At 41.8% G+C, this 139,231-nt stretch overlaps 3 protein-coding genes and 2 long non-coding RNA genes across 9 annotated transcripts; 4 read left to right on the top strand and 1 right to left on the bottom strand.

Moving 5' to 3' along the window:
* The first annotated feature begins 5,042 nt into the window (after positions 1 to 5,042).
* On the top strand, positions 5,043 to 8,548 carry LOC115207415 (adenosine receptor A3-like). Its single transcript, XM_029774483.1, has 2 exons — positions 5,043 to 5,659; positions 7,552 to 8,548. Exons 1-2 carry the CDS (start codon positions 5,103 to 5,105, stop codon positions 8,177 to 8,179), a joined length of 1,185 nt encoding a protein of 394 aa, XP_029630343.1. The 5' UTR covers positions 5,043 to 5,102; the 3' UTR covers positions 8,180 to 8,548.
* A 783-nt stretch (positions 8,549 to 9,331) lies between these two features.
* LOC115207416 (uncharacterized) lies at positions 9,332 to 19,153 on the bottom strand. Its single transcript, XR_003881010.1, has 2 exons — positions 18,930 to 19,153; positions 9,332 to 10,744 (listed from the first exon to the last, which is right to left on the bottom strand). It is a non-coding gene; the product is annotated as an uncharacterized LOC115207416 (long non-coding RNA).
* A 15,087-nt stretch (positions 19,154 to 34,240) lies between these two features.
* On the top strand, positions 34,241 to 45,662 carry LOC115207414 (uncharacterized). Its single transcript, XR_003881009.1, has 3 exons — positions 34,241 to 34,701; positions 45,212 to 45,349; positions 45,631 to 45,662. It is a non-coding gene; the product is annotated as an uncharacterized LOC115207414 (long non-coding RNA).
* A 47-nt stretch (positions 45,663 to 45,709) lies between these two features.
* LOC115207413 (tubby-related protein 1) lies at positions 45,710 to 53,315 on the top strand. The gene is made up of 11 exons (XM_029774482.1): positions 45,710 to 45,762; positions 45,870 to 45,989; positions 46,255 to 46,368; positions 47,007 to 47,168; positions 47,278 to 47,357; positions 48,114 to 48,281; positions 48,469 to 48,581; positions 48,707 to 48,815; positions 50,221 to 50,319; positions 51,581 to 51,752; positions 52,027 to 53,315. Exons 4-11 carry the CDS (start codon positions 47,093 to 47,095, stop codon positions 52,158 to 52,160), a joined length of 951 nt encoding a protein of 316 aa, XP_029630342.1. The 5' UTR covers positions 45,710 to 45,762; positions 45,870 to 45,989; positions 46,255 to 46,368; positions 47,007 to 47,092; the 3' UTR covers positions 52,161 to 53,315.
* Positions 53,316 to 54,676: 1,361 nt separating this feature from the next.
* LOC115207412 (transcriptional enhancer factor TEF-5) lies at positions 54,677 to 129,169 on the top strand. 5 transcript variants are annotated; one of them, XM_029774478.1, is made up of 15 exons: positions 54,677 to 54,871; positions 55,182 to 55,326; positions 97,509 to 97,758; positions 111,115 to 111,179; positions 115,025 to 115,087; positions 121,608 to 121,619; positions 123,613 to 123,741; positions 123,968 to 124,011; positions 124,164 to 124,220; positions 124,969 to 125,033; positions 125,598 to 125,734; positions 125,966 to 126,139; positions 127,914 to 128,057; positions 128,240 to 128,392; positions 128,628 to 129,169. In XM_029774478.1, exons 3-15 carry the CDS (start codon positions 97,635 to 97,637, stop codon positions 128,739 to 128,741), a joined length of 1,281 nt encoding a protein of 426 aa, XP_029630338.1. In that variant the 5' UTR covers positions 54,677 to 54,871; positions 55,182 to 55,326; positions 97,509 to 97,634; the 3' UTR covers positions 128,742 to 129,169. The 5 variants fall into 5 exon arrangements, with proteins under 5 accessions (XP_029630338.1, XP_029630337.1, XP_029630339.1 ...); XM_029774477.1 differs by lacking the exon at positions 115,025 to 115,087 and adding an exon at positions 114,818 to 114,880; XM_029774479.1 differs by lacking the exons at positions 115,025 to 115,087; positions 121,608 to 121,619 and adding an exon at positions 114,818 to 114,880.
* Positions 129,170 to 139,231: the final 10,062 nt, after the last annotated feature.

Genomic DNA, 139,231 nt, shown 5'->3' with positions numbered 1-139,231 from the left:
TTCAGTTCAAATGTTTCACTTCCATAATATTTTCTTTTTGCTTTTAACTTAGAAAACCATGCTACTTCAAAATCCAGCCTGGTCTCATAGACTAGACGTAACATAGTAAATGTAAATCCGGGACACTCAAATTACTATGATATATTATGTTTGGTATGGTTACATAAGACAGAGGGTTACTTAAGGCTAAAACTAAATGAGGGTGGTTGGGCGTATAACGCGAACGTCTAGCAAGCCAAAAGTTGCTTGTTTGAATCTCATCACAGACAACTTTAGCATTAACTAACTCTTCCCCTAACCCTAACCTTAACCTTTTAATCTAACTCCTAACCTTAACTAGTGGCGACCCGTCATTCAGGGCAGGTTTTGCCTGTATTTTATTCCCGTTTTGCATGATATTTTGGCATTAATATGTCACACATCCATTTGCAAACAATGTAAAAAAAAAAATGGACTTAATGAAGCTGCATACAAACATGGTCTCTTTTTTGCTTTCTTTTGTAAGGCAGCTCCAAAATGTAGGTGTTTCAGCCTAGCTGTGCTTTCTATGGTTGTGGAGCAGCCAGCGGAAAATACGGAGCTTAGGGGTTAGTAATGTTCTCTGGTTGTGCCGTGACTGGCTCAGTGTTCTGTCACTCATGGGGACACTACGTCATCACAAAAATGACAGGTAGAGCTCGAAAATTCAAGCCCCTTGGGTGCAGCCATAGATTTACATTAGAAGGGCCCATCCAAGAAGCCTCAAGGTTATTGGCCAAAGATAAAATCACATTATATCAACTGCAGCTTTGATTGGACAGATCATGTCAACATCATACTTTCAAAATCTTAGCTAGCAAGCAGTCATCATCATGAATCAAGTCGACAATCTACTGGCAAATCCTTTTCAATCCTTGTCATATGAAGAGAATTTATAGATAAAATGTATCTGTGCTCTTCGGCCATTGGACATAAACATTACACAACAAGTTGGATATCGCAAATTCAACAATGAGTGGTTTGGAAGGAATCAGTGGCTAACTGCAAGTTTTGCAAAGCAATCACTAGCCTGCTGGTCAGTGGAGTGGGTGTGTGGTCCAAGTCTGGGTTTAAGGGTCTCTTTTCCAAGCTTAAAAGGATAAACATTCACTCGCAACACACCATGGGCCAGAAAAGGTTGAATACATTGGCCATGATATCAATCCAGCATGACTTCTGGCGTGTTCAAAACGACTGGAAACTCGGGAATGGGAAATCTCTGACTTCAGTGAGTTCAAGACAACTGGTAACTCGGGATAAAACTAGCTCAGACTGGGAAACAAGTTTTGAACGATCGTTCAACTTGGAATTCCAATTCGGGAACTCTGGCCTCTTTCTAGACCTGAAGATCACTGACGTCATGAATCTACCTTGTTTTTTTCCTTGTTCCCAGTGGTCATGAAAGCACCATAAATCCAGAGAATGCCACTTTGATGACAAAGTTTGACATAATGTTCCCAGAAGAACCACTGTGCCACCTTATTGTTAAAGTGCGCACAGCACAACAAAGTGAGTCCAAAAATGTATTTTATGCTGCTGCATAAATTCTGTAATTTAACAGGGAGATAGTATTTCTTTCTTATCTACAGTATACCTAAGTGTATGTTGTGTAGTAAGCCGTTAGTAGCCCATGTGCCTTCATAACTTAGCCTATTGTTCTGACTTGGTGGTGCACATGTAGCCTATAGTTTTAAAGAAATGTAATTATCGAATATTGTAAGAGCTTTCATTGGCTGCTTACATGCCCCCTTTATTTATCCTACGGTTCTGACTTGGTGTACAGGGAGAATACTGTAAGAACGGCCCATGTTCTAAATTCTGTCGCTGTATATTTCAAAAGTGCTGAACAAATCGTTATATTGACTACGTCCGTCCTAGCTCGCTCATTAATGTCTTAAGCGAAATTAGTGATTGCCTCTCATGCGCTCGTCGTCCCCTTATGCCATTGTTTGTACATCTCAATTGTCAGTAGAAACCACATTTGTTTAAGAAAGTCAGCCACATCAGCTATATTTAAAAAAAGGCAGTATATGACGCTGAATGAACTGTTTCGCTGCCAGACTGCCAGACTGCTTCGCTGATAGCCAGGTGTAGAGGTGGAAAGGATTCACTCCATGGTGCTGAAAAGAAAGCTATTGGGACAGCTTTATGTAGACCCTAACAGTTGTGGGCACCATTTGTCACCGTTATAGTGCAATTAATGCATTGTTTAGTGTTGTGTTGTGTAGTGGTTTTGCTGGCATGCATTAAACTCAAAAAATGGGGAGTTTGCTCCACCTAGATTTATATGCTAAAATCGCCACTGACAACCCCTAAACCTAACCCCTAGCCAAACAAAACAGGGGGCATAGGAAGTCCATTTTCTCTAAATCTCCATTGTAACAGTTCTGTATATAATGACAAGGTGCTCATGTCTCAACCCTAACAATTGGAGTCTTTGTACAAAAGCCAGGAAGGCAGGCAACAATCTTAGGTCCAAAATAAGCTCATAGAAACGTATTGGGCTTATTTTGGACAGGTAAAAGCTCTCGCTTTACCTCTTCCTCTCTGATTGTAACTTAAACAAATCTCCATCAGCCATGTAGGCTCACCAAAGCCATCATATGCTAAGGGAAAACTTGGGCTACACCATACTTCCGGATTGCAATCGCTTCATGTGAGTGGCCAGCATAGCTGTGATAAGTAGGGGTGCTGAAGGTGCTGCAGCATCCCTGAAAAATCAGAATACATTTTTTTATAAAACAAATACACTGCTCAAAAAAATAAAGGGAACACTGAAACAACACATCCTAGATCTGAATGAAAGAAATAATCTTATTAAATACTTTCTTCTTTACATAGTTGAATGTGCTGACAACAAAATCACACAAAAATAATCAATGGAAATCCAATTTATCAACCCATGGAGGTCTGGATTTGGAGTCACACTCAAAATTAAAGTGGAAAACCACACTACAGGCTGATCCAACTTTGATGTAATGTCCTTAAAACAAGTCAAAATGAGGCTCAGTAGTGTGTGTGGCCTCCACGTGCCTGTATGACCTCCCTATAATGCCTGGGCATGCTCCTGATGAGGTGGCGGATGGTCTCCTGAGGGATCTCCTCCCAGACCTGGACTAAAGCATCCGCCAACTCCTGGACAGTCTGTGGTGCAACGTGGCGTTGGTGGATGGAGCGAGACATGATGTCCCAGATGTGCTCAATTGGATTCAGGTCTGGGGAACGGGCGGGCCAGTCCATAGCATTAATGCCTTCCTCTTGCAGGAACTGCTGACACACTCCAGCCACATGAGGTCTAGCATTGTCTTGCATTAGGAGGAACCCAGGGCCAACCGCACCATCATATGGTCTCGCAAGGGGTCTGAGGATCTCATCTCGGTACCTAATGGCAGTTAGGATCACCAATGATGTGAAATGTCAGAATAATAGTAGAGAATGATTTATTTCAGCTTTTATTTATTTCATCACATTCCCAGTGTATCAGAAGTTTACATACACCCAATTAGTATTTGGCAGCATTGCCTTTAAATTGTTTAACTTGGGTCAAACGCGATGGGTAGCCTTCCAGAAGCTTCCCACAACAAGTTGGGTGAATTTTGGCCCATTCCTCCTGACAAAGCTGGTGTAACTGAGTCAGGTTTGTAGGCCTCCTTGCTCGCACACGCTTTTTTAGTTCTGCCCACACATTTTCTATGGGATTGAGGTCAAGGCTTTGTGATGCCCACTCCAATACCTTTACTTTGTTGTCCTTAAGCCATTTTGCAACAACTTTGTAAGTATACTTGGGGTTATTGTCCATTTGGAAGACCCATTTGCAACCAAGCTTTAACTTCCTGACTGATGTCTTGAGATGTTGCTTCAATATATCCACGTAATTTTCCGATCCTCGTGATGCCATCTATTTTGTGAAGTGCACCAGTCCCTCCTGCAGCAAAGCACCCCACAACATGATGCTGCCACCCACGTGCTTCACGATTGGGATGGTGTTATTTTTCTTGCAAGCATCCCCCTTTTTTACATACCCAATTAGTGTATATAAAGTGTGTCTTTAAACAGTGGTCCTTATGGTCGAACAGTTCTATTTTTGTTTCATCAGACCAGAGGACATTTCTCCAAAAACTATCATATTTTTCCCCATGTTCAGTTGCAAACCATAGTCTGGCTTTTTTATGGCGGTTTTGGAGCAGTGGCTTCTTCCTTGCTGAGTGGCCTTTCAGGTTATGTTGATATAGGACTCGTTTTACTGTGGATATAGATACTTTTGTACCTGTTTCCTCCAGCATCTTCACAAGGTCCTTTGCTGTTGTTCTGGGATTGATTTGCACTTTTCGCACCAAAGTACGTTCATCTCTAGGAGACAGAACGCTTCTCCTTCCTGAGCAGTATGATGGCTGTGTGGTCCCATGGTGTTTATACTTGCATACTATTGTTTGTACAGATGAATGTGGTACCTTCAGGCGTTTGGAAATTGCTCCCAAGGATGAACCAGACTTGTGGAGGTCTACAATTGTTTTCCTGAGGTCTTGGCTCATTTCTTTTGATTTTCCCATGATGTCAAGCAAAGAGGCACTGAGTTTGAAGGTAGGCCTTGAAATACATCCACAGGTACACCTCCAATTGACTCAAATTATGTCAATCAGTCTATCAGAAGCTTCTAAAGCCATGACATCATTTTCTGGAACTTTCCAAGCTGTTTAAAGGCACAGTCAAGTTAGTGTATGTAAACTTCTGACCCACTGGAATTGTGAAACTGAATTGTAAGTGAAATAATCTGTCTGTAAACAATTGTTGGAAAAATTACTTGTGTCATGCACAAAGTAGATGTCCTAACTGACTTGCCAAAACTATAGTTTGTTAACAAGAAATTTGTGGAGTGGTTGAAAAACAACTTTTAATGACTCCAACCTAAGTGTATGTAAACTTCCGACTTCAACTGTATATGTATAGAAATAAAGGATACACAAAGATGACATTTGTTTTAATAAAAATTATAGAAAAGTATTACATTTTATATTTGTTTATACTTACATGATTTTATTAGAATATTTCAAAATAGATTATTTTAGGGTGCAGGACAATTTAAAATGTGGTTTATATTAAAGATGTGTCAATGTGCAGATCGTTTAAACCTTTTGCATTTGTTGAAAAGGAAACGGAAGATAAGCATGAAGTTGCAGGGGGTTGTAACTTTTTCAGTGAGCAAATGTACATACTCGACAGACTGGTCCAAGAAACATTGCTGTAAAATCCTCAGGATTATAGTTCAGTGGAATACAGTAGAATATTACACTTCCATTGGAATGGCTGACAGGATGTCTGGAGGAGAGGTGGCCTACACAGTGTTGGAGGTGCTGATCGCTGTTGCCTGCTGTCTGGGCAATGTGCTGGTGATCTCAGCAGTGTGGTTGAGCAGCTCTCTACGGCAGCCCACCTTCTGCTTTATGGTTTCTCTGGCTGTGGCAGACTTCCTTGTAGGTTCTGTGGCTGTGCCAGCGGCTATACTGGTAGATGGAAGAGTGAAGATCTCGTTCAATGTCTGTCTCTTCATAAGCTGTGTGGAAATTTTGTTGACATTGGCCTCTGTACTGTTTCTACTCGCCATCTCTGTGGACCGATATCTACGAGTCTTCATCCCTCTCAGGTGAGCTGTCTTCTGACCTAAATACTGTAAATAGTCTGTAATTATTGTTACAGTGAAGCATTTTTTCTTCTTTTGTTTGAAATCAAACATTGACTACGAGGTCAAAGTGCTGACGTCAGCATTCATTTGAGGGTATTTTCATGAACCGTTTAGAAATTACATCCCTTTTGTACATAGTCCACCATTTAAGGGAACCAAAAGTATTGGGACACATTCACTTATATGTGTAATAAAGTACTACACATTTGTTGGATGCATTTGCTGTTTGTTTTGGTTGTTTCTGATTATTTTGTGCCCAATAGAAATGAATGGTAGATAATGTATTGTGTCATTTTCGAGTTACTTTTATTGTAAATAAGAATAGAATATGTTTCTAAGTACTTCTACATTAATGTGGACACTACCATGATTACAATAATCCTGAATAAATTGTGAATAATGTTGAGTGAGAAAGTAATATCATATAAATATCATACACCCATGGTATTCTAACCTCTCACACAGTTGCAATTTTAGCATGTAAATCTTGGTGGGGGAAAAAATAAATAAAAGTTGAATGCATGCCAGCAAAGCCACTACACAACACAACACTAAACAACAAATGAATTGCACGTTAACAGTGACAAACTGTGCCCACAAACTGTTTGGGCCTACATAAAGCTGTCCCAACAGCAGTCCCATATCTTACCACTGCTTCACCTGGCTATCAGCAGAGCCTTGTCTGGCAGTGAAACAGTTCATTCAGCCTCATTTTATTGTCTTTTTAAAAAACATAGCTGATATGGCTGACAAATGTGGCTTCTAATGACTATTGAGATGTACAAACTATGGCATAAGGGGACAACAAGCGGATAAGCGGCAAACCATAATTTTGATTAATGCTCTGTAACTTTCTCGCTCATCATTATTCACAATTCATTCAGGATTATCTGTGATCATGGTTGCATTCACATTAACATAGAACTGTTTAGAAACATATTCTATTCTTAATTACAGTGAAAGTGACTCCAAAATGACACAATACAGTGTAAGGGAATTTTAATGTTTGTGCTTTTCTGATAACTAATTTCTGTGTTCTATTCATGTACTGTTCTGTGTTCATGCAAGTGACTGATTTCACGAATCCTTATCAGTATCTGCAATTTGGCAGTTCGCCCAGACCTTGTTTTGAGAACAAATGAAAGATATCTCAGTTTCAAGGTCTCAGCTTAGAGAGAAGAAGCCTCGGGAGGTATTGGTCTGTCACATGTTAGGAACCAGTATTGGTCGGTCATATGAATGAAACAAACCAGTAATGATTAATTAATTATGCTAAATCATGCAAATATAACTTGTCTGTGTATAGCTGTATATAAGACAACTGCTGGGACTGCCCAAGGAGAGCTATGGTGCATTGAGTTGGTTGGAACCTCTCCAGCGCGCTGACAAATAAAGGATGATTAATTAAAGATTGACTTCGAGTGTCCCTGTGTAAAAAAATCCACTACAACAGCATTTACCATAAATTTCTATTGGGCACAAAATAATCTGAAATACAACCACAGCAAATGCATCCAAAAAATGTGTAGAGTCACAAGCTTGATGCCGTCACTGCGTTCTATGAATATGGATGAAAATACTTTCAAATTAAAGCTGATAATCTGCACTTTAACCGCATAGTCATTGCTTGATTTTAAATCTGAACTTTTGAAGTTTAGAGCCGAAATAAGAAAATAATATTTACTGTTCCAATAATTACGGAGGGCACTACATTTATCACCTAGCACATTCTCTCAAAGCATTTCCCCTTTGTAATTATTATTATGAATGTATCACAAAATAGGTGGGTGCGTGCGTACAAAGGAAAGCATCAAGGTTGTCATGTCAGATGAACAGATTCTCTGCTTCAACAGGTACAAGAGGACAGTGACAGAGAGGAGATCTTGGGTGATGGTAGCAATATGTTGGTTTGTTGCCTTCATGTTGAGCTTCCCACCCATGTTTGGGTGGTACAACCGTGACACCTTGTCTCACTCAGGGAACTCAACCACCATCATCTGCCGTTTCCTGGCTGTGATTCCCATGTCATACATCGTATACTTCAATTTCTTCCTCTGCACCCTCACTCCGTTGCTTATCATGGCTGTCCTGTACTGCTACATCTTCTGTACGATCCGGAAGAACCTGAAGGGGAGGATGGGTAGCGGTGCCCAGTCCCACACCTACTTCAGGAAGGAGAGGAGCCTGGCCCGATCCCTGACTCTGGTCCTGGTGCTCTTCGCCTTTTGCTGGCTCCCTCTGCACTTCATGAACTGTGTTGCCTACTTTGGTAACCCATCAAACATAACCCAACAGGCCTTCTATGTGGGCATCCTCCTCTCCCATGGCAATTCAGCTGTCAACCCGATCGTTTATGCCTTTAAGATCCGCAAGATCCAGGAAGCGTACCTGAGGATATGGAGGACGTTTGTGTGCCGAGGTGACAACCAGACCACTGAGAAGAACACCAGCAGTAACCCTAGGGTAGCCAGAAATGACTGATGGAAAGGGTCATTATAGGGATGCAAAGCAATTTAGAATGTGGTCTATATCTCATATTTGTCTTTATGTATTGTATCATCAGTTTAATATAAGCATGTGTAGATCAGGTAGAGCTAATGTCAAAGTATTTTACTTTAGCATTGCTCAACGGCGTTGGCATATCACAGCAAATTCCATTTCTTGTGAATGAAACTGATGGTGAAAATAGAAAGAGTAGTGGGTGTTTAATTTCGTTGATGCATTTCCTTTGTCTAAATGCCACTTCCTCAATCCAAAAGTTATAATTGTTACCTTCTGTATGTATACAGTGCTTTCCCAGAATTGGAAATAAGATGTACTATCTCAATAAAGAAGTACTTCTCTAATGAACTTTTTTAGGATTATGGTTATTTTCAACACAACCATACACAACGTTCTAACACAACTTTCCCACAAGTTTATGTTTAATGTATTTTGTGGTGGTAATGTCTTTATACCATCAGGTGATACAGAAAGTATACAAATAGGTCTCCATCAAATTCTTTCTTCATCAAAATATACATTTTCTGAGATGAGGAAATCCTCTCTGAAGTTAAGTTTTTATTTCAGAATGATTTGTAAAATACATACTATTACATTTGTTATAATATACATATGTTGAAGCTCATGATTATATTGTGTCTATTGATTAATGTATATTAACTAGCAGTACATCTTTACAGTTCCCCTGGTCTTGTCTAAGTACACTAGATGGCAGTACGCAGTGGGATATGTATTACATTATTGCAATATGGCATATTGCAATAGATGAACGCATTGTGTTCCTACCAGAGTGATACAATGGCTGGATATACTCTGTCAGACCTCCACTGACCTTCGTAACCGTCGTGTATTTTTCCATTAGAGCTACATACTTTCGGTTTCATTCACATACTGCAAACTAGGTAATGCTTTAGTGTTCAAGTCATTGTGATACTTGTAGCATCGCTGCGGTAGATGTAGTTTCGTCCACGGTTGTGGTATGTCTATGCAAAACATTATAATCCACATGACATTATATACAAGAGAAAGATAATTTATGTACAAGCTAAAGAGTAGAAGCCCTAAAAATAGGAGCAATCTGAGGTCTTGAGTTCCTTCAAAATTCAGAGTAAAATATAGAGGCCAGTTTCATAGCTTTATTTAACCTTTATTCATTCATAGAACCTTGAATAATGTTGACTTGTAACAGTACTACAATACTGAAAAAACTTATTCAGGGCTTGATTTAGGTCTGGAGAACCAACCCTTATAGTTTAGATTATGTCAAACTCATGCATTCTCTATTAAGTTAATTTCATATTCTTTACTTCCTGCTCTGAGTCGTGAACCTATGAGCAGAGGTGTAAAGTAACTCATTACAACTACTCTCGTTACTGTAATTGAGTAGCTTTTCTGAGTACTCTTTGTTGTTGTTGTATTTTCATTAAAGTAACAGTACTTCTACTTGAGTAATATATTTCAGTACTCTTTCCACCTCTGAGTGAGGGAAAATATAGTTTGTGAGTGAGGGAGTGAGTGGGCGAGGGAAAGAGTGTGAATCGGTGAGTGAGTGAATGTCAGCCGGTCCCATGGATAAGTAAGATGTAACAGAGGAGTGAATGATGGATTGAAAGGGTGAAAGAATGAGACATGTTTTTTTCTGGAATATGAAGTATATTGAAGTCTGCCAACTTTATTCTTTATGCACTTTATTTTGCATTGCATAAAGTAACAGTACTCCTACTTGAGTAGGATATTTCAGTTCTCTTTCCACCCCTGCCTACGGGAACCTTCAGGTGGAATGTCTCTGGAGTCCTGCTGCTCCTTCGCCACTAGGTGACGCTAGCAAACTATAATAAATACACCAGTGCTCCCTCTGTTGCTTTACCACAGTAAGATTGCATCCAATGCACAGAGGAATTCAACAAGCAGCTTTCTGTGGAATTCCTCGTCGCTGCAGACGGTCATTGTTCCTCTCAAGGAAGGCAATAGACTGTATAGTTATCACCTGAATAGGATTCTATCCCTTCACAAACTATACAACCTACTACCTCACCTCGCCAGGACACACTCACCTAAAACACTGACGGATGAGGGGGGAATGTCATTCAAACACATACAGCGAGAGGCGACAACACAAACACACTCACCCTAAAGCACACTTTCACTCAAACACAATAGGGCCATATCACAATAGGCCCCAATCGCTGTAAACCAAATAAAGAATTGGGTGGTCTAACAGAGGAAATGTTGCACATCCTCATGTTGTCCTGGAACATTCAGTGAATGGATGTGATATGCTAATTTTTAACTTCCCCACAGAACACAGACAGGCTGCAGGCAGGTGTCCAGGCTGGGGAGATGGATGGGACAGCCAGGGGAAAATGGTCTGGCTTCAGGGGTATTGACGACTGGTCTGTCTCCTTAGGAAAGACAGTAGATTGTATAGTTATGTCAGAGGGAGGACATATACCCCACAACTATTCAATCTACTACCTCAGTCTCAAGGACAGGTGCTCTGTTTATCATCAACCCGGAGAGGAGGTCAGGACTTCTACTGGGAAACTGGGAGAGAACGAGAAATAGAAAGAGAAAGAGAGAGAGAGAGAGAGAGAGAGCATTTGTATGTTTAGTGGTTGATCATTACTGTACATAATAAACACATACACACATTGCACATTTGCATTCAAACAAATGGTCACACATAGACACACACACATTCAGACACACCACAGGACAGTAGATTTAACCAACTTGAATAATCAGGCATAAACAGAAACTCGGCACAGGTCCAGATTATTCAAATGACATCCCCCACTACGGACTGAAGAGTTAGTCTGGTAACAGTTTTATAGGGAATTACCTCCAAGGAGCAATTTCCTCTTTGGTTTTGGCTCTGATGTTTAAACCTGGGCCTGGTTCAACTGCTTTGCTTTGTGTGAGCTGTGGAGCTGAACCTGAAGATTCATCAGTTCGTATTAAGGCAACGACAGGTGTGTGTCTGTGTCACTGTGACAGTTATAGAGAAAAGCAGGCAAGTGATCTGATCGCTACGGAATCGCTAAAGGTAGCTTAGGTCAAAAGATGAACGAAATAATAACAAAAGAATGCAGTCGCTACGGAAAGTGTGTTAATTTGTGCGAGTCTAAAACGTAACTCACTGGCATTCAGAGAAGGTGGCATGTAATAAAGGAGAGCTGTGCCAGGAATTAGTGCCCATTTTCTTTAGAAACTTGGCTCTTTCCAGCCCTACAACCTTACGGTAGCTCGCTGTTTAACAGGCAGAAGTAAAAAGCTGAATTTTAACCCCCAGTTGCCTCCCCCTAGCGTGAATAGAGCTGTGTGGATAGCCTGAATAGAGCTGTGTGGATAGCCTGAACAGAGCTGTGTGGATAGCATGTACAGAGCTGTGTGGATAGCATGAACAGAGCTGTGTGGATAGCCTGAACAGAGCTGTGTGGATAGCCTGAACAGAGCTGTGTGGATAGCATGTACAGAGCTGTGTGGATAGCCTGAACAGAGCTGTGTGGATAGCATGAACAGAGCTGTGTGGATAGCCTGAACAGAGCTGTGTGGATAGCCTGAACAGAGCTGTGTGGATAGCATGAACAGAGCTGTGTGGATAGCCTGAACAGAGCTGTGTGGATAGCATGAACAGAGCTGTGTGGATAGCCTGAACAGAGCTGTGTGGATAGCATGTACAGAGCTGTGTGGATAGCATGAACAGAGCTGTGTGGATAGCATGAACAGAGCTGTGTGGATAGCATGAACAGAACTGTGTGGATATGGTGAACAGAGCTGTGTGGATAGCGTGAACAGAACTGTGTGGATATGGTAAACAGAACTGTGTGGATAGCCTGCAAGCAATGCAAAGGAGGGAAGGGAACCGGACGTAAACAAAATAGTAGTGCTTTGGCCATTTTAGGGAGTTGCTTGGCACTCTTAAGTGACAACATCTGTGGGGCAGAAACCTGTGAAACTCTCCCACTGCTTCTTTCAATTCATTGGATTGAATCTCAGCTGGGTCTGACTGTTTTACTTGTAAATGGTGACACTATTATGCCCATCTGAGTGGATAAGCTCAATTACATTTACCACTTTGCAGCGTCCATCATTTCGAAGAGATGAAGGTGAATGAAAACTGATAAAATTCCATTGTTTTTATGCTGACATGGTATTTGATAGTGAACTATAAAGATGTTTATATCATTTCTACCATAACAAGAGAGTCTCAAATGTCCCCAATAAAACTATGTGGTTGTTTTTCTCAGTGTGGAAGCCATTTCCAGCTCTTTGAAAAAGAGCTCAGTGTTAGCTGTGCCAACTAGAGTTTGAAGTACCAGCTGGGCAGTGCAGCCCGTGCCCCCCAGGGCCATGCTTCGGCTAGGTGGGTTGGGCCAGCTCAGGCAGTGTTACGGTAGATGATGGTCAAACCATGAAGAGGCCCCGCCGCTTTGCATAAATTAGCATGTGAACCATATCCTCTGAAAGGCACCAGGGCAGTTCATTAACATTCTGAATTCCTATTTGGCCTAATTAAGGCAGACAGTGATTGAAATGTTTTGGCAGGCTGCGAGGCAGTGTGTAGGAGTGCCAGGGACTGCTCTGTGGGGGAGAATGAGAAGGCAGTGGGGCAGGGATGGAGTGGAGGTCTTAATTGAGATGTTGAATTAATTAGACGCCAAATAAGAGCCTCTTCTGACTGGTCAGTGTACATAGACGAGACAGACTGAGGGGGACTGATATCTATTGACAAAAATACGTGATTAAAGGCTTAGGGCTGAATCCTAACTTGTGAATCCTAACTTGATACATGAATGTGTTATGAAGTTTACCTTAGTTTGAGGTATTTCGATCTTGAAGTTAGAGAAAAATAATTCAATTTCCAGGCTGTGAGTATACAATTATTTAGATGTCTTAATAAGGTCAAATAAGAAATGCATTTTGAAATGCATTTTCAGTTGGATTTTGTTGGAGTAACTCCACATTTCTTCATTGATGATTTTCTGGTTGTTTATGAATAATTAACAACGCAGACCGGAAGTTTAACAAAGGAAATAAGATAGTGGTCAATTTCAAAATGGTAAAATATCTTAAGAAAACAAGCATAGCACATTGGTAACACTTGATCAAAGATAAGGTTGCAGTAATCACTTGTATAGTTTTGGTAGCAAGGTTAGTACGAAGAAGCTACACAACCTTTTGCATACCATTTTTCTATATGAAACCCATCCTTCTGTTTGAAGTGCTGGTAGGCAGTAACTACCCACTGAACAGTGCTTCATGAGGATGATGGGCCTCATAGTTCTGGGAGAGGTTTTTGTCAAGCCTGAAGACTGGATACATGACAACAGGTGATGGGACTGACGGTGAGAATCCATAATATGATTGAGTATATTTGGATTTGGAGAAGTGTTTTACCTGTATGACCGTATGTCCTAATTATATAAATACAGATCTGCAGGCTTGGTAGATATCAATATCATACAAGACAGTGAGTCATATTTGTGCACATAATATATAACCTACACGAAAACAGACACATTTAAACTTGGAGAAGAGATAATACTTACAAACATTAAAAAGTTTAAGTCAACAAAAAGCTGGATCCTTATTATCAACTGTTCAAATCCCAGGCTTCTCACTCACTGACTTCATTGGACAAAAGAAAATGGCTGCCGTGGTAAGTAAGAGAGAGGAGCTGTCTTCCTGTCACCTCTCCTGTACATTTTTTCTGACAAAGACATCATCAGAAAATGCTGTTTCTGTGTTTCGCCTTATAGAAAGATGCCCGGACAGAGTAAAACAACCGTCGCAATAACAAACTTGGTTCTAATGTTCCATACTGTGGATTAGCTGGATTACGAATCACTCGCGATTAGTATTTTGCCACAAGCACAATACGAAAAATATCTAACATGAGTTGGCGATGGTCCACGGGGATCGGTAAAACACTGGGCACGACCGAGAGGGAAGAGACTGGGGTAGAATCTTGTACGCTTCTCCCTTCAATATCCTGTGCCAAGAAATGGGCATTGTCTGTGTGCCAGGCTGAATCTCAATGAACCAAAAAGCAGTTGATGTAGTGGAGGGAGCATGGCGATGCTCGCCACTGACAGGGGAGGGGGAGGGGAATATTGGCACCGAAGCAATGGGAGTCTGCCATGTAAAAAAACAAAGACGTGCATGTAACAATACCATAACTACTATGGCATCGAACTAGACTTACACCATCGCAACATCAGCTAGATCCTGTGCTCAAGTTTTCAATTCTGAGAAATGTCCAGAGAGAAGGGTAGAGCTAATGCAGTAAAGGACTGATCCTGTCTGTGTGCTCCATCCGTTGAGACTATCTGTAACACATCCTGTTTATTTTCCCTCTCTCTCTCTCCATTTGCCAGGAATTTACAATGATCTTCTGCCTAATTAATGTAAACAGTTTTTTCCGCTTTACAATTAGAAACACTTTGTTCGCCTGCCACTTCAGTATGGTAATGATTGAAAAGGAAGTGGCTATTATCACGTTGAGTTCGCCCATTTGCAAGCATCTGCCTCTGTTAATGTTTTGAGCCCATTTTGTTTAGAACAATACGTTATTTAGTGTCTGTTTCAATACATATCCAATCAATTATGAACAATGTTTTCAACCATGAAATCAATGGTGAAAAAAACGCACGTCACTCATTTAGTATTCACATATATTTAACATGGATTTAGAAGAGATCAGTTGATCAATTCACCAGTAGACAGTGTATGACAGAGTTGTTCTGACAATACTGCTTTCAAAAATGTTTTTGCTTTAAATCCGTCAGCATTATTAATCCAGTGTACTGTTTGAGTCAATCAGCATTTACTTCCAATCTTAAGTATGCATGTACATAACCAACCTCTGCAACAACAACAAAAATACCACCATATTGTTCTGTACAGTACTATGGACGTGGTGGTGTGCCTCTCCTTTCCCAGTCAACGTTCAGTGTCTTCCTCGTGTTCCAACTCTCCAGTCTACCCTTTCTGCTAATACCAGACTCAGGCTCCACATCTTTTCTTCTCAGTTCAATTTTCTATTGAGCCTAGTATAGGAGAGTTGTAAAATCCTCCAGCATAGATATACTATATATCCTATTGAGCCTGGTATAGGAGAGTTGTAAAATCCTCCAGCATAGATATACTATATATCCTATTGAGCCTGGTATAGGAGAGTTGTAAAATCCTCCAGCATAGATATACTATATATCCTATTGAGCCTAGTATAGGAGAGTTGTAAAATCCTCCAGCATAGATATACTATATATCATATTGAGCCTAGTATAGGAGAGTTGAAAAATCCTCCACCATAGATACACTATCTATCATATTGAGCCTAGTATGGTACCTAAACACTATATGTCTAGACTAAAGCAAGTACACTTTTGTATAGTACAGTAGCCTACTTCTGTTCCCTACATTAACAACGACAGAAATTATTCATCATGTAAATCGGCTCGATCCTAGGATAATGTCCTGGTTGCAAAAATAGCGGGCCCCAAACAGGAAGTATATCTGGCATTGACCTTGTTCGATTCCATCCTGTGGTCTCCGGAGGCCTCAGCGTAGGGTGGCATTTAAAAAAATATAATAATAATTTCACCTTTATTTAACCAGGTAGGCTCGTTGATAACAAGTTCTCATTTGCAACTGCGACCTGGCATAGCAACCCCTATTTGTTGTAACACTAATAACATGCAGCAACTAACTGCACTAAATCATGAACAGACCTAGATGATTAACATTTAATGCATACATCTTTCACTTTGTTCAATATTCATCCCCATAGATTTGTTTCAAAGAAAACAAAGAATTTCATTTCATACAGGCCTTATGAATATTGATACCAAATTTGACAATTACGGTCTTATACTGAATTCAAGTTTATAAGCTGTTAGGGCCAAAAGGCTCCATAACAGCTTCTACCCTAAGCTATAAGACTGCTGAACAATTAATCAACTGGCCACCGGACTATTTACATTGACCCCCCCCCCCCAATTTGTTTTGTACACTGCTGCTACTCGCTGTTTATTATCTATGCATAGTCACTTCACCCCTACCTACATGTACAAATTACCTCAACTAGCCTGTACCCCTGCACATTGACTTGGTACCGGTACCCCCTGTATATAGCCTCGTTATTGTTATGTTATTATGTTAGTTTTTATTCTTTTTTTCTTAACTCTTCTTGAACTGCACTGCTAGTAAGCATTTCACGGTAAGGTCTACACATTTTGTATTCGGCTCATATGACAAATAAAGTTTGATTTGATTTAATTTTGTTAGGATAACACCTATTGTTCTTTTTCAGAGCCATGTTATATGGTCTACTCCTATTTCCATCGAACATCAATATTGTTATTTTTTTTACTTCTCATTGGTCTTCAAGTATTGTCAAATCGGATTGTTTGAGTATGCTTATAGTTCCTGATGAAGTCAATGAGACTTTGTTCCTGGTAACCAGTGGGTCACTGTAACCGGGGGGAGGAGACACAAATAACAGGGGATATGAATTGCCTGGCTTCCAAAAGAACACATCATCAAGTAACATGACAAGTTCATCTGAGGAGAACACAACGAACAAGGGGAGGAGTCATCTGAGGAGAACACAACAAACAAGGGGAGGAGTCATCTGAGGAGAACACAACGAACAAGGGGAGGAGTCATCTGAGGAGAACACAACAAACAAGGGGAGGAGTCATCTGAGGAGAACACAACGAACAAGGGGAGGAGTCATCTGAGGAGAACACAACAAACAAGGGGAGGAGTCATCTGAGGAGAACACAACAAACAAGGGGAGGAGTCATCTGAGGAGAACACAACGAACAAGGGGAGGAGTCATCTGAGGAGAACGCAACAAACAAGGGGAGGAGTCATCTGAGGAGAACACAACGAACAAGGGGAGGAGGAGCTCATTTTCTGTCTCTTCCCCGCCTTCCCTGCCCCCACCCCTTTTTAATATTTCTCTCTTACTGTAGCTTTGGCTTTCTGTGTGACGTGCTCTCTATCTTTCTCACACACACACAAACATGCACATACACACCATCACACACAAACACACACATACACAAACACACTCGCACACTAAGCAAATAATAGACTGTAGGTAATATTCTAAAACTGGAGAAAAGAGTGTAGGCCTTGGCTACATGAGCAATTTATTAATGCTGTGCATTGTAGTAAGCGTACGTGTACTGACAAAATGTCGACTTTTGACGTCCCTTTGTTGAAAGTAGAGCTACTGTTAATAATCACGAGCCACTTCAACATCAATCCAGACCTTTTTTTCTTCTTCTATTAACGCGATCGTTTCTGCATGATCTTATTTGCGACATGCCAACAATAACAACTTAAAGCTACATTGTGAGCACAGAAATGCTGAAATTGAGACCCTAAAATCATACTATACTCTACGAACCCCTTCATGTATAGAACATTGCTTGCATCAGAATGATCTGGTTCATACTGGTTTCTGGACAGGTCTGTAGGTAACAGCAGTAACTAACAGACCGTTAGTTACCAAAGAAGTAGTCCCCCCATTCCTTATCAGCTCATTTAATGTTGTAATTTAGTTTGACATCTCTGTTTCACTTTTTAACACATTTGGTAGAGAGAGCTTTTGTGTTACACAGCCTCCAGGGCTTTCTAAATAGTTATATTTTTAGATGTGACTGTATTGTTGCTTGAACTATCATAATAGTTAATGCAAAATCCTTAAGATCAGGGTCAACATTTTTTTTTGATATCAAATCATCCAAAACATCAGAATATCATAACTGTTTGTGTGTGCAGACATACAGTAAATATGTTCCAGACACATTGTAAGTGACTTTGAATTTCTGAATATAATCAAAATAACAAAAGTGTCCATATTCACATTGTGGCCGATAATACTAGAGCCAACTTGTTGACTTTATTATGTTCACTATAGAGCTGCTCTATTTTTGTGAGAGTCATCTTCTTTTGATCATACCAATTGTATAGTGTTTGTATAGTGTTTCCTCCACAACAGACAATGCAGGAGACTGGTTGCTGATTTTTCACTATGTTTTAAACCTTATGGAATTGAATTCTGCGAGAAAGGTAAACCGCAGTGTAAATATGCAAAAGTCCTTTTATCTCAAAGTACTTCCCTTTTAAACCTTCGAGAGGCAGCGCTGGTGCAGTTTGTTTCTTTTTAGGGCTATGGGATTTATGGCAGAGTAGTGTGATTAGGCTTTCTTTGCCTCATAACGATACATTAAATGTTATTGTTGACTAAAAGCCTGAAAGGCCAGAGCCAGCCATGAGACCAGTAAGAGGCCTATGTCTTTATCCTCAGGTGACTGTTCTACCTAAAACGTCCTACACAAACAAAGCTGTCCATCACATTCAATATAAAAGAATGCATCTCGTCCTGAGCGGATGCCTCATGCGCTAAACGTTTGACCCTGAAGTGAATAGCTATCACTGTAGCAAGCTTCACTGTGTTAACAAAGTGCATAATATGCTCGTCGTCTAGCTAATTCTCTTCACCTCTTCATACAAAAATCTGCTTCATTTCTACCGTACAGTAATGGCAGAGATTAGGCGGCGGGGGCGAGGCAGACACGTGTACAGGAGGAAGATGATGGTGGAAAAGAGGAAAAGATAAAAGATTAAAGATAGGGAGTAAAGAAGAGATAAATGGAAAAAATAGAGTTGCAGGGCGCTGGCTAAGAAGCAGTATTAAACATGGAAATACCTGGAGGTAGATTTTGTAAAGGACAGAGCAGGGATCTCGGCAGACATAACCCGAGGGGAACAGGCCATGTTGGTGGAGAAAAAAGGGTGGGAAGAAAAGAGCGCGTTTCCACATCCCTCTCTTTCCCCTGCAGAATGAGGGAAAGGCTGAGCGGCGTGCTGGCGAGCAACCCCACTCGAACAGGGGTTGGGGCTTGAGAGCAGTCTCTGCCATGCCCTCCTCTCTCCCTGCCCTCCTCTCTCCCTGCCCTCCTCTCTCCCTGCCCTTCTCTCTCTCCGCCCTCTTCTCTCCCTGCCCTCCTCTCTCCCTGCCCTCCTCTCTCCCTGCCCTCCTCTCTCCCTGCCCTCCTCTCTCCCTGCCCTTCTCTCTCTCCGCCCTCTTCTCTCGCTGCCCTCCTCTCTCCCTGCCCTCCTATCTCCCTGTCCACTTTGGTCCAGCTGCAGAGAGAGAGAGAGAGAGATTCAGAGAGAGAGAGAGAGCATGAGGTCACAACAGCCTGCTCAAAATCATATTTTGTCTTAGAGCTGAAAGTGTTCGATAGCGTAAATTGAGCTCTTGAACTTTGAAATCCTCTCTAAAATAGTGTCTGTAAGGAACAATGAAACAAAGTCACCTCACAAGGCCCTTAAACCCAGAGACTGACAGTCTATCATCATCAACACACCTCACAGTAACACACTGAGGCAGAGGGAGCAGGAAAAAACACACGAAGGCGGAGATAGGTATCAGAATTAAATACTCACATCGGTTCTTGCACCCCAAAAAGCTTTGCCAGACTTATTATATCAAAACAAGTCAATGCTGGAGATCTCCGCTGCATTTGGGGAGAAGAAGAGGAGGAGTTAAAGACTGCAGAGCGTGCAGTGAAGCCTTTTGTCAGCAGTTGGCATCAGTCCCAGGTAGTACATGCCTCACGATTCCCATTTTCGGTAGTCATTACAGACGTCTGTAGCTGTTCTGCACCTGCCTGTGTCTTTGTTTTGAATTGAAGCAACACTGAGGGTGAGGAAAACTTCTGGGAACAGACGGCAGTAGTAAAATAAATACAATGACAGAGTTCCGTGGGACTTCATGCCAAGAAAAATTTAAGTCACCAAAATAATCCAGTGTCACTGTGCCAAAAAGTGTCTCCCCCCCTTCCTCCTCCGTATGTCCACCAGAGAGAGACATAGACACATACAGTATGTCAGATAAACAAGTGCTGCAGGCAAGAACTGTCATCATGCTCTTCTTTTCTCAGGCATTATCCCGGACAGCTCTCTCTGTGACGTCATCAAGCTCTTCTTTTCTCAGGCATTATCCTGGGCTGCTCTCTGTGATGTCATCATGCTCTTCTTTTCGCAGGCATTATCCCGGGCAGCTCTCTCTTTGACATCGTCTGCTCTTTTGTTATTTTCTCATTTATTTCTGTCCTTCAATGTATGTCAATCCTCATACACACTCCTCCCAATGTGTTTTATGTTTTCTTGTATAGATTGCCCTTTTAATAAACCCTAACAATTATCTAGAAAGATATACGGTTGCCAAAACTTCAGGAGCGAGCGCAGAGAGGAACTGGAGAATACTCCCTTTACAAATCTTTCTCTGTGTCCCTCTCTTCCTGCTCACCAGCAGTGAGCTTGTAAAAGTTTCAGCTGCAATGGCCTGGGCCAGCCTCCGTTGGCAGCGGTTCAAAAGAGTGCTGCCTGCTTCTAAGTCTCTGTTAGGCAGCTCGGGCTGGCTCCCTGCTCTCTCTCTCACTCCACCCTCAATTGGGAAAGCTTCAGGGGCAGTGGCCACACTCAGGCATCCCTCTTATGGCATTGCCAGTTCAGGCAGTGCACAGTAACCAGCCATCTTTTTCAGTTTTATTAACAGTAACAATAGGACGGTGTGCTCTGGTCTCTCATGTGTATGTATGCCCAGCAGAGAGTGTGAGAGAAAATGCAGGCTGTTCTCTAATGTAGCGCTACTTCCTGGATCCCTTGTCCTCCATTTCAGATGTGTGTCAGCCAAGACAGGAAGGCAAGTAGGAAGGCAAGGCAAGGCAAGGCAAGCAGGCAGACAAGATGACAAGCAGGCAATCAGACAAGCAGGCAATCAGACAAGCAGGCAGGCAAGATGACAAGCAGGCAATGTATTTAAGGCAGGCAGGGCAGAGCAGGCAGACAGGCAGGCAGGACAGGCTTTCGTGAGGTTCATGGCTGTTTGCTCTAGAGTTCACAGCAGGTTCTGAATGCCTCACCCGAATTACTGTGTACAACTCTAGACTTAGCTAGTCGTGGGAGCCTCTGTCAAATATGTTCTTTCCTTTCATGTGAACGATTTGAGTTTTGATACTTCTGTTGATTTTAATATAATTAATAGATTATATTTGTCAATACAATCTTTTTAGAAATGTGTACAGCAATTTAAATGTTATTTTCAAAGGTTGAATAAAAATACAATAAAAAAATCTCCACTTGATATAGAGAATCTTTCATTGGTATAAAATGGGTAGTATAACTTCATGGTTTATGATCAGAAAACAGTAACCCAACCACCCACCAACTACTGCACATAGCTCTCCTGTTCCACCGAGACACTCGGGTGCTTTAACGGCCCGATCATTACAGTCTGTTTGCACAACTGTGCCTCTCCCACAGCCAGAGTCAGAGCAGGACACTGTCCTCAAGGCAAGATGTCACCCCAGGGCAGGGAAAGGCTGTGTTGTATCATGGTTAAATTGAGAGTGACTGACTGATCTACAGATAATAATAAGTATTTATTTATGATGCAAGGTGATTTGTAGATCGGTCAGTCTCGACTCGCCTTTAAAGCCGGCTGCAATGTGGAACACGCCCAAAGTCTCTCTGTGCCTGGCCCAGTACGGCCTGCTCTTCATTTCAGGAAGGTGTTTCCTCCACTACCCTTAAAAGATCTGATCGGACTGGATTACTTAAAGCAACATGGCAGAAACTGGGTGGTTGAAGCTATTGCTTAAACCTACCAAGTTGTCTCAGATTCATGAAAGGGGAGTTAAAGAGGACATAGGAGAGGGAACTTCTTGGAACGAAATCCAGCCTGGTGGCGCTGCAAACAGCCTCAACCCTAGCCCAGTTATCAGGAAACACGTTCACCCTTAACACAGCTAGCTGTCTGGCAAATGGAAGGTCAGATGTGTTTCACATCTCTATGTAGGCAAGTGTTGTTGCAAGAGGAAGGGGCAGCAGTAACATACTGTACCCTGTTTGTGTACAGTTGAAGGAGTGTTCTGGGGAAGAGAGCGATATGAGTCAATCCAGGGATTAAAACAAATGTGTCTGGATAAGTAAAATCAGTCAAATCTAAAATGTAATCTATTCACCTACTGTCACTGAACAGAACTTTGTAAGTCTACAACAATTAATGGCAACTCTGAAAACTTCTTGTGATCCAATCAAAACCCATGTGTGCTGTGACTACTAAATGTATAGCTGTTAATAAAAAATGATTTTGCATAAAATGTACTTTGCAAATTGTTCCTAATCATTTGATAATCCCTTGCAAACCACACTGTTTTCTAATCATAGGTGGTCCATATGCCTTAATGATGCTTAACGACTGTACATGTGAATATACAGTACAGTGCTGTGTGTGTGTGTGTGTGTGTGTGTGTGTGTGTGTGTGTGTGTGTGTGTGTGTATGTGTGTGTAGAAGTTGATGTGGAATCTACGAACTTAATGGTCTCTGTAGCCCCAGAACACACATACTCTCCACTGGGACCCTCCATTAGCTGCAGGTTTACCCACGCACACACGCACGCACGCACACACGCACACACACAGACACACAAACCTTGCTGGTGGTGAAATCCTCCTCTGGCATGCGTTAGGGTTGCCCTCCCTCTTCGGGGAATCCTGGCTTTCCTCTCTCTTCTCCTTTTACTTTTACCAATTATTTTTCAGACAAGGGTTTAGCAGTTTAAGGCAAAAGCAAAGTGTAACATTATCCAGTTTTTCTTATTTGTATATTTTTTGTGTGTGGATTGGAAACACTTGAGAGGCTGATGAGAAATGTAAAAAGGCCCTTGATTTTTTTCTTTATTAGATTTCACACAACACTGGATCGGCATCGGCCTGCTCTAGTAACCTTTTCCTAATGTCACCATTTGACTGTTGTGTCTTGTCTTTTTGCTGTGTGGAGTTTCCATGGTAACACCTGAGGGAGAACACTGGGGTTCCAGCGAAGAGAGATGTGAGGCCGCTGTTACGGAGAACTATCGAAATGTGATTCTCAGGAAAATGTGACGTCCTGGAGTTAAGTCTAACTGTTTTGTATTGTATCTACAATTAGATGTCTCGACTGATAAACATGTGGTTGTTTATTTCAAACAAATAAAACAATTCTGAAAAAGGGGGGGGACCAAACCCACGCGACCGGATATTTCACTCAACAATCAAGAATACGGTTACTAGCAGTGGAGGCTGCTGATAATGGCTGGAAAGGAGCTAATGGAATGGCATCAAACACATGGACACCATGTATTTGATGTATTTGATACCATTCCACTAATTCTGCAAGGGCTTCCGAGTGACGCAGGGGTCTAAGGCACTGCATCTCAGTGCTAGAGGCTTCACTACAGACCCTGGTTTGATTCCAGGCTGTATCACAACTAGCTGTGATAGGACGGCCCACAATTGGCCCAGTGTCGTCTGGGTTAGGGTTTGGCCAGGGTAGGCAGTCATTGTAAATAAGAATTTGTTTTTAACTGACTTACGAAGTTAAATGAAAATAAAAGAAAATAATTTAAAAAATGAGCCTGTCCTCGCCAACTAAGGTGCCACCAACCTCCTGTAGTTTCTAAAGAACTATTGTAGCTGGAAACGGCTGTTTTTTTTTAATGGAATATCTACATATGCGTACAGAGGTCCATTATCAGCAACCCTCACTCCTGTGTTCCAATGGCACATTGTGTTAGCTAATCCAAGTTTATCATTTTAAAAGGCTAATTGATCATTAGAAAACCATTTTGCAATTATGTTTGCACAGCTGAAAACTGTTGTTCTGATTAAAGAAGCAATAAAACTGGCCTTTAGACTATTTGAGTATCTGGAGCATCAGCATTTGTGGGTTCGATTACAGGCTCAAAATGGCCAGAAACAAATAACTTTATTCTGAAAGTCGTCAGTCTATTCTTGTTCTGAGGGGTCTCATGGTTGATTTGGAATCCAGTGTACGAGAAACGCTCCATGCACAACGATCATAGATCAGAGATTCCTGTTGTGTATTATTATTCTATTATATTGCCCTGAGAGCCTGGTGCTGGTGGTTCTAGAACATGATGTTGTTTATAGTGAATAGTAAAGAGACCTCCTGCCATTGTCCCTGTCTTCAACTCTCCTCTGAACAGCAGTTTCTTCAGGCCCTGATTCATTTAGCTCACATCTTCCTGTTTTATCTTCATTGTTTGCCCTTCCTGAGATACAGCATCTCTCTCTTTCTTTCTCTTTCTCTCTCTTTCTCTCTAGCTCTCTCTAGTTCTCTCTCTCTCTCTCTCTCTCTCTCTCTCTCTTTGTGTGTGTATGATTCACCAGGCTTTACAGTGCACAGGGTTCATGTCCTCAACCCAAAGATTGTATATAAATGGACAAAGTCATCGATCACGTGACACCATTCAGACCAATGTGAAGACTCAATAGCACATTTGAACCCAAGGAAGTCAGTTAAGATGGCGTCTCATGGAGACATAAAATGCGCAGTTTGAGCTACTCCAGGAAGTGACGTTTCAGGCTAGCTCAGTGCTGCCCCCTCTCATTAAATAACTCAAGTTGAAGGCCGATCTGGGTACTGCAGGCTGCCATTAGCAACTAAATTATCGTTATAACGTCTTCTGTGTGTGATTTTTTTTTAAACGGTTCAAGGATATACATCTGGTCTATTAGAAGCAATTAGTGGTACCATGAATGTCTTGTAATTTGTATTTATTTACACAAAGATTTAGCACAAATATTGCCGTTTGCGTCCTGTTTCTTTAATAAAACAATGCCTGCAGTTCCGTGGTTGGCCTTGAACTCCATGGCTTCAATGAGAGGGGGCAGTCGTTCTCCCCTTCCTCAACCACACTGCCTGCTGGGCCGGCAATAACTGGCAAACTGAAATATCATCATTTCCCCTGGAGCAGTACCTGGCTTTGTATACTTAATAACATAGTTTCCTGTCAGGTCACTGTTTGCGCAACCTTAAGAATGAGTCTCCTGTCCTGCCCTTTTATTTTTGAGCAGTGTATTTTGTGTTTTGATTTTGTTCTGTTTTGTTGTTACAGTTGTTGATGTGTCAGAATGTTGCTTTAACTAGGTTTTCTTGGTATGTCTTGCCTACTTATCATTATGGATGCAATGTTAACCCCCATCCTGTCATGAGTAACACGTTCAGCACTAATAACAACAGTAGACCTACAATACATGTCAAATTGCTGTGAACACACACACTATCCCACCCATTCCCCCAGTTACAGTCAGCTAGGAGTACTGTCTCTTTAAGATCTTGACGCCTCTCCCCAACACCCCTGAGGTCATTGGCCTTCCTTAGGATGTCTGCCAAGTGCTGTGTTACTGTCAAGGGTTTACAGAAATGGCAGCAAAGCTATTAGTCTAGACTCCTTTCAACAGGCAACAGGCTGGCCAGTGTGAGGGGCCAAACAGAGAGGAGAGAGAAGGGGAAGGGAGGAGGGGGCTTTCATTGAATAGCCTGAATACTGATTTACTGTTGGAACACAGACAGGTGCAGTCTGCAGATGTACATGTGACCTACAGCCCTGTATACTGTAAGTGTATAGTGTAAAGGCTGTATACTGTAAATGCTGTATAGTGTAAAGGCTGTATATGGTACAAGTGATACTATCATTACTACAGTACGACTGATGTTACTGGTTATGCCTACTGATACAACAAACAATTAGATTACTACTACTACTACTACTACTACTACTAATTCTACTAATACAACTAATACTACTACAATACTATAATAATACTGCTACTACAAATACTACAACTACTACTACTACAACTAATACTAGTACTACTACTACTACTACTAATACTACTACGAATACTACTAATGCTGCTACTACTACTACTACTTCTACTACTACACCTACTACTATTAAAACTACTACTATTGCTACTAGCATATGACCTACTAATACAACTAATACTACTACCAATACTACTAACACTAGCTACTACTACTTCTACTACAACTACTACTACTACTACTACTACTACTACTACTATTAATACTAGCATATGACCTACTACTACTACTACTACTACTGCTACTACTACTACTAGCATATGTCCTACTTCTCCAACTAATACTACTACCAACACTACTAGTGCTACTGCTACTACTACTACTACTACTTCTACTACTAGCATATGACCTACTTATACTACTACTACTACTACTACTCCTACTAATATTACTACTACTATGTCTAATACTACTACTACTTCTACTACTACTCCTACTAATACTAATACTACTATGACTAATACTAATACTACTACTTACTAATACTAGCATATGACCTACTACTACTACTAGCATATGACCTACCTACTACCACCTGTTGATTTGACTAACAATACATTACTACCACACCTCTCTGATTCAGAGGGGTTGGGTTAAATGCGGAAGACACATTTCAGTTGTACAATTGACTAGGTATCCCCCTTTCCCTTTTTTACTACTTCACCACCAGTATTATATTGACTAATAATATAGTCCAATTAATGAAAATGGTATAAATGTATTTACATTTAGCAGTTAGAGTGAAGCCTAAATGCAATGTAAGTACATATTCATAATGAATAACACATGATCATCACACATTTTGCTTATAGAAACATATATCTGCAAAGTAAATATTGTAGGGGCCTGTGATTGACTGCCCCTTTGGTTAAATGATCTGTGCTGTCTAGGTTCCTTGGGACGTCCGTACCCCAATGAAGTTGACCTTTTAAATGGTTATGGTAAGGGTTAGGTCTGGGTTATGGTTTTTCTTTTTTACTATTATTTAACTAGGCAAGTCAGTTAAGAACAAATTCTTATTTTCAATGACGGCCTACCGGTGAACACTGAGTTAACTGCCTTGTTCAGGGGTAGAACGACAGACTTTTACCTTGTTAGTTCAGGGATTATGATCTTACAATCTTGCGGTTACTAGTCCGACGCTCTAACCACTAGGCTACCTGCCGCCCAGCATCTGGGTTAAGGTTAGGGTTTAGGGTACGGACGCCCCAAGGATCCCGTATAGAGGACACTCTTATTCAATTTGCCTCTAATTAAAATGGCTGTATACTGTGTAATGGCTGTATAGAATCTCTCAAATGTCTGATTTGCGCCCCCATGTGGTGGTGCTGGCTCCTGCAACGCATGTGGTATACTGACATTCAGCAGCATCTGGTGGTAGAAAGTGGAAACTACAACTATGCATCATATGACTAGCAATATGCTATAAAACCATTCTCCACCATTGGTAAACACACACAGGTTTACGTTCATATACTAGGATGAATGTTGAATTTTTTTCTTCTTATCGTGGCCAGGCCAGAGCACACTTCGGATAGAAGTTGACACTCCAAACCTATCAGAACTCACTATTTCTTTTAAAAAGGCTTGAAAAGTCCCCAGATGGTGCAGAGCTGATTAGTGTAAGCTGTAATGGGGGGAGAGGGTAGGGTGGCAGGTCAGGATGTCTTGTCCTGGTGGGGTGGGTGGTAGTGGGGGAGACCTGTAGCCCTGCTAGAAATCTGATTAACAGGTAGTAGCTCAGTTGAGAGAATCAGATCCTTTGTGGGAAATCCTCTTGGTGAAGGGGTCCTATGACCAGCCAACATGGCCAGGATCAGTATGGACTCCTGTGGGCAGTCATTGTGGAGGGCTGTGTGTGGGGAGACCACCTGACCACACACAGAGTACACCCACTACCCATCCAAGATGGCGTAGCAGTCAGGCGTCTTTGTCTTAATCTTGTCGTGTCCCGTGTATATATATTTTTCTTTGCATTTACTTCACATATATTTCGTATATATATATTTTAATATTTTTTAACCTCAACTCCAACATACTCTCCTGCAACCCACCTCACCCAATGTGGTATGGATCTGCTATTTTCTTTGCTTTAAAACCGGAATCCCCAACAGCAGCTAGCCAGCTAACTAGCTACTAGCTAGTAGTCAGCTAGCCACTGTTAGCGGTCATCAGCTAACCTTTAGCCCGGACAGCTCCTGCCAGTCTGCACAGTGCGATTCAACCCAGAGCATACCGGACTCTTTTTCCCCACATCTCCGGATTCCTACCACAAGCTCTGAACCTTTTCACCTGGATTATCGTAGCTAGCTAGGTGCTATCCGAGTGGCTACTCCTGGCTAACGTCTTTGTCCCGAAGCAAGCACCAATTAGCCTGGAGCTAGCCTATGCTAAGCCCAACTCCCAGCTAGCTGAAGAGGTCCATCAGCCACTTCCTTGGTCTACATGACCTATTTTGCCAATTGGCCTGGACCCCTTTTACTGCCTATACGGAGCCCCGCCGATCCATCACAACTGGTCTACCGACGTAATCTGCCCGAGGGGGTTTTCAACAGGCTCCTCCGTCGCGACGTCCCCTGAAGGCCCATTTGCTAGCCTGCTAGCCGTGGCCCGCTAGCTGTCTAGAGCATATCGGACTGTTGGCTGAAGAGGTCCATCAGCCTATTTTCTTGGGCTACAATACCTATTTTGCCAATTGGCCTGGACCCTTTTACTACACGGAGCCCTGCCGATCCACCACAACTAGTCTGTTGACGTAAACGCCCGAGGGGGCTACAACTGACTCTTCTGTCGCGATGTCCTCCTAAGGCCCTTCTGCTAGCCTGCTAGCCCCGGCCCGCTAGCTGTCTGAATCGCCGTGTCTCCAGCCCGCCTAGCTACTCACTAGACCCCATGATCACTCGGTTACGCATACCTCTCTCTAATGTCAAAATGCCTTGTCCATTGCTGTTTTGGTTAGTGATTATTGTCTTATTTCACTGTAGAGCCTCCAGCCCTGCTCAGTACACCTTAGCTAACCCTTTTGTTTCACCTCCCACACATGCGGTGACCTCACCTGGTTTAAATGGTGTCTCTAGAGACAATACCTCTCTCATCGTCACTCAATGCCTTGGTTTACCTCCACTGTACTCAAATCCTACCATACCCTTGTCTGTACATTATGCTTTGAATCTATTCTTCCATGCCCAGAAACCTGCTCCTTTTACTCTCTATTCTGAATGCACTAGACGACCAGTTCTTATAGCCTTTAGCCGTACCCTTATCCTACTCCTCCTCTGTTCCGCTGATGATGTACAGGTTAATCCAGGCCCTGCGGTACCTAGCTCCGCTCCCATTCCCTAGGTGCTCTCATTTGTTGACTTCTGTAACCGTAAAAGCCTTGGTTTCATGCATGTTAACATTAGAAGCCTCCTCCCTAAGTTTGCTTTAGTCACTGCTTTAGCACACTCTGCCAACCCGGATGTCCTAGCCGTGTCTGAATCCTGGCTTAGGAAGACCACCAAAAACCCTGAAATTTCCATCCCTAACTATAACATTTTCCGACAAGATAGAACTGCCAAAGGATGCGGAGTTGCAATCTATTGCAGAGATAGCCTGCAGAGTTCTGTCACACTATCCAGGTCTGTGCCAAAACATTTTGAGTGTCTACTTTTAAAAATACACCTTTCCAGAAACAAGTCTCCCACCGTTGCTGCTTGCTATAGGCCACCTTTTGCCCCCAGCTGTGCCCTGGACATCATATGTGAATTCATTGACTCCATCTATCGTCAGAGCTCGTACTGTTAGGTGACCTAAACTGGGACATGCTTAACACCCCGACCATCCTACAATCTAAGCTAGATGCCCTCAATCTCACACAAATTATCAATGAACCTACCAGGTACAACCCCAAATCCGTAAACACAGGCACCCTCATAGATGTCATCCTAACCAACCTGCCATACAAATACACCTCTGCTGTCTTCAACCAGGATCTCAGCGATCACTGCCTCATTGCTTGTGTCTGTAATGAGTCTGTGGTCAAATGACCACCCCTCATCACTGTCAAACGCTCCCTAAAACACTTCAGCGAGCAGGCCTTTCTAATCGACATGGCTCAGGTATCCTGGAAGGATATTGACCTCATTCCGTCAGTAGAAGATGCCTGGTTATTCTTTAAAAGTGCTTTCCTCACCATCTTAAATAAGCATGCCCCTTCCATTTTTTTTTAACCAGGAACAGATATAGCCCTTGGTTCAATCCAGACTTGACTGCCATTGACCAGCACAAAAACATCATGTGGCGTACTGCATTAGCATGGAACAGCCCCCGTGATATGCAACTTTTCAGGGAAGTTAGGAACCAATGTACACAGGAAAGCGAAGGCTAGCTTTTTCAAACAGAAATTTGCACCCTGTAGCATAAACTCCAAAAAGTTCTGGGACACTGTAAAGTCCATGGAGAATAAGAGCACCTACTCCCAGTTGCCCACTCCTTCCAGTTGCCAATAATTGAGAATTTCAATAAGGATTTTTCTACGGCTGGCTTTCCACATGGCTACTCCAACAGCCCTGCTCCCCCCACAGCAACTTGCCCAAGCCTCCCCCATTTGTCCTTCACCCAAATCCAGATAGCAAATGTTCTGAAAGAGCTGCAGAATCTGGACCCCTACAAATCAGCCGGGCTAGACAATCTGGACCCTCTCTTTCTAAAATTATTCGCTGCAATTGTTGCAACGCTTATTACTAGCCTGTTCAAACTCTCTTTCGTATCGTCTGAGATCCCCAAAGATTGGAAAGCAGCCCTCTTCAAAGGGGGAGACACTCTAGACCCAAGCTGTTAGAGACTTATATCTATCCTACCCTGCCTTTCTAAGGTCTTCGAAAGCCAAGTTAACAAACAGATCACCGACCATTTCAAATCCCACCGTACCTTCTCCGCTATGCAATCTGTTTTCAGAGCTGGTCATGGGTGCACCTCAGCCATGCTCAAGTTCCTAAACGATATCATAACTGCAATCGATAAGAGACAATACTGTGCAGCTGTATTCATCGGCCTGGCCAAGGCTTTCGACTGTCAATCAACACATTCTTATCAGCAGACTCAACAGCCTTGGCTTCTCAAATGACTGCCTCGCCTGGCTCACCAACTAATTCTCAGACAGAGTTCAGTGTGTCAAATCGGAGGGCCTGTTGTTCGGACCTCTGGCAGTCTCTATGGGGGTGCCACAGGGTTCGATATTCTCGGGCCAACTCTTTTCTCTGTACACATCAATGATGTTGCTCTTGCTGTTGGTGATTCTCTGATCCACCTCTACGCAGACGACACCATTCTGTATACTTCTGGCCCTTCTTTGGACACTGTGTTATCTAACCCCCAGACGAGCTTCAATGCCATACAACTCTCCTTCCGTGGCCTCCAACTGCTCTTAAATGCAAGTAAAACTAAATGCATGCTCTTCAACCGATCACTGCCCGCACCTGCCCGCCCGTCCAGCATCACTTCTCTGGACGGTTCTGACTTAGAATATGTGGACAACTAAAAATACCTAAGTGTCTGGTTATATTGTGAAGACTTTTTCCAGACTCACATTAAGCATCTCCAATCCAAAATTAAATCTAGAATCGTCTTCCTATTTCGCAACAAAGCATCCTTTACTCATGCTGCCAAATATACCCTCGTAAAACTGACCATCCTACCGATCCTTGACTTCGGCAATGTAATTTATAAAATAGCCTCCAACACTCCACTCAGCAAATTGGATGCAGACTATCACAGTGCCATCCGTTTTGTCACCAAAGCCACATTTACTACCCACCACTGCAACCTGTATGCTCTCGTTGGCTGGCCCTCGCTTCATATTCGTCGCCAAACCCACTGGCTCCAGGCCATCTATAAGTCTTTGCTAAGTAAAGCCCCGCCTTATCTCAGCTCACTGGTCACCATAGCAGCACCCACCCGTAGCACGTGCTCCAGCAGGTACATTTCACTGGTCACCCCCAAAACCAATTCCTCTTTTGGCCGCCTTTCCTTCCTGTTCTCTGCTACCAATGACTGGAATGAATTGCAAAAATCACTGCAACTGGAGACTCATATCTCCCTCTCTAAATTTAAGCACCAGCTGTCAGAGCAGATCACAGATCACTGCACCTGTACATAGCCCATCTGTAAATAGCCCATTCAACTACCTCATCCCCATACTGTTATTTATTTTTTTGCTCCTTTGCACCCCAGTATCTCTACTTGCACATTCATCTTCTGCACATCTATCACTCCAGTGTTTAATTGATAAATTGTAATTATTTCGCCACTATGGCCTATTTATTGCCTTACCTCCCTTATCTTACCTCATTTGCACACACATATAGTATTTTATATTGTGTTATTGACTGTATGTTTGTTTATTCCATTTGTAACTGTGTGTTTTTGTTTGTGTCGCACTGCTTTGCTTTATCTTGGCCAGGTCGCAGTTGTAAATAGAACTTGTTCTCAGCTAGCTATCCTGGTTAAATAAAAGTGAAGTATTTTTTTAAATTTAAATTACATTTTAAAAAAATTGTAAAGTTTACATCCACCTTAGCCAAATACATATAAACACAGTTTTTCACAATTCCTGACATTCCTAGTAAAACTTCCCTGTCTTAGGTCAGTTAGGATCACCACTTTATTTTAAGAATGTGAAATGTCAGAATAATAGTAGAGAGAATTATTTATTTCAGCTTTTATTTCTTTCATCACATTCCCAGTGGATCAGACGTTTACATACACCCAATTAGTATCTGGCAGCATTGCCTTTAAGTTGTTTAACTTGGGTCAAACGCGATAGGTAGCCTTCCACAAGCTTCCCACAACAAGTTGGGTGAATTTTGGCCCATTCCTCCTAATAGAGCTGGTGTAACTGAGTCAGGTTTGTAGGCCTCCTTGCTCGCACACGCTTTTTCAGTTCTGCCCACACATTTTCTATGGGATTGAGGTCAAGGCTTTGTGATGGCCACTCCAATAGCTTGACTTTGTTGTTCTTAAGCCATTTTGCCACAACTTTGGAAGTATACTTGGGGTCATTGTCCATTTTGAAGACCCATTTGCAACCAAGCTTTAACTTCCTGACTGATGTCTTGAGATGTTGCTTCAATATATCCACATACGTTTCCTCCCTCATGATGCCATCTATTTTGTGAAGTGCACCAGTCCCTCCTGCAGTAAAGCATCCCACAACATGATGCTGCCACCCCCGTGCTTCACGGTTGGGATGGTGTTCTTCAGCTTGCAAGCATCCCCCTTTTTCCTCCAAACATGGCGATGGTCATTATGGCCAAACTGTTCTATTTTTCTTTCATCAGACCAGAGAACATTTCTCCAAAAAGTACGATCTTTGTCCCCATGTGCAGTTGCAAACCGTAGTCTGGCTTTTTTATGGCGGTTTTGGAGCAGTGGCTTCTTCCTTGCTGAGCGGCCTTTCAGGTTATGTCGATATAAGACTTGTTTTACTGTGGATATAGATACTTTTGCACCTGTTTCCTCCAGCATCTTCACAAGGTCCTTTGCTGTTGTTCTGGGATTGATTTGCACTTTTCACACCATAGTACGTTCATCTCTAGGAGATAGAACGCGTCTCCTTCCTGAGCGGTATGACGGCTGCGTTGCACCATGGTGTTTATACTTGCGTACTATTGTTTGTACAGATGAACGTGGTACTTTCAGGCCTTTGGAAATTGCTCCCAGGGATGAACCAGACAAGCGGAGGTCTACAATTTGTTTTCTGAAGTCTTGGCTGATTTCTTTTGATTTTACAATGATTTCAAGCAAAGAGGCACTGAGTTTGAAGGTAGGCCTTGAAATACATCCACAGATACACCTCCAATTGAGTCAAATTTTGTCAATCAGCCTATCAGAAGCTTCTAAAGCCATGACATAATTTTCTGTAATTTTCCAAGCTGTTTAAAGGCACAGTAAACTTAGTGTATGTAGACTTCTGACCCATTGGAATTGTGGTACAGTGAATTATAAGTGAAATAATCAGTCTGTAAACAATTGATGGAAAAATGACTTGTGTCATGCACAAAGTTGATGTCCTAACCGACTTTCCAAAACTACAGTTTGTTAACAAGAAATTTGTGGAGTGTTTGAAAAACGAGTGTATGTAAACTTCTGACTTCACCTGTATTGATTTATATATATATATATTTATATTTATTTATACAGTACCAGTCAAAAATGTGGACACTGTCACACCCTGATCTGTTTCACCTGTCTTGTGCTTGTCTCCACCCCCCACCAGGTGTCTCTGATTTGTTTAGTTATTCCCTATGTATTTATACTTGTGGTTTCTGTTTGTCTGTGGCCAGTTCGTCTTGTCTTGTTAAGTCTGCCAACGTGTTTTTCCATCCTCCTGTTTTTCTAGTCCTTGTGTTCTAGTCCTCCTGGTTCCAACCTTTTCTGCCTGCCCTGACCCTGAGCCTGCCTGCCATACCATAATTCCTGCCCTGACCACGAGCCTGCACCCATCTGACTCTGACCTTATTTACAAACTTCTGCCTGTCCTCTACCTGCCTCTTGCCTGCCCCTTGTCTATTAATAAATATCAGATATTCTAACCATCTGCATTTGGGTCTCGTCCTGTGTCGTTATAGTACGAACTGGCCATGACTGACCCAGCAGACTCGGACCAGCTCCGCAACACTGTTTCCCTGCATGGAGCCACATTTGGAAGAAATGAGGAGCTACTCCAGAACATTTTGGACACACTTACTCATTCAAGGTTTTTTCTTTATTTTTACTATTTTTCGACATTGTAGAATAATAGTGAAGAGATCCAAACTATGAAATAACACATATGGAATTATGTAGTAACCAAAAAAGTGTTTGAGATTCTTCAAAGTAGCCACCCCTTGCCTTGATAACAGCTTTGCACACTCTTGACATTCTCTAAACCAGCTTCACCTGGAAAGATTTTCCAACAGTCTTAATGGAGTTCCCACATATGCTGAGCACTTGTTGGCTGATGAACTTCACAGGGTGGTGAAAGTCCACTTGTATTCTTGATGCTTCATTCCAATAAATATCGAGGGTCTTATTCTGGTGACATGATGCCAAGACTAGCCTAGCCGCACAGCCAACCTGCACTGTATCTGCAAGCTATGGCAAAACCAGAGTAGGCACATTTCCTATTTAACGCAACAGTTTTTGTGAGAAAACTATTGGTATAGTTGAAAACGTTATGGAAACACATTAAACTTGAGATTTTTACTGAAGCAAAAAAGTACATTTTGTGTGCACTAAATCATCACGCACTGAGTTTTATCTGCAACAAGTCAGTTTTGTGGAAACACACCACTGGTGGGAAAATGCTCATATTTATGCGGATTTTAGAATATTTGCATGAAAATCTGTCGCCATTTGTGTGGAAAACTATTTTAAGAGGTTGAAATAATACTGTGAAATCGTGAAAATTATGATAATGCCCTTTCAGTGTAAGAGGTGTTTGAAAATACATTTCAGCATGTTGTGGTGAGATGACATCATCAGGCAGTAAATTAGTTAATAGACCAATAAGAGAGTTCCAAATCTTTCTGCCATTAACAGCTAGTTTTCAGTTTTCCCTCCCCACTCAGATGACTCCCAGACCGTCCTGTCAAAATTCCTGCTTGAGAAATTGCTCTTTGCTAAGAAGCAATTTATGTTTCTGTTTGACCATTCTTTTTGACCACAGTAAGATACTTCATTGTCACCCAGAAATGATTTATATTGAGATAAAAAATGGCTGCTTAATTGGAACTTCAAGAAAAGTGCAAGGGTGCCAGTATATTTGGCCAACTGTAGATGTCCCCCCCTGGCCCAGCGCCTCTTTAATACCGCTGTAGTGGTCTTCATATGAGCTTGCCAGTGCTTGAGCATGGTAGAAATGGCTGCATGCCTCTCCTTCCAATACCTGAGAGCTCACACATTTATCCATGGCTACTAATACCCACACCTTGTTTCCATAGGTTCTGTCCAAGTAGGACCAATCAGGGTCTGTCAGGGGAAAGTTCTACTGTTAGCATGATGATAATTACAGAAGGCCCAGTTCCCACACAATGTGACCTAATAAATAAAATGAAATACAATTTTATTGGTCACATAAACATATTTAGCAGATGTTATTGTAGGTGTAGCGAAATGCTTGTGTTCTTAGCCCCAATAGTGCAGTAGTATCTAACAATTCACAACAATACACAAATCTAAAAGTAAAAGAATGGAATTAAGAAATATATACAGTGCATTTGGAAAGTATTCAGACCCCTGGATTTTTTCCACAATTTGTTATGTTGCAGCATTATTCTAAAATGGATTAAATTGGTTTTTTCCCTAATCAATTTACAAACAATACCCATACTGAAAAAGCTAAACATTTTTGCAAATGTATAAAAAATAAAAAACTGAAATATTACATTTACATAAGTATTCAGACCCTTCACTCAGTACTTTGTTGAAGCACCTTTGGCAGCGATTACAGCCTCGGCTCTTTTTGGGTATGACTCTACAAGCTTGGCACACCTGTATTTGGGGAGTTTCTCCCATTCTTCTCTGCAGATCCTCTCAAGCTCTGTCAGCTTGAATGGGAAGCATCGCTGCACAGATATTTTCAGGTCTATCCAGAGATGTTTGATCGGGTTTAAGTCCAGGCTCAGGCTGGGTCACTCAAGGACATTCAGAGACCCCTGCGTTGTCTTGGATATAGTAATCCTTCTACCCCCCCCCCTCCAAAAAGATATAGATGTACTATTGGAAAGTGGTTGTTCCACTGGATATCAGAAGGTGAATGCACCAATTTGTAAGTCGCTCTGCTAAATGACGCAAATGTAAATGTAAAAATGCTTAGAATCATTGTTCTGTTGGAAGGTGACTCTTCGCCCCAGTCTGTGGTCCTGAGCACTCTGGAGCAGGTTTTCATCAAGAATCTCTCTGTACTTTGCTCTGCTCATCTTTCCGTCAATTCTGACTAGTCCCCCAGACCCTGCCGCTGAAAAATATCCCCACAGCATGATGCTGCCACCACCATGCTTCACCGTAGGGATGGTGCCAGGTTTCTTCCAGACATGACGCTTGGCATTCAGGCCAAAGAGTTCGATCTTGGTTTCATCAGACCAGAGAATCTTGTTTCTCATGGTCTGAGAGTCTTTAGGTGCCTTTTGGCAAATTCCAAGTGGGCTGTAATGTGCATTTTGCTGAGGAATGGCTTCTGTCTGGCCACTCTACCACAAAGGCCTGATTGGTGGAGTGCTGCAGAGATGGTTGTCCTTCTGGAAGGTTCTCCCATCTCCACAGAGGAACTCTGGAGCTCCATCAGATTGACCACTGTGTTCTTGGTCACCTCCCTGACCAAGGCCCTTCTCCCCCTATTGCTCAGTTTGGCCAGGTGGCCAGCTCTAGGACAAGTCTTGGTGCTTCCAAACTTCTTCCATTTAAGAACGATGGAGGTCACTGTGTTCTTGGGGATCTTCAATGATGCAGAAAAGTTTTGCTACACTTTCCTAGATCTGTGCCTCGACACAATCCTGTCTTGGAGCTCTACGGACAATTCCTTTGACCTCATGGGACCTTATATAGACAGGTGTGTGCCTTCCCAAATCATGTCCAATCAATTGAATTTACCACAGGTGGACTCCAATCAAGTTGTAGAAACATCTCAATGATGATCAATGGAAACAGGATGCACCTGAGCTCAATTTTCGAGTCTCATAGCAAAGGGTCTGAATACTTATGTAAATAATGTGGCAGACCAGGGGGTTTGGTCAAAATGTTTACACAGATCAGACACGGACAGAGTAGGATTAGCTCGGTTTCAAGGGTGTTTATTTGAATAACAAACCAAAATAAAAGAATAGGTCTCCCCCATGAGACCCTCTCCGGGCTCTGGGCTCTGGGTCTTGCTGTATCCCGTGAGGAACAAAAACTGAACTCCCTCCTTTTACCTCTGGAACCGTCCCCAACTATACAGGAGTAACCTTTCTTCTCCCAGTCCCTTCTCCCGTGTGCTGCCCTTCTGGCAGCTTTATGGGACCCATCCAGCTGGTGAGCAATCAGCCCTTGATTACTCACGAACCATAATCAGCCCCAATTAGTCCTGGCCGGAGAGCCCATCGAGAGCTGGCACGTCTAGCAGAGGGAGCCATCGCCTCGTGATGTATACTCCATCTGTCACCAGACCTCAACGAGTCTCCCCCTGGTGGCTGATCTGCTGTAAGCCACCCCCCCCTCCCCCCCCATGGTTAGTGACCAGGGTGATACTTGGGAGTGTCTAGCGCCCACTTCACCGCTTGACACTCTTTCTCAACAATAGAGTACTTTTTCTCTCTGGGTATCAGCTTTTGGCTTATGTACATGATGGGGTGCTCCTCCCCATTGTGTATCTAGGACAGAATGGCCCCTAGTCCCGTATCACATGCATCCGCCTGTACCAACATCGGAACCTGGAAATCGGGCGTTACGAGAATCGGATGGGAGCACAGTGCTTCCTTCAGGCGCCTGAGCGCCGCTTCGGTCTCGTCTGTCCATTTCACTGTTTTCAGGAGGCGGGCCCTGGTTAGATCCGTGAGGGGGGGAAGCTATAGCCGCAAAGTTGGGGATAAACCGGATATAGTATCCTGCCAGTCCCAGGAATGACTTGACCTGTGTCTTGGTGCGTGGAACGGGCCAGTCACGTACCGCATGAACCTTCCTCTCCTGGGGCTTGACGTTCCCCCGCCGATCAAATACCCCAGGTACTCCACCTCCTCGAACACTAGTTTGCATTTCCTGGGGTTCGCTGTCAACCCTGGCTTGTCTGAGAGCGTCCAGCACTGCCTGGAGGTGCGTCAGGTGCTCTTCCCAACCTTGGCTGTGGATGATGATATCATCCAAATAGGCCACTGCGTACGGCTGGTGGGGTCAAAGTAGTTTGTCCATCAGGCGCTGGAATGTGGGCGGGGCTCTGTGGAGACCGAGCGGGAGCACCCGGTACTGATATAATCCATCTGGTGTCGAAAACGCCGTCTTCTCCCGGGAGGAGGCTGCCAACGGTACCTGCCAATATCCTTTGGTCAGGTCAAGGGTGCTGATGTACCGGGCCTTTCCCAATCGATCAATGAGCTCGTCCAACCTCGGCATGAGGTAGGCGTCGAACAAGCTGATGTCGTTCACACCCCGGAAATCATTACAGAAGCACAGGCTATCGTCCAATTTGGGCACCAACACGATGGGGCTGCACCATGCACTGTTGGACTCTTCAATGACTCTTCAATGACCCCCATCCTCAGCATAGCCTCCACTTCCTGCTTCACGGCCTTCCTTCGGGCCTCAGGAATCCGATATATGGCCTCTTTCGTACCGTTTCCCTGGGCCACCTGTAGTTCACTGCGTGACCCACCTCACCTCCGGGACTTGCTGATGGCATCGACTCCTCTCGAGCCGGGCAATTCCAGGCAATTTGCCACCGGGCGCAACACCCAAAACACCTCCTTTGGTCTCTATCTACCTGGGGTCGTCGGTGGCGGGTCGGCCCTACACCAGCCGTCTCTCCACGGGTTTGCAGTCCTTTGGCCCTGCTGACTGTTAGTTCAGGGTACACAGCAGTGGGGCTGTCCTTCCGTCCCCTCAAATGGGTCGCCGACTCGGCCCGGCTCCCACTCAGCAGGGCCTGAGTGTTCTGATGCATCTCCACTGCTTCCAGGAGGGCCTGCAAGGTCTGGGGCGCTCATAGACTCACTGCCCTCTTCATGTCGGTGGGGTAGTGCACGCAAGAAGCGATCCAGGACCACTTTGTCTAGGATTAGAGAGGGTGGATACATCGGTTAGGAGCCATGCCGTCATAGTTATCAGACCAGGGGGTTTGATCAAAACGTTTACACAGATCAGACACGGACAGAGTAGGATTAGCTCGGTTTCAAGGGTGTTTATTTGAATAACAAAACAAAATAAAAGAATAGGTCTCCCCCATGAGACCCTCTCCGGGCTCTGGGCTCTGGGTCTTGCTGTATCCCGTGAGGAACAAAAACTGAACTGCCTCCTTTTACCTCTGGAACCGTCCCCAACTATACAGGAGTAACCTTTCTTCTCCCAGTCCCTTCTCCCGTGTGCTGCCCTTCTGGCAGCTTTATGGGACCCATCCAGCTGGTGAGCAATCAGCCCTTGATTACTCACCAACCACAATCAGCCCCAATTAGTCCTGGCCGGAGAGCCCATCGAGACCTGGCACGTCCAGCAGAGGGAGTCATCACCTCGTGATGTATACTCCGTCTGTCACCAGGCCTTGATGAGTCTCCCCCTGGTGGCTGACCTGTTGTACGTTACAGTAAGGTATTTCAGTTTTTTATTTTTAATACTCAAAAAAAAAAAAAAACTGTTTTCGCTTTGTCATTATGGGATATTGTGTGTAGATTGATGAGGATTTTTAATATTTTATTTACTCCATTTTAGAACAAGGCTGTAACGTAACAAAATGTAGAAAAAGTAAAGGGATCTGAATACTTTCCGAATGCACTACATATATTAGGACGAGCAGTTGAAGTGACATTGACTAAAATAAAGTAGAAAAGAATACAGCATATACGTATGAAATGAGTAAAGCTAAATGTAAACATTATTAAAGTGACTAGTGTTCCATTATTAAAGTGGCCAGTGATTCCATGTCTATGTACATAGGGCAGCAGCCTCTAAGGTGTAGGGTTGAGTAACCGGGTGGTAGCGGCTAGTGATATCTATTTAACAGTCTGATGTCCTTGAGATAGAAACAGTTTTTCAGTCTCTTGGTTCCAGCTTTGATGCACCTGTACTGACCTCGCCTTCTGGATGATAGCGGTGTGAACAGGCAGTGGCTCGGGTGGTTGATGTCCTTGATGATCTTTTTGGCCTTCCTGTGACACCGGGTGCTGTAGGTGTCCTGGAGGGCAGGCAGTGTGCATTGGGCAGACCAATAATAATAATGGCACAAACCAACCTCTGCTGGGATGTGTTCTGGAGAGTGCAATTCTATAGATATACATTTTGTAGAACAGACATCACACTCTATCATGAAGAATAATGAATACTGTCAGCTCTATTCAACACAATGTCATTTCTGTCTTGCCAGAACGAGTGTCTGAGTAAAATAACTATTAAAAAGTGTCATGCTATTTCAAAATGTATTCCACAGGTCTCAAGAGTCCACTCCACAGAAGGTAAAAGTCCACCATAACAAAAACCACATCTAGGTAGCTGGGCGTGCCTTTTTTGTCCATTGTTAAGACACTAGCTGATCATCTACATGTCTATTTGTGCCACTTTTTTTGGTCATGTGAGCATAAATTGTTGTATCCAAGACAAAGTTGGTTGGTTATGAGTCACATCGACCATTACATCCAGGAGGGGGGTGTCAAGATGTATATAGTGGACCTGTGCTTGTCCTCTGTGTACTCGTAACACACTCCTCACCCCTAGTCCCACGCCATGTTGGTTCGTCCTGTTGACGTGTCTCTGAAGAACATATGGCTTTACACATAAATCCTATTAGCAACTTTCTGCTGATGGTGAATCATTCAGTTCAAGGCTCCTCACTCTCTTAATTAACCTCCATTGTGTTGAATTGCCTCCTTTTGTCTTTCTTTTTACTAATAACGTTTTCGGTAAAGAGGAGTTTGTAGTTTATTAGAGCCGAAGTCACTGGCCACACCATGTCTGCAGAGAAGGTAACGTTATAGAAACTGAGTTTTGAAGAGCTTTTGTTGTTGAAAGGATGTGAGAGAAGGAATAATGGTGATGAGCATTTCTTTATGTAGCATTTTGATTCAGATATACCGTCATGGTGTTTAGATCGTTAGACAATTCACTGGATATCAGACCAGTTGACCAGTAATCAGATTATTACAACAGAATGCTGCTGTGGTATTGTTACAGTTATTTCTTTATTTAAATGTTTTATTTAACCTTTATTTAACCAGGCAGGTTTATTTAACTAGGTATTGTTACAGTTGTACAGTTGTAGATGATTTCCCCCAGCCTGGCCTGTTGTGCATAGTAGTGCTGGTTATGTAGAATTAGCCACTGAGTTGTGTGGAGGTTCTGGGATAATTGTGCTGTAGTGTGGGAAAGACTTGGGAGGGGGTTCTATGTTGTCTGTCATTCACGAAACAACCAATCATGTCTCTCCTCCTATTTTATGGACATACTACCCAGATTTATTTCAGAAAAAGTGTTGTTAATGGACTGTGGTTGTCCTTGGCTATCACGTCATGGGGAAAAACCCACAGGTGGTAAGATGAGAGTGGATCATTTGCCTCTTCCTTCTCTGCCCCACTGTCAGAGGCCTCATGTCCATTAAAACTGAGGGGGAAGGATTTACCCATCTGAAGGATACAAAAATATGAAAAATATTGTTTCCTTAAACATTTTGATGCAGTTGATGCAATGATTTTGAATTCGGTCATCAGTTTCCCCCCTCATAATTGCCTGACGGCTTTGCCTGTAGGCTGCCATTATTCAAGTGACAGCTTGTCTAAGGTGAGGACAGAAATAGAGCCACATCTTAATCGGATTACCATGGACATCCATCGCTGCACCCTGTCAGTCAGTGTTCAAATGACCAGCAGGATCACAGTGGCTGACATCCTTCTTATTCTCGGTGTCTTGGGATGTTGGGTTGTGGTGTGTTGTTTTGTGGTGTGTTGTGTTGTGTTGAAAGGGATTTCTGGGAGGTTGGTTGACATAATACCAGATCAAGGCTCATATAGTGGGACAACTGTCAGGTTACTGTGGGACATGGGACTAATTGGGAGAGAAGCTGTATGTGCTTGTGTTTGAATAGAGTTGGGTTGTCCAGTGCACTTCCAACTGCACAAGAGTGATTTTAAGAATGCTAGTAAAACATCTGCCCAATTTCAATTACATTTGTATTGATTTAAAAGTCCAGAGCCATTACTTTCTATACAGCCTTGCGCAGTTGATATGTAAATCTCTAAAACACTATTACTACAACTAATATACAACTACATAACCTCTGTAACACTGGATGTGACGCAACATGTTCACGTGACTGAGGCAGCTGACTGTGATTTTCTCAGTCCTGACCAGTTTGTTAGGTCACTGTGTCATTAGGACAGGTTACATAACATAAATGAACTTTAATATTCTAATGATTATTATCTGTTCCAAATGAAGATATTAATGGATTGATTACTATTTCCTTTTTGAAAGCAAATCAGTTTTAAGAGAATGTCTTGAAACTCTGTACTAAGAAAATATGCATTTTTGGATAATCAAGTGTACTGTATTTATAGTAGTGTGATTTGAAATGTACAGTGCTTGACTTGTTTCTGTCTCCATACCTTTCTGCTTGCATATTCCACTGTCTTTTGAATGGTAAGTCACTAAAATCCTCATGCTCCTAAGCACACATTTCCAGTGGTGGGAAAAAGTACATGCATATGCAATAAGTGAAAACACATTATCTAACTGGGGACAGCTAGCTAACATAATGTCAGAAAGCATGATGCACTTGCCAGTTAACTTTCATCATATTTCTGAGTTAGTCACATATTAGTTTAGAAAGACTTGAAATTGGCATGGGAGCTAACTAGCTAGCAAGCCACCAGCTAGCTGCTTGTTGGTTAATTTTACAAAAGAAATCGACCAATATACAGTACCAGTCAAAAGTTTGGACACACCTACCCATTCCATTTTTTTATTTTTTTTACTATTTTCTACATTGTAGAATAATAGTGAAGACATCAAAATTATGAAATAACACATATGGAATCATGTAGTAACCAAAATAAAAATGTATATTTGAGTTTCTTCAAAGTAGCCACCCTTTGCCTTGATGACAACTTTGCACACTCTTGACATTCTCTCAACCAGCTTCACCTGGAATGCTTTTCCAACAGTCTTGAAGTAGTTCCCACACATGCTGAGCACTTGTTGACTGCTTTTCCTTCACTCTGCGGTCCAACTCATCCCAAACCATCTCAATTGGGTTGAGGTCAGGGGATTGTGGAGGCCAGGTCTTCTGATGCAGCACTACATCACTCTCCTTCTTGGTCAAATAGCCCCTACACAGCCTGAAGGTGTGTTGGGTCATTGTCCTGTTGAAAAACAAATAATAGTCCCACTAAGCGCAAACCAGATGGGATGGCGTATCGCTGCAGAATGCTGTGGTAGCCATGCTGGTTAAAGTATTTTATAAATAAATGCATGCTTCATGAATGCATGCTTTTGCATGAAGCATAAATGCATGCTTCATGCAAAAGGTAGAGCTACAGAGTTTAATGGTTGTGATAGGATGATTAAAAATATTGTAGTTATTCTACAATACTAACCTAATTGACAGAATGATAAGAAGGAAGTAGTATATTTGTACAGAATACAAATATTCCAAAACATGCATCCTGTTTGCAACAAGGCGCTAATGTAATACTGCAAAAAATGTGGCAAAGCAATTAACTTTTTGTCCTGAATACAACGCGTTATGTTGGGGGCAAATCCAATACAGCACATTACTGAGTACCACACTCTATATTTTCAAGCATAGTGGTGGCTGCATCATGTTATGGGTATGCTTGTAATCGTGAAGGACTGGGGAGTTTTTCAGGATAAAAAAGAACCCGGAATGGAGCTAAGCACAGGCAAAATCCTAGAGGAAAACCTGTTCAGTCTGCTTTCCACCAGACACTGGGAGATGAATTCACTGTTTAGTAGGACAATAACCTAAAACACAAGGCCAAATCTATACTTGAGTTGCTTACCAAGAAGGCGGGGAATGTTCCTGAGTGGCCGAGTTACAGTTTTGACTTAAATCAACTTGAAAATCTATGGCAAGACCTGAAAATGGTTGTTTAGCCATGATCAATAACCAATTTGACAGAGCTTGAATAACTTTGATAATTATAATGTGGGACTAACCCAGAAAGACTCACAGCTGTAATCACTGCCAAAGGTTCTTCTACAAAGTATTGACTCATGGGTGTGAATATTTATGTAAATTAGATATGACTGTTTTTCTTTTTCAATAAATGTGCTTCATTTTCTAAAAACATGTTTTCACTATTTCATTATGGGGTATTGTGTATAGATGGTTGTGAAAAAACATATATTTAATCAATTGTGAATTCAGTCTGTAACACAACAAAATGTGGAATAAGTCAAGGGGTAAATCAACACTTTCTGAAGGCAATGTAGATCTGAAATTAGGATTTTCTCCTTACTTCATATCTGTGTCATCTGTCTCTGGTGTCTGACCCTCTCTCCTCTCCTCATCTCATACCTGACTCGTCTTCCTATAGATAATGTTTTCTAGAAGCCAAAGAAGAAGAAGGCAGAGACAGCGAGCTCAGCCACCAATGGTGTCGACGCAAAGCCCAAAAAGACCAAGAGCAAGAAGAGCGATGACCTGTCTGAAGAGGAGAGTCCTGCAGTTCAAAGTACGGACAGTTCAGAGGAGATATCTTCCAAAGAGATATATGGAAATTATTGTCTAAAAGATCACCAATATTTTGGCAGCAAACAGACTGTCTGAGAACCCAGGCGAAGTCAACTTGCTGCCAAAATGTTGATTATTAAACAAATCATTTTTATCTGAGATAGAGTGAGCGGCTTAAAAATGTAAAGAATAAATATATCAAAACATGACATTTCTTTGGAGGTCATCCCTCTTTCAATCTTCTTAACGATGTTGTTGCTTTTCATTACGTTTGTCAAATAGATGGAAAAAAGGTAAAGAAAAAGAAAGCAGATGAAGAAAAAAATGAAAAAGAAAAAGACAAAGGGAAAGGGATAGAAAAAGAGAAAGACGAGCCAAAGAAGAAAACAAAAAGTGTGCCAAAGAAAAAGAAAGGTGAGCAGTCAGAAACATAACTGGTATTATGCTCAAGGTGAACTGCATGTTACAGCATCAAAACTTCTGCAAAACCCAATAAAATGTACTCTTCTTTTCTGCCCAAGGTTCAGATACAGAAGATGATGACGATGATGAGGAAGAGACTCCACAAAAGAAGACAAAGAAAAAGACCACAAAGGAAGGTTCTGACAAAGATGGCAAAGAGAAGAAATCCAAAGCTAAAGGTGGGCAGATGCATAGGAAAGCAATTTTCTTAAAGGAGTTAGTAGACAACAAGAATAAGACCTGTTTTAAGAGGATTAGGTAGGAGATTGAATTGTAATGTTGAGTGAAAGGAAACACTAGTCCTGCACACGAGGCGGAAGGCCACAGCCTTATGCTGTCATCACCTAACAAGCTGTTGCAGATTACACAACAAGACAGTGTGCAAAACATACAAACAAAATAGCATCACTAATTGAAGTATTTTCGTCTCACGTCTTTTTTCAGATGACAAAGAGTCTGACAAAAAATCAAAGAAAGACACCAAGAAAAAGGAACCAGCTTCTCTGTTCTCTGTAAATGGAGATAAGGATAAGTCAGACTCCAAGAGCAAGAAGAAAGGTACAGTAAGCCTTAACACTATAGCTTTAAGTACTCATATTAAACTGCTGCAACTTTAGGGATAATGATTGACTTTGTGGTTGAGAATCAATAACCCATCGTCATGTATGATTTGTGTCTAAACATCTCCAACATCGGAAGTCTCACACCCCTTGCGACGTTTGGCGTAAGGAGTAGACCAAGGTGCAGCGTGTTGAGTGCTCATGATAAATATTTATTATTATTATACTCAGAGCACTATACAAAAACAATAAACAAAGAAACACGAACATCACGTTCTGCAGGCTTCACTGAGCAATACAAAAACAAGATCCCACAACTGAAAGTGGAAAAAGGGCTGCCTAAGTATGATTCCTAATCAGAGACAACGATAAACAGCTGCCTCTGATTAGGAACCATACTCGGCTCAAAACAAAGAAATAGAAAACATAGAAATTGCCTTAGAAATACAAAATCTAGAATGCCCACCCAAATCACACCCTGACTTAACCAAAATAGAGAAAACAAACGGCAATCTAAGGTCAGGGCGTGACACCCCTTTTGCAAGAGCACATACTGCAGTGTCACAGTACCATTGGTAAAGCACTGAAGGTGCACTGTGATACGATCATAACCTGAAGTGTATTCTCTTAAACCAGCCAAATCAGATAGTGAAGACAGCGAACCAGAAACCAAGTCCAGCAAGTCAAAATCAAAGAAGAAGGAGAACGCCAACCCAGCATCCATGTTCTCAGCAGGGGGGGAAAAGGACAAGGACAAAGACAAGGACAAAGACAAGGACAAGAAGAAGAAGAAGAAAGGCAAGTGTTCTCTGTTATAATTAAATACAGCTCCGGTGTTTGACCGTATTCCTGCTGGTCAGTAAAATAAAGTTGTCTGATATTTCCCTAACATTCTATTTCCTACCAGCCAAAGCATCAGACAGTGATGATTCTGACTCCGAGGCAGAAAAAGGAAAAAAGAAAAAGGGAAAAGGGAAGAAGAAAAAGGTTTGTGTCGGTTTAGTCAGCTAGGTCATAGTCCGTTTAGTTAGCTAGGTCATAGTCTGTTTAGTTAGCTAGGTCATAGTCTGTTTAGTTAGCTAGGTCATAGTCTGTTTAGTTAGCTAGGTCATAGTCTGTTTAGTCAGCTAGGTCATAGTCTGTTTAGTCAGCTAGGTCATAGTCTGTTTAGTTAGCTAGGTCATAGTCTGTTTAGTTAGCTAGGTCATAGACTGTTTAGTTAGCTAGGTCATAGTCTGTTTAGTCAGCTAGGTCATAGTCTGTTTAGTTAGCTAGGTCATAGTCTGTTTAGTCAGCTAGGTCATAGTCTGTTTAGTTAGCTAGGTCATAGTCTGTTTAGTTAGCTAGGTCATAGTCTGTTTAGTTAGCTAGGTCATAGACTGTTTAGTTAGCTAGGTCATAGTCTGTTTAGTTAGCTAGGTCATAGTCTGTTTAGTCAGCTAGGTCATAGTCTGTTTAGTTAGCTAGGTCATAGTCTGTTTAGTTAGCTAGGTCATAGTCTGTTTAGTTAGCTAGGTCATAGTCTGTTTAGTTAGCTAGGTCATAGTCTGTTTAGTTAGCTAGGTCATAGTCTGTTTAGTTAGCTAGGTCACAGTCTTGCCACAGTGATGGAGGGAGGGGTATACAATTCTGCAATCCACTGATAAAGTATTACGTATAAATTAACCTAAAAGGTCCCCAAATGAACATTGTTTAAAGATGCTGATAAGCTTATAACCATATTCTTTCCTGTCCCACATCCAGGAGGAGAGGCCTCCGTCCCCGGACATTGAGTTTGACAGCCTGGAGGAGTTTGTTCTGCAGCCAGCCCAGCAGGGGGTGACTGTCAAATGCAAGGTGACCCGGGACCAGAGGGGATTGGACAAAGGCCTATACCCCACATACTATCTCCACCTGGACAATGAAAAGAAGGTGAGGCACTCTCAGAGGACAGGTTTAGGGGGTTTACTGTCACACACAGCTTTAGAGATTTGAGATTCATTTTGAAACCAATCCGAGATGGAGCCAACGAGCATAAAACCAAGTTGTGGACTTCTGATACAGCATGATATGCATTTGAGGAATCATTGTCCAAGGGATTAATTCTGTGTTTTTACAGGTCTTTCTACTGGCTGGGAGAAAACGAAAGAAAAGCACAACCTCCAATTACCTTATCTCCATAGACCCCACAGACTTGTCTCGGGGTGGAGAAAATTTCATTGGAAAGTTGAGGTATGTTGCAACCTACATTCATAGATCAAACTGTAACATTTCCATAAAACATGTTTTTATTGCAACTGTAATCAGGCATTTCATAAACTTGTGTAATTCATGGAGTGATTCTTTACACTCCATAGGTCCAACTACTTGGGCACGAAGTTCACAGTGTTTGATAATGCACTGCACCCAGACAGAGCTCTACCAGACATGTCCAACGCTCGCCAAGAATTAGCAGCCATTATTTACGTAAGGCTTTGAAATGTACATTAATGAACCATTTATAAAGGTTTTTCCAAAGGGTTAATAAGTATTTTTTAAACTGCTAATTATTATGGTATAGTAAAATGGGTTATAAAGGGTTTGTAAAGGGGCTATAAGTATACTGAACAAAAATATAAACGCAATATGCAACAATTTCAAAGATTTTACTCAGTTACAGTTCATATTAGGAAATCAGTCAATTGAAATAAATTCATTAGGCCTTAATCTATGGATTTAACATGACTGGGAATACAGATATGCATCTTTTGGTCACAGATACCTTAAAAAAAAGGTAGGGGCCTGGATCAGAAAACCAGTATGACCCCCATTTGCCTCATGCAGCGTGACACATGTCCTTCACATAGAGTTGATCAGGCTGTGGATTGTGGCCTGTGGAATGTTGTCTCACTCCTCTTCAATGGCTGTGTGAAGTTGCTGGATATTGGCGGGAACTGAAACACGCCGTTGTACACATTGATCCAGAGCATCCCAAACATGCTCAATTGGTGACATGTCTGGTAAGTATACAGGCCATGGAAGACATGGTACATTTTCAGCTTCCAGGAATTGTGTACAGATCCTTGCGAAGTGGACCGTCCCTTATCATGCTGAAACATGAGCTGATGGCGGCAGATGAATGGCACGACAATGGGCCTCAGGATTTCGTCACGATATCTCTGTGCAATCGATAAAATGCAATTGTGTTTGTTGTCTGTAGCTTATGCCTGCCCATACCAGAACCCCACAACCCACCATGGGGCACACTGTTCACAACGTTGATGTCAGCAAACCATTCGCCCACACAAAGCCATACACGTGGTCGACGGTTGGACATACTCCCAAATTCTCTAAAACGATGTTGGAGGCAGCTTATGGTACAGGAATGAACATTAAATTCTCTGGCAACACCTCTGGTGAATATTCCATGAGCCAGCATGCCAATTGCACGCTCCCTCAAAACTGTGTTGTGTGACAAAACTGCACATTTTAGAGTGACCATTTATTGTCCCCATCACAAGGTGCACCTGTGTAATGATCATGCTGTTTAATCAGCTTCTTGGAATGTCACACCTGTCAGGTGGATGGATTATCTTGGTAAATGAAAAATTCTCACTAACAGGGATGTAAACAAATTTGTTCACAAAATCTGAGAGAAATAAGCTTTTAGTGCGTATGGAACATTTCTGGGATCTTTTATTTCAGCTCATGAAACATGGGACCAACACTTTACATGTTGCATTTATATTTTTTGTTCAATGGAGTTCATAGACTGTTCATTATTAGATTGTTATTACAAAATCTTAGTTTAAATTGATCTATGATGGAATCCAACTTCCCTAAAAATGTCATTCCTAATTCCGCTTCTTATCTCTCTGACCTTTGGGTATAGGAAACAAATGTCTTGGGAATGAAGGGTCCCAGAAGGTTGACCGTTATCATCCCAGGGATGGGCAAGAACAGTGAACGAGTACCCATCCGACCTCGCAGTGTAAGCAAGCCGTTGTTATACAGATGTCATTCTGTCAGAGTTATGAATGAGGACGGAACAGCAGTGCTGTTCATCATGATTTCGTCTTTGTAGGACGTTACATGCTGTGTAAGCTACATACAGTATGGTACAGTATATCTGATGATTTTATCACATTATTCTTCATTATCCATATTGTTATTGTGACCAGCTGGGTCATTCTACCAATTTGGTGCCTTTTGAGATGTGTAACTTGGTAAAACAATTACTTGATGTCACCTAATTTTAACATTCTGTCATAAAGACCACATGTTCAACTTCATAAAATACATATTTTCCTATTTCAAGATGTTAAATAAAAATGTGACTATAGTAAGTGCTTAGTAATAAGTGCTAAATAAAGTAAAAGGGTTGACTGTAACAGGGTTGACTGTAACAGGGTTGACCGTAACAGGGTTGACCGTAACAGGGTTGACCGTAACAGGGTTGACCGTAAAAGGGTTGACCGTAACAGGGTTGACCGTAACAGGTTTGACCGTAACAGGTTTGACCGTAACCTGGTTGACTGTAACAGGGTTGACTGTAACAGGGTTGACCGTAACAGGGTTGACCGTAACAGGGTTGACTGTAACAGGGTTGACTGTAACAGGGTTGACCGTAACAGGGTTGACCGTAACAGGGTTGACCGTAACCTGGTTGACCGTAAAAGGGTTGACCGTAACAGGTTTGACCGTAACAGGGTTGACCGTAACAGGGTTGACCGTAACCTGGTTGACTGTAACAGGGTTGACCGTAACAGGGTTGACCGTAACAGGGTTGACCGTAACCTGGTTGACCGTAAAAGGGTTGACCGTAACAGGGTTGACCGTAACAGGTTTGACCGTAACAGGTTTGACCGTAACCTGGTTGACTGTAACAGGGTTGACTGTAACAGGGTTGACCGTAACAGGGTTGACCGTAACCTGGTTGACTGTAACAGGGTTGACCGTAACAGGGTTGACCGTAACCTGGTTGACTGTAACAGGGTTGACCGTAACAGTGTTGACCGTAACCTGGTTGACTGTAACAGGGTTGACCGTAACAGTGTTGACCGTAACCTGGTTGACTGTAACAGGGTTGACCGTAACAGGGTTGATTATATCATCTTAAATCATAACACGCTTTTAAAATTCTATATTTGTGCAAAATTTCTACTTAAAATATAAATGGGAGGCAAAAGGCACTAATTTCATGGAACGACCTAGCTAATGTTGCTGCGTTTCTTCCACCCCCATTTCTTCAGGACAACGATGGTTTACTGATGAAGTTCCAGAATAGAAAGTTGGACAATCTAATCGAACTCCACAACAAGACCCCCACGTGGAATGAGGAGACGGCGTCCCATGTGCTGAACTTCAACGGCAGGGTCACACAGGCCTCCATCAAGAACTTTCAGATCGTCCACAGCAAGGATTGTGAGAAGAGACTCAAACCAAAAATTCTCATCCGCAATCATTACATTATTTATATATTGTTTATTTCTAGTACATATCATAAATAATACAGGTGAAAAAAAGTCTAAGAATAAAACAAGTTGAATAAGGTTGAATAAAGTCACAAAACTCCCAAATACAGTATATTTTCTGGGAGTTTTTAGCTAAAATGTAATTTGCCATTTTCCTGTTAAAAATGTAAATGTTAAATGTTTTTTTGTGTGTTTAAAATATTTTCTTTATTTTCTTATTCTAGTGGACTATATTGTGATGCAGTTTGGACGAGTAGCAGACGATGCCTTCACTCTGGACTATAGCTACCCTATGTGTGCAGTGCAGGCCTTTGCCATCGCTCTATCAAGCTTCGATGGCAAAATTACCTGTGAATAAGAGGAAATCATTTAGGCTCTGGTGCCTCCTCAAGCTGCTGCAACTCGTTATTGGCATACAGATGCCAACTACCAGAAAGAAGAATTTCCTTCACCATTACTCAACATCAGTGCAAGGTACATAAAAGAACGGAAGTCCTAGATGAGATGGGGGTCCAAGTGTATTTCATATCACATGGACTGCCTCGGGATTGTTTTGTTTGTTTGTGTCTCATTGCAATGATAATCATGAGCTTTTCAGGGAACAAGATTCTTTTTTACCAATTGGAGATCCTTGAGTGCAGTGACGGACGTGAGGGGATGGTGATGCACCATGCAAGTCTGAGCACTGGAGCTTTGGTGCTTTGGCATTGGCATTACACCATTTCAGTGTAGGGGGATGTGGACCAATTGGGGGATGAAAGTGACATCTGAAGAGTGAAAGCCTATTTTCCACCTACATCAATGCTTTTATAGCATAGTACATGTCCAATATTCATTCATTCTCTTGCGTTTAATTTGGAATACAAATCCAGTAATGTGTCGGTAAAAAATGAATCTATTTGTAAAAAAAATTATATATTGGTAAAACAAAACTGTGTCTACGTGGACTTATAGAAAATTAATTTCAAAATATGTCAAAGTATATTTATTTAGGCCTATTTGTTCTTATTATTTTTAGGGTTATGTTTGTTTCCATGCATTATTTGTGGTATTTCCAGATTATGAAATTGACTTAATTTGGCAAATTAGAGGTTTCTTTGTGAACAGTTATGAGGCAGAGGTATAAAGGCAATATGCTTGTACCATGTGACTGTGGACAGTCACAAGTGTTTCTCTAATCATCTCATTTGCTGTTCACATTCCACTCAAGTGACAATTTTGTTGTTGTTCTGATACCTGCCTTTTTAAGTTATTTGTTCTCTCTTAGGCTAGATTCTGTCTTTGTAAGAATCATGTGGACAAGAGCCTTATATTGACAGATATTGACAAATATAAGGCACTGATGTGGACCATTGTTGTTTTGATAAGGATAGTTAATATATGTTCCAAAGGTAAACAATGCATTTCAGTCTCTTGTGAACTTCTCTTGAATGAAAGTCAAAGTGCAGAATTGAAGATAACATGCTCAATAATGAATTCATCTGCAAATAAAGTATGACATGTTTAAAATTAATTCTTACAGGATAAATGTATATTGCATACAGTAAACACCCAACATTATGCTGTATAGTTTACTGTGCATTTGACACAGTACTATATTAGTGTTAACTTGATAGATAATTGGCAACTCAATGCTCCCTGGGAACCTGCATTGATTCGACCTCTTGCTTTTGAATGACAATGCTTTATGACACAATGTCAGCAGTTATGATGAGAACATTGGTTTCAAATTAATCAGTTGTTCGTTTTCTAGTTTTCTGAGACAGTCGTACTGTTCTGCAGATGTTGTTGCCTTACAAAATGTGGAGTGAGAGAAGAAACTTCAATTTAGGATGAAAAACCTGTTTGGGCTGACAGCTGAGGATCCTGAGAGCAAGTGGAAGGTGTGTTCTCTGCCCGAACCTGCTCCGGCAGTTGTCCAAACTCGCAGAGGCAATGAAGCTAATCACAGACAAGGTTTTTGGACAGATGCAGTGCAATGATGTGCACACTTCCTCAGAGTTGACTTAACAGAAAGTTGTCTTCTTGAAGTGTCCATGTTTAGTTAACAGAGCGAGTTATAACTATTAAGCTGTTATTTTACCCACACGTTTTCTTTGTCGTCTACATTTCTCTAGAGGAATGCTACTTTTTTAAAACATATTTTCAGCAGCAACCAATTCTATTAGCCCCGTAGGCCTACTTACAATGCCAACAATCAAAATCATTATTTTTACCAACAGAGGGAGCTGTTCTATTGTCAGATGTGAATAGGCCTACATGTTCAAATGAAAGCTTCTAAAACATTTAATGAATTCGAACCTGAAAGGGTTACATCATGGAGTTTGACACTCTTGACATGCATAATGACATTTTCGACCTATATTCGACCTTACTTCAGTGGAATGTGTAAATTCTTCGGCAGGAAACATACAATAATATAATAATAATAAGGATACAGTTTAATGTTTGTGTAGACTAAATGTTAACAAGGATATTATTATTGTTGTTGTTGTTGTGTTATTATTAATATTGTTGTTGTAATTATTATTACTTTATTAATTGTAGCCTACAGGTCTCATATAACACACTTCATTTTGTATGCATTATCTATTCCTCCGGATTTGTAGCAAAGTAGTCTAATAATAGACATAGAAAGTTTCACACTGAGCAAAACAAGTCATGTGATATTTACTGATACTATAAACATGTTACTGCATAGCTCATGTTGTCATTTTATGTGGCACGGCCAGAGAACAAAAGGCAACTTCAAATAATAATTCTATATTGATAAAGACTTCTCTGGAATATCCTGCAGTAAAAGTCATGGGGGTGGAGATTTGAGTGGAGGCACTGCCCCCAAGTATTTTGATTGACGCTATCCAATGGCTCCTCCTTGAAAGTTTTTTTCTTCGTTTTCCAGTGTAGTGCGTTCATTGATTTCATACCAAAGTCATACTTAACATTCCACTTACACTGTCAAACCAGGAGAAATATTACTGAAAACTATAAGGCGCCAAAAAAATATATAGTAGAAAAATAAGTAAGTTATCTTCGCTTTTGTCAGGAGGGGTGACTTCCAAAAAAAAGGTGAGTAAGCATGAATTTGTTCCCTTTGTTTAAGAGCTTTCGGTGAAGTTTTCATGCTCTCATGGTGAAGTTTTTAGATCATTGTCATTTTTTGCATTTTTCCATGGAACTCCTTGCCTTTGGGAGGGAAGAAAATGACGGATTCATCGGCTATATAAATTGTGTGTGACTTTTTTTTTGTGCAGGACATCTTTGCTAAGATTTAACTTTATTGACTCTACTCAGTGACAATCATAAGACGTTAGTAGGCTATTGCTTTCTTTGTCATAACTATGGGACAACAAGCATGTTTCCTTTCTTTTTCATACAGCTGCTTGGATCCTGATCACTTTCCTCCTAACTTGTTCTCCAGAAGAATCAAGTATTTACATACCCGAGGATTGACAGACAGAAAAAGGCAAATTGGAGGAATACATAACTCGATATTTTACGCGCTGTTTTACTGCACCCCATAGGTAAGTGAATCACCCAATTTGGTAACATTGTGTCGAAGAGAAGAGGCCATATACGAGCCCCCCAACCAATTCATATTGCTAGCTGCTGTTGCATTTTTAGAAGTTGACATTTCAGTAACCAACAACATATTGTGTCAATTAACCAAAAACATATACGCGCTACAAGGCCTAGGTCAAAAATACACATTTATTTCGTCGTATTCTTCATCTTATTACAGTAATCTATTATGTTATGTTCAATACAGGTTTACAGTTTTTTTTTTCTTCAGAAAATGGAAACACTGACAAAACGAATCTCAGTTTCACGCAACACATATATACTGCTGATCTGGCTACATTTTGACATGGTTATTTATCCATGTTAATAATATATGTAAATATACAACAGAGACTAAATATAGCAATCATATCATAACGTATCATAACTTTAGGACACACACCAGAACACACTCTACACGCACTGTTGTCTACAAACTTTCAGATTTACTTAGGACACTTGGAAAGTATTTTCTGTTCTTCTCCAAAACACATGAAATGTCTGTTTTTATTTTTATTTAGTATTAATTTGTATTTGGATGTGCCTTAATGAATGATTTATTATTAATTTATGTGTATCCCTTACTGACTTTGATGAGAAGGATTCTAGTATGTTACATGTATTTTCAAGACACTACTCCACAGTCTAAACAGTCTGACAAATAGACAGTAGTATTTGTATTAATACTTGTGAAATTATATCATCCAATAGTTTAGAGTCTCAGGTAACAACCCTATTACAGCTGTGTCAATGCTCAATACATGTATGCTACATGACAATTAGATGCATCATCATCTCACTTGTAATAAGAGTTTGGACAGCCAAATTAGTGCAGATTTCTAATCAAAACATTTCGCGGTAGCCTACTGACGGTATTTGAAGAAAACCGGATTCTTTCCAACAGTTTCTTGCAACCATCCTTTCTGTTGTATGGGTAAATAGTGTTTAAGTAAGGGGTTTGTATTTTAGAGTTGTGGATCTTTCTTGATCTCTTCCACAGGGACCAGTGACGTTTCACTGGATATTTTTTTATTAGGATTTTCAATGCATGGAAATTGTTTATAATTATCATTGTATGACTGTATAAATACCTCTTCAAGCATCACACATTCATGGTGTACTATTGGTTAAGATTGGGTAAACAGACTTTTCCTGTTTGGCTTATTATAAATCCAAAAATCTGTGAGATCCTTTACTTAGGATTTATTATTGTTGTTCTTTCTTAACAATCGTGTAAACAGGTGTACACAACAATGCTACAGTACAATCAGTGTCATTCAACAGGTTTGGCCAAAAAATAGAATGTTGTCTTTCAGGTTTCTCGCTACGTCATTTTAATAGCCTGTTAACATTTACGGTTGACATTATAGGCACGTTCTGTGTCTTTGTAATATCTCAGACTGTCCTCTTTCCTCTGTTACATTCAAATGGTAAATAAGCCATTCACTCTGAAACGAGAACAGATTATTACAAAATATTTGACACGAAAGATGCAGCCAGTCAGTCACCATTTGGTGAAACGATACGAAGCAATCACACCAAATCACAATTTAGGGCTTATAACTGACATACGAACACAGTTGACATAATGGATCCATACAAAGTTACAAACACTAGTTCCAGGTCATCTGCATCCTGTATGCCCAATTGTAAATCTTTCAGATGGACTGAGTAGTCTAGCTAAGTTGTTGAAGCACTGCAGGCACTCCCAGTCACAGTTACACGTTCTCTGACTCTCGAGGAGATAGACCAGTGTTTGCCTATACAGTCTCCAGTACAGATTGAAGTTGACGTACAGTATTTGGTTGAGATTGTGATAAAAGTGTTGCCTAATAGAACTAGTACTCCAGCTACAATATAGTAAGTGTAGTGTGTGATGTCTGTTGGAGCATTGTGGCAATATGAGTTTCAGTATAGGGAAACAGTATTTATTCTGACAGAGGGTCATAGAGTCAACAGGTTGAAGGGACATTTTTGGAATTGTTTTTATAAAAAAATATATATATATTTAACTAGGCAAGTCAGTTAATGACAGTCTACACCGGCCAAACCCAGACGACGCTGTGCCAATTGTGCGCCGCCCTATGGGATTCTCAATCACAGCCGGTTGTGAAACAGCCTGGATTCGAACCAGGGTGTCTGTAGTGACACCTCTAGCACTGAGATGCAGTGCCTTAGACCGCTGTGCCACTCTGGAGTTTATACCCTAAAACAGGGGAGTATGTCTTCCTCTGGTGAATCACACTGAACAAAAATATAAATGCAACATGTAAAGTGTTGGTCTCATGTTTCATGAGCTAAAATAAAAGATACATTTTTTTGGCGTATGTAAAATTTCTGGTATTTCTCTCAAATTTTGTGCACAAATGTGTTTATGTCTCTGTTAGTCAAATAAAATAAAATCAAATGTGTTTACATTTACATTTAAGTCATTTAGCAGACGCTCTTATCCAGAGCGACTTACAAATTGGTACATTCACCTTATGATATCCAGTGGAACAACCACTTTACAATAGTGCATCTAAATCCTTTAAGGGGGGGGGGTTAGAAGGATTACTTTATGCTATCCTAGGTATTCCTTGAAGAGGTGGGGTTTCAGGTGTCTCCGGAAGGTCGTGATTGACGCCGCTGTCCTGGCGTCGTGAGGGAGCTTGTTCCACCATTGAGGTGCCAGAGCAGCGAACAGTTTTGACTGGGCTGAGCGGGAACTGTGCTTCCTCAGAGGTAGGGAGGCGAGCAGGCCAGAGGTGGATGAACGCAGTGCCCTTGTTTGGGTGTAGGGCCTGATCAGAGCCTGAAGGTACGGAGGTGCCGTTCCCCTCACAGCTCTGTAGGCAAGCACCATGGTCTCGTAGCGGATGCGAGCTTCAACTGGAAGCCAGTGGAGAGAGCGGAGGAGCGCGGTGACGTGAGAGAACTTGGGAAGGTTGAACACCAGACAGGCTGCGGCGTTCTGGATGAGTTGTAGGGGTTTAATGGCACAGGCAGGGAGCCCAGCCAACAGCGAGTTGCAGTAATCCAGACGGGAGATGACAAGTGCCTGGATTAGGACCTGCGCCGCTTCCTGTGTGAGGCAGGGTCGTACTCTGCGAATGTTGTAGAGCATGAACCTACAGGATCGGGTCACCGCCTTGATGTTAGTGGAGAACGACAGGGTGTTGTCCAGGGTCACGCCAAGGTTCATAGCACTCTGGGAGGAGGACACAATGGAGTTGTCAACCGTGATGGCGAGATCATGGAACGGGCAGTCCTTCCCCGGGAGGAAGAGCAGCTCCGTCTTGCTAAGGTTCAGTTTGAGGTGGTGATCCGTCATCCACACTGATATGTCTGCCAGACATGCAGAGATGCGATTCGCCACCTGGTTATCAGAAGGGGGAAAGGAGAAGATTAATTGTGTGTCGTCTGCATAGCAATGATAGGAGAGACCATGTGAGGATATGACAGAGCCAAGTGACTTGGTGTATAGCGAGAATAGGAGAGGGCCTAGAACAGAGCCCTGGGGGACACCAGTGGTGAGAGCACGTGGTGCGGAGACAGATTCTCGCCACGCCACCTGGTAGGAGCGACCTGTCAGGTAGGACGCAGTCCAAGCGTGGGCCGCGCCGGAGATGCCCAACTCGGAGAGGGTGGAGAGGAGGATCTGATGGTTCACAGTATCAAAGGCAGCAGATAGGTCTAGAAGGATGAGAGCAGAGGAGAGAGAGTTAGCTTTAGCAGTGCGGAGAGCCTCCGTGACACAGAGAAGAGCAGTCTCAGTTGAATGACCAGTCTTGAAGCCTGACTGATTTGGATCAAGAAGGTCATTCTGAGAGAGATAGGAGGAGAGCTGGCCAAGGACGGCACGTTCAAGAGTTTTGGAGAGAAAAGAAAGAAGGGATACTGGTCTGTAGTTGTTGACATCGGAGGGATCGAGTGTAGGTTTTTTCAGAAGGGGTGCAACTCTCGCTCTCTTGAAGACGGAAGGGACGTAGCCAGCGGTCAAGGATGAGTTGATGAGCGAGGTGAGGTAAGGGAGAAGGTCTCCGGAAATGGTCTGGAGAAGAGAGGAGGGGATAGGGTCAAGCGGGCAGGTTGTTGGGCGGCCGGCCGTCACAAGACGCGAGATTTCATCTGGAGAGAGAGGGGAGAAAGAGGTCAATGCACAGGGTCGGCAGTGTGAGTAGGACCAGCGGTGTCGTTTGACTTAGCAAACGAGGATCGGATGTCGTCGACCTTCTTTTCAAAATGGTTGACGAGGTCATCCGCAGAGAGGGAGGAGTGGGGGGGGAGGGGGAGGAGGATTCAGGAGGGAGGAGAAGGTGGCAAAGAGCTTCCTAGGGTTAGAGGCAGATGCTTGGAATTTAGAGTGGTAGAAAGTGGCTTTAGCAGCAGAGACAGAAGAGGAAAATGTAGAGAGGAGGGAGTGAAAGGATGCCAGGTCCGCAGGGAGGCGAGTTTTCCTCCATTTCCGCTCGGCTGCCCGGAGCCCTGTTCTGTGAGCTCGCAATGAGTCGTCGAGCCACGGAGCAGGAGGGGAGGACCGAGCCGGCCTGGAGGATAGGGGACATAGAGAGTCAAAGGATGCAGAAAGGGAGGAGAGGAGGGTTGAGGAGGCAGAATCAGGAGATAGGTTGGAGAAGGTTTGAGCAGAGGGAAGAGATGATAGGATGGAAGAGGAGAGAGTAGCGGGAGAGAGAGGGCGAAGGTTGGGACGGCGCAATACCATCTGAGTAGGGGCAGAGTGAGAAGTGTTGGATGAGAGCGAGAGGGAAAAGGATACAAGGTAGTGGTCGGAGACTTGGAGGGGAGTTGCAATGAGATTAGTGGAAGAACAGCATCTAGTAAAGATGAGGTCAAGCGTATTGCCTGCCTTGTGAGTAGGGGGGGAAGGTGAGAGGGTGAGGTCAAAAGAGGAGAGGAGTGGGAAGAAGGAGGCAGAGAGGAATGAGTCAAAGGTAGACATGGGGAGGTTAAAGTCACCCAGAACTGTGAGAGGTGAGCCATCCTCAGGAAAGGAACTTATCAAGGCGTCAAGCTCATTGATGAACTCTCCAAGGGAACTGGAGGGCGATAAATGATAAGGATGTTAAGCTTGAAAGGGCTGGTAAATGTGACAGCATGGAATTCAAAGGAGGCGATAGACAGATGGGTCAGGGGAGAAAGAGAGAATGTCCACTTGGGAGAGATGAGGATCCCAGTGCCACCACCCCGCTGACCAGAAGCTCTCGGGTGTGCGAGAACACGTGGGCAGACGAGGAGAGAGCAGTAGGAGTAGCAGTGTTATCTGTGGTAATCCATGTTTCCGTCAGCGCCAAGAAGTCGAGGGACTGGAGGGTAGCATAGGCTGAGATGAACTCTGCCTTGTTGGCCGCAGACCGGCAGTTCCAGAGGCTGCCGGAGACCTGGAACTCCACGTGGGTCGTGCGGGCTGGGACCACCAGGTTAGAGTGGCAGCGGCCACGCGGTGTGAAGCGTTTGTATGGCCTGTGCAGAGGGGAGAGAACAGGGATAGACAGACACATAGTTGACAGGCTACAGAAGAGGCTACGCTAATGCAAAGGAGATTGGAATGACAAGTGGACTACACGTCTCGAATGTTCAGAAAGTTAGCTTACGTTGCAAAAATCTTTTGACTAAAATGATTAAAATGATACAGTACTGCTGGCTGGTGAAGTAGGCTAGCTAGCAGTGGCTGCGTTGTTGACTTTGTTTGAAAGTGTAGCTGGCTAGGTAACCTCGATAGTTTCAGTGCTACACCTTATGATACAAAGGCAGCTATGTAGCTAGCTAACATAACACTAATCAAGACGTTCCTTTGTAATGTATTTAGTTTCTACAATGCTGCTCGTCGGTAATAGTTGGCTAGGTTTGGAAATGGCGTCGCGGGGGACGAAAATAGCTGGCCAGCTAACCTCGATAATTACTATAAACTACACAATTATCAAACTATGACAAAGACAACTTATTGACTAAAATGACTAAAGTGATACAGTACTGCTGGCTGGTAAAGTAGTCTAGCTAGCAGTGGCTGCGTTGTTGACTTTGTTTGAAAGTGTAGCTGGCCAGGTAACCTCGATGGCTTCAGTGCTACACCTTACAAGGCAACTATGTAGCTAGCTAACACAAGCTAACCTGGCTAGCTAACCTCGATAATTACTCTAAACTACACAATTATCTTAGATACAAAGACAACAAAGACAAATATGTAGCTAGCTAACACTACACTAATCAGATCGTTCCGTTGTAATGTATTAGTTTCTACAGTGCTGCTAGTCGGTAGAAGTTGGCTAGCTCGCTAGCAGTTGTTGACTAAGTAGGAGAACGGTGGCGCGGCGGACGAAGATAGCTGGCTAGCTAACCTCGATAATTACTCTAAACTACACAATTATCTTTGATACAAAGACCCATAAGTAGCTAGCTAAAAAAATTGCTCAGATCAAACAAATCAAACCGTTGTAATGTAATGAGATGTAATATTACCTGCGGAGCGGAATGCAGCACGACCACTCGCACCAAACCCGGAAGTTTTATACAGCCCTTCTCACTAGCCCTTCTTACATCAGCTGATATCTCAAAGTGCTGTACAGAAACCCAGCCTAAAACCCCAAACAGCAAGCAATGCAGGTGTAGTGAGCATTTCTCCTTTGCCAAGATAATCTATCCAACTGAGAGGTGTGGGATATCAAGAAGCTGATTAAACAGCATTATCATTACACAGGTGAACCTTGTGCTGGGGGACAATAAAAAGCCACACTAAAATGTGTAGTTTTGTCACATAACACAATGCCATAGATGTCTCATGTTTTGATGGAGCATGCAATTGGCATGCTGACTGCAGGAATGTCCACCAGAGCTGTTGCCAAATAATTAAATGTTAATTTCTCTACCATACACTGCCTCCCAACGTCGTTTTAGAGAATTTGGCAGTACGTCCAACCGGCCTCACAACAACAACAACACGTGAATGGCGTCGTGTGGATGAGTCGTTTGCTGATGTCAGTGTTGTGAACAGAGTGCCCCGTGGCAGTGGTGGGGTTATGGTATGGGCAGGTATAAGCTATGGACAAAGAACACAATCGATGACAATTTGAATGCACAGAAATACTGTGATGCAATCCTAAGGTCCATTGTCGTGCCATTTATCCACTGCCATCACCTCATGTTTCAGCATTATAATGCACGGCCCCATGTCGCAAGGATCTGTACACAATTCCTGGATGCTGAAAATGTCCCAGTTCTTCATGGCCTGCATTCTCACCAGACATGTCACCCATTGAGCATGGGGATTGGGATGCTCTGGATCGACGTGTACGACAGCGTGTTGCAGTTCTCGCCAATATCCAGTAACTTCTCACAGCCATTGAAGAGGAGTGGGACAACATTCCACAGGCCACAATAAACAGCCTGATCAACTCTATGCGAAGGAGATGTGTCGCTTTGCACGAGGCAAATGGTGGTCACACCAGATACTGACTATACTGACTGGTTTTCTGATCCACACCCTTACTTTTTTTTACGGTATCTGTGACTAACAGATGCATATCTGTATTTCCTTATATAAACTGTTGCATGTTGTGTTCGTACTTTTCTTCAGAATACTTCCATATATTAGAGGTGATGCCTTACATGCTGACTACACCGCTCGCGTCGCGTGTCTGAGCGATATATACATTTACACATACATGTTATTCAGTCATTGCACCCACACTGCTCGCGCGCGTCAACGAGCGTCTGCATAGCCAGTCACTAAAATAGAACTTGGTTTGATTTGTGAGGCTTGACACGCTGTGAATCACACCTCTGCCATCTCCTCATTGTTTTTTAGGAGCATATACCCATGTGCCATCTCCTCATTGGTTTTTAGGAGCATATACCCATGTGCCATCTCCTCATTGGTTTTTAGGAGCATATACCCATGTGCCATCTCCTCATTGGTTTTTAGGAGCATATACCCATGTGCCATCTCCTCATTGGTTTTTAGGAGCATATACCCATGTGCCATCTCCTCATTGGTTTTTAGGAGCATATACCCATGTGCCATCTCCTCATTGGTTTTTAGGAGCATATACCCATGTGCCATCTCCTCATTGTTTTTTAGGAGCATATACCCATGTGCCATCTCCTCATTGGTTTTTAGGAGCATATACCCACATGGGTGATTGAAAGATGAACTGAGGTCCACAGTCCAGTCCAGTTGGTTGTGGTAATGCACCTTAAAGTTGGTTGCCAACCGCCATATAAAGTCCAAAGAAGAAGAAGCCTGAAGGAGGAGAGGTGACTAGAAACTAACCCTTTTATCTGTGGATTAATTGTCGGAGTAGAGGACCTTGTGCATTTCAGGTAAAATAACAACCGAATGTTTATATCCCAGGACAAATTAGTGAGCAACAGCAAGCTAGCTAGCTAATATAGTTGGTATTCCAACCTGGTTGTCCTGATCGCGTCTGGTGTTCGTGGATAAAATCAACATGTGCTGGATGGTAGACACCAGGGCGCGAGCTGTCTGGCCCACAGGTTATAGTGCAGCCTGCTTTGTATCATAGTAGTGCAACCAAACAAAAAAACAATCAGGCATATTTTACCCTACACTCTTAGAAAAAAAGGTGCTATCTAGAACCTAAAAGGGTTATTCGGCAGTCCCCATAGGAGAACCCTTTGAAGAACAGTTTTGAGTTCTAGTAGAACCCTTTTGGTTCCTGGCAGAAACCCTTTTTGGTTCCATGTACAACCCTTTCAATATAGAGTTCTATATGGAACCCAAAAGGGTTCTACCTAGAACCATAAAGGGTTATACCTGCAACCAAAAAGGGTTCTCCTATGGGGACAGCCGAATAACCCTTTTGGAACCCTTTTTTTCTAAGAGGGTAGATAGTATTTGGGATTTTTTGAGGCTTGACAGTGAAGTAATTGGAGCTACATGCACAAACAAGTAAAATACAGTTTTGTGGCCGTTATTAATAATTTATACACTTTACTGGCAAAACATGGTGAAATGAAGCTAGGGGAATAAACTATTGTCTTAACCTATTTTGGGTGGTCCGTTATAAAACAGAACCCATCAGACCATAATTTGAAGTTATATATTGTTGATTTCAGTTTCCTGTGTTAGAATTGTTTACTGTACTGTTGGAACTAGGAACACAAGCACTTCGCTACACCCGCAATAACATCTACTAAATATGTGTATGTGACCAATAACATTTGATTTGAAGTGAAATCCAACGAAGTGAAATCCAACGAACACTTGGGTGAAAGTTGAGATTGAAGATTGATCACACTTAATACCCTTTAATATCTACAAAGCTGGACCAAAATACTTTCTCTCTGAACATGTGGAAATAGAAGAAAGCAATTGAAGCATCCTTGGTGAATGAAGGTGTGATATTTTAGATGGTGATGGAGGATGGACAAGAGGAGGGTAAATCTGCTGCTCTAACAGATCCCCTGTTCTCAGTGTGTTTATGCAACATGCATGTAGTGGGCTAGTGCTCTTGCTCTGCTCTCAGTCCCAACACAATCAGTTCTTCTCAAACAAACTGCAACACTGCAACTCACTCTGAATCTAGTCTTGCAGCTTTACTTTTAAGGCAAAAGGCCATAGCTGCCTGTCTGCTTTAAGGCTCCTGGTCAATTATTAGATTATTTGAACAATATCCTGTTAAAGTGTCTCGTTTCTTTGTTGGTCTTCCTTTCTGTAGTTCCTCAGGCCATCGGTTGAAGCAATAATTGAATTAACCTGTTCCATCCCAGGTTAGTGAACAAGCACTGAGCAGGGGCTTTTGTTTCAGGACAGAATGGTGGTAAGACTGTTAAGTGCAGATATTAAAAATACAGTTAGATCTCAAGATATTATTTTTGCAAAATACTGCAGTATTATTCCTTCATAGCTTGTTCTCCCATGTTATTTTTAAATTGGGAGCCAATTTGTCTTTAGCATTTTTATTTCCATGACTGTTCAAAACTTGTTTTCTCATGGCTCCCTCTTGGCCTTCTGCAGCAGACATACTTGGAACATCGAATCGCAATAAAACCACAGTATGGAATTGAAATTCATATAGAATTGTAAGAATTGTAAGAATCGTGAGAATCGCAATACATATCAAATTGGCACATAAGTATCGTTCTAAAATCGTATCGTGATGTCCCTGATAATTCCCAGCCCTAATTACAACATGTCCTTTTCCAATGCAAAAGCTGATAATATACAGTACCAGTCAAACGGTTGGACACACCTAATCATTTAAGGGTTTTTCTTTATTTGTACTATTTTCTACATTATAGAATAATAGTGAAGAGATCAAAACTATGAAATAACACATGGAATCATGTACTAACCAAAAAAGTGTTAATCAAATCAAAATATATTTTATATTTGAGATTCTTCAAAGTAGCCACCCTTTGCCTTGAAGAGAGCTTTGCACACTCTTGGCATTCTATAGCTTCACCTGGAATGCTTTTCCAACAATCTTGAAGGAGGTCCCACATATGCTGAGCACTTGTTGGCTGCTTTTCCTTCACTCTGCGGTCCAACTCATCTCATACCATCTCAATCGTGTTGAGGTTGGGTGATTGTGCAGGCCAGGTCATCTGATGCAGTACTCCATCACTCTCCTTCTTGGTCAAATAGCCCTTTGGGGGGTGATGATGTGGCTATTTCATATTAAATTATAACACAGCTACCGTAATTTCCGGACTATTGAGCGCACCTGAATATAAGCCGCACCCACTGAATTAAAAAATATATATATTATTTTGAACATAAATAAGCCGCACATGTCTATAAGCCGCAGGTGCCTACCGGTACATTGAAACAAATTAACTTTACACAGGCTTTAACAAAACACGGCATGTAACAAAAATAAATAGGCTTTAACGAAACACGGCTTGTAACAAAAATAAATAGGCTTTAGCGAAACACGGCTTGTAACAAAAATAAATAGACTTTAACGAAACACGGCTTGTAACAAAAATAAATAAGCTTTAACGAAACACGGCTTGTAACAAAACATTTAAAATTAGCAGTAAACAGTAGCCTACCAAGAAAGTCATTGGTCACTATCTTCCTCCTGCTGTGCACTGAAACCACTGAAGTCATCTCCTTCGGTGTCGGAGTTGAATAGCCTCAGAATTATTATTATCATTATCATCAACTCATTAAGACCAAGCTCCCGTGCAGCAGCTCTATTTCCTTTTCCAACAGCCAGATCAATCACCTTCAACTTGAAAGCTGCATCATATGCATTTCTCCGTGTCTTTGCCATGATGAGGGTGACAAAATGACTACCGTAATCAGAATGATGGGAAGTTTGAGAGCGCTCGATTTAATCTAAACAGTAAACAAAAAAGTTGTTTGACCTTAACCCGTTCGGCAATTTCATTGGTCTAATGAAAGCTTCATGCCGCCAAAAAACTGAGCACGTCACAGAATGTGTTTTTTTGAGAAAAAAAAATGGAAAGCGGGAAAAATCCAAATATTAGCTGCGTCATTGTTTAAGCCGCGAGCTTCAAAGCGTGGGAAAAAAGTTGCGGCTTATAGTCCGGAATTTACGGTACTGTCCAGGCATTCACTCAGATCTTCATGCATTTTGCATTGGCATGGGTATGCTGTGTCACTCTCTTGGGTAATTTAACAATGTAATCAGGGAAATCTTTTTTATGTTGCCACAACTGTGGTTTTAATGGTCATGAATAAAATGGGCTATTTTCTGTACTGCAATATAAACAGAGTCTATAATATTTGTGTTTTTTAAATCAACTTGCTCAGACAGCATATAATTTGAACATTTTATATTTTGTGTACTACTGTTCATCTCCTATATTCATGTACTTTTTTGAAATGTACCTTCCTTGAAAATACAGTAGGTAGTTGTTTCTTACAGAGATTCTGGGCTGTTTCTAGGTCTATCTTTGGTTATTTGAGAGCAACTTCACTGTAGGGCTGACCCCATTTAGTCGACTGGTCGATTGTTTGGTCGACCGAGATATTTTTAGTCGAGCAGTCACATATATATATATATATATATATATTATATATATATATTATATATATATATATATATATTATTTTTTATGGCAAACGAGACACCTGTCTGATTCATGCCTGTCTGAGTGGACTAATCCATTGAGGAGGCCACGGAGATGGCACACCAGTATCACCAGTAGTACATTTACCATTAATTACCACCATTTCTAATCTACAATGTTTGTTTGGTTAAGGTAATTTATGTTAATGCATTCAATATATTACTATTAAAGTCTTCTACCGTTCTCATTGTCGGAGTGGACACGTTATTTGCGGACTGCACAACCTAGGCTACACTTGTGAGGAACACGTTTTTGTGTTTATTTCATTCCATTTACGAGTTGTCAATTTATTCATTGTCTTTAGTTTGTAGTGCTCCTGTCAATGTTGAGTAAGGACGCGCACCTGAATTATACATAGAAGTAGGCCTAGGCTACCTGGCAAATGTAGGCCTATAAATGTGCCGGTTGGCAGTGGTGGAAATTGTACTGAATTGTCATTCTTGAGTAAAAGTAAAGATACCTTAATAGAAAATAAAAGTAAAAGTGAATGTCACCCTGTAAAATAGATACCCCAATAAGTACTTAAGTACTTTACACCACTGCCATTTGAGGTTCTGATAGTATTTCTGATTGTCTTAACTCACCACCACTGTGGAGCTTCTTTTCTTCACCTCAAACAGCAAGTAAACAAAGCCTGTTTTTACATATGTTGAGAATGACAATAGTTCCTCAAGTTCCTTGCAGACAGGCCATGCATAGCCAATGTGATTTATAGTCTATTTATTTTTATCAGGATATTTTCTACTTACAGGCAGCAATGCTTTTATTTGTTAGCTTTATGTAGGCTATTTTTACATAGTTGGTAATGGCAATATACGTTACTTTTAGAATTTTGATTAACCATATGATAAGGATTTTGAGATACAAAGATTTTATTGTAAATGAAATGAAACTGTTCCACGAAAGTGTGCATACTGTTACAAAATCATAACTGGCACGCAGATCGGTAGAAATGGCAAGGTAAAGTGGCCTATTATCTACCGGCAACTTCAGGAGTGTAACAGCAGAATCTGCGAAGGCCAGCAGCAGCGGGAGGAGGAGGGTCGGGAACTGTTTTTTTTTCTTCTGGTTAGGCTATCTTGATTTCTGGTTCCATCTTGAGTCATTTGTGTGTCTTAATTATTTAATAACTGTATGCTTAAAGCATCAGACAAGCTCAGTAGCATACATATAGTTGATTTTATTAAAACACATAGGGTGTGTCGAAGGAACACAGGTCAACCAAGTTTTTTTTTTCCGGGACAACCCTACTTCACTGGTTTGTGTTGAAGCCACAGAAGAATGACTAATGAGCTCTGCCCATTTGTGCAGATGTTGGTTGCCTTTTAGCACCATCCCCAGAAGTGGTCTTCCAAATGGTGGCACTTACCCTTCTGTCAACAGAGGTCTGAACAAATACCACTTGTGACTGTTGCAAACACACAGAGAGAGCCTCAGAGCAAACTGGCCTTTACGACATAGTATAACATCTAACTTAGGCCTCAAGAGTGCATATTAGTTGTATCATTAAGAATATTAATTTGGGAAACTTAATCTAACCTTTTACTGCAATGGGCTAAATCAGGATCACACAGTGTTTGTTTGTAGTCTTAAACAAATCTACTTTGAAACAAAAGTATACACCTCACACACATGGTTATGGGCTTAAAAAAGACACCTGTACCATGTCAGGTATAGAGTTTAAATGTATAACATTCTAAGTTTGCATCCCAATATTACAACGGAAGTTTACATACACTTAGGTTGGAGTCATTAAAAATTGTTTTTCAACCACTCCACAAATTTCTTGTTAAAAAACTATAGTTTTGGCAAGTCGGTTAGGACATCTACTTTGTGCATGACACAAGTAATTTTGCCAACAATTGTTTACAGACAGATTATTTCACTTATAATTCACTGTATCACAATTCCAGTGGGTCAGAAGTTTACATACACTAAGTTGACTGTGCCTTTAAACAGCTTGGACAATTCCAGAAAATGATGTCATGGCTTTAGAAGCTTCTGATGGGCTAATTGACATAATTTGAGTCAATTGGAGGTGTACCTGTGGATGTATTTCAAGGACTACCTTCAAACTCAGTGCCTCTTTGCTTGATATCATGCAAAAATCAAAAGAAATCAGCCAAGACCTCAGAAAAAAATTGTAGACCTCCACAAGTCTGGTTCATCCTTGGGAGCAATTTCCAAATGCCTGAAGGTACCATGTTCATCTGTACAAACAATAGTGTACAAGTATAAACACCATGGGACCACGCAGCCGTCATACCGCGCAGGAAGGAGACGTGTTCTGTCTCCTAGAGATGAACGTACTTTGGTGCGAAAACTGCAAATCAATCCCAGAACATAAGCAAAGACCTTGTGAAGATGCTGGAAAAAACAGGTACAAAAGTATCTATATCCACAGTAAAACGAGTCCTATATTGACAAATCCTGAAAGGCAGCTCAGCAAGGAAGAAGCCACTGCTCCAAAACCTCCATAATAATGCCAGACTAAAGTTTGCAACTGCACATGAGGACAAAGATCGTACTTTTTGGAGAAATGTCCTCTGGTCTGCTGAAACAAAAATAGAACTGTTTGGCCATAATGACCATTTTTATGTTTGGAGGAAAAAGGGGGAGGCTTGCAAGCCGAAGAACACCATCCCAACCGTGAATCACGTGGGTGGCAGCATCTAGTTGTGGGGTTGCTTTGCTGCAGGTGGGACTGGTGCACTTCACAAAACAGATTGCATCATGAGGCAGGAAAATTATGTGGATATATTGAAGCAACATCTCAAGACATCAGTCAGGAAGTTAAAGCTTGGACACAAATGGTTCTTCCAAATGGACATTGACCCCAAGCAAACTTTCAAAGTTGTGGCAAAATGGCTTAAGGACAACAAAGTCAAGGTATTGGAGTGGCCATCACAAAGCCCTGACCTCAATCCTATAGAAAAATGTGTCGGCAGAACTGAAAAAGCGTGTGCATGCAAGGAGGCCTACAAACCTGACTCAGTTACACCAGCTCTGTCAGGAGGAATGGGCCAAAATTCACCCAACTTATTGTGGGAAGCTTGTGGAAGGCTACCCGAAACATTTGACCCAAGTTAAACAATTTAAAGGCAATGCTACCAAATACTAATTGAGTGTATGTAAACTTTTGACCCACTGGGAATGTGATGAAAGAACTAAAAGCTGAAATAAATAATTCTCTATGCTATTATTCTGACATTTCACATTCTTAAAATAAAGTGGTGATCCTAACTGACCTAAAATAGGGATTTTTTACTAGGATTAAATGTCAGGAATTGTGAAAAACTGAGTTTAAATGTATTTGGCTAAGGTGTATGTAAACTTCTGACTTCAACTGTATACTTCAAATTAGTAGATTTAACGTCATTTTGTACACCTGTCAGCAACAGGTATGGCTAAAATAGATGAATCCATACATTTGAAGGGGTGTACACATACTTTTGTATAAATAGTGTATGACAAAACTGTTTGACATAGAAACACAGGATTTTCGTCGGGTTGAATTATTTTGTTTTATTCATTATGAAATTATGAAAAATATGAATAATATTCCACCCATGAGGCCACAAGGTCATTTGCCTGCAGGAACGGGCTACAGCCCAGTTCAATCCTCTATGATTCGGTTATAAACATACCGTATATGATGCTATCCTTTTTTCCATGGTCCAATAAATGTACCCCTCAGCAATTTCTGTGTCTTAGTAGCCTAATTAAAATACCATTAATCAACATTTGATTAAAGTTAATGCATTGAGTGCATGGGCTTGTTTACATATTCTCCAAATTCAGCCAAGGTCCTATCTAACAGATAAGACTTCTGGCCTCACCGACTACTCAATGGAGGCGCTTGGGAGTGACCTAGAACAGGAAAGTCTTTGTGTCCGTTTGTCCCAAATGGCTAAAAATGTCAGTTGCTCTTGTTGCGACCAGCTCCAACCCTCTAATGTACGTATCCAGAAAATGACAACAGAACTCTGTGGGCCCAGTGACCCATGCTTCATACAGCAGTAAACAGGAGAGTATGCATCTGTTTGTTAGTTTGGGTTTCTAGCTGGTGTCCATTATAAATGACGGGGGCAACAAACTGGTCCTGGCTATCTGGGATCTAGTCCTATGCCTGATGTGTGTGGTCATTGTGTTGGAGTGGTTCTCCATTGACTTTAAGGGGCACTCACTCATACAAAGCCTTGCTCTTAATCCCTACCTCCAGAGTGTGGATTTGGAGGACGACCCCTTTAAAACCAAACCACACACTTACTGAACAATTTAGACTATACTAACCATACTTGTCCAGAAGTGTTGTTTAAAGGATCAACATGATTTGTCTGTTAAAAGAGTTCTAGGCTACACAAAGGCTGTGAAGTCATTTTAAAATGATGATCACCTCTGGGTTTGGGTTTGAAAGTTTATTTATTAAAAACCCGTCTCTCTTCTCATCCTCCTTATTGTTCTTGCGAGGCAAGTACCACATCTTAGCTATGTAGCCGGACTCCATAATTGATATGGGTAGATGAGTGGCTTTATTAGCGTGTATACTTGTGCATAAATTACACATGTCGTAAAAGTTTCACAGATTAAGGCACCAAACCGCTGGTCTCACCACAGAATGACCAACTCAGGCTTGGAGGAGAGGATGACTGCTCTGCAACGCTCCCTGGAAAATGTCAGATTAAACTGCTGAATCAGGCTGTAAAAGAAGCAGTCTGGCGCTCTCTCTGCTTTGTCAGTCTTTCCTCTGTTTGTGGGCCAGATTAAGGCTTTACTCCATGGGGCCCGTAGGTAGCCTAGCGGTTAAGAGGGGGCAGTAACCGAAAGGTCGCTGGTTTGAATCCCCGTGCCGACTAGGTGAAACATCTGTAGATGTGCCCTTGAGCAAGGCACTTAACCCTAATTGCACCTTTACGTTGCTCTGGATATGTGTGTCTGCTAAATGACTAAAATAAAATAAAAAGACACTGAGATAGACCCTAGTCTGTGTTGTACTAGGAAAGGGGTATACCTAGTCAGTTACACATCTGAATACATTCAACCAATCTCTGAATCAGAGAGTTGCCTTAATTGACGTCCACGTCGTCAGTGCCCAGGGAGCAGTTGTTGTTGGGGGTTAACTGTCTTGCCCATGGGCAGAACGGCAGATTTTTATACCTTGCTGGCTTGGGGATTCAAACCAGCGACTTTTCGCTTTCAATGCTCTTAACCGCTAGGCTACCTGCTGCTATTAGTCAATTACTGCCCCATTCAGGCCCTGGGTTGATGTTTTGTACTTCAAGGAATACTTTTTTTTATGTGTCAAGGCAGATTGTGAAAGATAGAAATGTTTTATCTCCTTCTGTCAGACTTGGAAATATGTTGTTTGATTTCAGACTTTTCCAACTCAAACATGCCTTTTTGGGGGAATTCAAAATGGTATCAAGCTGTGAACTGCCTTACTGACTGTAAATATAAGCCCCTCTACCCTCTCTCTCTTTCTGCCTCACTCTCTCTTTTCCCTACTCTCTCTCTCTCTCTCTCTCTCTCTGTCTCTCTCTCTCTGTCTCTCTCTCTGTCTCTCCTTCTCTCTCCCCTCCCCTTCCCTCCCTCTGCCTCTTACCGTGTGAGCTGTTGGTCGTCCAGCCCTCCTCTCACCCTCAGCTCTGATTGTTTCCTGAGAGCTGTGCCAAAGAGGAAGTAGGAGGAAGTTATTGGAGGAGCTGGAGAGAATTTATTAGGGCCAAACACAGACAGGGGAGGGAAGAGGAGGGGGAGGGGGAGCTCCTCTAGTGCTCTGAGATGGGGCTCTCATACTCTTGGGAGTCTAGGAGGGGAGGGAGTTAGGGAGGGAGGGTTGGCAGTGTCTTGGCCCTCTCTCCGTCTCTTTCCTCTCAGAGGCAAGACTCGACTAGGCTACTCAATAGGCAGCTCACTTTCCTTTTCAACTGTTGAAATGGAACATTTTTAACTGGATTTAAACCTGTGTGTGTACTGTAACCCAGTGGTAAAATAAGCTGCCTTTGAGTAGAGAGAGGAAGAGCAAGAGTGTGTGTCTGTGTGTTTCTGTGTGTGTGGGCTGGTCAAGGGTAAGGCAGTGTCTCCAGCCCTGTCAAGAGAGTCAAAAATGTTTACTGTAACTGTAATCTGACCTAAGAGAGCAGCTGCTCCTTCAATCGCCAAGTCCTGTTGTTCTCTTCGTCAAGTGTGTGTTTGTGAGGCCCGGAGTGTGTGGGTGTCTCCGAGAAAGAGAGAGAATGTGCATCTGTGTGTAATTGTGTTTGAGAATATGCCCTTCAGCCATGAGAATGGGATTTATTTTCTGGGATTGTGTGCAGAAAGAGAGAAAAATCTGTCTGTCTGTCTGTCTGTCTGTCTGTCTGTCTGTCTGTCTGTCTGTCTGTCTGTCTGTCTGTCTGTCATTCTGTCTGTCTGTCTGTCTGTCTGTCTGTCTGTCTGTCTGTCTGTCTGTCTGTCTGTCTGTCTGTCTGTCTGTCTGTCTGTCTGTCTGTGTGTGTGTGTGTGTGTGTGTCTAGTATTGGTGAAAGATGGGTGTGTGCAGGGCTTGGGGTCTGACCTCAGGGGTCATCTCTCCCTCACCAGCAAGTGTCCCAGCTGCAACAGCAGTCCTAACAAAGCCTGCATTCTGACAGACAGGAACAATCTGACTAAAAGCATTATGAATAAATGGGAGGGAAGACCATGCAGTCCATCAACATGCACCATTTTTAAGTTGTTTAGTAGACACTCTTATCCAGGGCAACTAGGGTTATGTGCCTTGCTCAAGGGCACAGCCACAGATTGTCCACCTTGTCAGCTCCAGATTCAAACCAGCAACCACACAGTTACTGGCCCAACACTCTAAACCACTAGACTACCTGCCGCCCTTTTTCCCTGCAAACAATAATGTGTCGTTAGGACATCACGAAATGGTCATCTAAAGCCATCAGGACGTTGGGTCATGGTCCCCTGGAGGTTTTAGTCTAGTTCCCAGTTTGTCCCAGAGACATCCCCAGATGGTCACAAAGAACCCCCCCCCCCCCACCCACCCCCACCCCCAAAAAATATATGTTTTACCCAATGCATGCGCACCCTAGTTTCATTACACATCACACCATGCGGAGCTTGTCATCCAAGATGGCGTAGCATTTCAGACGTCTTCGTCTTGTCGTGTCCCATGTATATATGTTTTTTTTCCCTTCGTATATATTTTGGATATATTTTTTTATATTTTTAACCTCAGTTTCAACATACTCTCCTGCAACCCGCCTCACCCAATGTGGTTTGGATCTGCTGTTTTCTATACTTTAGAACGGGAACCCCCAACAGAAGCTAGCCAGCTAACTAGCTACCAGCTAATAGTCAGTTAGCCACTGCTAGCGGTCATTAGCTAACCTTAGCCTGGTCAACTCCTGCCAGTCTGCACAGCACAATTCAACCCAGAGCATACAGGACTGCTTTTTCTCCACATCTCCGCTTTCCTACCGCAAGCTCTGAACCTTTTCACCTGGATCATCGCAGCTAGCTAGCTGCTATCCAAGTGGCTACCCCCTGGCTAAAGTCTCTGTCCCGAAGCAAGCACCAGTGAGCCTGGAACTAGCCTTATGCTAGGCCCATCTCCCGGCTAGCTGAAGAGGTCCATCAGCCACTCCTTGGGCTACAATACATTTTTTTGCCAATTGGCCTGGACCCCTCTTACTGCCGACATCGAGACCCGCCGATCCATCACGACTGGTCTACCGACGTTATCCGCCTGAGGGGTTTCAACAGGCTCCGCCGTCGCGACGTCCCCTGAAGGCCCATCCGCTAGCCTGCTAACCGCAGCCCGCAAGCTGTCTAGAGCATATTGGACTGTTAGCTGAAGAGGACATTCAGACAATTTCTTGGTCTACAATACCTATTTTGCCAATTGGCCTGGACCCTTTTACTGCCTACACGGAGCCCTGCCAATCCAACACGACTGATCTGCCGATGTAACCGTCCGAGGGGGCTACAACAGACTTCTTCCATCACGACGTCCCCCTAAGGACCTTCTGCTAGCCTGCTAGCCCCGGCCCGCTGGCTGTCTGAATCGCTGTGTTTCCAGCTCGCATAGCCTTCCACTGGTCCCTATAATCACTTGGCTACGCATGCCTCTCCCTAATGTCAGTATGTCTTATCCATTGCTCTTTTGGTTAGTGATTATTGTCTTATTTCACTGTAGAGACTCCAGCCCTGTTCAGTATGCCTTAGCTAGCCCTTTTGTTTCATCTCCCACACATGCGGTGACCTCACCTGGTCTAAATGATGTCTCTAAAGACAAAACCTCTCTCATCATCACTCAATGCCTAGGTTTACCTCCATTGTATTCACATCCTACCATACCCTTGTCTGTACATTATGCCTTGAATCTATTCTTCCGCGCCCAGAAACCTGTTCCTTTTACTCTCTGTTCCGAACGCACTGTAACCGTAAAAGCCTTGGTTTCATGCATGTTAACATTAGAAGCCTCCCCCGTAAGTTTGTTTTAGTCACTGCTTTAGCACACTCTGCCAACCCGGATTTCCTAGCCGTGTCTGAATCCTGGCTTAGGAAGGCCACCAAAAATCCTGACATTTCCATCCCTAACTATAACATTTTCCAACATGATAGAACTGCCAACGGAGGCGGAGTTGCAATCTACTGCAGAGACAGCCTGCAGAGTTCTGTCATACTATCCAGGTCTGTGCCCAAACAAATCGAGCTTCTACTTCTAAAAATCCACCTTTCTAGAAACAAGTTTCTCACCGTTGCCGCTTGTTATAGACCACCTTCTGCCCCCAGCTGTGCCCTGGAAACCATATATGAATTGATTGCCCCCATCTATCTTCAGAGCTCGTACTGTTAGGTGACCTAAACTGGGACATGCTCAATCTCACACAAATTATCAATAAACCTACCAGGTACAACCCCAAATCTGTAAATACGGGCACCCTCATAGATATCATCCTGACCAACCTGCCCTCTAAATACACCTCTGCTGTCTTCAACCAGGATCTCAGCGATCACTGCCACATTGCCTGCGTCCTTTATGGGTCTGCGGTCAAATGACCATCCCTCATCACTGTCAAACACTCCCTAAAACACTTCAGCAAGCAGGCCTTTCTAATCAACCTGTCCCGGGTATCCTGGAAGGATACTGACCTCATTCCATCAGTAGAGGATGCCTGGTTATTCTTTAAAAGTGCTTTCCTCACAATCTTAAATAACCATGCCCCATTCAAAAAATGTAGAACCAAGAACAGATATAGCCCTTGGTTCACTCCTGGCCTGACTGACCTTGACCAGCACAAAAACATCCTGTAGCGTACTGCATTAGCCCCTGCGATATGAAACTTTTCAGGGAAGTTAGGGACCAATATACACAGGCAGTTAGGAAAGCAAAGGCTAGCTTTTTCAAACAGAAATTTGTATCCTGTAGCACAAACTCCAAAATGTTCTGGGACACTGTCACGTCCTGACCATATACTTAGGTATTTTTGTATTATGTTTGGTCAGGACGTGGCAGAGTTATGTTTGGTTATGGTATAGTGGGGTTGTGAGTGTTGGTTTAGGTTCTAGGTTAGGTTTTCTATGTGTATGTTGGGTGCTGGACTCTCAATTGAAGGCAGGTGTGTTGAGTTGCCTTTGATTGGGAGTCCTATATTAGTAGGGTGTGTTTGTCTCTGTGTTTGTGGGTAATTGTATTTTGCACTGTGTTTCGTTTCCCCTGTGAAACTGTCACCTTTCTCCTTTGCGTGTTTATTTTGTTTTGTCATTTCCATCTATAATAAATATGAGGTGGAACAGTCAACCCGCTGCGTATTGGTCATCGAGTGATTTCGACATATCTTCCGATGAGGGAGAATACGAGGAACGTGACAGACACTGTAAAGTCCATGGGGAATAAGAGCACATCCTCCCAGCTGCACTGAGGCTAGGAAACACTGTCACCACCGATAAATCCACAATAATTGAGAATTTCAATAAGCATTTTTCTATGGCTGGCCTTGCTTCCCACCTGCCTACCCCTACCCCCGTCAACAGCCCTGCACCCCCCACAGCTACTTGCCAAAACCTCCCCCATTTCCCCTTCACCCAAATCCAGATAGCTGACATTCTGAAAGAGTTGCAAAATCTGGACCCCTACAAATCAGCTGGGCTAGACAATCTGGACCTTCTCTTTCTAAAATTCGCTGCAATTGTTGCAACCCCTATTACTAGCCTGTTCAAGGTCCCCAAAGATTGGAAAGCTGCCGCGGTCATCCCCCTCTTCAAAGGAGGAGACACTCTAGACCCAAACTGTTACATACCTATATCTATCCTACCCTGCCTTTCTAAGGTCTTCGAAAGCCAAGTTAACAAACAGATCACCGACCATTTCGAATCCCACCATACATTCTCCGCTATGCAATCTGGTTTCCGAGCTGGTCATGGGTGCACCTCAGCCACGCTCAAGTTCCTAAACGATATCATAACCGTCATCTATAAAAGACACTACTGTGCAGCCGTATTCATCGACCTGGCCAAGGCTTTCGACTCTGTCAATCACCACATTCTTATCGACAGACTCAACAGCCTTGGTTTCTCAAATGACTGCCTCGCCTGGTTCACCAACTACTTCTCAGACAGAGTTCAGTGTGTCAAATCGGAGGGCCTGTTGTCCGGACCTCTGGCAGTCTCTATGGGGGTGGCACAGGGTTCAATTCTCGGACCGACTCTTTTCTCTGTATAGATCAATGATGTCGCTCTTGCTGCTGGTGATTCTCTGATCCACCTCTACGCAGACGACACCATTCTGTATACTTCTGGCCCTTCTTCGGACATTGTGTTAACTAACCACCAGACGAGCTTCAATGCCATACAACTCTCCTTCCATGGCCTCCAACTGCTCTTAAATGCAAGTAAAACTAAATGCATGCTCTTCAACCGATCGCTGCCCGCACCTGCCCGGCCGTCCAGCATCACTTCTCTGGACGGTTCTGACTTAGAATATGTGGACAATAACAAATACCTAGGTGTTTAGTTAGACTGTAAACTCTCTTTCCAGACTCACATTAAGGGCATCTCCAATCCGAAATTAAATCTAGAATCGGCTTCCTATTTCGCAACAAGGCATCCTTCACTCATGCTGCCAAACATACCCTCGTAAAACTGACTATCCTACCGATCCTTGACTTTGGCGATGTCATTTATAAAATAGCCTCCAACACCCTACTCACCAAATTGGATGCAGTCTATCACAGTGCCATCCGTTTCATCAGCAAAGCCCCATATACTGCGACCTGTATGCTCTCGTTGGCTGGCCCTTGCTTCATATTCGTCGCCAAACCCACTGGCTCCAGGTTATCTACAAGTCTTTGCTAGGTAAAGCCCCGCCTTATCTCAGCTCACTGGTCACCATAGCAGCACCCACCTGTAGCACGCACTCCAGCAGGTATATCTCACTGGTCACCCCCAAAGCCTATTCCTACTTTGGCCGCCTTTCCTTCCATTTCTCTGCTGCCAATGACTGGAACGAATTGCAAAGATCACTGAAGCTGGAGACTCATATCTCCCTCACTAACTTTAACTTCTTACGGCTGAAATCCCGTTAACCTCTCTGGGAAATGTGGGATGCTAGCATCCCCGCCAACAGCCAGTGAAATAGCAGAGCGCCAAATTCAAAACAACAAAAATCTCATAATTCAAATTTCTCACACATACAAGTATTATACACCATTTTAAAGATAATCTTCTCATTAATCCAACCACATGTCCGATTTCAAAAAGGCTTTACGGCGAAAGCATAGCATTAGATTATGTTAGGACAGCACCTAGACAAGAAAAACCACCCAGCCATTTTCCAAGCAAGGAGAGGCGTCACAAAAACCATAAATACAGCTAAAATTAATCACTAACCTTTGATGATCTTCATCAGATGGCACTCATAGGAATTCATGTTACACAATACATGTATGTTTTGTTCGATAAAGTTCATATTTATATCCAAAAATCTCAGTTTACATTGGCGCATTATGTTCAGTAATGTTTTGCCTCCAAAACGCCGGTGACTTTGCAGAGAGCCACATCAATTTACAGAAATACTTATCATAAACTTTGATAAAATATACAAGTGTTTTGCACAGAATTAAATATACACTTCTCCTTAATGCAACCACTGTGTCAGATTTCAAAAAAGCTTTACGGCGAAAGCAAACTTTGCAATAATCTGAGTACAGCGCTCAGACATCAAAACAATCCATACAGATACCCGCCATTTTCGAGTCAACAGAAGTCACAAATATCATTATAAATATTCACTTACCTTTGATCTTCATCGGAATGCACTCTCAGGAATCCCAGTTCCACAATAAATGTTTTTTTGTTCGATAAAGTCCATGCTTTATGTCCAAATACCTCCTTTTTGTTTACGCGTTCCGTCGAGTAATCCAAATGCACTTTGCTCGCGCAGTAAGTTCAGACAAAGTCAAAAAAGTTATATAACAGTTCGTAGAAACATGTCAAACGATGTATAGAATCAATCTTTAGGAAGTTTTTATCATAAATATGCTATAATATTCCAACCGGATGATTCCTTTGTCTTCAGAAATGAAAAGGAACACACCTAACTTTCACGGGATCGTGCGCAATTGAGCTCATGTCATTTTCTCAGTCATCTGATTCCAATGGCTCTTATTCTCTCCCCATTCACAGTAGAGGCATGAAACAACGTTCTAAAGACTGTTGACATCTAGTGGAAGCCTTAGGAAGTGCAAAATGACCCCACAGACACTGTATACTGGATAGGCAATCACTTGAAAACTACAAACCTCAGATTTCCACACTTCCTGGTTGGATTTTTTCTCTGCCATAAGAGTTCTGTTATACTCAAAGACATCATTCAAACAGTTTTGGAAACTTCAGAGTGTTTTCTATCCAAATCTATTAATAACATGCATATCTTAGCTTCTGGGACTGAGTAGCAGGCAGTTTACTCTGGGCACCTTCTTCATCCAAGCTACTCAATACTACCACCCATCCATAAGAAGTTAAGCATCAGCTGTCAGAGCAGCTCACAGCTCACAGATCACTGCACCTGTACATAGCCCATATGTAAATAGCCCATCCAACTACCTCATCCCCATATTGTTTTTTTTTTTTTTTTCTCCTTTGCAACCCAGTATCTCTACTTGCACATTCATCTTCTGCACATCTATCACTCCAGTGTTTAATTGCTAAATTTTAATTACTTCGCCACTACGGCCTATTTATTGTCTTATCTCCCTAATCTTACCTCATTTGCACACACTGTATATAGATTTTTTCTATTGTGTTATTGACTGTACATTTGTTTATTCCATGTGTAACTCTGTCTTGTTGTTTGTGTTGTACTGCTTTGCTTTATCTTGGCCAGGTCGCAGTTGTAAATGAGAACTTGTTCTCAACTGGCCTACCTGCTTAACTTCATATGGAACAGTGGGACGCTAGCGTCCCACCTCGACAACTTCCGGTGAAATTGCAGAGCGCCAAATTCAAATTAATTTACTATAAATATTTAACTTTCATGAAATCACAAGTGCAATACATCAAAATAAAGCTTAACTTGTTGCTAATCCAGCCGCCGTGTCAGATTTCAAAAAGGCTTTATGGCAAAAGCAAATCATGCGATTATCTGAGGACAGCGCTCAGCACACAAAACATTACAAACAGTTAGCAGCCAAGTAGATAAGTCACGAAAGTCAGAAATAGCAATAGAATTAATCACTTTTGATGTTCTTTGTATGGTTGCACTCACAAGACTCCCAGTTGCACAATAAATGTTTGTTTTGTTCGATAAAGTCCCTCTTTCTATCCAAAAACCTCCTTTTTGTTGCCGCTTTTTGATCAATAATCCAATGGCTCAAAAACGGTCACAACGGGCAGATGAAAATTCCAAATAGTATCCGTAAAGTCCGTAGAAACATGTCAAACGATGTTTATAATCAATCCTTAAAGGTTGTTTTTAGCCTAAATAATCAATAATATTTCAACGGGACAATAACGTCGTCAATATAAAAGAAAAACAAGAAAGGCGCGCTCTCGCAGTAACCAGCTCTGGGGACATCCCAGGGTCCACTCACTCAATGTTGTCATTCTCCCTCATTTTTCAGAATAAAAGCCTGAAACAATGTCTAAAGACTGTTCACAACTAGTGGAAGCCATAGGGAATGCAATCTGGGTCATAACCATTTATATGGTGGACAGGCTTTCAATGGAAAAATACCCATTTCAAAATAATGGCACTTCCTGATGGATTTTCCTCGGGTTTTCACCTGCCATATCAGTTCTGTTATACTCACAGACATTAATTTAACAGTTTTTGAAACTTTAGAGTGTTTTCTATCCAAATCTACAAATGCATATCCTAGTTTCTGGGCCATAGTAGCAGGCAGTTTACTTTGGGAACGCTTTTCATCCAAAATTCCGAATGCTACCCCCTATCCTAGTGAGATTAAATAAAGGTGAAATAAAAAAATAAAATAAAAATGTTACTCTTACAAAGCCCCTCTAGGCCCAGATTGGTGAACCGCAAAGCCAGCTGACGAAAACCCTGCTGTAGGACTATTTACACTTTGCACTTCAAAGTAAATCTCACCTTTGTTAAAAATACACTGAAGAAAGACTATTATATTTATCATTGTGATTCAGGAGTAACATTAAAACAGAATAATATACCCCACCAACATTAACAACTACACTGAAAACCCAAACTCAAATTGCTCAAATGAATAAATGAAATCAATGAGTGAATAGTCAGATTAACTGATATCTAAAATGACTTTTTCCAAACACCCCAGTATACAGTATTTGCGGTATACCGCCCAAGCCTAGCAGATTGCACTCTTTCGCTAAATGCAGAGAGGTATTATAGGTAATGAATGTGTAGGGCACTTCTGAAGTTCTGCAGGCTTTGTGGCACAGCAGAAAGGTCAGCCTACCCCAAATCCAGAGGTTGTGAGTTAAAATCCCAGGTGTGGTCATATTGAGAAGTTAGTACTAAGTGATAATTTCAAATATAGTCATTGATTAAAGATTTGTACACTATTTTAGCTGAACAGTGTACCACTTACTTTAAAAACCCACACCATTTCATTACTTTACTTATAATGGTTTGGGACACTTGGCACCATCACGTGACAAAAACCTTCAGGGGACCATGAAACAACGTCCCAGAACGTCCACAGGACAAACCAGGAACTATAAAAAGGTCCACCATCACACGACGTCCTAAGGACTAGTAAAATTAAAGTCCTGAGTACGTCCTGATATGGTCCTCAGTGATGCCCTAGTAACTTACAGGGAACTTCACAAATGTCCCCTGAGAATGTTCCCTTGGGACCATCACGAAACCTATTGGGAACGTCGCCTATTGGGAACGTCGTAAAATGTCCTCAGGACATTCACTGTTAGCTGTGTTGTTACTGTGTTTTAAATGTCACTGTTGACTATGTGAGATACAATTTCATGGCCTTTGTATCTATCTCTAAAAATACAATTATTTTACTGTTTATGGGCATGACGTCGAGCAAATGCATATCACTTCAGTATTATTATCCCATTCAATTTCAATTTGTAGTGTCACAGTTGAGCGTTGTGTGTTTGTCGAGCGCATTTTACACATTAACTTGAAGTGACTTCATGCTAAGATGACTTCATTTGATTGACAGCGTTGGTTGGCTGTCCGGTCCTTATCTACCTTGTGAGGATGGTGTCTGTCTGACGCTGGTTTCCTCGTCAGTTACACTATTGTCCCAGCTCAAAAGGCAGACTTCTCCCTCTCAGGGTATGTTTAGTCTCTGTAAAACTATGATTTATTTCTGAAATAAATCATGTTTGTTTCAAAGTGCAGTGTATGAATGAAACGTGACTTTTCCACCACTTTTGGAATGGAGCAAGGACAGTCCCCATGTCATAATGTTACAGACCTCTTTAGAGTCGGTGTTGTCTGTTCCTTTTCATCCCCCTTTCTCCCAACAAAAACAACCAACAACAAACGGATCATATTTTGAATGTATCAGCATGATCTCATCTACATGCACTGTGTGAGTGAATAAATCACTGGTTATCCATTTACAATCCTCCACCCACAGCCAAAACACACACAACCTCTATTTGTTTTACTGTCTGTGGCTGACTGTGGGGGTTTTCCCACGTTGACTGTGGACAGTAATACACATGTTATAACACGCATACTTTCAGGACTCTCATGGAATCACTTCCTGTGTTTATACCTACAACTTTCCATAGAAGAAAGACATATCAATAACATATCAAGCATTACATGGGATGTATGAGTGGAATTATGCAGTTTAGGAAGAAAAGAATACCAAACTTGCTGAGGCTTTGTAGAAGAGGCCTGTGCAAAGATATACCAGATTGCTGAGGCTTTGTAGAAGAGGCCTGTGCAAAGATATACCAGATTGCTGAGGCTTTGTAGAAGAGGTCTGTGCAAAGATATACCAGATTGCTGAGGCTTTGTAGAAGAGGCCTGTGCAAAGATATACCAGATTGCTGAAAATGAAGTGCAACGTGATAGCTCTATGAGGCCTGGGAAAACAGGATTTTTGGGCTGTGAATGGTGGAGTTTGAATGAATGTGCGAGGTGCATAGCTTTCCATTGGTATTTACATTCCTGCTGCACATTGGAATTCTGTAGCATGATGGTCTCAGTCAGGTCTGTGGCTGGACACACTCCCAGGGAGTGTAGGAGGGGAAGTGTGTGCGTGCGTGCCTGTGTGTGTCTCATCTGACTTTGTGCTCAATCTGAGCGTACCATGTCATTCAATCAAGGCGCCTAATATCCCATCTGGAAACAGGCGAAAGACTCCATTCATGGAAAGTATTCTAGAAGAGTTTATGTGTGATGTTTGTAAGTGTGTGCTCATATTTCTGTCCGGATCAGTGTGCCTCCCATCACAGGACTGTTGTGTGTCACCCATAAGGAGTCAAAGGGCCTTTCATCTATGTGAGGAACAGCCGATTTGATATACAGCCTGTGTCTTCTAAAGGGTTTTGAGGGTTTTACATTTTCAAAGACCCACATGGTCATGGAGTGCCGAGGCACTGATTTACAGTGTTCTTCCAATACTGTTGCTATGTTGGCATTCCAGGTCAAAGTCATATTGTAGTCTCCTTCCGCCTAATATAACCTTATGTTACAAAACTCCTTATAATCCCTATGAATGGTTGGGTGTTTTAATAACGGTAACACTGCCTAATTACGGTAACATTGGCTAATAACGTTAACATTGTCTAATAACGTTAACACTGTCTAATAATGTTAACACTGTCTAATAACGTTAACACTGTCTAATAACGTTAACACTGTCTAATAACGTTAACACTGTCTAGTAACGGTAACTGTCTTAATAATGTTAACACTGTCTTAATAACGTTAACACTGTCTAATAATTTCACTGTCTAATAATGTTAACTCTGTCAAATAACATTAACACTGTCTAATACCGTTAACACTGTCTAATAATGTTAACACTGTCTAATAACTTAATTAACACTGTCTAATAACGTTAACACTGTCTAATAATGTTAACACTGTCTAATAACTTAATTAACACTGTCTAATAATGTTAACACTGTCTAATAATGTTAACACTGTCTAATAACGTTAACACTGTCTAATAATGTTAACACTGTCTAATAACATTAAGTTTTTAGGGTATGGGGGCAGTAATTTCGATTTCGGATGAAAAGCATGCCCAGAGTAAACTGCCTAATACTCGGGCCCAGAGTAAAATATTTGCATATTATTAGTAGATTTGGATAGAAAACATTCTGAAGTTTCTAAAACTGTTTGAATGATGTCTGTGAGTATAACAGAACTCATATGGCAGGCAAAAACCTGAGAAAAATCCAACCAGGAAGTGTGGAAATCTGAGAATTGTATTTCTTCTTTTGAATCCCTATCGAAACTACAGTGTCTGTGGGGTCACGTTGCACTTCCTAAGGCTTTCATTGGCTGTCAACAGCCTTCAGAAAGTTTTTCCATCTTTCTCCTGTTACTGGGCAGAGAATAGTAGCTCAGTCAATGAGTGGACTGCCTATGGACAAAGGACTTGGTGATGCGCGATCCCGCGGGTGCGCCCCTCCTTCTTTTTCTTCTGTAATGAATACACTATTGTCCGGTTGGAATATTATCGACGTTTTATGTTAAACATACCCTAAGGATTGATTGTAAACAACGTTTGACATGTTTCTACGACCGGTAATGGAACATTTTGACTTTTCGTCTCTGGTACTGCGCCCATGCGTTATGCCTTTGGATAGTGATCTGAATGCATGAATAAAACGGAGGTATTTGGACATAAATATGGAGTATTACGAACAAAACTAACATTTGTTGTGGAAGTAGGAGTCCTCGGAGTGCATTCTGACAAAGATCAGCAAAGGTAAGAGAATATTTATAATACTAATTCAGAGTTTTGTTGATGCCAGAACTTGGCGGGTAGCTGTATAGCTTGCTTCGATGGCTGAGCTATGTACTCTATGTGCTTTCTCCGTAAAGTTATTTTGAAATCTGACAAAGCGGTTGCGTCAAGGAGTAGTGTATCTATAATTCTTTCAATAACTGTTGTAAATTTTATCAATGTTTATGATGAGTATTTTTGTAAATTGATGTGCACATTCACCGGTAGTTTTGGTGGGAATACATTTTCTGAACATCACGCGCCAATGTAAAATGCTGTTTTTGGATATAAATATGAACTTTATCGAGCAAAACATACATGTATTGTATAACATGAAGTCCTATGAGTGCCATCTGATGAAGATCATCAAAGGTTAGTGAATATTTTAGCTGTACTTTTGGTTTTTATGATGCATGTCCTTGCTTGGAAAATGGCTGTGTGGATTTTCTTGTGAAGTTTATGTCCTAACATAATCTAATTTTATGCTTTCGCCGTAAAGCCTTTTTGAAATCGGACAATGTGGTTAGATTAACGAGAGTCTTATCTTTAAAATGGTGTAAAATAGTTGATTGTTTGAGAAAATGAAATTATGAGATTTTTGCTGTTTTGTATTTCGCGCCATGCTATTTCACTGGCTGTTGAATAGTGTGGGACGGTCACGTCCCACCTAGCCCAGAGAAGTTAATACTGTCTAATAACGTTAACACTGTCCAATAACGTTAACACCTAATAATGTCACTGTCTAATAATGTTAACACTGTCAAATAACATTAACACTGTCTAATAACGTTAACACTGTCAAATAACATTAACACTGTCTAATAACGTTAACACTGTCTAATAATGTTAACACTGTCTAATAATGTTAACACTGTCAAATAACATTAACACTGTCTAATAACGTTAACACTGTCTAATAATGTTAACACTGTCTAATAATGTTAACACTGTCTAAGTTAACACTGTCTAATAATGTTAACACTGTTTAATAATGTTAACACTGTCTAATAATGTTAACACTGTCTAGTAATGTTAACACTGTCTAATAATGTTAACACTGTCTAATAATGTCACTGTCTACTAATGTTAAACCTGTCTAGTAATGTTAACACTGTCTAATAATGTTAACACTGTCTAATAATGTTAACACTGTCTAATACTGTTAACACTGTCTAATAACCTTAACACTGTCTAATAATGTTAACACTGTCTAATAACGTTAACACTGTCTAATAATGTCACAGTCTAATAACATGAACTGTCTAATACAGTTAACACTGTCTAATAACGTTAACACTGTCTAATAACGTTAACACTGTCTAATAACGTTAACACTGTCTAATAACGTTAACACTGTCTAATAATATTAACACTGTCTAAGTTAACACTGTCTAATAATGTTAACACTGTTTAATAATGTTAAACCTGTCTAGTAATGTTAACACTGTCTAATAACGTTAACACTGTCTAATAATGTTAACACTGTCTAATAACGTTAACACTGTCTAATAATGTTAACACTGTCTAATAATGTTAACACTGTCTAATAACGTTAACACTGTCTAATAATGTCACAGTCTAATAACATTAACTGTCTAATAATGTCACTGTCAAATAATGTTAACACTGTCTAATAACTTTAATACTGTCTAATAACGTTAACACTGTCTAATAACTTTAATACTGTCTTATAGTGGTAATACTGTCTAATAACGTTAACACTGTCTAATAACGTTAACTCTGAAATTGTTGATTGCCTTGGTCCCAGGAGTTCCCAATTTCCGTAGTAGGCTAATTGAAATAGGTATATTGTAGCATTTGATCTGATTTGTAAAACCTTTGTTGATAGTTAAATACACAATCACACAGTTAAATGCAGCTCTCTCAGTTTCCTTTGTTGTGTCTATTCTTCACTGTTCTACTGCATCAAATTGAATTACCCAGTAATATAGTGAAACATTCTATATGGGCATAGCGTTGACAATGCCTTCTCTCTCTCTCTCTCTCTCTGCTAGTTAACGTCAGGCAGCGTCATGGAGAGGCTGTGAGTGTGGTTGTGTCTCTCTCTCTCTCTCTGCTAGTTAACGTCAGGCAGCGTCATGGAGAGGCTGTGAGTGTGGTTGTGTCTCTCTCTGTCTCTCTCTGCTGATGTTGCATTCCAGCAGAAACAATCCTACTGTTTTCCAGACCCTGAAGTGGACGCCTAAATTGGACAATCCCCCCCCCCCCCTCTTTCCCCTCCTCTCCCTCCCCCTTACATGTATCCCCTGGTCTCCCGTCCTTATTTGGGCAGAGACGTTCTGAGCGCTGGGCGGAGGGGTGGAGTGGGGGAGGGGATGGAGGGCGTCGGGTTGACACAAGGGAGGCAGAAGGAGAAACAGTGAACGCTCACAGCCCTTTCTTAATAAGGACATGTCTGGAATTTAAGCCTCGCTCTCCATGATAGCTCTTTCACACACAGCACAGCAGCACCCCACTAAACTCATGTACTACTATAGCCCACTACCCAGGGATTCTGATCAGTATTGTCAAATCCCCATAACAAATCCCTCTCACTATTCCACAAGTTAGTCCCTGTTAGCTAGGAGACTCTTACTCAATACCTATACGTCTATGATCCTACACCTCGTGTGTGTCGGAGAGAAACAGCTTAGTTAATATCTTAATATCTAATATCTTTACACATTCTAAATGTGTCTTAACACATAGTGAGTGGTCTTGCTGACCACCCGGACAGTGTTAAAGAAGGGTGGGTTTGTGTGTCTTCACTACCAGGATAAACACTGGGACTGCCTCCAAAAAAGAACACACAATTGGACACATTTGACACAACATTTCTGGTCTTAATAGACCTGACATGCAATGGATCCTTCTAGACCAGTGCATGTGCATTATTCTATATGCACCCACACTTTTCTTCCACAGTGGATGTTTACTGTAGTGATTGTGGATGTTTCTGGTAATTGGATCTGCTCATCTTGAGTTTTGTTGGGGTAGATGTATAGCTGCAGCCTGATCTCTGTGGACTTTTAGCTTTGAATACTTGAGCTGCTGACCTACCTGCTGACTGCTGGGCGAGAGATTCTCGAATTTTGCTGTGATCTCCACATTCAGTCATTGGGTTTAAGACCAACCTGGTCCTGAGGGGCCCAAAGCTCTCAGCTTTACCTCAAAATCTCATACTGTCCCTCAACCAGACTTTCCCTCAACCAGACTTAGGCACTAGACTTAGTGGTGGTGCTAGGTTTGTGTCTAGCCTAGAACTGGTTTTCCTGCCTTTGATCTGATGTAATTTGAAGTGCTAGACTGTCATATACACTGAGTGTACCAAACATTAGCAACGTTCCATGACATAGAAGACCAGGTGAATCCAGGTGAAAGCTAGGATCCCTTATTGATGTCACTTGTTAAATCCACTTCACTCAGTGTAGATGAAGTGGAGGAGACGGGTTAAAAAAATATTTTCACGCCTTGAGATAATTGAGACGTAGATTGTGTGTGCCATTCAGAGGATGAATGGGCGAAACAAAATATTTAAGTGCCTTTGAACGAGGTATGGTAGTAGGTGCCAGGCGTACCGGTTTGTGTCAAGAACTGCAATGCTCCTGGATTTTTCACGCCAACAGTTTCCCGTGTATATCAAGAATGGTCCACCACCCAAATGGTCCACCACCCAAAGGACATCCAGCCAACTTGACACAGCTGAAGCATTAGAGTCAACATTGGCCAGAATCCCTGTGGAACGCTTTCGACACCTTGTAGTGTCCATGCCCAGATGAAAAAGCATATAAATATGTCTGGATTGGATTAGAGCTTTGATTGGCATGGATATTCAAGCCTGATGAGCCATAAATTAAAGACATTTAATGAGCCAAGCCCAAAAAAGCCCAAATGATTGTACCGTTATCCAATACATAGCCTATGGTATATAGACTACCGCACAATACGCAAGACAGAAAAACACAAAAGCCCATAAATGTAGCTATCTATTCTTGGGTAAATAACTGAAACAAGCTCCAGTAGGCTAATCTTTTTGAGTGTAGACTGTATTACTGTACTGTATTGTATGGACTGAATTACACACCACGTTCAAACCATGAAGCTGGGAGACAACATACAATGCAGGACATGCAGCCTAGAACGTTACAATTATAGGCTAGTGAATTTGATTTTAATTTTCAAATGTAATAGTGCCTATTTAAAATGTTCATAATTAGTAGACTGACACATTAATACCTTTCATAATATTTCCCCTAATGTTGTGTGACGGATGTATTAGCCTACCTCCTCTTTCTCTCTCAATTGTTGCTTCATTCCTTCCTCACTTTCAACAACATTGTAATGACATGCCTGAATAATAGAAGAATAAGATGCAGCAGGCTTTCACTTCTCTTCAGTAGACTGAATGGTGATGGGTCTGAATAAATAACCTCTATTGCCTAATACCCATCTAAATGGTGATGGGTCTGAATAAATAACTGCTATTGCCTAATGCCATCTGAATGGTTATGGGTCTGAATAAATAACCTCTATTGCCTAATGCCATCTAAATGGTTATGGTCTGAATAAATAACCTCTATTGCCTAATGCCATCTGAATAGTGATGGGTCTGAATAAATAACTGCTATTGCCTAATGCCATCTGAATGGTTATGGGTCTGAATAAATAACCTCTATTGCCTAATGCCATCTAAATGGTTATGGTCTGAATAAATAACCTCTATTGCCTAATGCCATCTGAATGGTGATGGGTCTGAATAAATAACTGCTATAGCCTAATGCCATCTGAAAGGTTATGGGTCTGAATAAATAACCTCTATTGCCTAATGCCATCTGAAAGGTTATGGGTCTGAATAAATAACCTCTATAGCCTAATGCCATCTGAAAGGTTATGGGTCTGAATAAATAACTGCTATTGCCTACCGACATCCCGCCTACCGACATCCTGCCTTCTATTGACTGCTGTATTTAACATTCAGCAAACAAGAGCTTGCGTCCCTCTTCCAATAATAAGTATACGAAATGCATTTAGTCTAGCTTTTCCTGGGACTCCAACTCCAAGAGCTAAGGAGTGTTTTTTAAGGAGACAGGCCAGTTGAGCGCCGGTGCGTAATGCGCAAGCAACAGAGGCTATAAATTATAAGCTTATGAGTAACCCATCATTCATTAGCTAAATATAAGGCTAATACTGCATTGAATTTATTACCTGAAAGAGGTATGCTAGGACATCTGTCTATATACACTGAACAAAAATATAAACTCAACTTGTAAAATGTTGGCCCCATGTTTCATGAGCTGAAATAAAAGATCCCAGAAATGTTCCATATACACAAAAATGTATTTACATCCCTGTTAGTGAGCATTTATCCTCTGCCAAGATAATCCATCCACCTGACAGATGTGGTATATCAAGATGCTGATTAAACAGCATGATCATTACACAGGTGCACCTCGTGCTGGGGGCAATAAAAGCCACTGTAAAATGTGCAGTTTTGTCAAACAACACAATGGCACAGAAATCTCAAGTTTTGAGGAGTGTGCAATAGGCATGCTGGCTCATGGAATGTTCACCAGAGCTGTTGCCAGAGAATTCTATCTTAATTTCTCTACCATAAGCCGCCTCCAACGTCATTTTAGAGAATTTGGTAGTACGTCCAACCTGCCTCACAACCGCCGACCACGTGTAACCACACCAGCCCAGGACCTCCACATCCGGCATCTTCACCTGCGGGATCATCTGAGACCAGCCACCCAGAAATCTGATGAAACTGAGGAGTATTTCTGTCTGTAATAAAGCCCTTTTGTGGGGAAAAACTAATTCCCAGGCCCACCCATGGCTGAGCCCCTGCCCAGTCATGTGAAATCCATAGATTAGGGCGTAATTCATTTCCTTATATGAACTGTAACTCAGTAAAATTATTCAAATTGTTTCATGTTGCATTTATATTTTTGTTCATTAATATATACTGCATATTAATCTTGAACAGGATAAGGCCTATCTATTTTGGATGCAATTTTAATGGAATTGATGGAGAGAGAGAAATATTGTGAGAGAGTGCTTGAGTGCACACTGATTCAAAGCAACGATATCCGAGTGATAGGGTGTTTTAAAACTCTGCAGATTCAAAAAAATCTTTACAATAAAATAAAAAAACAGATGGCGATGTGTTAATTAGACGCACATTAAGTCCCTTTATTACTGTAGCATAGCCTAGGATAGGCTATAGTCTTAACTTTCACAAGAAAAAAAGTTACCATAATGAGGTGATACATGCATTGAGAACTGTGCTCAATACTGAGATGCGCTGTCTGTCCCCACCCTGGGCGTTGATGATTGATTCTGCAGATTAAAAAAAATCTAAATCAAACTTTATTTGCAACATGCGCCGAATACAACAAGTGTAGACTTTACCGCGAAATGCTTACTTACAAGCCCTTAACCAACAGTGCAGTTCAAGAAGAAGAAAATATTTACCAAGTACGCTAAAATAAAAAGTAACACAATAAGAATAACAATAACGAGGCTATATACAGGGGCACCGGTACTGAGTCAGTGTGCAGGGGTACAGGCTAGTTGAGGTAATCTGTACATGTAGGTGGGGATGAAGTGACTATGCATAGGTAACAAACAAACAGCGATTAGCAGCAGTGTACAAAAGGAGATTTTGATGTATTGTTCAGCGGTCTAATGGCTTGGGTGTACAAGCTGTTAACCTCTCAGGGCTTTTGATGTATTGTTCAGCGGTCTAATGGCTTGGGTGTAGAAGCTGTTAACTTCTCAGAAGCTGTTAACCCACTCAACAGCCAGTTGAATCCTGTGGCGCGATTTTCAAATCCCTTAGAAATGCTATTACTTCAATTTCTCAAACATATGACTATTTTACAGCTATTTAAAGACAAGACTCTCGTTAATCTAACCACACTGTCCGATTTCAAAAAGGCTTTACAACGAAAGCAAAACATTAGATTATGTCAGCAGAGTACCCAGCCAGAAATAATCAGACACCCATTTTTCAAGCTAGCATATAATGTCACAAAAACCCAGAAGACAGCTAAATGCAGCACTAACCTTTGATGATCTTCATCAGATGACACACCTAGGACATTATGTTATACAATACATGCATGTTTTGTTCAATCAAGTTCATATTTATATCAAAAAACAGCTTTTTACATTAGCATGTGACGTTCAGAACTAGCATACCCCCCGCAAACTTCCGGGGAATTTACTAACAATTTACTAAATTACTCACGATAAACGTTCACAAAAAGCATAACAATTATTTTAAGAATTATAGATACAGAACTCCTCTATGCACTCGATATGTCCGATTTTAAAATAGCTTTTTGGTGAAAGCACATTTTGCAATATTCTAAGTACATAGCCCAGCCATCACGGGCTAGCTATTTAGACACCCGGCAAGTTTAGCCTTCACCAAAATCAGATTTACTATAAGAAAAATGTTATTACCTTTCCTGTTCTTCATCAGAATGCACTCCCAGGACTTCTACTTCAATAACAAATGTTGGTTTGGTCCCAAATAATCCATCGTTATATCCAAACAGCGGCGTTTTGTTCGTGCGTTCTAGACACTATCCGAAATGGTAAATCAGGGTCGCGCGCATGGCGCATTTCGTGACAAAAAATGTCTAAATATTCCATTACCGTACTTCGAAGCATGTCAACCGCTGTTTAAAATCAATTTTTATGCAATTTATCTCGTAACAAAGCGATAATATTCCGACCGGGAATCTGCGTTTCGGTAAATAGAGGGAAAAACAGAAAGGCGGGGGCGGCCAGTGCACGAGCCTAAGCCCTTTGTCCTCTGATAGACCACTTAGCAAAAGCGCTCGTGTGTTTCAGCCAGGGCTTTGAATTACGTCATTCAGGTTTTTCCCGGGCTCTGAGAGCCCATTGGAGCCGTAGGAAGTGTCATGTAACAGCAGAGATCCTTTGTAATGAATAGAGATGACAAAGAAAGCCAATAAATGGTCAGACAGGCCACTTCCTGTAAAGGAATCTCTCAGGTTTTTGCCTGCCATATGAGTTCTGTTATACTCACAGACACCATTCAAACAGTTTTAGAAACTTTAGGGTGTTTTCTATCCATATCTAATAAGTATATGCATATTCTAGTTACTGGGTAGGAGTGGTAACCAGATTGAATCGGGTACGTTTTTTATCCGGCGGTGTAAATACTGCCCCTAGCCCTAACAGGTTAAGGAGCCTTTTGGTCCTAGACTTGGCGCTCCGGTCCCGCTTGCCGTGCGGTAGCAGAGAAAACAGTCTATAACTTGGGTGCCTGGAGTCTCTGACAATTTTTGGGCTTTCCTCTGACACCGCCTATTATATACGTACGTTCTGGATGGCAAGAAGCTTGGCCCCAGTGATGTACTGGGCCGTTCGCACTATCTTCTGTATCGCCTTACGGTCAGATGCCCAAGCAGTTGCCATACTAGGCGGTGATGCAACCGGTCAGGATGCTCTTGATGGTGCAGCTGTAATAACTTTTGAGGATCTGGGGACCTATGCCAAATCTTTTCAGTCTCCTGAGGGGGAAAAGGTTTCATTGTGTCCGGGAAAAGGTTTCATAACTGTCTTGGTATGTTTGGACCATGATAGTTCGTTGGTGATGTGGACACCAAGGAACTTGAAACTCTCGACCCGCTCCACTATAGCCCCGTCGATGTTAATGGGGGCCTGTTCGGCCCTCCTTTTCCTATAGTCCACGATCAGCTCCTTTGGCTTACTCACATTGAGGGAGAGGTTGTTGTCCTGACACCACACTGCCAGTTCTCTGACCTCCTCCCTATAGGTCGTCTCATCATTGTTGGTGATCAGGCCTACCACTGTTGTGTTGTCAGCAAACGTAATGATGGTGTTGGAGTTGTGTTTGACCATGGAGTCGTGAGTGAACAGGGAATACAGGAGGGGACTAAGTACACACCCCTGAGGGGCCCCAGTGTTGGCCCATCAGGAAGTCCAGGATCCAGTTGCAGAGGGAGGTGTTTAGTCCCAGAGTCCTTAGCTTAGTGATGAGCTTCGTGGGCACTATGGTGTTGAATGCTGAGCTGTAGTCAATGAACAGCATTCTCACATAGGTGTTCCTTTTGTCCAGGTGAGAAAGGGAAGTGTGGAGTGCGATTGAGATTGCGTCATCTGTGGATCTGTTGGGGGGTTATGCGAATTGGAGTGGGTCTAGGGTGTCCGGGAGGATGCAGTTGATGTGAGCCATGACCAGCCTTTCAAAGCACTTCATGACTACCGACTTGAGTGCCACAGGGTGGTAATCATTTAGGCAGGTTACCTTCGCATCCTTGGGCACAGGGACTATGGTGGTCTGCTTGAAGCATGTAGGTATTACAGACTCGGTCAGGGAGAGGTTGAAAATGGCATTGAAGACACTTGACAGTTGGTCCGCGCATGCTTTGAGTACACGTCCTGGTAATCCGTCTGGCCCAGCAGCTTTGTGAATGTTGACCTGCTTGAAGGTTTTGTTCACATCGGCTACTGAGAGCGTTATCACACAGTCATCCAGAACAGCTGGTGCTCTCATGCATGCTTCAGTGTTGCTTGCCTCGAAGCGAGCGTAAAAGGCATTTAGCTCGTCTGGTAGGCTCGCGTCACTGGGCAGCTCGCATCTGGGTTTCCATTGGATGAATCCCGGAACATATTCCAGTCTGTGCTAGCAAAACAGTCCTGTAGTGTAGCATCCGCGTCATCTGACCACTTCCGTATTGAGCGAGTCACTGGTACTTCCTGCTTTAGTTTTTGATTGTAAGCAGGAATCAGGAGGATAGAATTATGGTCAGATTTGCCAAATGGCGGGTGGGGGGAGCTTTGTACGCATCTCTGTGTGTGGATTAAAGGTGGTCTAGGATTTTTTTCCTTTCTTTCACATGTGACATGCTGGTAAAAATTTGGTAAAGCTGATTTAAGTTTGCCTGCATTACAGTCCCTGGCCACTAGGAGCGCCGCTTCTGGGTGAGCATTTTCTTCTTTGCTTATGGCCTTATAGAGTTGGTTGAGAGCAGTCTTAGTGCCAGCCTTGTTTTGTGGTGGTAAATAGACGGCTACGAATAATACAGATGAGAACTCTCTTGGTAGATCATGTGGTCTGCAGCTTATCATAAGGTACTCTACATCAGGCGAGCAATACCTCAAGACTTCTTTAATATTAGACATCGTGCACCAGCTTTTATTGACAAAAAGACACACACATCCCGCTAGCTCTATATTATCCGTATCTTCGTTCACCCACGTCTCGGTGGAACATAAGATGTTACAGTTTTTAATGTCCTCTTGGTAGGATAATCTTAATAGTAGGTCATCAATTACATTTTTTAACGATTGCACCTTAGCAAGAAGAATGAAAGGCATTGGGAGTTTACTCGCTCGCCTCTGGATTCTCAGAAGGATCCCCGATCTGCGTCACCTTTTCCAGTGTCTTTTCTTCATGCAAAAGGCGTGGATCTGGGCCTGTTCCAGTGAAAGGATATCCTTCTCGTTGGACTCATTAAAGGAAAAAGCTTCTTCCTGTCCGCGGTGAGTAATTGCTTTCACTGGTAGCAGCAACATTATGTACACAATAAGTAAAAAAATAAGTTACATAAAACGCTTTTTTTTTTACAAAATAGCACAATTGGTTGGGAGAATGTAAAACGTCAGCCATGTTCTTCAGCCATCTTCAAACAGAGATAGCAGAATCGCCTTAGAGATTTAGACATTGCATATCATTTACCAGTTACATTTCATGTCATGCTGTTCATATAAATAATTTATTTCTCGCAGTTATTTATCCCGGGAAAAGGGAGAGATTTTGGGAAGGAAATCTTGCTAAATCTCGGTAACCCGGTTCCCGCTATTCAACACTTATGTACATCTTTTGTCTTTTAGTGAAGAGACATGTTCATGTGGTAGTTGTGATTTTTAGTAAACAATTCAATAGCTTTACTTTTCACATCTCTTTTAATCCTCCACTTCATATTTTTTAAGTTGCATTATGGAAGTTTTCAACACCGCAACTTTAAAATGTTCCATTGATGTCCTCATGAATTTGTTTTTCAGCGGAACCTCAAAATGTTCTTGTAACGTGAGGAGTTGAGTTAACCCATAGAACCATCCCAAATGGCCTTCCCCATATTTGTCCAATATGTGTATTTTTTTCAACATCGGCCATATTTCAAATATAAAAACACACGCATCATGGAATGATGGATACTTAGGGGACACTGCAATACAATGAAGAAGAGGCAGCTTGAAAAATACTTATGATCTCGGGCCTGCTCTCAGCCATAAAGCGACCACACTGGGAAGCATTCCCCTAACCACAATAATTCTTTGAGGTCACTGCTGATTAGTTTGCTATTAAAACAAGGTTTTATAGAATAGCTTGAATTCATTTGGCAGTTTTAGACACATAAAACTGTGTCAATGATAACAATAATCAAGTGCTGTATTGTTTGTTCATACACATTTAAAGATTTCAAAACGGACAACCAAAGGAGCCTTCTTTATACGGCTGAATTTGAAATGTACTCGCCTGCTAATGGTGACAATGATGATGAAGTTGTTGACAGCAGTTACAACGATGATGATGATGATGATGATGATGATAATGACTGTGTATTCTTCTCTCTCTCTTTCTCTCTCTCCCCCAGATCCTCTGACTGTGGGGCTCGTCGTCGGGCCCAGGGGGAGCCGCCACCATTGCTTCCAACGAGTGGAGTGCCAACGGTAGCCCGGAGGATGGGCTGGAAGAGGGGAACGATGAGCTGGACAAGGCCATGGACGGGGACGCCGAGGGGGTGTGGAGCCCAGACATAGAGCAGAGCTTCCAGGAGGCCCTGGCCATCTACCCTCCCTGTGGACGGAGGAAGATCATCCTCTCAGACGAAGGCAAGATGTATGGTGAGTAAGACACAAGCAAGCAATCCCACACTCACACACAATACATTTTTTATGTTACTGTTTTTCATCATTGGCCATTTATGGTCTTAAAAACATCAAGTATAATTTTTGAAATGACTTGATGTGTCAGGCAGTCAATGTACTGATGCCAAAACAGGGTGCTATGGTTTGATTGCCACATCATTGATGTTTGACCTTGAAAGACACGTTCTTTGTCATCAACCAATACAGTCTAGACAGTAGTTTATTTGTGTAGTTATACCTAACAAACTTTTTCTAATTCTTATGTAACTAGATATAGAACTGGTACGTACACACACACACACACACACACACACACACACACACACACACACACACACACACACACACACACACACACACACACACACACACACACACACACACACACACACAAACAAAAATCCAACTCATTCCATGTGTTAATCTGCCCTGCATCACTTTCTGGCTCATGTATGGAAACACCTGTGGCTTAATGTGTTTGGATCCCATTCCCTTCTGTAGTCAGGAAGGAAAATTAAATCTCAGCAGTTTGTAGTCTATTGGTTATTATCAATAAATGTCACAATAAGGTGCATCTCCAGCTCTGCTAAAACCTGAACTGTGTGTGATTTTCAAATAAATGTTACAATTGTTTTGTTGTAATATGATCACCTCTTGGAGAGCATATCAGAACTACTAATTTCCAATTATTCCATGCAAAACAAGTGTGCACATTAAGCTCTAGGTCAGGGGTAGGCAACACCCTGGTCCTATGTTTTTGATTTAACCGACCTGGAAGACCAGGTGTGTTCAATTGAACTGATCAGTTGGTCAGGTGTGGTGTTGAGTTGAAACTAAATCGTTTAGTACCTGTGGCACTCCAGGGACAGGGTTGCTTAGCCCCTGCTAGGGTCTATATCAAAGTTATAAAGCAAGTAACTGCATGCTTTTTATGATCAGTAAACATTCGGGGTGTAACGGTACACATATTCGTACCGAACCGTTCGGTATGGGGACCTCGGTTCAGTATGAGGACCTCGGTTCGGTCCACACTGAATGAATACATAAGAAAATGATAAAATAAAAACACTAGGCCTATAGCAGTGGGGTCCTGGGGACCCCAAGGGCTGCACATTTAGTTTTTTGCCTTAGCACTATACAACTGATTCAAATGATAAAATCTTGATAATGAGTTCATCATTTGAATAAGCTGTGTAGTGCTAGGGCAAAAACCAAAACGTTCACCCCTTGGGATCCCCAGGACCGTTGTAGGCCTATGCCTCTTGAGTAAATCTGAGCTGAAAAAAACATTTCAGGCTATTCTGTTAAAACAACTAGAGCCTATGCATACGTTGTAATCAAAATTCAAATGTTAATTGCCGCATTTCAAGCAGTCCTTGTGTGAGGCGCAACTAGGAACTTGTTCTGTACGATTGTGGTGAGTGGTGGGGTCGATAAACCAGAATTGGAGGATCCTCCAGTTTGGAAACATTTTGGCTTCCCCGTAGATTAAAATGGCGATGGACAGAGAGTTGTGGATAAAACGATAACAGTATGTCGCCACACTCAATGAGAATAGTCTATGCAGCTGCCAACACCTCAAATATGTTGACACATTTACACCGACATCACCCCAGTAGCCTATACCGGAGCAAGATGGAAACACAAAGAGACAACAACACAACATCTTCTCCCCCCTGCATTCAAGCAGCCCTTGGCAGCTGATTCTGATCGGGCCAAAGAAATTACAAGAACGATAGATTGACTATGTTTAGATTTTTTACAGTCTGGTTTATAGCTGCGGATATACAGTATGCCTATTCTCGGTTGTTGAGAATAGGATGTTTCAGGCAGCACCTCGTGAAAATGCTAAGTTACGAACTTCCCTCTTGTACCCATTTCAGAAAACAGGTATTACCCTTTCTTGCAAACTGATAGAGCTTGCAAGAAAGGCAGTCAGAGCTTGCAAGAAAGGCATTTCACTGTACTTGTGCACGTGCCATTAAAACTTGAAGCTTGAAACTATTTAAGCAAGCCAAAGCCGAAGTTTTCAATGAATTGTCCAATGCACCCTGTGTTGTGCTTACTTAACAGTGACAGCCCATCACATTACCCCGGAGTGGGAGATGTACCGTACTACAGACACGCCCCTTGTATGAGTCACACGTGTGAATCTGGCCATGAAGGAGGCAGTGTCATGGTGTGTTCGTAACCAAGATGGAAGTGGGAATTTACCCATAGAGATAGATAAAGGACTTATCTTTGTATCTGTGCCATTGTGGCGCCCGTGACAGCAGTGGCAGCGCCATTCAGGCAATCTTCATTTTGAAGTAGTGAGTTTTCTTCTTCACGATTGGCTGATCCCTCCTGATGTCCCGGTTGGACATGACTCCAACAGCGTCACCAGGAGGGACCAGCCAATGAAGTTGTAAGTCCCACCCCACCGGACACACACTGGTTGATTCAATGTTGTTTCCAAATAATTTCAATGAAATTACTTTGAACCAACGTTGAATAGACGTTGAATTGACGTCTGTGCCTAGTGGGACCCAGTTTCCCATTTTAATACGGCATTTTGCCCACTAGAGGCCTCTATCATTCTCTATGGAGTTTACCACATATGACTGGGAAAACTCCAGTTGAACATCCCTGCAACTGGTATTTACTTGTGCAAATCTCGTTTATCATCTTGAGCACCCACTTCTCCCACATGGTGACCTCTGACGTTACCTACTAAGGAAATGGTCTCTATAACACTATTTCCGGCAGTTAAATGCAACAACAAAACCTTATTTATAAAAAGCAACGTATTAATGTGTTTTTTTTAACTCTATCATTTGTTTATAAGCATGATAGCTGTACTTTTAGTTTATGGTTGATGCAGCTTGTTGGCCATTAGCCAATGCCATTAGCCAATCTGCATCTCTCAACTAGTTCAAATCAGATGAATGCATCCAACTGTTATTTAGGACTTCACAACTGGTAAATTCCCACCTCCCACACGGAGAGGAAACTCGAGAGGCCTAACATCACAACAGACTATGCCAGGAACATTGTTAATGCTCAACATTGTGGATAGCATGTAGTACTTTCCTGCAATCAAATGAATATTTTTCATAATTTCATAATTAATAAACATGATAAAATAATATAAAACACTGAAAATCTGGTGTTACTAAGTCAAAGTTTTTGTTATATTTCAGTCTTGTGATAATATTGGGATGCGAACTCAAAATGTAATACATTCCAACTCTATATCTGACATGCTACAGGTGTCTTCCTTTTTTAAAGCCCATAACCATGTGTGTGAGGTGTATGCTTTTGTTTCAGAGTAGATTTGTTTAAGACTACCGATTGTTTAAGACTACCGATTGTTTAAGACTACCAATTGTTTAAGAGAGGCTACGTGAGGGTAGCATATCCATTCGGCATATAGCTAAGCTCGTGTCATTTAGCTTGCTTCATCAGAGAAGGCTTTTGTAAAGAGCTTGACATCTGCAAGTAGCCTATATTTTGAGTCTAAACTTGTCCTGGTAAAGTTGTCTGTCTTGACTACTGTCATTACTACTATAGGCAATAGGTATAGCTGGTCCATTATTCAATATCTTTATAAGTTGGTTTCCAGCAGCAATCGTGGTTAAACAGCCTTAAAATCAATGCTGAAAGAGGTATAATATTAGCTAGCTAAGGTACGTTGGTTGGAGATAAAAAGTATAGGGCTTAACATAATGTTGAGGCGACTTTACAAAGTTGCTAGCTGGCAAACATTATTTCTAGCTAGCGTTACATGGGCATTTGCGCCCTTCTGCTGCTTTACAGGCAGAGGCCACTATGGACGGAAAATGTACCTAAACCACACATAATTGTCAGGTAAAGTACAGTTTAATATTATGTCACTCAAATTTCCAATTAAATGGGGGCCAATATATTGAGAGCTGTAGGGTCTATTCCAGCTGTGTTCTGCTGTAATGCATTGGAGCGTGCTGCGGCTTGCCCCCAGCTGGGAATGGAATGTTTCAATATGACGTTATTGATAACAACCTATAGAAAGAAACATCCTGTTTTTTTTATGTTTAATATTACTTGATATTTTTTCATCATTCTTATCACAACATCATGGTGAGGCTCTAGCTGTCCTTGCTCAATGCATATATACTCTCCCATACGATGTGTCACAGCAATTGTTTCTGATAGTGCTCAGAAACCGAACAGGTCTGGGCCTGTCGTCCCCTGACCCAGGGGCTGGTTGTTCCAGTCTCACTAGAAACATAGCATCAGAGCTGGAGCTGAGTTACCCAGAAGACACCACAGGCAGCGCCCCTTAGCTTGGTTTTCACCTGGCTTTCCTTAGCGCTTCAAACCGGTTCTGTCAGTGTCATCACCTGTCAGTGCTGTCTCCAGCTATTTGCCACCTGCCATTTATTGCTCTTCTCTTCCTCATCTGCAGTCCTTAGACCTACTGTGAATTAGGAAAGTGGCAAAACCAAGTGTCCTTTATAACTTCATGTCAGTCTAACACACTAAGGTGCTTCTTACAATAACCAGTTATGCACTGTCTCTCACCTGGTCTCCAGAATAGCTTTTGCTGCTTCTTGAACCAGTTGGACCGACTTTGCAATTGAAATCTCAACGCCATAAATCAAACCATGGAAACAAAAACATTGCAAAGAGTGCTATAAAACCTTCACAAGGTCCTATAGGGATCTAAGCTATTTCCTCCACCAGCATGTTTATTAAATCGCAGGTGGAGTGAGCATGTTCCTTGCTGAAATCCACTGCAACCAGATGGAGAAATTCGCAAGTTGCTGATTAGAATCATAAAACATTCAGGTGTTAGACAAATGCAACCAGTTTCTAAAGTTACTCTTTCTCCCTATGATGGGTGAGAAAACAGGGGATTGGCTGGCTGGGCTGCTGATGGGTGAGAAAACAGGGGATTGGCTGGCTGGGCTGCTGATGGGTGAGAACTCAAGGGAATGGCTGGCTGGGCTGCTGGTTTTGAATAAGACAGCCAAGTTGGAGAACATAAAACAGATTGAAATGCGAATAGTCAGGAAATGCATGGAGCATGGGTTGAGATGTGGGCTTATTCAGGGGGTTTGACTTCACAATGTCCTCACAAAACCTCTTGGTTTTGGGGAACAATGTTATGTTAACCAGCATGATATAGGCTGAGGATATGATATAGGCTGAGTCTCCTCAAGTCCTGTTGTGTAACCATCCTTTAATTATTGTTCATGTCTCATAAACTTAAATTCAATCCTGCACTGTTGAAACCATTTTAAATCCAACATCCGCTTCTATCAGAACGTTTTTCAAGACTATATATATTTAAGGGATTTTTTTTTGTTTTATTTTCATGGCTGTCTGCATTGTTGTTCTGTCCTTGCTGCTGTTAAATGGAATGTTTAGCATGCGTCTATCAGGAATGTCATTCTTTGTGTTCTGAGACAGATTTGATTGTTAGTGGACAGACAGATGACTAAGCTGCTAGCTGCCGTGGGCTAGCTTCTGTTGTGTTAACTGCCGCTGTGCTAGCTGTCGTTGTGCTAACTGCCGCTGTGCTAGCTGCCATTGTGTTAACTGCTGCTGTGTTAGCTACCGCTGTGCTAGCTGCCGCTGTGTTAGTTGCCGCTGTGCTAGCTGCGTTTCTGGCTAGGCTGGCTGCGGTCTAAACAAGGCCGGAACTCTGACTAGCTCTCCTCTCCTGGGGGATGTGGTGTTGAGTCTGCCTCCGGTTACAGTTACGTCATTTTAACTGTATCTGATCTGACTGGATGGCTAGCTAGCTAGCTAGAGCGTATTCATTGACCTGGCTATATATCAGAGGGACCTGTTGCTAAATGCTATTTCATAGTTGGTTTGCTGGGTGTTACAGGTAACCTACTATGAATGCGAATGGACCAGAATAGCACCTCTTTCATTTGTCTGTGAATTTATTCATGTATTGCCAATTACGCGATAATGCATTAATAGCACTGCAGAAGTGCACAGTTTCCTCTGACAACATTGCCATGGTTTAACCTCTGTCTGTCTATTGACCTTCCCTCGAGTCTATTGAAGAAGAGACTTTAATGGAAAAGCAAGATGGTGGCTCCTCTCCTGGTTTAGCAGGACAGTGAAGTGTTCAGAACCTATATCTCAGTGTTGTTTCTCAGAAAAGGAGCACAACAGAAGTGGCAGGTCGCACCGTAGCGTGTTCCGTCTGTCAGGACCCCCAGTAGAGGTCAAGAAGAGCGGCTGCTTTCTTTTTTCCAAACCAGTAAACACCCTATCCATTTACGTCATCTGAGGCCCTCCTGGCAGCGAGGCATGCCCCCAACCCAGAAGAAGCATTCTCACAAGGCGATGACCTCAGACATCTAAATTCTGCCCTGACGTGAGGCCGGGGGAATTTTAACGATTGCACTGTGTGTAATACTGTCTACTCCACAGTCTCTGACTGGGGAAGCGCTGCAAGTCCAATGCCGTGGCCTCCAAAACCAGGCAAGTCATCATCATCCCTCCTGTTGGGAATTCCATCTAGATCTTTCCACAAGGAATGTTCTTGTGGGAAATCGGTAGTGTTCCCTGATGACTACTGACCACAGATATCATGTGGCACTCAGAATTGCCCAGTTTTCCCCCTATGGTCAGAATGTCAGATGACCTTAAGATGAAAAATATAATTTGGAATGAAAAATCAATAAGTAGAACACCCCCAAAATGGTTGGAACATGGAGGCCATGGCTCGTCTGTGTGTATTGGGCCACCACCCAGCAGAGTTCAGGGGTCAGGAGGAAGAGGATGAAGGGAGGAGGGTGTGTCTTGTTTTGTGGTGGAGCACGGCTAAAACATTGTTCACCTGTGTTATCTTGCTGGAGAAAGGCATGCTGCCAAGCCCTGAGCACACCTCCTCCTCCTGCAATGCACTCTGGGTAAGAAGGAAAAAACAGCAAAATAGGGCACTGGAGGGAAACACATGTCTCCTAGTGACCTTTGCACACTGCTCTAGGAATGAGCGATGGGTTCATTGCATGCAGTAGAAGTCAGTAGAAGGACAGAGTTATATATGCAGCAGTTGGTAGATGAGTATGCTAGTATGGCTGAACTTGAGTTTCATAGACAAGAGAGGAGTGGAAAAGAAAGCAGCGTGTGATGACTAAGAGGGCCTGGTGTTTCCCTGTCATTCTCTAGCTGAGATGTCAGGAATGTTGTCTGTCATGGCCAAACAGTATGTTAGCAATTTTAGGATTACCTCAATGTGAAAGGTGGGAGAGAGCGAGAGAGGGAGGGAGATAGACAGGGAGCGAGATAGAGATGGAGGGAGAGGGGGAGACAGAGGGAGAGAGAGAGGGAGGGAGATAGAAAGACACAAGGGAGAGAGGGAGGGAGAGAAAGAGGGTGGGAGATAGATAGATAGATAGATAGATAGATAGATAGATAGATAGATAGATAGACAGAGGGAGAAAGGGAGGGAGGGAGAGAGGGAGGGAGGGAGGGAGGGAGGAGATAGATAGACAGAGGGAGGGAGGGAGGGAGAGAGAGAGAGAGGGAGGGAGGGAGGAGATAGATAGACAGAGGGAGAGAGGGAGGGAGAGAGGGAGGGAGGAAGGGAGGGAGGGAGGGAGAGAGAGAGAGAGAGAGAGAGAGAGAGAGAGATGGAAACAGGGTGAAGTAGAGTGGTTGCCGATTGATTGAGATAGAGGTAAGATGGTAAGCGAGGGAGATGTACAGAAAGTTATTGTGTGAGCATACACTTGTGCATGTGTGTGTGTATGTGTTAGCTGTCCTTGTTCGTAACTTGGACTGTGAGTGTGTGTGTGTGCACTCGTGTGTGTGCACTCGTGTGTGTGCACTCGTGTGTGTGTGTGTGTGTGTGTGTGTGTGTGTGCCAACCTGTCCACCACCTGACTTGAGGCCTTGAAGGGAGACCCCGTCTCTTCCGCCTAGCTGAACCTGCTGTCTAGTCTGAACAGGCCTAGCCAGTCTGCCTCTCTAAATCAATCTTCTACTTTGCAAAAGTCTTGTCTAAAAGACTTGGTAATTCCATGGCTCACAACCCTAGTCAGTTACTTACAACCTTTAATGAAGAAACACAGAACAGATTTCTTAAAACTGCCTTTGTAAATTAAGCTCATTTCCAGTTATTTTTATGTTGAAAATATGTATTCGGTTCAGTTGGAACAGATTCTAGAAGCCAGTTGTTTGATAGTTAGTTCCACAGCTCCTCAATCTAGAAGATTGATAGTAGCAGTTGGGCTGAAGAGGGTCGGGGGTGTAGGGGGGTTGTAATTGTTCTCTCCCACCTCCTGACTGCGACAGTCAGTGGCAGGTGTTACTGTCCGTTGGGTAAGGGGTCACACACAGGGGTTATTTTGGGAAGGGAGGGGTGTGTGTGTGTGTGGGGGGGGGGGGGGGGCAGCCCTGATGCCAGGTGGCAGTTGTTGGTAAAGACAGTTATGGCTTTGTGTCTCCTCCAAGAGTTACAGCCTCAGCTGCCCACCTACCCCCCACCACCAACTCCTCACCCTCCACCCCTACCCCTCCACCCCAGCTACCCACCTACCCCCCCACCCCAACTCCTCACCCTCCACCCCAACTCCTCACCCTCCACCCCTACCCCTCCCACCCCAGCTACCCACCTACCCCCCACCCCCAACTCCTCACCCTCCACCCCAACCCTCCCCCCAGCTGCCCACCTACCCCCCACCACCAACTCCTCACCCTCCACCCCTACCCCTCCACCCCAACCCCCCCCCAGCTACCCACCTACCCCCCACCCCCAACTCCTCACCCTCCACCCCCAACCCCCCCCAGCTGCCAACCTACCCCTCACCCCCCCTCCTCAACCCCGCACCCTCCACCCCAACCCCTCACCCTCCACCCCAAACACTCACCCTCCACCCCCAACCCCTCACCACCCAACCCCTCACCCCCCACCCCAACAACTCACCCTCACCACCCAAACCCTCCACCCCAACCCCTCACCCTTCCGCCCAACCTACCCCTCACCCCCCCTCCTCAACCCCGCACCATCCACCCCTCACCCTCCACCCCTACCCCTCATTCCCTATCCTCCCTCCTCAACCCGTGACCCCGTACCTCTCACCCCCAACCCCTCACCCCACCCTCAACCCCCAACCCCTCACCCCACCCTCAACCCCCAACCCCTCACCCCACCCTCAACCTCCACCCCAGCCGCTAACCCTTGCTTAGCGCTGTGTGCATGTGTGTGTCCGCAGTCCGCACCGACTGCGCTTGTAGGGACCTGGCCAATCAGACTGGCTAGCACAGATGTGACAGGCTGGGAGGAATGCTAGGAATGTGGAGGCGCTGGGGCGGGCGTGTCCCTCCTAATCCAGGGGGAGGGGCCGGCCGGCTGGCTGACTGACTGGCTGCTTCAGTTCAGTATCGGCTGGCCAGGCAGCTCATCTCAGTAGAGAGAGAAAGAGACAGAGAGATAGGGGGGAGAGAGAGAGAGGGAGACCGAGAGATAGGGGAGAGAGAGAGAGATAGATGGGGGGAGCGAGAGATAGACAGAGAGAGAGGGGAGAGAGACAGAGAGAGATAGACGGGGGAAGAGAGAGAACAAAAAGAGAGAGAGAGAGGGCACAGAGGGCTCAAGTCCTGCCAGCACTCCTCTCCTAACATGTAGTACTTTTATGTTAATTACACCAAGCAGAGCAGAGCCTAAAGAAGGCCAAGGACCAAGGAAAAAGGCATATTGTCAGCTTTTCTCCTGTCATTGTGTCTGAGGTGCTGTCTGAAGTCAGTTGGCTTGGCCTGTCACAGGGTTTTTTTCAACATGGGTTTGCAATAATGTAAAGCGTTGGCTAGGTTTAGGGTTAGGGTTACAATTAGGATTAGGGGTTTAGGTTAGGGGTTAGGGATAAAATGACTTTGAATGGGAATAAACGTGACCTGTTTCATCAAACTAGGCGTATGTCGCGGGTCACTACTTCACACGAGAACAGTTTGAATGTAATATTTTTTTATTTTGATAAAAATGTGTTTTTTGGCAGAACATGCGAACTTTCATGTGCCTTTCAGGCTCCCGAGTGGCACAGCGGTCAAGGCACTGCATCTCAGTGCGGGAGGTGTCACTACTGACCCTGGTTTGATCCTGGGCTGTATCACATCTGGCTGTGATCAGGAGTCTCATAGTGTGGTGCACAATTGGCCCAGTGTTGTTCGGGTTAGGGGAGGGTTTGGCTGGGGTTGGCCGTCATTGTGAATAACAAACTTGTATGCCATCTGTAAATACGAATATACTTCTGTCTATTTGAGCTGGTTAGTATGTGTAGGTAATCCTGTCTAACGCTGCTTTTTAAAAATATATATTGCTTTGTAGAACTGCATAAGTGTTGCTCTCCACTTTCTGGAGGACCAAGTTTTGAAATCAGTGGAATTAGAGTATGATAGCTAAGGAGATGGAGAAAACACCTGTCTCTGGATTACATCTTCAAACTAAGGGAAACCATAGCATCCGTGACAGGGAGAAGCATCCAACCATGAATACGACGAGTAAGATAGTCTAGCTTGCTACATTTTTTAGGTATTACACATTTCTAATTTTGACAAAGTGGTTTTCATTTCAAGTTAAAGTGTACTGTTAGCTAGCTAGCTAATGTTAGCTGGCTGGCTCGCTAGATAACGTTACGTGTATGATCTTATTATTCGTATCTCAGAGCCATTTGCTTGTTATAGCCTATTGTTAGCTTGCTAACATTGAAACTGGTTGGTTAGCTACCTGCAGATTCATGCAGGGTAGTAACGTCATGAGTTGTGATTATGGTTAACCTTTCTGGCGCAGGCGTTCCGCTAGCGACCCACCTCGACAACATCTGGTGTAATTGCAGCACGCCAAATTCAAAATACAGAAATAGTCATAATAAACATTCATAAAAATACAAGTGTTAAACATCGGCTTAAAGATTAACTTCTTGTTAATCCAGCCGCTTTGTCAGATTTCAAAAAGGCTTTACAGCGAAAGCATATCATGCGATTATCTGAGCACAGCGCCCCGCTTACAAAAGCATACAAACATTTTCCAACCAAGTAGAGGAGTCACGAAAGTCAGAAATAGCGATAAAATTAATCACTTACCTCTGAAGATCTTCATCTGGTTGCAGTCACAAGAGTCCCAGCTACACAATAAATGTTTGTTTTATTCCATAATGTCCCTCTTTATATCCCAAAAACTTTTGTTGGCGCGTTTTGTTCAGTAATCCACTGGCTCAAAGGCGGTCAAAACATGCAGACGAATACATCCTAATAGTACTGGTAAAGTTCGTCGAAACATGTAAAACGAGGTTTATAATTAATCCTCAGGTTGTCAATTGTCTAAATAATCAATAATATTTCAACCGGATAATAGCGTATTCAATAGAAAGGAAAAACAACGAAGGGCATGCACTCAGACACACGCGCAAACCATTCTTCTTTATTTTTCAGAAAACAAGCCTGAAACAATGTCTAAAGACTGTTGACATCTAGTGGAAGCCATAGAAACTGCAATCTGGGTCCTAACCCATTAGATACTGAAATTTTTCAATTAAAAATACCCACATCAATAAAATCCCACTTCCTGGATGGATTTTCCTTAGGTTTTCGCCTGCCATATCAGTTATGTTATACTCACAGACATTATTTTAACAGTTTTGGAAACTTTAGAGTGTTTTCTATCCAAATCTACCAATTATATGCATATCCTAGCTTCTGGGCCTGAGTAACAGGCAGTTTACTTTGGGCATGCTTCTCATCCAGACCTCAAAATACTGCCCCCAAGCCATAAGAAGTTAATTGCTTAGCTAGCTAGCTACATGTCTTAACAAAAGACTCCACTAGGCAAGTGTCCATTTTAATAGAATGTCACTGCGACAACTGTTAGCCAGATAGCTTGGGTGCTTGACTGCTGTTGTTAGGACAGAACGCTTGGATCAACCCTTAAAGAGATTGGTGGAGCTAAAGCTTAAGAAGGTGTGAACTATGCTGAATGGGTGTTGACAAAGAAAAGCTCTCCAGTAGGTCTACCAAACATTCAAAGGCCATTTTCTCAAAAGTGAGGTTACAAGTTCATCAAATTTCAAAACAGAATTACTTTCCCATTGTTCCTCAAATGCAGTGTATGATATACAATTTTGTATCTCGGTTTCTCAGCTTTTATCGAAAGTAAAAAACTATTTCAAATGTTGCTACATGAGACCGAATCAAGGCGGTCAGTCACAAATTGTTTGGTCTTCACAAGGATAGTAAAACAAACGAGTGTGTGTGTGTTTTAGAGAGAGTGCCATGAGCGGATGGCTGGTTTGTGGGGGAGTTTAGGTCATTATTCATGATACTGTTGTCTCTCTTTTTCCCTTTCTTTCGCTCTCTTTTTCTCCCTCTATTTATATGTCTCCTTTTTCACATAAACACAGATATATACTGATGCACATTCACACCGATCCTCTTGGGGGAACTTCCTATCATTTCTCTTACTAGTCAGCAAATATTAAAATTAGATGTTTAGAAATGCAGACCTCCCTACCTAGTACAAAGAAACACAAACTGTACCTGGAAAATCCAACAAACTTGACCTGACAACCCTGGAAAATACTAATCACTTTGAGCATTGATAGATTCCACTGTTCGGTTGCTCTCTCATTTGAAAAACGTTCAGATAAGTTGCATTCAGAGAAAAGTAACCCCTTTAAAGCCCCTGTCTTCTGTCTGAGATAAAGCCATTAATGCCAAGGATAGAAGGCCCTTCTCTGCCTGACCTGTTTGTGCAGAATGTCAAGTGTAGATGTTACATAATGAACAACATGTTCCTTCTATTTTTTTAAAATTACTGTGTCTGTAATTATGTGACGCATGAGCTAAAAGTCAGGAGGTGTCAGACGAGCTAATGAAATCAAAGCTCCTGAACTAGCCAGTTGTCGTTCCTTTATACGCCTGTTGAAAACATTTTGGAAGTGGTGTCCCAGGGTCAGTGATATAAAGAAATGTTCACCTACTGACTGAGAGGTTGAGTAATGTGTGAGTTCCTAAGAAGAACCTTTTGGGAGGTCGACGTGTGCAGCACCTAGCATTCTGTTGAGATCCTGTAGATATTTAGCAGCAGACCTTTAGCTCCACCTTGTGTTTGTTGTGAATAATCATATTAACGTAGAAGTAGCCCACAGAAACAGATCTAGGATCAGCCTTTTCTTTCCAAATATGAACAACCTTTTGGGTGAAAAATGCTTAACTGACCATAGTTCAGAGCATACTCCTTTATCATCTGTGTACCAGCTATAGAAAAGCTGTATGGTTGTTAAATGTGTCAATGAGATGTGTCTTTGTTTCCAGGTTGTATTCTTCATAGTGTTGTTCACCTCTCTGTTCCAGGTCGTAATGAGTTGATAGCTAGGTACATCAAGCTGAGGACAGGCAAAACCCGGACCAGAAAACAGGTAACAATACTTTTTTATTTTACAGCAATGGGCTGATAAAATATTTTTACCACTCAGACTTTATAATGACTTGATTTTACATTACATTTACATTGAAGTCAAGTTAAATCAAATGTTTTTTGAAACATACACATGTTTAGCAGATATTATTATTGTGGGTGTAGCGAAATGCTTGTTTTTCTAGCTCTGACAGTGCAGTAATATCTAACAAGTAATATCTAACAATTTCACAGCAAATACCTAATACACACAAATCTAAGTAAAGGAATGGAATTAAGAATATATTAATATATGGACGGGCAATGTCAGAGCGGCATAGACTGAGATACAGTAGATAGTATAGAATACAGTACCGTAATTTCCGGACTATTAAGCGCACCTGAATATAAGCTGCACCCACTGAATTTATTATTAATATTTTTTTTGAACATAAATAAGCCGCACATGTCTATAAGCCGCAGGTGCCTACCGGTACATTGAAACAAATGAACTTTACACAGGCTTTAACGAAACACGGCTTGTAACAAAAATAAATAGGCTTTAACGAAACACGGCTTGTAACAAAAATAAATAGGCTTTAACGAAACACGGCTTGTAACAAAAAATCAAAAAAATAGCAGTAAGCTTTAGTTGTCTTTTTGCACTGAGTCAATTCCTCACGCTGCTGTTTCCAACGTCTTATCATCAACTCATTAAGACCAAGCGCCCGTGCAGCAGCTCTATTTCCTTTTCCAACAGCCAGATCAATCGCCTTCAACTTGAAAGCTGCATCATATGCATTTCTCTGTGTCTTTGCCATGATGAGGGTGACAAAATGACTACCGTAATCAGAATGATGGGAAGTTTGAGAGCGCTCGATTTAATCTAAACGGTAAACAAAAAAGTTGTTTGACCTTAACCCATTCGGCAATTTCATTGGTCTAATGAAAGCTTCATGCTGCCAAAAAACTGAGCACGTCACAGAATGTGTTTTTTTGGGCGAAAAAAATGGAAAGCGGGTAAAATCCATATATTAGCCGCGTCATTGTTTAAGCCGCGAGGTTCAAAGCCTGGGAAAAAAGTTGCGGCTTATAGTCCGGAATTTACGGTAAATACATATGAGATGAGTAATGCAAGATATGTAAACATTATTAAAGTTACATTATTTAAAGTGACTAGTGTTCCATTTATTAAAGTGGCAAATGATTTCAAGTCTGTGTATGTAGGCTGCAGCCTCTCTGTGCTAGTGATGGCTATTTAACAGTCTGATGGCATTGAGATAGAAAAGTCTACAAGACGTATTAGATATCCTGTAGCTGTAACATTTGGAACATGGGAACTACAGTTGAAGTCGGAAGTTTACGTACACTTAGGTTGGAGTCATTAAAACTCATTTTTCAACCACTCCAAAAATGTAATGTTAACAAACTATAGTTTTGGCAAATCGGTGAGGACATCTACTTTGTGCATGACACGAGTAATTTTTCCAACAATTGTTTACAGACAGATTATTTCACTTATAATTCACTGTATCACAATTCCAGTGGGTCAGAAGTTTACATACACTAAGTTGACTGACTTTAAACAGCTTGGAAAATTCCAGAAAATGATGTCATGGCATAGGCTAATTGACATCATTTGAGTCAATTGGAGGTGTACCTGTGGATGTATTTCAAGGCTTACCTTCAAACTCATTGCCTCTTTGCTTGACATCATGGGAAAATGAAAAGAAATTGATCTCAGATTGACCAAGCTTGACCAAGACCAAAATTGACCAAAACCTCAGCAGGAGGTACCACATTCATCTGTACAAACAATAGTACGCAAGTATAAACACCATGGGACCACGCTGCCATCATACCGCTCAGGAAGGAGACGCGTTCTGTCTCCTAAAGATGAACGTACTTTGGTGCGAAAACTGCAAATCAATCCCAGAACATCAGCAAAGACCTTGTGAAGATGCTGGAAAAAACAGGTACAAAAGTATCTATATCCACAGTAAAACGAGTCCTATATTGACAAATCCTGAAAGGCAGCTCAGCATGGAAGAAGCCACTGCTCCAAAACTGCCATAGAAAAGCCAGACTACGGTTTGCAACTGCACATGGGGACAAAGATCATACTTTTTGGAGAAATGTCCTCTGGTTTGATGAAACAAAAATAGAACTGTTTGTCCATAATGACCATTGTTATGTTTAGAGGAAAAAGGGGGAGGCTTGCAAGCTGAAGAACACCATCCCAACCGTGAAGCACGGGAGTAGCAGCATCATGTTGTGGGGGTGCTTTGCTGCAGGAGGGACTGGTGCACTTCACAAAATAGATGACATCATGAGGATGGAAAAGGATGTAATGTGTAATGTGTAAATGTAATGTGGATGTATTGAAGCAACATCTCAAGACATCAATCAGGAAGTTAAAGCTTGGTCGCAAATGGGTCTTCCAAATGGACAATGACCCCAAGCATACTTTCAAAGTTGTGGGAAAATGGCTTAAGGACAACAAAGTCAAGATATTGGAGTGGCCATCACAAAGCCCTGACCTCAATCCTATCGAAAATTTGTGGGCAGAACTGAAAAAGCATGTGCGAGCAAGGAAGCTTACAAACCTGACTCGGTTACACCAGCTCTGTCAGGAGGAATGGGCCAAAATTAACCAAACTTATTGTGGGAAGCTTGTGGAAGTCTACCCAAAACGGTTAACCCAAGTTAAACAATGTAAAGGCAATGCTACCAAATACTTTTTGAGTGTATGTAAACTTCTGACCCACTGGGAATGTGATGAAAGAAATAAAAGCTGAAATAAATAATTCTCTCTACTATTATTCTGACATTTCACATTCTTAAAATAAAGTGGTGATCCTAACTGACCTAAGACAGGGAATTTTTACTAGGATTAAATGTCAGGAATTGTGAAAAACTGAGTTTAAATGTATTTGGCTAAGGTGTATGTAAACTTCTGACTTCAACTGTAGATGTACTGCAGTAACAGCTCAGCCAATTGTGTCAGAATTTTATTAATTTGTAGAAATTACATTTGTCTATCTTTTCTATTTGTACTGACGACAAGTAACACCATCCAACTCAAATCAAAGATACAAAAAATACAAATAATGTAGCGTTGTGTGAATCGCCTTCATATAATGTTTGAGGAGCTGTATAATTGTGTATGTTTGTGTTTGGTGTGTGTGCGGGCGTGCGTGCGTGTGTGCTTGTATCCATGTGTATGTACGTGTGTGTTTGGTGTGTGCTTGTATCCATGTGTATGTCCGTGTGTGTGTGTGTGTGTTTGGTGTGTGTGTGCTTGCATCCATGTGTATGTCCGTGTGTGTGTGTGTTTGGTGTGTGTGTGCTTGTATCCATGTGTATGTCCGTGTGTGTGTGTGTGTGTGTGTGTGTGTGTGTGTGTGTGTGTGTGTGTGTGTGTGTGTGTGTGTGTGTGTGTGTGTGTGTGTGTGTGCGTGTTTGGTGTGTGTTTGCTTGTATTCATGTGTATGTCTGTATGTCTGTGTGTGTGTGTGTGTGTGTGTGTGTGTGTGTGTGTGTGTGTGTGTGTGTGTGTGTGTGTGTGTGTGTGTGTGTGTGTGTGTGTGTTTGTATCCATGTGTATGTCCATGTGTGTGCATACTCTATGATTTTTATAACTGTCTCGCACCCCTTTAGGTATCTAGTCACATACAGGTGTTAGCACGGAAGAAAGTTCGAGAATACCAAGCAGGTATCAAGGTAGGTGCTACTGAACAGGCCTCCTGCCAACTGTGACTGGGCTTCTCTTTCCTCCTTGGTTACGGCCTCTCTTGTCGTCTCTCTCTCGGTCTCCTTTTCTCTTCTTCTCTTGGCTCTTCTCCTCTTGGCTCTTCTTCTCTGCAGGTTTCTAGCCATTTGCAGGTTCTCGCCCGGAGAAAATCTCGCGAGATCCAGTCAAAGCTGAAGGTATGCGCTTCTCTGCGGGCTGGGCGGGGCTGGTCAAGGCTTGGCTTTGCGCTAACCAATTAGCACTTTTGTTCTTCTTACAGCCGTAGATGGATAGGTTCTCCATGACTAGAAAATACCAACCCTGGTAAATAGTACTGTAGGAGACCCTCAGTCTGCATAGGGGTGTATTGGCTTGAGGTCACTGTGTGACTCATCATGTAGGCTAACGTGTCTGGGAGAGACTATAGCAACAAGTCATAGCTAGTAGCTACCATGCATGCACGGCACAGGGCGCAACGGGCTAAAAATATGGTCATCTGTTGACCACTGAAATACTTCTCAATGCTTAGTACAGTACTGTACAAAGCTGTAAAGAAATGACATTATAGGAGCTGTCTTTATTATACTGCTTATCCTGTATATAGTAACTCAGCCTGTGGTGTAGCCTAGAGGAATGCTGTGAGCAGTATGATCTGTCTGTGGTGAACGGTGCTGCTGCATGATGGCCTTGTCGCTACAGCTGCACGCCTGTCCCTACTGTACCTATGCCAGCCATGCTTCTGCCTATAGGCTTTCCTCAAATCTTCTTCTGCCTTCAACCCTTCTCTCCGCTCTGACCCCAATCTCCATTGGATGTCTCTGAATGTTCTTCTGTATGAGAGTTAACTACTCCAATCGTATGCAAATACCTACATGTTAGAATTAAACCATCATACTCTATACACTACTATAGCAGTATGCTTAGAACACGTGTCCTACTGTACCTGTATACTTCTGCTATATTTCTACTATTTCTAGATAATATTGGGTGTGCCCTATTCCTCATCATGCTCCTTCTGCTTATATTCAGAAGAATATATATACATATACAGTGCATTCTGAAAGTATTCAGACCCTTTGACCTTTTCCACATCACGCTACAGCCTTATTCTAAAATTGATTAAATTAGCATTTTCCGCATCAGTCTACATACAATACCCCATAATGACAAAGCTAAAACAGGTTCAACATTTTTTTTAAACAGAAATACCTAAGTATTCAGCCCCTTTGCTATGAGACTCGAAATTGAGCTCAGGTGCATCCTGTTTCCACTGATCATCCTTGAGAAGTTTCTACAACTTGATTGGAGTCCACCTGTGGTAAATACAATTCATTGGACATGAATTATATAGACACACCTGTCTATAGAAAGGCCCACAGTTGACAGTGCATGTCAGAGCAAAAACCAAGCCATGAGGTCGAAGGAATTGTCCATAGAGCTCCGAGACAGGATTGTGTCAAGGCAAAAAATGTCTGCAGCATTGAAGGTCCCAAGAACACAGTGGCCTCCATCATTCTTATATGGAAGAAGTTTGAAACCACCAAGACAATTCCTAAAGCTGGCCGCCAGGCCAAACTGAGCAATCAGGGGAGAAGGGCCTTGGTCAGGGAGGTGACCAAGAACCCGATGGTCAATCTGACAGAGCTCCAGAGTTCCTCTGTGGAGAAGGGAGAAACTTAAAGGACTGTCAGACAATGAGAAACAAGATCCTCTTGTCTGATGATACCAAGATTGAACTCTTTGGCCTGAATGCCAAGCGTCACGTCTGGAGGAAACCTGCCACCATCCCTACAGTGAAGCATGGGGTGGCAGCATCATGCTGTGGGGATGTTTTTCAGTGGCAGGGACTGGGAGACTAGTTAGGATAGAGGAGAAAGATAAACAGAGCAAAGTACAGAGAGATCCTTGATGAAAACCTGCTCCAGAGCACTCAGGACCTCAGACTGGGGCGAAGGTTCTCCTTCCAACAGGACAATGACCCTAAGCACACAGCCAAGACAACATTTTCTAAAAACCTGTTTTTGCTTTGTCATTATAGGGTATTGTGTGTAGATTGATGAGGGGGAAAAAACAATTTAATACATTTTAAATTAAGACTGTAACGTAACAAAACGTGGGAAAAAATCAAGGGGTCTGAATACTTTCCCGAATGCACTATATATATATATATGGACATTGCTTAGGATACTTTCCCGAATGCAATATATATATATATATATATATATATATATATATATATATATATATATATGGTCATTGCTTAGGGTCATTGTCCTATATATATATATATATATATATATATATATAATGAATATATGCCACTTGTCTTCATTCCATCAGAGGACGGCAGGCAGAGGTGTTACAGTTACACTAATCCTCATCCAGTTTAGATCTTCATTAAATCCCTCAACCCCAAAACAATTACAAACACAAAGTGATTCAGCGTACAGTTAAAGTGTGCCCGTGTGCAGTTAAATTGTGTTCAAGTGTATATTACCATCAGTTAGCATACTGTATAAACTTCTTTATTTAGACTTCTCTATTTATTTTCTAGTAGACTGTATCTAGTAGACTGATTATTGTAACCACCTCAATGTTTGGACATTTATTTCAATGAGAGGGAAATACTGTACCTTTCCCTACATTATTGTCCATTGCGTAGTTCCTGTCCCAGATAAATTCAGCTCCCATTTCCTTACATCAGGTCTCCTTATGGAGTATTAAGATATAACTACATAAGGGATGTTATAGTTAGTTTAGCATTCTGCTCTTGCTTTAGTATTCATTTTGCTGATGTGAGATATATGCGGCCCACCTGTCATATGTTTAACAGCCCTGGCTTAGAGCCAACAGATATAATGCATTAGAATGAGTTAATAATAAAACATTATATGTTCTGCCTTTGTATGTAACAGTTTTTAGTCATTATAAAGTCTTGCAATACATTTATGAGTACATCATAATGTATTATACCTTCTCTCGCTATAATGAATTATACCTGTTGTCTTTCAGTTAGTGTTACCTAACTCTATCTCTGTAATGAATTATACCTGTTGTCTTTCAGTTAGTGTTACCTTAACTCTATCTCTGTAATGAATTATATCTGTTGTCTTTCAGTTAGTGTTACCTTAACTCTATCTCTGTAATGAATTATACCTGTTGTCTTTCAGTTAGTGTTACCTTAACTCTATCTCTGTAATGAATTATATCTGTTGTCTTTCAGTTAGTGTTACCTTAACTCTATCTCTGTAATGAATTATACCTGTTGTCTTTCAGTTAGTTACCTAACTCTATCTCTGTAATGAATTATACCTGTTGTCTTTCAGTTAGTTACCTAACTCTATCTCTGTAATGAATTATACCTGTTGTCTTTCAGTTAGTGTTACCTTAACTCTATCTCTGTAATGAATTATATCTGTTGTCTTTCAGTTAGTTACCTAACTCTATCTCTGTAATGAATTATACCTGTTGTCTTTCAGTTAATGTTACCTAACTCTATCTCTGTAATGAATTATATCTGTTGTCTTTCAGTTAGTGTTACCTTAACTCTATCTCTGTAATGAATTATACCTGTTGTCTTTCAGTTAGTTACCTAACTCTATCTCTGTAATGAATTATATCTGTTGTCTTTCAGTTAGTTACCTAACTCTATCTCTATAATGAATTATACCTGTTGTCTTTCAGTTAGTTACCTAACTCTATCTCTGTAATGAATTATACCTGTTGTCTTTCAGTTAGTTACCTAACTCTATCTCTATAATGAATTATACTTGTTGTCTTTCAGTTAGTGTTACCTTAACTCTATCTCTATAATGAATTATATCTGTTGTCTTTCAGTTAGTGTTACCTTAACTCTATCTCTGTAATGAATTATACCTGTTGTCTTTCAGTTAGTGTTACCTTAACTCTATCTCTGTAATGAATTATACCTGTTGTCTTTCAGTTAGTGTTACCTTAACTCTATCTCTATAATGAATTATACCTGTTGTCTTTCAGTTAGTGTTACCTTAACTCTATCTCTATAATGAATTATACCTGTTGTCTTTCAGTTAGTGTTACCTTAACTCTATCTCTGTAATGAATTATATCTGTTGTCTTTCAGTTAGTGTTACCTTAACTCTATCTCTGTAATGAATTATATCTGTTGTCTTTCAGTTAGTTACCTAACTCTATCTCTGTAATGAATTATACCTGTTGTCTTTCAGTTAATGTTACCTAACTCTATCTCTGTAATGAATTATATCTGTTGTCTTTCAGTTAGTTACCTAACTCTATCTCTGTAATGAATTATACCTGTTGTCTTTCAGTTAATGTTACCTAACTCTATCTCTGTAATGAATTATATCTGTTGTCTTTCAGTTAGTTACCTAACTCTATCTCTGTAATGAATTATACCTGTTGTCTTTCAGTTAATGTTACCTAACTCTATCTCTGTAATGAATTATATCTGTTGTCTTTCAGTTAGTTACCTAACTCTATCTCTGTAATGAATTATACCTGTTGTCTTTCAGTTAATGTTACCTAACTCTATCTCTGTAATGAATTATATCTGTTGTCTTTCAGTTAGTTACCTAACTCTATCTCTGTAATGAATTATACCTGTTGTCTTTCAGTTAATGTTACCTAACTCTATCTCTGTAATGAATTATACCTGTTGTCTTTCAGTTAGTGTTACCTTAACTCTATCTCTGTAATGAATTATACCTGTTGTCTTTCAGTTAGTGTTACCTTAACTCTATCTCTGTAATGAATTATACCTGTTGTCTTTCAGTTAGTGTTACCTTAACTCTATCTCTGTAATGAATTATATCTGTTGTCTTTCAGTTAGTTACCTAACTCTATCTCTGTAATGAATTATACCTGTTGTCTTTCAGTTAATGTTACCTAACTCTATCTCTGTAATGAATTATATCTGTTGTCTTTCAGTTAGTTACCTAACTCTATCTCTGTAATGAATTATACCTGTTGTCTTTCAGTTAATGTTACCTAACTCTATCTCTGTAATGAATTATATCTGTTGTCTTTCAGTTAGTTACCTAACTCTATCTCTGTAATGAATTATACCTGTTGTCTTTCAGTTAGTTACCTAACTCTATCTCTGTAATGAATTATACCTGTTGTCTTTCAGTTAGTTACCTAACTCTATCTCTGTAATGAATTATACCTGTTGTCTTTCAGTTAGTTACCTAACTCTATCTCTGTAATGAATTATACCTGTTGTCTTTCAGTTAGTGTTACCTAACTCTATCTCTGTAATGAATTATATCTGTTGTCTTTCAGTTAGTTACCTAACTCTATCTCTGTAATGAATTATACCTGTTGTCTTTCAGTTAGTGTTACCTTAACTCTATCTCTGTAATGAATTATACCTGTTGTCTTTCAGTTAGTTACCTAACTCTATCTCTATAATGAATTATACCTGTTGTCTTTCAGTTAGTTACCTAACTCTATCTCTGTAATGAATTATACCTGTTGTCTTTCAGTTAATGTTACCTAACTCTATCTCTGTAATGAATTATACCTGTTGTCTTTCAGTTAGTGTTACCTTAACTCTATCTCTGTAATGAATTATATCTGTTGTCTTTCAGTTAGTGTTACCTTAACTCTATCTCTGTAATGAATTATACTTGTTGTCTTTCAGTTAATGTTACCTAACTCTATCTCTGTAATGAATTATACCTGTTGTCTTTCAGTTAGTGTTACCTTAACTCTATCTCTGTAATGAATTATATCTGTTGTCTTTCAGTTAGTTACCTAACTCTATCTCTGTAATGAATTATACCTGTTGTCTTTCAGTTAATGTTACCTAACTCTATCTCTGTAATGAATTATATCTGTTGTCTTTCAGTTAGTTACCTAACTCTATCTCTGTAATGAATTATACCTGTTGTCTTTCAGTTAGTGTTACCTTAACTCTATCTCTGTAATGAATTATACCTGTTGTCTTTCAGTTAGTTACCTAACTCTATCTCTATAATGAATTATACCTGTTGTCTTTCAGTTAATGTTACCTAACTCTATCTCTGTAATGAATTATATCTGTTGTCTTTCAGTTAGTTACCTAACTCTATCTCTATAATGAATTATACCTGTTGTCTTTCAGTTAGTTACCTAACTCTATCTCTGTAATGAATTATACCTGTTGTCTTTCAGTTAATGTTACCTAACTCTATCTCTGTAATGAATTATATCTGTTGTCTTTCAGTTAGTTACCTAACTCTATCTCTATAATGAATTATACCTGTTGTCTTTCAGTTAGTTACCTAACTCTATCTCTGTAATGAATTATATCTGTTGTCTTTCAGTTAGTTACCTAACTCTATCTCTGTAATGAATTATACCTGTTGTCTTTCAGTTAATGTTACCTAACTCTATCTCTGTAATGAATTATACCTGTTGTCTTTCAGTTAGTTACCTAACTCTATCTCTGTAATGAATTATACCTGTTGTCTTTCAGTTAGTTACCTAACTCTATCTCTATAATGAATTATACCTGTTGTCTTTCAGTTAATGTTAGCTAACCTTTCTTCAGGGATAAGAACATTCATTTTATGTCAACATCCTAGTGGCCTACAGTACATCTAGAACTTGTACATTATTTATGTTTTTAGTTTGTACTGACACAGCCTATTAGCAAACCCATAGTTTATCACAATATCCCTATAATTATATGCCTTTAGATGTGTATACTAATGGTTTCTCTTTCCTTTGATTTAGGCCATGAATTTGGTAAGTGGATTTGACTTTTACGATTTGCTTCCCACCTGCTTGGGGGTGCCAGTGCATTGTCCACTCTGCTAATGCCCTCTGCTGGCATGGCAACCCAACCTCACTGCTATCCCATAATAAAGCAGATCTTAGCCATAGGAAACGTATGTGCTTGGAACCACATTGCTGTGCATCGTACCTGATCATGATAATCATTGATTATCATGTTTTTGCAGGGTGGTTCTGCTTCTCTGAGGACACACTTCTTTGTAACACTTGTTTAGTGTATGCTACGTACAAAAATACGTCTGCAACAGCATTAGCAAATATTCCATGTCAGTTCCAAATCAAATCAAAATGTATTGGTCATGCACACACATTTAGCAGATGTTATTGTGCGTGTAGCAAAATGCTTCCATGTCCGTAGGCTATTATTGATACAAATTGTGATCCGAGAGGATGTTGAGTCATGGTGGAATTTGGATGCAAAACAAGAACGTTTTTCTGATCAATACTTTGAAGGACCAATATCACAATCTGATTGAGCATCCCCAAGATAATTTTGTAATTAATTTCACTGTCATATTTTGGTCCAATTATGAGGCAACGCATTTATGTAGCGCATAGGTTCAGAGATCTTCTATACTGTTCGCAGTTCTATGACCCCATCCACTACCAATATGTACGGTACTACTTAACCTAGGGCTGCGCTAACACTATTTAGTGCTAGAATCGTCACATTGTGATACTGTAGAGAAACATAAACATTGCCTGTGTTCCTCTACCTGGTCAGAGTCTATAGTCAGTTGTGGCTCAGTAAATCACTGCTACCAGTTTCGCACAGTGCACTCGCTGTGTTTTGGTACTTTCATTTCACTTTGTTTACACTAAAGATTTGGCATTTGGAGATTCTTTAGGTCAGCTTTCTGCTGCTTCTACAGGTACATATCTTTCCTATTTCAAGACGTGAAGTAATACTACCAACAAGGCAAATGTAGGATATGTTGTTTCCTTCTATGAAATGTCACATAGTTGCACAGTGATAAGAATACACCAAAAGGTGTTGGCCTTTAGAGATACTTCACTTTTCCCTCCTACTCTGCTTTGTACAATGACAATATGATTGCAATATTGCTATGAGGGTTGAGATACTGGTTCAAGTGTGATGAGGCACACACAAAGTGTTGTTTCTGATGTTTCAGTATTTTCTTGTTGCTGGTAGACATACAGTAAAGTTGAATGCTCTCGATTGTCCAGGTACAAACATGCCAAGCTTAACCATAACCATCTACGCTTTGCTTTTCTATCTCTGACCATTACAATCAGAAGAACGTTCCAGACAAATCAAATTCATATCAATTGCAATCTGACCACATACAGTGCAGTGTACTGGCCAATGCGGCCATTAGTCCTACAGTATATATTCATCAAGAGTCCTGTTTCTCTGTATTGAAACAAGAGGAACTTTTTGTTCTATTTTACTGTTGTTTTCTATAATAAGAGTGGTTGTGTCAACCACAGTTTCTCAGACAGTCTGTCTTTCTGCAGGAGGCTTTTCCTTCAAGGTCTCTACTAATTAGAATCATGTGACTCCTGGAATGTTCTCTTTGATTATGTGGCTTAAAATCTTTTTGATCTGCTTCGTTGAATTAATCATATACATGTTCTCTTCACATCTTCTTTTTCATTATTGTAGCCTAGTAGTACTCCAAACGCAGTTGCAGTTAAGACTCAAGATGTTTTATTTATTTATTAGATTGGCTGTTTGTTTACTAAAGATCCTAATGGGAGTACATAAGAAGATCAGAGAATGTTATATTTACAGTATAAATATAGTAGTGATAGCTAGTAGTAATAGTTGTAACTGTTGTTTTTTTAAAAACTATTGAACCAACTGTGTTCCTCTCGGGGCACTGTGAGTAGCCTAATAGTTATGTCAACAGGTCAGTGTATACTAGGTGTTAGACTGTCCCCTAGTGGTGCATATCCTTCACTTCCTCCTCCTCGTCCACAGGACCAGGCATCTAAAGACAAGGCCCTCCAGAACATGGCAGCGTTGTCGTCTGCTCAGATCGTGTCTCCGAGCCTGATCAAGAGCCAGCTACCCCCACTGCCCCACTCTCCCTACCCCCCGCAAGCCAGGGTGAGCCCTTCTACACTGGGTTTGGGGTTGCAATGGTTGCTTTTTCTCTGCGTTGACAGTATTTACATTATTGTTGTACTAGTAATTGATGTAGGCTATGGGAATACAGTACAGTCCCTGAGCTACTTCATGTAAAGCTTGACCAAATGAGCCTGTGAATATATAACTCGTGGACAGAGCTTTTGTGAAACTCTGTGAAACCGACTCTGTTATCTTTGCTTTCCAGTTTTGGCCAGGCCCTATCCCAGGACAACCCGGCCCCTCTCAGGAGTGAGTATGACTGTTTACTATCTGTTGAGTGACAGGTTCAGGTGTTTGGACTGTTCGTTTGATTGGTTGTTTGTTTGATTGACACTTGTGACTGGAATTGGAATGGCGGGTTCTCTTTGGCACGTTTAACGGATCGCATTTGTGCACATCAGGCTGATTCTAGAGCTCAACCAGGGAAGGACTCCTGGGTTTGGCCGCACCAGCTATGCGTAAGTTTCCTCCTGGTCCAGCTGTAGCACAAGGCAGCACTAACTCTGCTTCAGTATGTGTCCTGCTCCTGCACTAACTTTACGACCAGGGCACAACCAGCTTCACGTCTGAGAGAGAGAAGACCAAACATGCTGTGAAGTTGTTTGCAAAGTCGTTCCGTTCTGGCTATTTGGGATGTAAAGACGTTACACGATAGGGTGATTTCATGACAAACTGGGGGCATAATGTTGCATTAGTCTATGACAGCACCTAACTTGAGATCCATATTTGTCACTCCAATATTAAAGCAAATCTTCCATTGACATCTATGCATGACTTACACAAAAAGCGTATCTGAAGTTAGGATTTGGCCCATTGTGAACGTTCACGTGTCACACATAAGCATCCCTCTGAAATGATGTGCTACAATCACACACAGAGAAACACCAATCAAATAATCAATCCACCAACCAATCAGTGTATGTAAATAGCATCACTAAATGTATGGTGTAGAGTGGTGACAGAGTGAAGCAGAGGTGGACTTACGTCTAGCTGGTGCAGCCACAGACATGCCTATGTTGAGAAACGTGTCATATACCGTGGATCCACGTCTGTCTGACATGCCAATGAAGCCCAAAGCCACATGCCACTAGCATAACCAGGTTTCACATGGAATTTCACTTTTGGAAATATGTGGAATAAACACAGCTGGATGAAAACTGAAACGTTTGACTCCTCAACTGTGATGTGATAATCATTCTCTTTCAGTATCAAACCTTTTGCACCGTCTCCATACACAACTCTACCAGGCCCTCCCCCTCCCCCTATATCAAGTGAGTATGGAGTCAAAGTCGGTTAGCATTCATACAGTACATCCTCATTCATGATCCCTAAAAGAGGGAACTGTCCAGTGATGACAGTAATGATACACGTGATATAACATACACATCAGCACTATATCTGGTGCTTAACATTAATACAGAAATGAAACATCAGCTTTGGAGACCTCAGCCTGAGTGCTTCTCTCTCTCTCTCTGTGTGTGTTCTGTTGTTCTTTCTCTCTCTCTCTCTCTCTCTCTCTCTGTGTTCTGTTGTTCTCTCTCTCTCTCTGTTCTGTTGTTCTTTCTCTCTCTGTGTTCTGTTGTTCTCTCTCTCTCTCTCTGTGTTCTGTTGTTCTTTCTCTCTCTCTCTCTCTCTCTCTGTGTGTGTTCTGTTGTTCTCTCTTTCTCTCTGTGTGTTCTGTTCTCGCTCTCTCTCTCTGTCTCTGTGTGTTCTGTTGTTCTCTCTCTCTCTCTCTGTGTGTTCTGTTGTTCTCTTTCTTTCTCTCTCTCTCTGTGTGTTCTGTTCTCTCTCTCTCTCTCTTTCTGTGTGCTCTGTTCTCTCTCTCTCTCTGTCAGACTATGAGCCGTTGGCCCCCCCCCTCCCCCCGGCAGCTACGGCGGTGCCCGTGTGGCAGGACCGGACCATCGCCTCCTCCAAGCTGCGGATGCTTGAGTACTCTGCCTTCATGGAGGTGCAGAGGGACCCTGACAACGTGAGTCACCAAACCAACTACACCACCAAACCACATTAACCAAACCACATTAACCAAACCACACTAACCAACCAGTGCTAATCAAAGCTGTCTATAAAGGCCTTTGTTTTGGTTTACAGTCCACATAGTCACGCGAGACAGACTCAATTTCTAGCGCTAACTCAGTATGGCCAAGCTAGACTTCTGTCATGGCGGCTGGTCTGACCATCTTCCTCTCTCTCCTCCCTGCAGTACAGCAAACACCTGTTTGTCCACATTGGCCAGACCAACCCGTCCTACAGTGACCCTCTGCTGGAGGCAGTGGACATCAGGCAGATCTACGACAAGTTCCCAGAGAAGAAGGGCGGACTCAAAGAGCTTTATGAGAAAGGCCCACAGAACGCCTTTTTCCTAGTCAAATTTTGGGTGGGTGACAAATCACTTTTATTATTGTGTAATCCTCACCTTTTTACTGGGCAGTGTATGGATTTTATACATGGTTGAAAGCAGAAAAATACATCTTTCACACATTTAAACCTACACTGTCACACAATCAGACTGTCACACAGTCACACAATCAGTCACACTGTCAGTCACACTGTCACACAGTCACATAGTCAAACTGTCACACTGTCACAGAGTCAGTCAAACTCTCACACAGTCACACTGTCATACAGGCAGTCAAACTCTCACACAGTCAGACACTCTCACACTGTCACAGTCAATCACACTCTCACACAGTCACACAGTCAGACTGTCACACTGTCACACTGTCGCACAGGCAGTCACACTGTCACACAGGCAGTCACACTGTCACACAGTCACACAGTCAGTCACACTGTCACACATTCAGTCACTCTCACACTGTCACACAGGCAGTCACACTGTCACACAGTCACACTGTCACACATTCAGTCACTCTCACACTGTCACACAGGCAGTCACACTGTCACACAGGCAGTCACACTGTCACACAGTCACACAGGCAGTCACACTCTCACACATTCAGTCACTCTCACATAGTCACACAGTCAAACTGTAACACTCTCACACAGTCAGTCACACTCTCACACAGTCAGTCACTCTCACACTGTCACACAGTCACACTGTCACACAGTCAGTCACACAGTCACAAGATCAGTCGCACTGAAAGTCACACTCACACAGTCAGCCACACTATCACACTCTCACATAGTCACACAGTCAGTCACACTGTCACACAGTCAGTCACACTGTCACACAGTCAGTCACACTCTCACACTGTCAGTTACACTCTCACACAGTCGCACCGTCACATAGTCAAACTGTCACACAGTCAGTCACACTCTCACACTGTCACGCAGTCAGTCACACTCTCACACTGTCACGCAGTCAGTCACACTGTCACACAATCAGTCACACTGTCCCACTCTCACACAGTCACACTCTCACACAGTCACACTCTCACACAGTCAAACTGTCACACAGTCAAACTGTCACACAGTTATGCTGTCACACAGTCAGTCACACTGTCAGTCACACTCACACTGAAAGTCAAACTCTCACACTGTCACACAGTCAGTCACACTGCCACACAGTCACACTGTCAGTCACACTGTCACACAGTCACACAGTCAGTCACACTGTCAGTCACACAGTCACACTGTTATACAGGCTGTCACAGTCAGTCACACAGTCACATAGTCTGTCACACTCTCCCACAGTCACACTGTTACACTCTCACACAGTCAGTCATACTGTCAGTCACACAGTCATACTGTCAGTCACACAGTCATACTGTCAGTCACACAGACAGTCACACTGTCACAGTCTCACACAGTCAGACACACAGTCAGTCACACTGTCACACAGTCACACTTTCACAGAATCACGCTCTCTCACAATCAGTCATAAAGTTTCACTGTCACACAGTCAGTCACACTCTCACATTGTCAGTCACTCAGTAACACAGTCAGTCACACTGTCACTGTCACACAGTCAGTCACACTCTCACACAGTCACACTTTCACACAATCACGCAGTTACACAGTCACACTTTCAGTCACACAGTCACACTGTCAGTCACACTCTCACACAGTCACACTGTCACACAGTCCCTTTTGGTAGTTTGAGTATTCTCTCATTTAGAGTAGAATAAAAAGGGGTTAGGCCTGTTAGTCTCTCGTTAATCTGACTTGTCCTGTGTGTGTCCTCTCTGCAGGCGGATCTTAACAGCAGTGGCATGCAGGACGGCCCAGGCTCCTTCTATGGAGTCAGCAGCCAGTACAGCAGCTCTGAGAACATGACCATCACCGTCTCCACCAAAGTCTGCTCCTTCGGCAAACAGGTGGTTGAGAAAGTAGAGGTGAGCCCATTATCCACTGGGTCTGCTTTATAGTCACAAAACAGCTGACTTACCAGGTTAGATAAAGGTAAAATAAAATTTAATGTCAGACACTATAATTGCATTTCATGCAATCACAATGTTTACCTCAAGTCAGATGTTGTTTTGCTGAGTTTTAAAATCTCTCCTTTTGTGAATTTCAGACGGAGTACGCCCGGATGGAGGGAGGGAAGTGTGTCTACAGGATCCACCGCTCTCCCATGTGCGAGTACATGATCAACTTCATCCACAAGCTCAAACACCTGCCAGAAAAATACATGATGAACAGTGTTCTGGAAAACTTCACTATACTTCAGGTAACATTATGCTTTATTACAAGATAATAAGATAGTAACTCATTTACTATTTGGGAATACACTGTCACTGTATTTCAACCAAGAACAATAGATTATGTTTTTGACCTCATTGTTTTGCTTCATTGTTTCTCCTTTTGTTGTGCTTTGTGAATTGATTGATATTTCACCTACTGTATAGGACTACAGTTGGATGATATGTATTTGACCTGGTGTTGACCTATTGTTCCTTCTCCAGGTGGTGACAGACCGTGACACTCAGGAGACCTTGTTGTGTATAGCGTTTGTGTTCGAGGTCTCAACGAGTGAACACGGGGCACAGTACCACGTCTACAGACTCGTAAAAGACTGACCCACCCACCGCTCTACCACGTCTACAGGCTCGTCGAAGACTGACCCACCCACCATTCTGCAGGGAGGTTTGGGAATCAGCTGACGAAGCACTGCGTGACAATATGTACAGTACAGACTGCTCAACTGCCAAGTAACATTCAAAACGACGTTAGAATGAACTGACATGAAAACATTTTAAACTTCCACAAATTTACGTGAAATAGGAAAAAGGAGGAAGTCTGTCAAAATACAAGAAAGGAAATTATAATTCATTGTTTTGTTTTAAAGGCAACTTTTTAACCCATATAGTTAAATATGCTGAGACAAGTGGGTGAAATTGGTAATGACAGTAAATGTACAGTAGGTTGAGATTCACTGAGGGCATGAGAAAGTGAACAAGGTTAAGAGCATTGTCTCCAAGGGAACACACTCTAAGCAATATAAGAAGAAGTGGATAGATTGGAAAGGTACAGGTACAACAACCATGGAAGAAGAGCAAACACAAAATAATCCAAACGTAGAAGGGTCCTACCGAGGGGTGTTTATAAATTAGATAGGATGGCAACCAAGTGCCTTTCTCCAAAGATATGTATTGATCAGTTGCCAGCCACTCTGGAATGCCTTATTTACTACCTCTTGTCTTTAAATAAACAGAAAGAAACCGGACAGATGTAAATGCATCATTGAATAGGAGAATAGGAAACTGAACATGACTATGCAGTTCATCCTTTCTCATCTAGATCCTTGAAGCGCACTTCTGATCCAGCAATATTATGTTATGGATTAAACTATTATTCATTTTTCTCGTGATGTGTTATCATGAATGGTTACAAGTTTAACTGCAGTCCAAGTGTACAGCAAGGGCATAGCATGATCAGATCACTCAGTTTCCAATCCCTGGGCTTTTACGGGTCTCTAGACAACAACACATCAATGTGCTGTGGTGCACTTAAAAGATCAAGAAGGGGTGAAGCAACAAATATGTTTATTTTCAGCCGTTAGTTATGTTATTGAAATGAACCGTTTCTGTACTGGGAGTCAATGGAGGCTACAGGAATATGTGTTACATAGGATTCTTTTGGGGACGTGTTTATATTTGTGATTAACAGTAACACTGTTTTCTTAAAAACATGGCTTGAGAATCAAATCAAATTACATTTTATTTGTCACGTGCGCCAAATACAACAGGTGTAGACCTTACTGTGAAATGTTCACTAGATTAGAATTTGCCAAATTGGAACTGACCAAATTTTACAGTGAGTTTTAACTAATTTAAGAACTCATGGTATTCTAATCCAATCTCCCCATTCAAGAGATCCCAATTGATGGATATCACTTTCAATCTGGCAAGGCGGCAGGTAGCCTAGTGGTTAAGGGCGTCGAGCCAGTAACCGCAAGTTTGCTGGTTTGAATTCCTGAGCCGGCACAGTGGAAGAATCTGCTGTTTTGCCGATGATGTTGCTTAAGGCAGCCCCCCCACACCTCTCTGATGTTGCTTAAGGCAGCCCCCCCACACCTCTCTGATGTTGCTTAAGGCAGCCCCCCCACACCTCTCTGATGTTGCTTAAGGCAGCCCCCCCACACCTCTCTGATGTTGCTTAAGGCAGCCCCCCCACACCTCTCTGATGTTGCTTAAGGCAGCCCCCCCACACCTCTCTGATGTTGCTTAAGGCAGCCCCCCCACACCTCTCTGATTCAGAGGGGTTGGGTTAAATGTGGAAGACACATTTCGGTTGAAGAATCTGCTGTTTTGCCGATGATGTTGCTTAAGGCAGCCCCCCCACACCTCTCTGATTCAGAGGGGTTGGGTTAAATGTGGAAGACACATTTCGGTTGAATGCATTCAGTTGTACAACTGACTACGTATGCCCTTTCCCTAACCCTACATGGTGTAAGATAAGTTTCTCTTTCCTAAATTGAATTAATAAAAACAAAAGCTATCTCTTATTTTATGAGCGAACCTTCAAGAAATGAATCTTAATTTGCCAATGCCATCAGCCAATGAAAAACAGATTTTATGTTTTGAAAGAGAGCCATCTTCTGTGCTGTGGTGTTTGACCATTGATTGTTATTTATATTGAAAAGAATGGTGGGAGGGCAGGGCTGGGCTGGGATATGGGCCATGTGTTTATCCTTTGCCATTGAAATGGTGGTGTTACAAGTATTGCTGAGCTGAACTTTATACTAAAGACACAATAACTGTCATCCACTAGCTAGGGGATGGTCTCTGCCTTGGACGGTTCACTGGACTTCTGTCATAAGAATTCATACATCAGACTTTGTATGGTGGATTTAGTACACCAGGCTTTGAATGTCACACTTCAAGAGCTAGACTTAAAACAACTGCTAAATCTTTACTAGTGGATTTCTCAATTTTATCTTTTTTTACAGGCCCATGTTTTTTATTATCATTATCATAATTAATTGTTTTCTGTTAGTTTTTGTGACTTTCAGCAGCCGTTGAAAACGTGTGTTTTTGTTGACATTGATGATGAGATACTGTGTCTTATGTATCATAATCTGAATGGTATGGGCAAGTTTGTTTGGTTAAAAGGTGGTTTATTGTGGCCTTGGTTACCAATTGTGCATTTTAGTATTTTCTGTTATCTTCAAACTAAGGTGGTTGTATTATATAATCAAATCAAAATGTATAATCTAACAATAAAAGACGCATGGTGCCTTTGGGGCCATTTTCCCCTGAAAACTCATTAAAACAGGTTTGTTCATTTGATTGGTCAATACAGTTTCCTTCACAGATTAAATACATTGTAAACTACTTTAGATGGCAGTGTTATACTGTTCAAACAGTATTGCATAAACAGTAGGCCTATGTTGTACTGTATACTTTCCTTGGTCCTCTGTTACATTTCTACTGATGACCAGGAGACCACAAGAGTAGGCCTAGTAGGCCCAAGCAGGCCTATGATATTAGCACACTCTTAGAAAAAAGGGTTCCATTAGGGTTCTTCGGCTGTCCCCATAGGAGAACCTGTTTTAAAAAGGTTTCTATATGGAACCAAAAAGGACTCTTCAAAGGGTTCTCCTATGGGGACAGCCGAAGAACTGTTTAAGGTTCAAGATAGGACCTTTTTTAAGAGTTTATGGCTTTATTCAGGTATATTGTCAAGATACACTATATATTTTTTTTTATTAATGTCCCCAGATTCTCAGAGGCTCAAGCCCAGACACATACAGTGCATTCGGAAAGTATTCAGACCCCTTGACTTGTTCCACATTTTGTTACATTACAGTCTTATTATAAAATGGATGACATAATTTTTTCCCCCTCATCAATCTACACACAATACCCCATAATGACAAAGCAAAAACAGGTTTTCAGAAATGATTGCAAATGTATAAAATAAAAATGAAATATTACATTTACATACAATAACAGTCAAAAGTTTGGACACACCTACATAAAAACTATGAAATAACACATATGGAATCATGTAGTAACCAAAAAACTGTTAAACAAATCAAAATAGATTTTAGATTCTTCGAAGTATCCACCCTTTTCTTTGATGACAGCTTTCCACACTCTTGGAATTTTCTCAACCAGCTTCACCTGGAGTGCTTTTCCAACAGTCTTGAAGGAGTTCCCACACTGCTTTTCCTTAACTCTGCGGTCCAACTCATCCCAAACCATCTCAATTCGGTTGACGTCGGGTGATTTTGGAGGCCAGGTAATCTGATGCAGGACTCCATCACTCTCCCTCTTGGTCAAATAGCACTTACACAGCCTGTAGGTGTGTTTGGTCATTGTCCTGTTGAAAAATAAATGTTAGTCACACTAAGCGCAAACCAGATTGAATGGCATATTGCTGCAGAATGCTGTGGTAGCCATGCTGGTTAAGTGTGCCTTGAATTCTAAATAAATCACCAACAGTGTCACCAGTGTCGTGTCTTTGGCATCATTAAAACTGAAGACTTATTATCAAATAACTCTCTGTAATTATTATTACGTGATTAAACTGATTAATCATGTAACTGTAATTAACTAGGAAGTCGGGGCACCAAGGAAAATATTCAGATTACAAAGTTAGAATTTTCCTAATATAACTTTCAGATATTTTAATATCTGATCAATGTGTCTTCGAATTAATGAATTATTATTTACCTCACGTTAGTCTCATTCCAAACGTCGTAAATTGTTGGTTATCTGCACGAACCCAGTCTTCACTATGAGTCATCCATACATCAATTGTCTTAAAATAATTTATTTACTAACTCAGAAATGCATAACACAAACAAACAAAGTAGATATGGTTACAAAGAAATGATAGAGGAATGTGCCCTAGTGGGCTAAACCGGTATGCCGGCTTGTTAGACAAAAGGGGAGTAGGGGTCAGCTGAGAAGGCACTACAGAGTTGAATATTATAACAATTGAAATGCTAATCCTTTGCACATGAACGCTCACTCATTCGGGAACAATTGCAATCAATATATATATTTACGCTCAGTGTGTCGTCGGGATCTCTGTTGAAAGTTTGTTTCTGTTGGAGAGTCTGTCCGCCCTATCGTGCTCTCAGTCGTGGTTAGAATGGATAGTTCAGAGTGACATTCATTCATGTTGTTATAGAATAGGTGTTTCGGCAGTTGTCGGTCTTCGCGTTCAATGATACCGAATTCCTAGCTGCAGACTAGTAATTAATATCAAAGACTTGTTCTTATTCTGTCGGTATCGATAGTCTAAGAGTTTAACCACGTGGTATGGTTAAAAGATTCAGCCATCTACTCAAACCTTAGCTTATACTCAGGTTTATGGTCTCTTTGGCCCTCTCGTAGTAAGCTGGTCTGCAACCTTTAGCCATCTCGTAATTGAGGTAAGCTCAGTCTCCTCTCAAACCTTGGCCCTCTCGTTATCGAGGTAAGCTGGTCTGCTGATAGAAAACCCAGGTGGGGGTTTTATTCGGAACATCGAGAAGGGCTGTCTCATGACGCCAGGTCCTGTCTGTGCCCCTGGGGGCGTGCCAATGACTTAGTGAAACTTTAAACAGAAATACAATTCTCTCACATTAACATCATTACATAGCATCCCATCATCTCACAAATAGCTTCATCCTTATTCATTAATTTTATACAACCATTAGATAGATGTAAGCCTCATAACTGAGACGCTTCTATAAACATGGTTATGGTAATGTGGCGGTATTGTCTCTCATGAGTTTCACAAAATTGTACCAAACGGACCAGTTCGTTGCTGCATTCTTCACCGATCTTTTATACCTTCTCCAGAACCTGAATATTGTGCGGTTGTCAAGTTCTGTGAGGTGGAAGAAATTTCTTTGTTCTCTCTATGAAAACTCACTCTCTCTATACTGTCTGGCCATGAGGCAGGATCTTCTCTAGGAATTTACGACCTCTTCTGACCACAGCAGCCTGGGTGTGGGAGACAGAGGTTGGGGGATGGTGTATAGAAAAGGGCTGGTGCAGAGGGAGGGGGGGAATAGTGCTCGCTGTACCCAAAGAGGGCAACGTCATGACACCAGCTAAGCACTCCCACACCATCACACCTCCTCCTCCATGCTTCACGGTAGGAACAACACATGCGGAGATCATCCGTTAATCTACTCTGTGTCTCACAAATACACGGCGGTTGGAAACAAAAATCAAAAATTTGGACTCATCAGACCAAAGGACAGATTTCGACTGGTCTAATGTCCACTGCTCGTGTTTCTTGGCCCAAGCAAGTCTCATCTTATTATTGATGTCCTTTGGTAGTGGTTTCATTGCAGCAATTCTACCACGAAGGCCTGATTCACGCAGTCTCCTCTGAACAGTTGATTTTGAGATGTGTCTGTTACTTGAACTCTGTGAAACATTTATTTGGGCTGCAATTTTGAGGCTGGTAACACAAATGAATTTATCCTCTGCAGCTGTTTAACTCTGGGTCTTCCTTTCCTGTGGTGGTCCTCATAAGACCCAGTTTCATAATAACACTTGATGGTTTTTGTGACTGCACTTGAAGAAACTTTCAAAGTTCTTGAAATTTTCCGTATTGACTGACCTTCATGTCTTAAAGTAATGATAGACTGTCGTTTCTCTTTGCTTATTTAAGCTGTTCTTGCCATAATATGGACTTGGTCGTTTACCAAATAGGGCTATATTCTGTATACCACCCCTACCTTGTCACAACACAACTGATTGGCTCAAATGCATAAAGAAGGAAAGAAATTCCACAAATGAACTTTTAACAAGGCACACCTGTTAATTGAAATGCATTCCAGGTGACTACCTCATGAAGCTGGTTGAGAGAATGCCAAGAGTGTGCGAAGCTGTCATCAAGGCAAAGGGTGGCTACTTTGAAGAATCTCAAATATAAATATTTTTTGATTTGTTTAACACTTTTCTGGTTACTACATTATTCCATATGTGTTATTTCATAGTTCTGATGTCTTCACTATTATTCTACAATGTAGAAAATAGTAAAAATAATGAAAAAACCTTGAATGGGGTTTTTCTTTTGACTGGTACCGTAAGTATTCAGACCCTTTACTCAGTACTTGGTTGAAGCACCTTTGGCAACGGTTACAGCCTTGAGTCTTCTTTAATATGACGCTACAAGCTTGGCACACCTGTATTTGGGGAGTTTTCCCATCCTTCTCTGCAGATCCTCTCAAGCTCTGTCAGGTTGGAAGGGGAGCGTTGCTGCACATCTATTTCAGGTCTCTCCAGAGATGTTCGATCGGGTTTGAGTCAGGGCTCTGGCTGGGCCACTCAAGGACATTCAGAGACTTGTCCCGAAGCCACTCCTGTGTTGTCTTGGCTGTGTGCTTAGAGTTGTTGTCCTGTTGGAAGGTTGACTTTCACCCCAGTCTGAGGTCCTGAGCGCTCTGGAGCAGGTTTTCATCAAGGATGTTTCTGTACTTTGCTCCATTCATCTTTCTCGATCCTGACTAGTCTCCCAGGCCCTTGTGCTGAAAAACATCCCCACAGCATGATGCTGCCACCACCATGCTTCAATGTAGGGATGGTGCCTGGTTTCCTCCAGACGGGACGCTTGGCATTCAGGCAAAAGAGTTCAATCTTGGTTTCATCAGACCAGAGAATCTTGTTTCTCATGGTCTGACAGTCCTTTAGGTGCCTTTTGGCAAACTCCAAGCGGGTTGTCATGTGCCTTTTACTGAAGAGTGGCTTCCTTCTGGCCACTCTACCATAAAGGCCTGATTGGTGGAGTGCTGCAAAGATGGTTGTCCTTCTGGAAGGTTCTCCTGTCTCCATAGAGGAACTCTGGAGCTCTGTCATAGTGACCATCGGGTTCTTGGTCACCTCCCTGACCAATGCCCTTCTCCCCTGATTGCTCAGTTTGGCTGGGCGAACAGCTATAGGAAAAGTCTTGGTGCTTCCAAACTTCTTCCATTTAAGAATGATGGAGGCACTGGGTTCTTGGGGACCTTCAATGCTGCAGACATTTTTTGGTACCCTTCCTCAGATCTGTGCCTCGACACAATCCTGTCTTGGAGCTCTATGGACATTGTCTTCAACCTGGTTTTTGCTCGGACATGCACTGTCAACTTTGGGACCTTATATAGACATGTGTGTGCCTTTCTAAATCATGTCCAATCAATTGAATTTACCACAGGTGGACTCCAATCAAGTTGTAGAAACATCTCAAGGTGATCAATGGAAACAGGATGCACCTGAGCTTAATTTCGAGTATCATCGCAAAGGGTCTGAATACTTATGTAAACAAGATAATTCCGTTTTTTTTATACATTTGCAAAAATGACTAAAAACCTGTTTTCACCTTGTCATTATGGGGTATTGTGTGTAGATTGATGACGAAATACATTCATTTAATCAATTTTATAATAAGGCTGTAACGTATTAAAATATGGAAAAAGGGAAGGGGTCTGAATACGTTCCGAAAGTACTGTATATATAGACAAGGTGTGTATGTCCAGTCAGTTGAATGTGAGGGCTGATGAACAAATATAAATTGTTGTTATTATTGACTTTACTGATTTGTGATATGTCTATGTATTTTTGTTTTGACACAAAGCCTCAAATGCACACACGGGCAAACAAATTTCCATCGAAACTTAAAGTCCCACAATGCAAAGCGAGCAAGTGTCCCTGGTGTCACCACCACCACAACAGATTATCCCTTATATTGACCAAATACTCAAGTGGCAGCTCTAACAATGAAAACAAATGTCACAATTAAAAATGTCTTAGAAAATGGATGGCAGTCGGGAGGAGGCAAGATCAGGTGGGACCATTCTAGCCAATGAGAGGGTAGATACGCATGTGAACCACAGCTATAAAATGAACAACAGACACAACTCCGATATAAAGTGTTTTTTCTCAAAGTTGCCAGGATGTCACGTGTCCTACTTTTATCTACGGAAGTCCAGAGAGAACATATGAATAAAAAAAGTATAATTCCCTAGATATGTCAAGATCACAACTTATTTATCTCATGATCACTACATAACAAAAGTTGTTTTGTCGAGATCAGGAGATAAACAAAAGTACCAGGTATCACGCATTCATTTGTTCAGCTGCTTGATACCACCTAGGGTGACCAACATGTAAAATTCCCAAATGCGGGACAAAGAGATGATTTTGCTGGACATTCACAGTACAGTGATGTTTTTTTTTGAGGCAGCACCCCCCACAAAAAAAACTCCTGGTGCACCGAAGTAACTAATTGAAGCGCGCATATAGGCTACTCCTTTGCGTTGCGCAAAATTTGGTCATGCAGAAACAAGACACAAAATTTGTGGTTGTTTTATGAAAATCTGTGAATTCTTGGCCAATTAAAATGTTCTGGTTGGTCTCAGGGGATGTAAATTAGTTAGGAAGGGAGACTTTGAAAGCCAGATTGAGTGAAGTAGAAGCAAATGATGTTGAATGAGCAACTAATTAGCATGGAGAGCCTCACAAGTTTAACGAAATCACCTTATATCTTTTCAGTCTAATACGGTTATTTACTTACTTTTGTAGCTCTTCATCAGAAGCATGCTTTTTGTAAGTAGTTAACGGTCCTCCCCATGTTTAACTGGAATTTAGACCGAAAGGATTTGACAAATGTGATTGGTTGACGATATTTTACATTGCCTACATCTCGTCTTGCGCTGTGCAGAATATCAGATTTCAAGAAAGATTGGAGAAGTGTTTAACATCATCAGTACCACATCCTTATGATATATATCTTGTCAAACGAGAAACGTGACTGCAAATAGAGATCTGTATTATAACGAGATCATCTTGACCATAGAAACGCATTGGGCACATTTTGGACATATTTTGGCGAGAATGAAACCTCTTCCTATCTGCTGCAAAAGATACAGCTGTCACGTTCTGACCAGTAAAGGGGTTATTTGTTATTGTAGTTTGGTCAGGACATGGCAGGGGGTGTTTGTTTTATGTGGTTCAGGGTTTGTTGGGTTATGTTATTATGTTAGAGGGGTGTTTGTTTAGAGTGTTCCGGGGTTTTTGGGCTATGTTCTTGTTAGTTTATTTCTATGTTAGTTCTAGTCGTTCTATGTCTATGTTTAGTTAATGGGGGTTGACCTTCAATTGGAAGCAGCTGCTCCTCATGGCCTCTAATTGAAGGTCTTATTTAAGAGGGGTGTTTGTTCTACGGTATTTGTGGGTGGTTGTCTCCTGTTTAGTGTCTGAGCACCTGATAGGACTGTTTTGGTCGGTCGGTAGGTCGGTCGGTCGGTCGGTCGGTCGGTCGGTCGGTCGGTGTACGTGATTTGTTTGTTTTTCCTTCTTCACATTAAAAAGAAGATGAGTATACACGTTCACGCTACGTTTTGGTCTGATCCTTACGACACCTGTTACAACAGGTTAGAATGTGTTACGGAAATACTGGACAAATCAACTTTTTTTGTAAGTTAGTGGTGTTTGAATTTGTTTGAATTTGTTGATAAAATGCAGGACACCCACCATAAGGAGCCCGTGGCTACGTTGATCGCAATGTGGGGCATTTAACCGCTGAAAATACCTGACAGGCAGTTTTTTCTCCCAGGCTGCGTTCCGCCCCCAATGCCACAGCCAATCACATGCAAGGAACAACGCAGCTAACTTGGCAAGTCTTCCGAGCTTGCTAGGTAGTCTTGTTGGCTGGCTCGCAAGCTACCTTGTGATCTATGCTGATTGTTAGCATGCATAATAACTGATATGTGTATACTTATAAGGGACACTTCATGTTTTGTGGATAATATTTACATTTACACTGGGTGAGCTCCATTCCTTACAGGCTGAAAATATACAATTTCAGCCTCAGAGGCTGATAAGTTAGGATGCTGCCTTGTAGGCTGTTTCAAGGACCGTGGTGCGGTCAGCCCAACACATCACCAGGGGCACACTGCCAGCCATCCAGGACATCTACAGAACCTGGTGTCACAGGAAGGCCAAGAAGACCATCAAGGACCTCAGTCACCGAGCCACAGCCTGTTCACCCCATTACCATCTAGAAGGCAGAGAAGGTGGAGGTGCATCAAAGCTGGCATCAAGAGATTGAAAAACAGCTTCTCCCGGCCATTAAACTG

This window comes from Salmo trutta, chromosome 14, assembly GCF_901001165.1.
Source record: "Salmo trutta chromosome 14, fSalTru1.1, whole genome shotgun sequence".
Classification (NCBI taxonomy): Eukaryota; Metazoa; Chordata; class Actinopteri; order Salmoniformes; family Salmonidae; genus Salmo; species Salmo trutta.
This window is presented reverse-complemented; position numbering and strand designations above follow the sequence as displayed.

What these genes read in the sequence shown, in the direction of transcription:
- LOC115207413 (XM_029774482.1), top strand. Translation starts at nt 47,093, where the DNA reads ATGTTCTCAGCAGGGGGGGAAAAGGACAAGGACAAAGACAAGGACAAA. An exon ending in AATTTCATTGGAAAGTTGAG is followed by an intron (nt 48,582 to 48,706) that starts GTATGTTGCAAC and finishes TACACTCCATAG; the next exon opens with GTCCAACTACTTGGGCACGA. An exon ending in GATCGTCCACAGCAAGGATT is followed by an intron (nt 51,753 to 52,026) that starts GTGAGAAGAGAC and finishes TTCTTATTCTAG; the next exon opens with TGGACTATATTGTGATGCAG.
- LOC115207415 (XM_029774483.1), top strand. Translation starts at nt 5,103, where the DNA reads ATGTGGTTTATATTAAAGATGTGTCAATGTGCAGATCGTTTAAACCTT. An exon ending in CGAGTCTTCATCCCTCTCAG is followed by an intron (nt 5,660 to 7,551) that starts GTGAGCTGTCTT and finishes CTGCTTCAACAG; the next exon opens with GTACAAGAGGACAGTGACAG.
- LOC115207412 (XM_029774478.1), top strand. Translation starts at nt 97,635, where the DNA reads ATGGACGGGGACGCCGAGGGGGTGTGGAGCCCAGACATAGAGCAGAGC. An exon ending in TGCAGAGGGACCCTGACAAC is followed by an intron (nt 125,735 to 125,965) that starts GTGAGTCACCAA and finishes TCCTCCCTGCAG; the next exon opens with TACAGCAAACACCTGTTTGT. An exon ending in AAAACTTCACTATACTTCAG is followed by an intron (nt 128,393 to 128,627) that starts GTAACATTATGC and finishes TTCCTTCTCCAG; the next exon opens with GTGGTGACAGACCGTGACAC.